Source organism: Papaver somniferum, unplaced genomic scaffold, assembly GCF_003573695.1.
Source record: "Papaver somniferum cultivar HN1 unplaced genomic scaffold, ASM357369v1 unplaced-scaffold_19, whole genome shotgun sequence".
In the NCBI taxonomy this organism is placed as follows: domain Eukaryota; kingdom Viridiplantae; phylum Streptophyta; class Magnoliopsida; order Ranunculales; family Papaveraceae; genus Papaver; species Papaver somniferum.
This window is the reverse complement of record NW_020628818.1, coordinates 15,099,434-15,243,612: the sequence shown is the minus strand read 5'-3', so window position 1 is coordinate 15,243,612 and position 144,179 is coordinate 15,099,434. Positions and strand designations below refer to the sequence as shown.

Sequence of the window (144,179 nt, the reverse complement as noted above, 5' to 3'; positions counted from 1 at the left end):
AATTTGTGCAAGTATGGTATGCTCAAGATTAAATTATTCCAAGCGTTTAGGTTTTACCTCAAAGGATGATTCCTTAATTAATTCTTCCGAAACCAATGGTAACAAACTCATAATATTTTCCCATGACAAGGTTCGCTACGCACTTTGATAATTATGATTCAAATTCTGAATAAATGCCATTCATTTTTTTTTCTTAAGAACTTTCTAAGATTTTGAACTATTAAGTATATTGGATGAACATTCTTTGAGAAAAGTATGATCAATGTGCTGATAATCTCAATAAATCTCTTAACAAAGAAAATTCTCTCTGTAAAACTCTTGAATCACGCTCCCTCAAAATTAACAATCTTTTTCAATATTTGATAGCATCCAACGAGAATGTTCTTTCCCTTGAGGACATTACCAGAAAATGAGTTACAAGGGAAAACAACTAGTAGAGGATCATTTCTCAAAATTGGATAATCTGCATAAGTTGAAAAGAAAAGCCAAATCTGGTCTCGTCTTGACAAAAAATAGGGCAATATTCTAAAAAAGGTGAATGCAATTTTAAGAATAAGCTTAAACTACTGTCCGATAAACGCACTGATGTTGTGCCAAAAAAAAAATCAGATGATAATTAAATCTCATCTTCTTTAAATGATTTAAGATGTCGAAATATACATTATACATCAATACCTAAGAGAGATTTGAATCATACTCATCGCATTGTTAATGTTTCGGCGATTACGACGTTTTTTTTGCCAATGTGGTAAGAACAAGGTAGTCAATATCAGTTGTATATGCCGATATTATAGGTTTTTATCAGGTATCGGAAAATACCTATACGATATTGAAAATATCGGCGATTCAAAGATGAAACGATATTATCGATTATACAGGCCAGTACAGACCGATATATCAGTTTTACTTATACACTGATAATATCGGTTTCAAGGATAAATTTTCCAGCAACATGCATCTAGTCTTTACAAACAAGTATAACGTCAATTGGAGAAGTTACAAAGTCCTAATATATTTATGATATAAAATCAATGATTATCTGGTAGGATATAAGATGGAAACCATATTTAGATTGCAAGACAGGGAAATGTAAAACATAAAAGTAAAGGATAATAAGAACGATTTACAGGCATAATGAGACAACAATCACAATGCTGGCTGATAAACCACCTTGTATTTTGGAAATTTGAGATATATGCATGATTATTGTTATTTTTTACTATGGTTTTATAAATATTTTAAATTCTAGTTACAATGATGTATCACTGATAAAAACCGATATTATATTTTGTATAGGTGTATCGAATCCGGCCGATACGAGACCGATACGCGATATTAACTACGTTGTGTAAGAAGAGTCATCTTGCAATGCAATGCTTTCATAGATAAAATCTATATCATTTTTTTATTAACATCATAGATTTTATCCACTATACATAATCTAGATCTAAGACCCCTTCTTGGATACTTGTCACTTATATTAATGAGTTTAAGGAAGCAACATCTCTCACTACGGCTTGAGAACATCTACTCCGATACATGACCTAGCCATCACTTTTTGTTTTATTCTCGAAACTTCAAATGCTAATGGAAATCTATTGCATAAGATGCAATCCAAAGATATTTCTGAAATCTAATTTCATTCACCGCACTAATCTTAAATCTCACACGTTTGTTAAAATCCTCAAGCTCATTGCAAATAATGTGCCGCATATTACACCCCGTTGACACTTTGGTTGAAGATTTTCCCAACTGGTTGATGATTCTCCAAAATTTTCCACAATTATCTTTCTCTAAAAAACATCATTTTCTATTCCAAATCTACACCACCATTTTTTAAGAAGCGTCGAGTTCATTGGATAAGTTATAAACATGATCTAACTACCTTGAGTTAAACGTAGACATACACCTTGTTTTTTTCCCACTCGAGATATGATTATTGCTAAGGTCTTATTCAGATCGAGTAAGGTATCAGATTGTATGTTTTCTTATTTATTTTTATATAGGTTGGATTCGAAATCTGACTTAGTTTGTAACACTAGTTTAGAATCAATTACAAGTTTTATATTTTTGAATTAGATATAGTAGACTAAAATCAAATGTGATAAATCAGAATTAAATAGGTCAAATTTGGAAAGATGGTGCTAAATACTCTCTAGGATTATCCAACGAACTGTCCAACTGACTTTTCAAAAATTAACGAGTTGTTTTTTTTTGACTCAAGTAACTTGTGTGAGTGTGACTCATTTGCATTCAACTCATAACATCTAAATCTGATCATTATATCCGTCTCATCTCAAAAATAATAATAAAATAGTTGAGTTATTGAACTTTTTTTGCTCCAGTCAGATATGTGCCCTATGAGCTAAATATAAAATGATATCAGACTCAAATAGCTCCGTGTCAGATGTATAAAAGATTGAGACTTAGTTAGACATCAGGAAAATAAAATACCCATGGTCCGCCAAAGTCAGATTGCAAGTCAGATCCAAACAAACATGGTGGTAAGGCGAAGTCTTATGAGGTAGATTGAGCTGCTAGATTAGCAGAAAAATGTACAGTTCAAAAAAAAGTGTGGTCCATTTGTTAACACTGTTCTCTCTCCTAGCATGTGCTCGCAGTTGAACTAGCAACGAAATTGATGCGCTGAATGGTTGAACGCTAAAAAAATTACCTTTTCGTTGAGCGCTGGGGATTTATTTTTTGATCTGACGGCTGAGATTTAAAACGTTGAACCAAACAACGCTGAGAGCTGAACCAAACTGCTAATCTAACTGTTAGATTAACACCTATAGGATTTAGGAGGTAATCCTGGCTAACGTGGACTGCTAATCTAGCTGATAGATTAGCAACCATACGAGTAAGCCTAACATTGGCAACTGAGGGGGCTTGAAACCGAACCAACTCGACACGTATTACCCAATCTGTGGTATCCGAACTATAAATAATTCGTTACAACCGCTTCACAATTCACTCAATCGTTTTCTCCTCCTCTTCTTTCCTTCCCTTCTCAGACCTCTGAAGATACAGTTTCTCGCGTTCTTTAATTTCTAGGGTTTCATTGTTTCTCTCGTCATACTGTAGACCGAGAGAGTGAGACAAGGTAAGCAAATCTCTTCTACTTGTTTTCAATTAGGGTTTCGGAAGTTAAATTGCTTAAATAAAACAATTTCATAGGTTAGGGTTTATCATTTTTAGGGTTCTAATCTTTGTTTTTCTATCGGTTTGCTAGGATTTCTTGAAAATGGCTGGCAAAGAAGATAATTATAGGATTTTTGTTGGAGGTTTGTCATGGGAAACCACAGATAGGCAACTTGAAGATGCGTTCAGTCGGTATGGAAAAATTCTTGAGGCTCAGGTATATTCATCTTTTCTCTTCAACTTGGAATTCGCAGACCCTAATTTATTTTTCAGGGGCGTTTTTCCTTAGAAAAATAAAGATTCTAGGTATTGATTTTGATATTGATTAATGTTTCCTGTTTTTTCATTTGGGGTTTTGTGGGAATGCTGGTTATGGTGTTTTGAGATGCCGTTGATTGGTTCCTTGAGGAACTGAATTACATCGAGTTGCGGAAGCTCGATTTCGTTTGTTGTGGTTATGTTTGTGAATCAGTTGGCATGCTTGCGCGCCTTCGGATATAACACATGTCAGAAGATGATTATTTAGAGTCTAGATTTGTTTCCTGATAAGAATATTGCCGATGCAGTTAAACACAGCTGTTCAGTTCAGTTGTGGTTGTTGTGTAGTGTATCAGATCAGATGGTTTGTTTTTTGAGATGGTTGCACATGCAGTTGAACGGGCACCTGTTTGATTCAGTTTGTATTTGTTGATAATTTTGTTTTCAAAATCAGGCAGCAGGGCGAGGATATAAAATTTGTTTGTTTAGTTTGATATTAGCATTTTGAAAGACAAACAGAATGGGGGTGTTTTTTGAGAAAAAATGTGCAAAACCTGCTAGAAGATGATAAGATAGATAGAGGAGCCAGTTAAGGTGGTTTGAGAATGTCCATGTTGAAGTTTACCAGGAAAAGCAAGTGACAAATTGATGATACCGGCCTTTGATTGACAGTAGCTTTAGGAAAAATTTAATGTATGCGGGTGCTTTGAAGCATTAGCCGGCAATGAACATGTTTGCCCGCTTGGTCGGTTCATGTTGCTGTGAATCAGTTTTTGTATGTGTTTTCTTGAACTGCTGTTGAAGAAGTGTTGTGTTTAACCAGCCTTGTAAATTATGCGCTCTTCATTCTTAAATGGTCGGATTAGTTTGAGGCCCTTGTTACAACCTAGGACCCTGTTATGTCGATAATGCGTTATCTTCTACAGTCAGTAAACCTGCCATCGAAAATCAACTCAGTACATTTTGAGATGCCTTAGGTTGGTTCCTTGTGAGAAACTGAATTACACCGAGTTGCCGAAGCTCGATTTGATCGGTTGTGGTTATGTTTGTGTGTCAGATGGCATGTCTCTTGAGTTCCTTGTCGCCTTCAAACAACTCATATCAGAAGATGACAATTAAGTGCTTAGATAAGTTTCCTGATAATAATATTGCGGAGTTCAGTTTTTGATGTGTAGTGTATCATCAGATGGTTTATTTTTTGAGATGGTTGCGCTTTGGACACACATGTCAGAGGCTGATGTTTAGAGTCTAGATATATTCCTGATAAGAACACGCAGATGCAGTAAAACAGAAGCTGTTCGATATAGTTGTGTTTGTTGATCATTTAGTTCTCATAATCAGGCAACAAGATGAGGATGCTAACATTGTTTGTTAGTGATATTAGCATTTGAAAGACAGACAGAATCAGGGGCATTTTTCAGAAAAATCGTAACAAAACCTGTTAGGTGATGAAAAGATAGATAGATAGAGAAGCCTGTTAAGGTGGTTTAATATTTTCGATGTTGAAGTATATCAGGAAGAGTAAGTGAAAAATTAATGACACTGGCCTATGATTAACCGCAGCCTTAGGAAGAATTTAAAGTACACAGGTGCTTTGGGAAGCAATAGCGGCCCAATTTGTACTGGATGGGTATTCTGGGTTCAGTGGGAACTTGAGATCTGAGCATGGTAAGTCAGATTACAGATGTGCAATTGTGCAGAATCTGCGGTTTTGAGTAAGAACACTCGCCATTGCTTTAATGATCTTATTGCGTTTTACCTGGTACGGTTGTATTGTAATCCTTATTTTCCATTATTATGTATTGGTTTCTTTCAGTGGTGCATTTATTTTGTGTTGCACGTTCTATGATATCTGTCCCATATATTGAAGTTGCTGCACCGACGAAAAAGAAATACCCTAAAATTGTTCATAGAAAGGCTGGTTGCATTGTTATGAGTAGGACAAGGAAAGTCACTGTGTTGTTGTATCATAAGTTTATTTATATTTTTAAATGTGCCACTTCTCTTCATAGAATTCATGATCTTTCTATGATGCTTCTGTTGTGTTATATCTTCTATTTCCAGTTTAGGAATTTAGTCATTGTTTAATGCAGCTTGTGTAGCTCAGTTTAGGAATTTAGTCATTGTTTAATGCAGCTCGTGTAGCTGAGGTAGTATGACTTATTATCCTCTTCATTTTGGGACCATTTAAAGGCTGTCCACTTCATGGGTGATGCTGTGTATCCTAATTGAGCCCCTTAAGCATATGTTAGTTGAACTCAGGTTGTACTGCATTACTGCTTCTTGAGTATGTTCTGTCCTAGTTTTATTTCTTGATAGTGTAATGCGTACTCATACTTCCTTAGTTAACCATGGGATTTCTCTCCATCATTTCATTGTCTATGTATGTTAACTCACTTATGCTATGATACATTATCAGATCTTTTCCTTTCGAGTCCTCCACAGTACAACACTTTACCGTGTTTCCTTATTGTTGTAACATTTTTTCATTGTTTTGATTGTGTAGATCATGTTGGACAGAGATACAAATCGTCCCCGAGGTTTTGGATTTGTGACTTTTGCTGATCTACGTGGAATGGATGATGCCATCAGAGAGATGCATGGCAGGGAACTTGGTGAACGTGTTATATCAGTCAACAAAGCCCAGCCTAGGAGTGGTGGTGGAGGAGGTGGTGGTCGTGATGATTATGGTGGGGGATATTCCTCAGGTGGCAGAGGTGGCAGTTTTGGTGGTGATAGGGGAGGTCCAGGGGGATCTGACTGCTTTAAGTGTGGGCGACCAGGGCATTGGGCTCGAGAATGTCCTTCAGCTGGTGGAGGAGGTGCAGGTGGAGGAGGTGCAGCACGTTCTAGATTCAGTGGTAGTGGCGGCGGCCGTGGAGATCGCTTTGGAGGAGATCGCTATGGGGATCGATACATGGATGATAGGTATGATGGTGGACGTTATGGTGACAGGGATCGTGTTGATAGCAGAGACATCAAGTATGGAGGGCGTGATCGTTATGCTGGTGGGGACAGGTACCCAGCTGCTGGGGGAGATCGATTTGGAGGTAGTGATCGTTATGGAGCTTCGGATCGGTACCCTCAGAATGGCTATAGCAAAGACAGGGCATATGATAGAGATGCAGCCCCAAGGACTGGTTTTGGCGCTGCTGGTGCTGGTAGCGATAGGTATGGAAGTGGAGGGCCAACACGTTACGAGGGAGGAAGCTACAGGGACAGGGCTGGTCCTTACGATCGCCCGAGCAGGGGAGCACGACCTTCATCCTACGAAGACCGCTACTGAGGTATACTAGTTGCATGATTTTGTTTAGGTTAAGACAAGTTAGGATGTTTGGTCTGTGTGTGTTGGTATATGTTAAAAGTTTACTGTAGTCTTTAACTTTCATTTAGTCGTTTGCCAATGCACGGACTTCAGATTTAGATCGTTACGCTTATAAGTAATATCGAATAATCAAATTATGGTCATTAAGTTCTCTCAGGAAAACCAAAGTTTGTTGTTCAAAATTATTTGTAGTGTACCCGAGTTAGGATCCGTTTTTCACACTCAAGTCCAAACTTGATTTATAAATCTTTAACAGGGTAGTTGCTAGTACTAGCATAAACAAGTTGATAAACAAAAAAAAATCAGTATGATTGGACACTCCACAACAGGCAGCCAAGATTTCACATGTGATTTGTGGGACTGAGTTAAACACACCTTGTTCTCTAGAGCCCAACTAGTGGCTTCAGAAGTGGATTTTATGATTATGATCAACCATCGAAGCCACAACTATAATGCGTTTCTGATCCACTGTTTGTGTTTGGAATGGCACTCTCTGTGATGCTCACAGAGAGTCAATTCTTGCGAACGACTCACGAGACATGTTCACATGTTGCTGTTGCTCTCACTCGTGCCTTTATTCGACAACAACAAAAGTTCCAATTTCTTCCCACTGTATTATTCTATTTTTGGCATCACTAGTTACAAATTACAATACAATAGAAATTAAAACTCACGGGTCTTTACTTTCTATAGTTTGAAGTACAGACCATATTCTATAGTTTGAAGTACAGACCATATTCTACTTAGCTAAGCATGAAACGTAATCCATTAAATCAGTAATAAGTACTATCCATTAAATCAGTAATAAGTACTCGCTCCGTTCTTTTTTAATAGACCAGTTTCTATAAATAAAAGTTTCAAAAAAATAGGCCAATTTCTTAATTGGGGAAGTCGAATGTTACTTTAATTTTTTGTGACCATTTTTCTGTTAACTTCTTTTGGTGACAAGTGTTACGTGGGCCACTTCACTTTACTTCTTTTGCTAACAAGTGTCACGGGGACCATTTCACTTCACTTCTTTTATTGATAAGTGTCATGAGGACCACTTTCAATGATTAGTTTTCTTAATTTCTTTAAAATTCGCTAAAAACAAAAATGACCTATTAAAAAATAACCGAGGGAGTGGTCAGTTTAGCTGATATTGTTTCTGAGTAAATTCGGCAGTGAAATCTGTTACAAGTATGTTTTCATGAGGTACACACACTATTCATGAAGTGGAAAGTTTCACAAGGATACGAAACATGAACTGATAATGCATGAAAGTCCAAATTAATACAAGGCTAACATGATAATAAAGGTACTAGGATTGCATTGTATTGTCTTATCTATCTATTCATTCTAAGGCCAACAAAATAGCATATGTCACATGTTTGGACATCATTATAATCCAACAAGACAAAACTCTTGTACTAGGAGGAGGATAAGAAGCTCATGACCGCTACGAAATGTAATAACTTTGCTCAAGTACCATAATAAGAGAACAACCCGCATTTGAGGCCACCATAAACTGGTCAGTATTTTTTAGCATAGTTAAATCCTATATGATCAAACAAAAGAATGGAGGTTGATGCTAACAACCAGCTCTAAAAAGTTCATGATAAGTGTTGCCACTTTCCACTTTTTCCTCAAGAAGAGATAAGTTCTATATGGATTCTGATAAAGGGATCTCAATGGCTTGGGACCCAAAGGGTGGCAAAATTGTTCAAGGAATCTTCATGATCATCATATTCTATAGTCCACAATCTACGGTGTTCACCATCATTTTATCCTGGACGAGTTACGTCATTTAAATTGCCAACTGATTCCCAAAGCCTATTTATAATCTAATTTTATCCAGATACGAACGCAACGTTAGATTTCTTATATTAGTAAAAAAAAAGTTTTTTACAATAAGTTATCCAGATTCAAATTCACAGCTTAAATTTCTTATAAATATAGTGGAGCTTTAATACTTTCTACCTATCCACATTTGCAAACCCATACTCCACCAACCTCATTCAAGAACCTCTATCCATCTTCTTCAAATTCATCTTTTTTACTGAAACTCGTTTTCTTAGTCTCTCTCCATCTCTTCATTGAACTACTCCAAACAGTTGAGATTCTACAGAAAGAAACAGCAAACATGGTGGAGACATTGATTGGTAGCAATAGTATGACTACTTCAAGAGAAATCTTTCGTTTCACAAAACAGCTCCTCAAAGGAAGATGGTTCATGCTGTTTGCAGCTTTTCTAATCATGTCAGGTGCTGGTGCAACTTATGCATTTGGTATTTACTCAAAAGAGATTAAAAGAACACTTGGGTATGATCAAGAAACTCTAAATTTACTTGGTTTTTTCAAAGATCTTGGTGCTAGTGTTGGTGTGTTTTCTGGTTTAATAGCTGAAGTAACACCAACGTGGTTTGTTCTTCTCGTTGGCGCCGCATTGAATTTCTTCGGATACTTCATGATTTGGCTTGCAGTTGCTGGTCATATTGCAAAACCCAAAGTTTGGAAAATGTGTATGTACATTTGTATAGGTGCTAATTCACAGAATTTTGCTAATACTGGTTCATTAGTACCATGTGTGAAGAATTTTCCGGAAAGCCGCGGAATCATGGTGGGTTTGTTAAAGGGTTTTACAGGATTAAGTGGAGCTGTAATGAATCAACTTTATCTAGCCATCTATGGTAATAATCCTAAAGCTCTTATTCTACTTATTGGTTGGCTTCCTGCAGTTGTTTCACTCTTTTTTGTCTACACAATTAGACCCATGAAAGTGGTAAAACAAACGAATGAACGGAAAATGTTTTACAAATACTTGTTCATATCGCTTGCACTAGCGTTATTCGTAATGGTTATAACCATAATCCAGAAACAAAAGGCTTTCTCTCATGGTGGATACATTGCTACTGCAACTGTTGTTTGCATTTTGCTCTTCATTCCTTTAGGAGTTGCCATCAATGAGGAGCTTGCTATTTGGAAGCAAAACAAACAAGTTCAGAATTCAACTCCTACTTCTGTAACAATTGAAACCCCACCAGCAATTGTTGCCCAAACTGTTGACGCAAAGAACCCCGTACCGGAATCGTCTTGGTATTCAAACATTTGCAGTCCACCGAAAAGAGGCGAAGATTACACGATATTGCAAGCGTTACTAAGCTTAGACATGTTACTAGTATTCATTTCAGTTTTCAGTGGACTTGGTACAAGTTTAAGTGCAATTGATAATTTAGGACAGATTGGAGAATCTCTTGGCTACCCATCTCTTACAATTAGCACATTTGTATCTTTAGTCAGTATATGGAACTACTTTGGCAGAGTTTGTGCAGGTTTTATCTCTGAAATCCTTCTATCAAAATGGGGTTTTCCAAGAACACTAGTAATGACTGTAGTCCTAGTCTTATCATGCATCGGTGACATTCTCATTGCGTTTGCATTTCCGGGTTCTCTTTACGTTTCTTCGGTGCTCATTGGTTTCTCTTATGGTGCTCAATTAACCTTAGTTTATACCATAATTTCTGAACTATTTGGTCTCAAGTATTACTCGACGTTATTCAACTGCGGTGTTTTGGGCAGTCCTCTTGGTTCATATGTATTCAATGTCAGGGTTCTTGGGATTCTTTATGATAGAGAAGCATTGAAACAGTTGAAGGTTAAAGGACTTGGCAGGGATTCAGTGAAGGAATTAACTTGTATTGGAAAAGAATGTTATAGAATGTCCTTTATTATAATGGCAGGTGTATCTTTAGTTGGAGCTTTGTGTTCACTTGTGCTGGTCATGAGGACAAGAGATTTCTATCAAGGAGATATTTATAAGAAATTTAGAGAACAAGCTAGTGGCGGTAAGAGTGAAGAATCAGAGATGGGGCTTGTTGTTTCATCTGTTGAAGACCGAAAAACATTAAAATGAGGTGATTCTAAACACGCGGGGTAATCTGTAATGTGTAAATAGTTAAGTGTGTTCTTGGATAATACAAGGTCTGATACTCTGATTTAGTCAGGTAGGTAGAAATTGCAATATGTGGGGGATTGATGGGTCACATAAAAACAATGTAAAACCTTTACATGTCCCCATTATCATATGATTTATGTCTCTTACTCTGTTTGTTATTATGCAAAACCAAGCAGCATAATTTTATATATGAAACGAGTCTCTACTTTCCAATTTAATTTTTGAGGTTCTTTATATTTTTGAAAATGTAAGAATTTTCTCACTAGGAGAAAGTCCACCGGAAAACACCTGTGGGTGCAAAATATCGCACACCTATTAGCTACGCGTGATAATCATTTAGCATCAAGCGGGCACGAACGCGTATAACATGATGAACTGAATGACGTCACTTAGTCACGACAGTGAAGAATCAGTGCGGCATTGATGAAGCCTATGCGACATTGACGTCACTTTATTAGCTGTCCTCCACTATGTAAACTCCTATAAAAGGAACCAACCACCATTGTACGAGGGAGGATCTTTTTGGAAAGCTAAGGATAAATATTTAAGAGAGAGAGAGTTATTTGCTTTCAAAGTTAGGGTTTTCTCTTATCAACTTTGTATTTGTTCTAAGTTTTAATAAAAGATTTTGAGGATTTCACAATGGTTTCTTAGATTACTCCATATGTTATCTTTAGGGTGTAGTTGTAAGATTTCCTGCGACTACATTTGGCGCTAGAATACAGCTTGGATGATAAAACCTGTTGGTGAAATTCTTTGAGAAATAAGCTTAAAAACATTCATCGTTTTCCATTGTCTCATCATCAGTGTTTAAGAGTTTTAGAAACCCATAAAACAAAGCAAAAAATTTTCATCTCAGAAAAGAAGTTTTCATTAATAACATTTTCAGCTCTTTGAAGAACACTTTTTCCTTTGTCAAGAGAAGATATTGTTACATGAACAACAGATGGTGAGACAAGCATCCGCAGGAGAACACGTGACACCAGTTAGAAGGAACAGGAGAATTGCAGGAAGAAGAGGCCAAAACGCAGAATCATCAAGGATGGGCGAAAGAAACAACCAACATCGACAAGTTCAATCTCAGATCCACCAAGTACAAGAGGAAAACAACCGCAGGAATTATGATGAGGTAAGTGTTTATGCTACAAATACAGATACATCAGACGAAAACGAACAAAGAACTGGGGAGGAAGGACTAGTAGGAGAAAACGAAGAGAATATGACAATAGAGGAGCTCTGACAAAGATTAGTCGAAGAAAGAAGGAGAGAAGAAGAAGCACGCGCGAACCTGACGCGTCAGAACGATGAACGAAGAGAAGAAAATAACATGTTGCAAGAAAAGCGGACATAAACCACATCAAGGACAAGCAGGGGCACGTCAATGCGTAGTCGAATTAGCCGCAGAGATATTAGACAAGAACAACCTTTACATAATAACATCGTTGAGAATTTCATGGTAGGAGATAATATACAGGAGGAGCGCGGTCATAATCGCATAAAACAACAACCGCATGAGGATAGATACATACAACAAGGCGAATATTACCACATACAAGAAAATCACAAGGGAAATCGACATGCGCAACAGGGAGAAATGAACGCACACGCTATGATCAGGAAGACGAAACTGATGATGAACAGGGACGGATAATATTACATGGCAGAGAAATGTTGCGAAATCAACGCGACCAGGCAGAAGAAGATGAAAGACATAGGGATGCACGGAGGAATGCCATATATGAAAGGAATGAAAGGGACAGACGAAGGAGAAGAAGAGAAGAAGCGGGAGAACGAGAATTACAAGAGGCGCTGCGTCAAAGTAGGCATGACAACAGAGTAAGACAAGCAAGGTTGAAAATACCTATGCAACAAGATGCAAATCATACAATGAATGAAACAATCTTAAGAGAATTAGCAGAAGTAAGAGCGATGATGACAGCACAGAGAGACGGAGGACGGCGACAATTATATGAAGCAATAGAAGAAGCAGAAAAAACACCATTCGCAAGGCAGATACAAATGGCAGGAGTATTGGCTAAATGCACTTTACCTGTTTTACTAATATTTTTGATGGAACCACATGTGCAGTGCAGCATATAAAGGCGTACATCGGATCTTTATTGGAATGGGAAGATAACGATAAGTATTTTCCTGCCAGTTTAACAGGAGAGGCTTTACAATGGTTTGAAGGATTACCAATGAGAACAATCAGATCATTCAATCATCTACAAAGTATATTATTAGGAGCATACATCAACAACAACATGTTACGACCAGGAATAGAGAAGGTATTAAGCCTAAGGAGAAGAATCAATGAAAGCTTACGCAATTCAACTACGCGCTGGAGAACCACGTGTAGCGATATGGCTGGAAGAGTGGAAGAAAAGAATCTTATCATAGATTTCATTAATGCACTTTTTTCGACAGATTTGTTATATATGCAGATATTCAGGATAAAGTATACCATAACCATTACAGAGCTGCGCGAATTCCAAGAAGAATATATTTCTCTTGAAGAAAAGCATGGAGATATGGATTCTTACCCAGTTACGGTTAGCAATGCAAAAGAAGGAAATGCAAGATTACTTCCAAATATAGCAAACGCAGTCGCAAGCACATCCCAAGGGAGTCAAGAAAATACAATAATGGAGGATAATCAAAAGCAGGTAGAAATGAGCAGTAGAGATCAAGAAATGCATGAAAGAGAATATAGAGAAATACAATATAACAATCAAGCAAGTAATAACAAGATTCCTAGCTAGGTTTGACAACCAAGTAGAAGGGTATGGAAGACAAAAAAGATATTATAATCAAGGACCAGGTGGAAACAACAAAGTATATGAAGAGATAAAAATACCGCATCTAAATACCTCAATAGACAAAATATAGGAGGCAGTAATTTTAATGGAAGAAATACCAACACCACCAAATCTTGGACAAGAGTCACCATCAGGAAGAAAAAGCCGAGAGTTTTGTGTTTATCATCGCTTTCATGGCCATAACACAAGTAACTGCAGAAATGTGCAAAGGATTGTATTGAGAATGATCGACCAAGGGAAATTAAACCATTTGTTATCCCCGCCACAACAAGACTTACCACTCCCACCAGAAGGACAGACACCAGGAATGAAGACAGGGAAGAAAACATATTTAATTTAAGTAGGTGCGAATGCCAAAAACCTCTACTGCAATTCAATAATTCATTCATTCAGAAGCATATAGGATTTTCACGATAACGTATTAAGCCGATTATATGCGAGAGATGATGAAGGGAATGAGATATTTAATTTGGCAAAGGTGTCAAAACTTAAGGATTGGAAAAAGAAACCAATCACATTCAGTGCGGAAGAAGTGCCAAGAGGAGGAGAGCTACATGAAAGTTCATTGATAGTCAAGTTGGAAATCATACCAAGACTAAATATGGAAGGAGAAGAAGACAACGAAAACGACGCATGGGAAATAAATAGGATACTGATTGATTCCGGCAGTTCACTAGATATTCTGTTTTACCACGCGTATAAAACCATGAGTGGCAAAGATGAAGACCTAATCCCTTCAACTTACAAAATTTATGGGTTCAATGGATCGGCTAACAAACCAAAAGGGGAAGTCACCATGAGAATCCCACTCAAAACAATGACAACAAAAATAAATTTATGTGTCGTTGACGTAGAATCTCCATATAATGCCTTGATAGGCAGACCATGGATACACAACATTCTAGAAGTGGATTCTACCTATCATCAATGTATAAAATTTCCACTACCCCAGGGCGTAGGAATAATCAGTGGAGATACCGCAGAAGCTAAAGTCTGTAATGGAATAGATGTTGAGAAGAGTGAAGGACGCTCCAATAAAAGAATAAATTGGAAAGATGCAACAAAGGAGGATAAGCGTAAAGAAAGGATAATGGATGATATGGTGACCAAAAGAGAAGAAATGAACAATAATTATACTGAAGTGGCAATATCAAAGGTCAAAGAGAATATGAACGCAGAGAAACAGAAAGTTGTTGCTAACAGGAACGCAGAGAAGTACACTAAGGAGACAACATCCTCATCAGGTCATAATAACAATAAGGGCGTCAAACAAAGTGAATTCATGCCATTGCGAATAATACCGCATTACAAGAAAGGCCGAGATGGGAAAGGAGAAAATGTATGGGATGGACCATACGCGATCAAGAAAGTCAGTGGGAATGGAATGTACGAGTTAATGAAAGAAGAAGAGGTGAATCAACTATGAAAACAAAAATACTCAACGAAGTACTATCCCTAGGCGACGCGACAATAATCTTTATATTAAGTATTTATTATGTAAGCGAATATGAAGAAAGAAGAAATCTACAATGTACGAATCAAAGCTATGAATGAAAATGAAATATTTTACTTCTTCAAAAATTGAATATTATATATAAAGATACAAGTAGAAGAACGAGGCAACAATAATACCTCATAAATAAGACCTCAATAGGAGGCAATAAAAATTAAAACCTCTAACTAGGGAGGCTAGGCATCCAATTGTGCCGTGCACCCTAGTTTGCATAACTGCAAGAGGCAACAATAAGACCTAACACACATCATAATTGGGGAAAACCTAGTAATGCATGACTCAGGAGAAAGCCATACCCTCCCTGGAACCTAAGTCATGGAGAATTGGGGAGAAATGAAAGCCTATTCGGCAGAGACTCCATAGTCGAAATACTAAGGTACTAAGCTCTCTCCTAAGGAGTGTAGAAACTCGATTAGGGCGCCGCGGTACAAGGTTGATTCAAGGGAGCCCGGGGCGTCTGGAGCGTACCTGGCCATCCTTGACAAGTCCAGACTATGATACACTCGGCCCCAAAGAGACCCCACTAGGGTGTGATCTTGCACGAGATAACGAAAACAACTTATTGTCGGAATAATTGGATGGGAAGAGCCCACCCTAACCTGGTAGGGGTAAGCTTCCTTGAAGTGGCAGTCAGGGGGAATATAAGGGTGGCACCCTCCATTAGGGAGCTGAATTGTGTCAAAAGACGTCAATATCATGGGACTATGACTCAAGGGAGAGTATAGGCCAGTAATATTGACGCGTCAATATATCCTGCAGAGGTAATAATACGAAAGATGATAAGGCAAGATCAATGGGTCATTGCATGAAAATGTAAAGACCGCCTGCTATTTTGTCGTCCGACCAAAAAGAATAACTTGGGGAAAACATAAGACCTATCAACAAGGGGAGGCATAATAAGACATATACTTAGAGAGGCTCAATAAGACCCCACAACAAACACAAATAGACCCATGTATGCTGCTAACATTATTATGCAAGAAAATAAGCACTTATAAAGATACACAATAAAATAGAAGCGAAATTGACGCATAATGATATCATACAGAAACAAGGAGAAAAGAAAAATGTTAGGATGCGAAAATGATAATGAAGCGGAATAACTGAGGCAACATTACAAAGAAAAATCCAATTTAGACGAAGGAAAAATGCAAAGAAGAGGTAAGAATAGAAGAAAGGACACTCAGGTATGATGTAGAACTTGATAAGCGCGAATATTGACGCACATATAATAAGGGCACATATAATTGGTAACGCACACATTGGAAGGATTAATCATATGTAGGCGACTAACAAAGGCAAGAATGGGAATGCAAATATAAAAATGAAATGTTATTTGCATTCATATGATAGACTTATGCAATATATTATTATCACTGGATTAATGCTAACTGTTAGAAAAAATAGCACTTTGCTTTTGATTCATGGTCAAGTGTAGGATTAATACAAAGGCAAAGATAAAAGGAGAGTTAACATTGAAGAAAAAAGCCTCAAAAGCTTAGGAATATACATTGAAGAGAAGATCTCAAAGACTAAGAAGCATCCAGTGTACAAAGGAGGAAAAAGAAGAATGTATTACAAAACACAGATAAAGAATTTACAAGCACAAAAGGGAAGAGAATCTTCAGAAAGTGCGGCTATTTTCCACCCATATCATTTTCACCATCTTCTTCGAACTCATAATCCTCTCCATTTTTTGAACTGCTACCACTTTCGTCTTCAGTTTCTTCATACTCCTCATATTCTGCTTCGCTGTCAGAAATTTCGGAATCTTCTTCATTAACAGAAACTTCAACAAAGTCGAAGTTCGGTAGAGGAATGTTATGATCATTACAGATCTTCTCTGCGTTATTCTTAACATGCGCGCCACGAAGATGAAGTGCGTCTTTATTCAAGTTGGAGACGGTAACCATCAACTTCTTCTTAAGCCTTCGGTATTTAGAGTCCCTGGAAGAAAACTTCGTCTTCAGATTTTCAATTTCCTCAAGATACTTTTTCTCGGCGTCTGCGAAAGAAAACGGGAAGATTAAAATCGCATGAAAGAAGAAATAACAAAGAAGAACAAAAACTGAAGACACTATAGAAGAATTATAAGTAACCGTCTTTTTCATAAATAATAGTCCTAACCATTTCATCATGATCAGACTTTAAGCTAACATTCGTAACTAAATCATTCAAAGCGTTATCAATAACCCTAGCAGCCCATTCAAACTCATCATCATTTTCTATGAGTAACCGAGAGCGGATCATGTTCTCTCGATCAATTAAGGCGTTCTTTTCTCTTATAGCCTGATCTCTTTCCACTTTAACTTGAAGTTTAACCTCATGAAACTCCTTTAAAGCTTGTGTGCCTTTGAGAACAACATTATCCTTCTCAGTTATAAGAGTGTTCTTTTTCGCCTCCAAATCCTAATCTCTTCTTTGGCATTATAATAACGATGTCTAAAACTATTGGTAGAAGATAACATGATCATATGCTCAACTTTAAGAGCTTCATATTTTGACTTCAATTCCGCGTTAGTAAGAGTTTCTGATCCCTCATCGACAAAATTATTCAAGGATGAATTAAGATGCTCTAAAAGGATCTCATCTTCAACTGGATAATTAATGGCTTCATAAGTTAAGTTGTAACTCTCTGCAAGCAAAGACAATTAAGAGAATGCGAAAATGACGCGTCAAAATAAAAGATGGAAAGAAAAAGGGATACATACCAATCAACTGATTATTCCTCTTACGAAGTTCAACCATGTTGTTATTATAAGTAGAAACCTCAGCTTTAAGTTTAACATTCTCAGCCTCAAGAGTACAAAGCTTTCTTTGAAGATCTGAGGTAACAACATGGGACATACGGGCACTCTGCGTCAATATGAAGTGGGTGTTAAAATAAACACAAAACAAAAAATTAATATAATTATAAGCGCGGTAGTGTAAAACCTACCAAATATCCAAGTGCGAACTGAAAGCTTGGACTTAATGCAGAGGCAACTCCTCGTAGGGATTCATGGCTCAGAGAAGGAGCACCACAAATCCTATCAAATGCTTCACATGTACGAGTCAATTCCTCATCATTGATGGCAGAAAAAGATTCGGAGAAGATACTTGATAACTGCTCCATAGGAGATGTCGATGCGGAATTATCAGGAAGAAGTAGCGCGTCATCATAAGAGGAAGTGTTTGGAGAAGCCAGAGAAGACAATTTTCTCTTCTCGGAAGGATTCTTGGTAGTAGACTTAGAGAAAACCACCTTGCATTTGCCTTTTACTTTGAAAGGAACCTCACCATCTTCAAAAGGAAAAGATTCATCATTAGAACCCTCAACGTCATCAACTCAACCTACACGCATAATGAAAGATAAGAAACAGAGGCAACAATATTGTTAGAATTTGAATGAAAGTATTTCTTACTTCATTGTCGTGCGAACTTGACGTTTTAGACGCATCCTTCTTAGCCTTTTTAACCTGCTTCATGAGATGAATACGAAGAAGATAATAAAATAAGCGAAGCGCGAAAGAAAGGAAATAGACAGAAAGATGAAGTTAAAGATAGCGCACCACTTCATTTTTCTCTGGCCATTTAAATCCCCAAGGCTTGTAAGCGGAAAACTTCTCAGGAAGAGGAAGAGCTGACCCATCAACACCTTTTCCAGTGATATAAGGACCCCCAAGAATAATAGGACATTCTATCCAACGAATATCCTTTGACTGACGCGCAGAGTCATTAGCTGGGTTATGAAAATCAACACCTCGCATGATCCTCTTGTTATCTGCGATACCATCCGCTCTTGACAAACAAATTCCCCAACGGTTTCTTTTGTTTTTTTACAATGAAAACATCATAATTAGAAAAAAGGTTCTCTCCACAGTGTACTCTTCCTTGTTAAAGGGTTTCTTCCACTTGGGATAGGAAGATTCCAATCCGGACGCACGACAAGCGTATTCTACCATAATCCTAATACAATCACCATTTAATTGGAAAATGTCGCGCAAAAATCTCGCATCGTACAGAAGCTCATGAAAAGGAGGAATTTCAGGGTTGTAAAGAGGAATAGGAAGACCAGCAGAATGTTGGCCAAGCGAAACAATGATTTGATGAACACCCCTTTGATCAGATGAAAACCATTCAGGTCCAAGCGAAGAAGTGGGTTCTGATCCAAAAGGAACTAATAATGTGAAACCTCTACGCTCAAATTCATCCTTCAATCTGTCGAATTCCTTAACAATTTTCCAGCCGGGTTTAAGACCCATTACCAGAATGGGAATGTAAAGCGACAAGAACTTAATCAATATGATTAGTCCGATCAAAAAGGTGATGGTGATAATGATGATAAGAAGTAAATAAAGTTCGAAAACAATAAAAAGTGAGAAACAAATAGAAAGAATGATGGAAAAAGAATGCGAAGTAGAAAGTGATGAACGACTAAAGATTGACAGGAATAGATGAACAGAAGCAGAGGATGAAGGTTGCAGTGAAAGAGAAAAGATAAAGAGAAAAGGTAAAAAGAGAGAAGAGAAAACATGTTGCAGTTAATAAAGGATTTTTATCCCAACTCCCGAGATACCTCTTTCCATCAGTACATTGATTAGAAACGAACGGATACGAAGAGGCGGTTACTAGGGACGTGTCAGATAACAAGTGGCTAGGTCAACAGGTGTGAATTACCATGCCGAAGTTCCGGAAAAAGTGTCAACCAAAAGGAATGTGAAAAGATGAATGGGTACGGCGAAATAACTCACTGGGATTTCTCTTACCGCTCCATCTTCGGAAAGAATGATAAGAGAAGAAGCAAAATGTGGGTGCAAAATATAGCACACCTATTAGCTATGCGTAATAATCATTTAGCATCAAGCGGGCATGAACGCGTATACCATGACGAACTGAATGGCGTCACTTAGTCACGATAAAAGCATGAAGATCTACGCGGCAGTGAAAAATCAGTGCGACATCGATGAAGTCTATGCGACATTGACACGCTTCAGATCCGAAAATAGGAATTTTATTAGCTGTCCTCCACTATGTAAACTCCTATAAAAGGAACCAACCACCATTGTATGAGGGAGGATCTTTTTGGTAAGCGAAGGATAGATATTTAAGAGAGAGATTTATTTGCTTTCCAAGTTAGGATTTTCTCTTACAAACTTTGTATTTTTTCTAAGTTTTAATAAAAGATTTTGAGGATTTCGCAATGGTTTCTTAGATTACTCCATAGATTATCTTTAGGGTGTAGTCGTAGGATTTCCTACAACTACAACATCAATATTTCCGGCACTATCTCCCTCTCAACTACAACATCAATATTTCCGGCACTATCTCCCTCTCAATATAAAAACGTCAAACTGATGAAATTTGTTTAAAGCCAAACCAAAGTATTAGAACAATGAGCAGTTTTTTCAAAATCCATGGTCTGGCGCAATCTTTCTTCTCTGGACCAAAGGATGAGATTTGTTTTTTATTATATCAGTTTCAAGACCCATCATGGATGGGCAAAGCGCAGAGATGTAGTGTCGTTTGTCCCAAGAGACGTTAAATGCCGAATCTACTTTTGTGGACACTCTTTTTAAGAGTGTGAATTATGTTCATCCGCTTGGAAGCCTGATGATTCAGTGCATCATCAAGTCATATCTTATTCCAATTGGTACACAAAATTTATACACACGACGGATACGTTGTTTAATGTTGGGTAGGAGTATCACGCAAGAAGATGCAACAGTCTTTTACGGGCAGGAGTAACACTATTTCTTCATGTTTTTACCCATTGTTTCTTACTTTCTTATTATTGGTATATATCAAACTAACATCTTTGTATATATAGTATCTTTTAGAAAAATGGTTTTCCGTAGAGATCAAATTAAAGAAGAAAGACGAAAGTCATAGTTAAGATGTTTGAGAAAACTGAAAGTTCGGTTTATATCGTTTCAAAATCTTAAACAAGCAGTAACAGATTTTGCTTGAGTTATAGAAGAGAAGAAGATAACCGCACCGTTTTGTTGCTATACGAAGAAGGAACAGGTATACATAGAAACAAAATCAACTGGGGTAAGTGGTAACAGTTTTTACTTGGGTCCCCCTACATTTGGTTATGTCAATGAATGTCGATTTTGATTTGCATTTGTAACTTTTCTTTTTCTTGCAGAGTATCACTGACATGGTTCCCCTGGCAAGCTATCCCGGCCAGTGAAGGCAAGCACCGTACCCACCACTTTGCATCAATCCTCAAAGGTTCGGATGAAGACTGGTTGAGGTATTGGATGCACACTAGTAATAGAACAGAGGCAGCCAACTCTCTAAGTTTTATTGTCCAAGGGAAATCAATGTTCCTCCGCATGCAACATTAAGAACTTATGAACCCCTGGAAATACCCAAGTAAGAATGTTTCTTTCAAGACAAAGTTTTATTGTATCTTTTTCGCGATCCACGGCGGTACCACTGGCGTGTAAACGTCTTTTATCTCATCTAACTCTTCCGGGTGAAAGACCAGAGATTTCAGCTTCATAAAGAGATGGCGCCATGGTCGCTCAAAACTCCAAGGTCATAGCTAGAAAGCCCATGAAAATCAAAATATATGTGTAGCGCACAAGGGCGAACAGAACCGAACCAAAATACCGGTAATCAAAGTAGGGGTTTCGCGAGTTAGTGTTCACTAATCACTAGTGACTCCCGAGTCTTGACTAGTAAGTTGAATTTTTAAAGGGCAAGCCAGATTTCATTCGGTATGTGGAATGGCTGGAAAATTTTATTTTCATGGTCTGCGAAAGCTTTGGGACCTCCCTCTCTAACTTTTTTTTCTTTTTCTTTCATAGTCTAATCTTTGTAATTAGTTTTCTTTTTAATATTAACCGAGTAAAAGAAAAGTTGTAACATGCGAAAGGATATTTTTTGGTTGCTCTTCCTTCACATCAACTACTCTACTTTAGGTGTAGTGTAAACTATGTGCGAATCTTGTGTACAACTTGGCCTTTGTAATTAAACATGCCAAAGCATCGTTACCATTGATGTTACCACATAAAAACCGGGACTAAGAGAAATATTATCAAAAGTAGAGTATTATACTACTACGTACTATCTCTCTGTATTTCAAATTATCAAAATTATCAAAATTCTTCATCAATGACTAGATCCACGCATGCATGGCAATACGATAGTTCTGCATGGGAGCATGTCTTAACACATGCAGTGGCAAACATGCCGACCACTTTTTAGCAGCTTGCAGTGTCCACCCTTGTCGCTGCATTGAGCGCAAAGACTGTTGCATCTCCTGTTGTCACTCGCACTGCCCGTCAGGCAGCTACCGATCCTGTTATCGTGACAACACTGGATGGTTTTAGCATCTGCTACCATGACACTGCTACTGTCTGCGTACATATATGTTACAAATTTGTTAATATTGTTCTACTTAGGCATACAACAAGAAAAAAAGACAGAGTAACATAATAAAAGAATGCTATCAAACTAACCTGAACAGACGACGACGAACATGATAAGCAATGCAATAGCTGTTACTTTTCCACCGGCCATCTTAATACTGCGATAAAAAGATTAATAATACTCTTCGAGAACGATCGTATTGGCGTGAAGACTGCAATGCTCAATGGTTTCAAATTTATAGAGAGGATCAAGAGCGTAACGTTCTACTAATGCATGCATCTACTTTCCTTTTTTATGATAATCACAAATTACTAAAAATCAACCCCATTCCTTAAATATTATGAAGATCTTAATAGAATAAATCATTATATTGCATGATGCGCATACATGATTCTACCGTATTAGATTTAGAACATCCAATGTAAGGTAAAAAGCTAAATTTGGCATTTTTTTTAACAGGAGCTAGTTTTAGCATACCCAAAATCAGGCAGATTTGGTAGTAAATTTGGCATATGCCTAATAGAAATTTTAGCCGATCTTGCTTTAGCTCTGGTAATGGAAATATGGCCGGGCTTGCTTTAATGACTTGTGTAACCGATCACAAGTAATACCATGAGTATATGGTAACCAGTCCAGGTAATTGACGTAACCGGTCCATGTAATTGACGTAACCGATCCTGGTAACTGATGTAACCGGTCCTAGTAATTGATTTAACCGATCCTAATGATTTGTGTAACCGATCACAAGCAATACCATGAGTATATGGTAACCGGTCCTGGTAATTGACGTAACCGATCCTGGTAACTGATGTAACCGGTCCAGTAACATATTGAGGTAGAACCGATCCTTGTGTTTGGTAAAACCGTGAACCCATGGTTAGTGAATTGATATTTGATCAATCACATGGTTGTCTTGGAATACAGATGAACCAATTCTAAACTCGTTTGGAAGTGTGGTATAATCGATTCCAAGATTGTAAATATGAAAGAGGATTTACAAAGAAAAGATGTCAACATACTTTGAATGCAAACAATAACTCTTATTTTTTATTGTTCAAAGTTATTCCTTAATCACTCAAGGAGATCCTGTCCCGAAATAAATTAAAAATCTTTTAATTAAGGTTGTTAGTTTTATATGCTTTAATTACCTGCCCAGAAAATTATAGTAAAAGACAATTATAATTAAACTTTTGTTTTTGATCAGACAGCAGCGGGAATCGAACCCCTAACCTAACCTATAACATGGAAGTTCAAACCCTAGCCAACTGGTCTAATCCCTAACCTATAACCAATTATAGCTAAACTTATGTCTACAATGCATGTATACATGTCACTGGGTGTTTTCTACTTTGTCTCTTCACACACACAAAAAAATTTTCTACTATGATCCAATAATGAAGGATTAAGGGCAGAAATCAAAAGTTTAGATGGAGGCAGAGTCCTATTGTAGTCTGATGAGTGCTAAAAAGTGCATATTTCTATATATTTTTCTTGGCATTTAACTCATCTTTTGTGCATTAATTCTACATTTTATCCCATATTCTGTATTTTCATTGTTTTCAAGAATAAATATTTTTATTAATTAATTTTGTATTTTTAGGTACCAAATAAAGATTAGATGAGTTGCGGAGCCAAAAGAGCAAAGACACGGGAGAAAGCCGGTGGAATCTCTAGCGGAAAAGAAGTGAAGAATGTGTTATGGAAGACTCAAGGATAAAAATGGGCTTAAAAAGGAAGAAATTGTTCTTAAAGAAGAAGTGGGCTCAAGATTACCTAAGCCCAAATCCAATTCCTAAACCCAAATCCATATCCTAAACCCAAAATTCAATACCCAAACCCGTTTTCCTTCTTAACCGTAAGATTGGATCCATTCCATCATCCAACGGTCGCTGCGTCATCATGCATCAGATTTCGACGCACCGTACCAACACTACAGCACCTAACTCCATCTTGAGCCGTTAGTTTCGTTGTATTTTTGCATCCAACGGTCGCTCATATTTGTCTCCATCTCGCCGTTAGATCCGTTTCAGAAGTTATCATCCCACGGATTCCCTTCACAAAACATCAAATTTGATGATCCCGTTTAACACCTAAGCAACCTAATCCTATTACCCACACCAAACGCACCCTAACCAAAACCCATCGAGCCATCTCCTTCTTCCCCTCTTCTGCAACAGCGACGCTCCCCCAAATCACTCCCCCATCTTCTCCGCCCAAATCACTCCACCATCTTCTCCCCCCAAATCATTCAACCATCACCACTCGAGCCATCATCACTTAGACCTACTTTTCTAGCCACTTATTACATCACCTCCTAATCGTTTCATCTCACAGGAACCCTAGGTTAGGAGTTGATGAAATAGGTGAGGTTAGAGGATAAATCGAGGGCATGGGTAGCATCAGCATACGACAAGGAAGCATGGGTGAAAGTTCTCGAGTAGTTTTCAATGTATGAGGTGATTTAATCTCACTTTTTGTCAGAACCCTAGTTCACTGTTTTGGGGGATTTTAGGTTAAAATTTATTGTTTGTATAAATAGATGGGTGAGTATGTAATAGAGGGGGATCTCTGGACTAGCCAGTAGACATTTGAAGAAATTTTAATTACAATTTCAAATTCAGTCCCTTTATCATAGTTGACAGTTGAATGTTATGTGTATGTTATTTGAATTATCTTGTATGATGAATGCTTGTGTAAGTAATATGTTGAGCATGAGCTAAGTAGCATTAAGTTAAGGCTCAGTTGAAGCCTTATGCACTGTCAAATGACAAGTTGCTAGGATAGTTAAATCCTTGCCCTGTTTTGCTTGAGCAATGGGAAGAGGTTAATGCTCATAGTGCCTGTGATTGATTGTTCTATCAAAAGACAGTCAATGCTAGGGGCAAACTAGTGAGCAAATTAGTTTTCCTCCCATTCTAGATGTATGCATAGGATTTTTAACTCAACCTAGAAATATGTTGTTTGATTAGGACACAAGGTGGATACTAAGCCTTAGCTTAGCCACAATCCCTTTTATAGTCCTTACCTGTTTAGTCTTTACCTGTTTAATCTTTGCCTGTTTAATCTCCTTACCTGTTTAATCTCCTAACCTGTTTAATCTCCTTACCTGTTTTACTTGTTTAATTTCCTGCAATCTGTAGCTGTTGTGCACTGAAATCAGTGCACAAACTACCCCTGCCCTTGGCTCACAGCCTTGGTTCATGCCATTTGCCCTCTTTGTTTCACTGCCACTATAACATTGTGATCTTGCATCTTGTTCTACATCATCTGCCAGCATAGTTTAACTTCTTTATGCTCCCACTCCCTGTGGACTAACCCCTTGCTTACCTTCTATACTAAAACTTGGCCTTGTATACTTGCAAGTGTTCTGTGTGTCTTTTCTAACCACACCAAGTTTTTGGCGCCGCTGCCGGGGAGTGGTGCTGCCATCTGCTGATTTCCTTTGATGTCTTTCATCTACCATTGCATCTCTGTCAAGATCATTGCAGAGTTGTCTGAGATCATTGCACTCTTGTTCACTTGCAGGTGCCACTGAGTTGCTGCAGAACTGTGTTGCTGGCCACCTGAGCTGCTGCTGCTGCTGAAACCTTGTCTGTTGCTGTTGCTGCAGCTGGGACTGGTGAGTTTCTGCTGCTGTTGAACCTGGCCAAGGAAGCTGCTGCTGCTGCCAGACCAAGCCCAAAGCTAGTGCATCTCTGCCGCTGGGCTGTGCTGCTGTTGCTCCTGGGCTGCTGCATCTCAACAAGTTGCTGGGCTCGTCCAACTGAGGTGGGCTTCGTTGCTGTTGCTTCTGCTGGGCTGCTAAACCCAACTGCTGTTGCTGGGCTTGCTGCGTGAGCTACTTAGGACGATCCTAAAGCCCAACTGGGCTGTGCAACTAAAAGGGGACCAAAAGCCTATTTTTGGGCTTCCCTCCAAAAATCAAGTAAGCCTAACCCATGAGTTAACCCACTTGGGCCTCATTTAAATTCAAATTCGGGCTTGTAATAATTAATTTAATTATTTAGTTGGGATTGTAATAATTTTTATTTTTCCTTTATTTTCTTTTTCTTTTTCTTTTTCTTTGGGACTGTAATTATTTTTTGTCTTTATTTTTCTTTTATTTTTTTCTTTTTCTTTTTCATTTTCTTTTATGGGCTTGTCTTAATTATTATTATTGTTTTTATTTTTTTTCTTTTATGGGTTGTGCTAATTTATGCTAGGTTTAGTTCAAAAAATTTTCCAAAGCCCAATTTTAAACCAAAAAAAAAACAAAATCCCTTGTTAGTCCAACACCCATTCAAAACCAAATCTTCGTAACCCTTGTGGGCCAAATTGTTTCCGATTGCTCTGTCTGACCAACATGTTAGTTGAGGTACCTACAAGGACATGACTGTGACCTATAGAGACCAAACAAACAGACTTGTTAGAATTAATCAAGAAGAACCTATCGAAATTCTGAGTTCTGAGGTAGACAGCCCAGATCAAACCGAAACAATGGGAGAACCCCGTATCCTCAAGGATTATATGTACCCAACTAGAGCCAGTCAACCTTCTTGTATTGTGCTACCCGAGGATAATGGCCATTATGAGATGAAATCGAGCACAATACAGATGCTTCCTATTTTTAGAGGTGTTGAGAATGAAAACCCGTACCACCACGTGAGAGAATTCGAGGAAATTTGTGGAACTCTGCGTTTCACTCAAATGTCCGACGAAACCCTAAAGTTAAGGCTCTTTCCTTTCTCCCTGAAAGATAAGGCAAAGGCATGGCTTTATGCTTTACAGCCTCAATCCATCATGACATGGGATGACCTCATAAAGGAGTTTTTCAAAAAGTTTTTCCCGAATCACAAGACTGCGACAATTCGTCAAAGTCTGAATAGCTTTGTGCAATTAGAGGGTGAGACCTTAGCTAGATACTTGGAGAGATTCAATGAATTATTGCTCCAATGTCCCCATCATGGTTTTGAAAAATGGAGACTTGTGCAAATTTTGTATGAAGGTCTAGATGTGTCCACCCGAACAACGGTTGAGTCGATGTGTAATGGTCTATTCGTAGACAAAACTGCTGATGCGTCTTGGGATTTCTTGATTGAAGTAGCTGAAAAGACGCAACAGTGGGAATCCATCCGTGAACCCAGAAAGACTACATCCGAAGCGAAGGCTTTTAGGATTGAAGCAGATTTCGAGGGAAAAGCAAACATGGCATCAATAGTTAGGAGATTAGAAGAGTTAGAACTACATAAAAATTCAAAACCTTCCACCACTACTCTCCGAGAACATGTCGCTTCGTCTGTATGTGCCGCTTGTAACGATCCCAACCATCAATTCCAAAATTGTCCCGATTTGCTTGCAGTCCAGGAATCTAGGCTTGAACAGGCACATGCCATGTTTCAAAAACAAGAACATAACCCCTATTCACAGACCTACAATCCAGGATGGAGAAACCACCCTAACTTTTCATGGTCAAAAGGACCCACTCAGGGAGGACCATCTCAACCCAATCAGAGCTATCAAAACAATCAGGGATATCAGAACAATCAAGGTTATCAACACCCGAGAAACCCTCAACAACAATCATATCCTCAACACAATACCGACAAGAGATTATCCGCCCTAGAGGAAATGTTCCAGAGTCTGGTGCAAAGTCAGAAAAGTCTTGATCAAAAGATGAGTCAAATCTGTGATTCCATAAGTGAGAGAGAAAAGGGTAAACTTCCGAGCCAACCCCAACAAAATCCAAGGAGTGTATTTCAAACAGGCTCTTCATCCTGCAAGGAAACCTCTCCAGATCAAGTCCATGCCATTACCACCCTCCAAAGTGGTAAAGTCATCGAGAACAAAGTGGGCGAACCTAATGAATCTGATACAAATTCCACGCTGTCTCCACAACCCCAGAAAACCAAAGAATCTGAGCAAGTTGGAAAGCCTGACAATTCTACTGCTGTGAATGTCCCTTTGCCAACTCATTCTCCTGTTGCCCCATTTCCTCAAAGATTGATCTATCAACAGAAAAGTACCCATTACAATGAGATGTTAGATCTGTTCAAGAGAGTCAACATCAACATTCCTTTTCTTGAAGCAATCAAGCAAATCCCTGCTTATGCCAAATTCCTCAAAGACTTGTGTACTCAAAAGCGCAAGCTCAATGTGCACAAACGTGCTTTCTTAGCTGAGCAGGTGAGTTCCATCATTCTGAACAAAACTCCACCCAAGTTTAGGGATCCAGGATGTCCAACAATTTCTTGCACTATAGGAGAACACACGGTCAATAAAGCGTTATTAGACCTAGGTGCAAGTGTTAACCTACTGCCATATTCTGTTTATGAGCAGTTAGGTCTTGGGGAGTTGAAGCCAACATCTATCACTCTACAACTGGCAGACCGATCTGTCAAGATTCCTCGTGGAGTGGTCGAAGACGTTTTGATCAAGGTTGACAAATTCTATTTTCCCGTAGACTTCATTGTCTTAGACACTCAACCTGTACAAAACCCAGACTGTCACATTCCTGTCATCTTAGGACGTCCTTTCTTGGCTACGTCCAACGCAATCATTAATTGTCGTAATGGAGTGTTGAAACTGTCTTTTGGCAACATGACGGTAGAATTGAATGTGTTAGATATTAGTCAACAACCTGTGAATCTTGATGATGATGATGTGCATGAAGTTAATATGATTGAAGGATTAATACAAGATTCGTTGACTAACATTCTATCCGTCGACCCTTTTCAAGCATGTATGGAGAACTTTAACTCAGATTCCTATGATGATGCATACTGTAGTGACGTCCTATCTCTGCTCGAATCTGTACCTCAAATGGACGTCACTGAAAGGAAATATGAAGTGGAACCACCCTTACTCTCTGATTCCAAGCTTTCCATCCATTGTTGAGCCACCCAAGCTTGAATTGAAAACATTGCCTAGTACGTTGAAGTACGCATTCCTAGGTTCTTCTGATACTTTACCTGTCATTATTTCATCATGTTTAGACACGGAACAGGAAAGTAAGCTTTTAGAAGTACTTAAGGAACACAAAGAGGCCTTAGGATGGACCATCTCAGATCTCAAAGGAATTAGTCCCACCATTTGCATGCACCACATTAACCTTGAAGAGAATGCCAAACCATCGAGGGAAATGCAAAGGAGACTTAATCCTAACATGAGAGATGTAGTCAAAGGAGAGATCCTGAAACTACTTGATGCGGGTATCATATACCCAATACCTGATAGCAAATGGGTTAGTCCCATTCAAGTTGTGCCTAAGAAGTCAGGCATTACTGTAGTTCAGAACGACAAGAATGAATTAGTCCCTACTCGTACAACCACAGGATGGCGAGTATGCATCGACTACAGGAAGTTGAACAGAGTAAGGAAGGATCATTCCCGCTCCCTTTCATTGACCAAATGCTAGAACGTGTGTCTGGACACAGTCACTACTGTTTTCTAGATGGCTTTTCCGGTTATAACCAAATTCACATTGCTCCGGAAGATCAGGAAAAAACTACATTCACGTGTCCATTTGGGACGTTTGCTTATAGACGTATGCCCTTCGGGTTGTGTAATGCACCTGCTACTTTTCAGCGTTGCATGATGAGCATTTTTTCTGACATGATAGATAGTTTTCTCGAGATCTTTATGGATGATTTCTCTGTTTTTGGTTCCTCGTTTGACGAATGTTTGAAGCATCTTGCCCTCGTGATATCCAGATGTAAAGAAAAGAACCTTGTTCTAAATTGGGAAAAATGCCATTTTATGGTGAATTCAGGAATAGTTCTAGGACACATCATCTCAGAAAAAGGAATTGAAGTGGATAAAGCTAAAGTTGACCTCATTCAACATCTACCACAACCTCGCTCTGTGAAGGAGATCAGATCATTTCTAGGTCATGCTGGTTTTTACCGGCGATTCATCAAAGATTTCAGCAAAATCTCCAGACCTCTGTGCAGTCTTCTCTCCAAAGATGTTGCCTTCAATTTCGATGCTGCTTGTGTGAAGGCATGGGAGGAATTAAAAACCCTTCTCACCACCGCTCCTATAGTCCGACCACCCGATTGGAAGCTTCCGTTCGAACTTATGTGTGATGCCTCTGATTATGCTGTTGGTGCTGTTTTAGGACAGCGAGTTGATAGACTACCATATGTGATATACTATGCTAGCAAAACCCTTAATGATGCCCAACTCAATTATTCAACTACCGAGAAGGAATTGCTTGCCGTCGTTTTCGCATTAGACAAGTTTAGATCTTATCTGATAGGGTCTAAGATCATCATATACACAGACCATGCGGCTTTGAAGTATCTTCTTTCCAAGAAGGATGCTAAAGCTCGCCTTATTCGATGGATACTATTACAGGAATTCGATCTCGAAATCCGTGATAAGAAAGGTTGTGAGAATGTGGTTGCTGATCATTTGTCTAGATTAACTTTAGAGTCTATTGATGAATTTGAGCTGATTAGAGAATCATTCCCAGATGAACAGCTGATGTCTATCTCAGACCTTCCTTGGTTTGCTGATATTGTTAACTACCTCGCTACAGGTAGGATGCCCTCACGTTGGTCGAGACAAGACCGCTCTAAATTCCTGGCTGAAGTTAAACATTTCCTTTGGGATGACCCATATTTGTTTAAGTACTGCCCAGACCAAATCATTAGGAAATGTGTCCCCAACACCGAACAGAAAGATGTGATATCTTTCTGTCATGACCAAGCATGTGGGGGCATTTAGTGCCAAGAAAACCGCTGCGAAGATCTTGCAGTGTGGGTTTTACTGGCCATCGTTTAGAGACTGTTTGAGTATTGTATTGCTTGTGAGCGCTGTCAGAAACTAGGAAGTATCTCAAGGAGAAACATGATGCCATTGAATCCTATTGATTTGAGATTTTTGATGTTTGGGGGATCGACTTCATGGGTCCATTTCCCATGTCTGACAGCAAGTTGTACATCTTAGTCGCCGTTGACTACGTCTCCAAGTGGGTAGAAGCCATCGCAACCAGAACAAATGACCACAAGGTGGTACTTTCCTTTTTAAAGGAAAAATATTTTCACGTTTTGGTACCCCGAGAGCTATCATCAGTGACGGTGGCTCACATTTCTGCAATAGGCACTTCGAGTTTTAGTACGCAAGTATGGAATAATCACAAGGTTGCTACTCCGTACCACCCTCAGACCAGTGGAAAGTGGAAGTATCTAATAGGGAAATCAAGCACATTCTAGAAAATCGGTTAACCCGTCTAGGAAAGATTGGTCATAAGATGAATGATGCTTTGTGGGCCTATAGAACAGCGTATAAGACACCAATTGGCATGTCCCCCTATCGTTAGTGTATGGAAAGCCGTGCCATCTTCCTGTGGATTAGAACATCGAGCTTATTGGGCAATTAAGCAACTGAACTTTTCTCTGGACGAAGCTGGAATTCAACGGAAACTTCAACTCAACGAGTTGGAAGAATTGAGAAATGAGGCTTATGACAGTGCCAGGTTATATAAGCAGAAGATGAAGATATTTCATGACAAGCGTATTCTACGCAAATCCTTCACTCCTGGTCAGAAAGTCTTGCTGTATGACTCCCGATTACATCTTTTTCCAGGAAAACTGCGTTCCAGATGGAAGGGTCCGTACCTAGTACGCACAGTTTTTCCTCATGGAGCTGTAGAGCTGGAGGATGTTTCCAACAAGAACGTTTTCAAAGTCAACGGGCAGAGATTAAAGCCATTCCTTGAGCCATTTCCACCCGACATTGAAACAACCAACCTGGAGGACCCGGTCTATGTGGACTAAACTGGTCCACTCTTTCCCTAAATAACCAAAAAGTTTTCATTCCCGACAAAACCAAATTTTTCCCAAAAAGTCCAATCCCTTAAAAACCAAATTTTCTTGTAGATAATATGTTAGTCGAATATTTTATTTCCTTTTGTATATATTTTGTGCTCATCCATTGTGACTCCGAATATGTTGGAGTTTTGCCTTGGATAACGGAGTTTTAATTCTGCTTTCGCCGAAATCGGGTATTCTCTCTCCTTTTACTCTACTCAGCATGTCCCTTTCCATATGTTGTATTTTAATTCTTCCATATTTTTAAACATTGAGGACAATGTTTAGTTCAGGTTTGGGGGTATAGAGTAGATACCACGATAATATGCCATAATTGAAAACAAAACTCCATCTTTTTGAAAAAATTGAAAAATTCCAAAAAAAAAAAAAAAAAAAATAAAAAAAAAAAAAATGAAAAAAAAAATCATAAAAATGGAGCTCATTTACCTTGAAATGTTGACTCTTGTGCAAATATGTAATTATTAGGAGTCTTAGTCTAGATATTTAGGCACCCTGATTCTAGCACAATTCACATAGTGATAAGAAATTTGCACGCGCACGATCTACCAATACATGTATAGCCTCGATCTTCAAGGTGTTTGATAGGAAGTCACGATTGCCAATCACTTTAGAATACTGAACGAAACTTGACTAGCTTGTTCTTTGGTTGGTTGGGATAGAAGGTGGAGGTTACATTAAGAAAGACAACCATCGAATTTAACTGGGTGCATCAAAAAGGGCTACCTCTTGCAAGTGTCATGTAATTTTTTTGTTTTTGTTTGTATCAAAAGTGTTTCCTTGTAAAAAAAAAAAAAAAAAAAAAAAAAAACGATGTATATATTCAGAAAAAAATATCAGAAAAAACAAAAAAATCAAGTATTTATCAATTCCATCCTCTCTTGTTCCAAAAATAAAAGAGAGTAGTCAATGTAAATAAGAGTCATGTAAAGAGTCATTTTGTTGTTTCATTGTAATAAGCAAGGAGGGTGTATGCCATTGATGTACAACGCGAGTAATTGTGAAATACCTCCAACTCATTCACAATTCTCGTAAAGTCCGGACAGCTAGCTAGATTTCGACCTCGGTTCTTAGCCTGAGAAACTATCTCTTGGTGATTAGTAGTCATAACATCCGATCTTTCTTTACACATGTGTAGATACACTTTACACTCTTATCACATGTCTTTATTTGTTATCAGTGCTAGGATTGTGCCTTACATAGCTAGATTGACATCTCCATTTTGCTGTGAGCTTAAACTGTTTTGCACATGTCACATTTGATGGAATATGAGCTTATATTTTGACCTAGAACTTTGTAGGTACGTTCTAAGCAAACCTTCACGAGACTTCACTCGTCCACTAGGGACACTTAGTGGTTTAAAAGGCTTAGTGCATACGCTAAATGCATTCGAGAGACCAGCGACAGTGGTATAGGTAGGATTTCCTTAGTTTTGTTTTACTTGAGGACAAGTAAAATTCAGGTTTGGGGGTATTTGATGAGTGCTAAAAAGTGCATATTTCTATATATTTTTCTTGGCATTTAACTCATCTTTTGTGCATTAATTCTACATTTTATCCCATATTCTGTATTTTCATTGTTTTCAAGAATAAATATTTTTATTAATTAATTTTGTATTTTTAGGTACCAAATAAAGATTAGATGAGTTGCGGAGCCAAAAGAGCAAAGACACGGGAGAAAGCCGGTGGAATCTCTAGCGGAAAAGAAGTGAAGAATGTGTTATGGAAGACTCAAGGATAAAAATGGGCTTAAAAAGGAAGAAATTGTTCTTAAAGAAGAAGTGGGCTCAAGATTACCTAAGCCCAAATCCAATTCCTAAACCCAAATCCATATCCTAAACCCAAAATTCAATACCCAAACCCGTTTTCCTTCTTAACCGTAAGATTGGATCCATTCCATCATCCAACGGTCGCTGCGTCATCATGCATCAGATTTCGACGCACCGTACCAACACTACACACCTAACTCCATCTTGAGCCGTTAGTTTCGTTGTATTTTTGCATCCAACGGTCGCTCATATTTGTCTCCATCTCGCCGTTAGATCCGTTTCAGAAGTTATCATCCCACGGATTCCCTTCACAAAACATCAAATTTGATGATCCCGTTTAACACCTAAGCAACCTAATCCTATTACCCACACCAAACGCACCCTAACCAAAACCCATCGAGCCATCTCCTTCTTCCCCTCTTCTGCAACAGCGACGCTCCCCCAAATCACTCCACCATCTTCTCCCCCCAAATCACTCCACCATCTTCTCCCCCCAAATCATTCAACCATCACCACTCGAGCCATCATCACTTAGACCTACTTTTCTAGCCACTTATTACATCACCTCCTAATCGTTTCATCTCACAGGAACCCTAGGTTAGGAGTTGATGAAATAGGTGAGGTTAGAGGATAAATCGAAGGCATGGGTAGCATCAGCAGACGACAAGGAAGCATGGGTGAAAGTTCTCGAGTAGTTTTCAATGTATGAGGTGATTTAATCTCACTTTTTGTCAGAACCTTAGTTCACTGTTTTGGGGGATTTTAGGTTAAAATTTATTGTTTGTATAAATAGATGGGTGAGTATGTAATAGAGGGGGATCTCTGGACTAGCCAGTAGACATTTGAAGAAATTTTAATTACAATTTCAAATTCAGTCCCTTTATCATAGTTGACAGTTGAATGTTATGTGTATGTTATTTGAATTATCTTGTATGATGAATGCTTGTGTAAGTAATATGTTGAGCATGAGCTAAGTAGCATTAAGTTAATGCTCAGTTGAAGCCTTATGCACTGTCAAATGACAAGTTGCTAGGATAGTTAAATCCTTGCCCTGTTTTGCTTGAGCAATGGGAAGAGGTTAATGCTCATAGTGCCTGTGATTGATTGTTCTGTCAAAAGACAGTCAATGCTAGGGGCAAACTAGTGAGCAAATTAGTTTTCCTCCCATTCTAGATGTATGCATAGGATTTTTAACTCAACCTAGAAATATGTTGTTTGATTAGGACACAAGGTGGATACTAAGCCTTAGCTTAGCCACAATCCCTTTTATAGTCCTTACCTGTTTAGTCTTTACCTGTTTAATCTTTGCCTGTTTAATCTCCTTACCTGTTTAATCTCCTAACCTGTTTAATCTCCTTACCTGTTTTACTTGTTTAATTTCCTGCAATCTGTAGCTGTTGTGCACTGAAATCAGTGCACAAACTACCCCTGCCCTTGGCTCACAGCCTTGGTTCATGCCATTTGCCCTCTTTGTTTCACTGCCACTATAACATTGTGATCTTGCATCTTGTTCTACATCATCTGCCAGCATAGTTTAACTTCTTTATGCTCCCACTCCCTGTGGACTAACCCCTTGCTTACCTTCTATACTAAAACTTGGCCTTGTATACTTGCAAGTGTTCTGTGTGTCTTTTCTAACCACACCATAGTCATTTTAAGGAATGCTTTGTTACTGTTACAGGTTCCCCACTGGACATCCATTTAATTCTGCCAACAAATACACATTCAATTGTCTGGGGCAGACATTTTGAATAGACCGGGCAAATACCTGAGCTTTTCCGGTTGTGATTCAATCACTATACTGATGCGTGAACAACCTTATCGTAGACACTTTGAATACATTGGGCATTTCATAAGACTGTGGTTATTCATGAAACATAATGGACAAACCTCTTTTGCTTCGATACTTAATATTTTCTTCGCTTTGCCTTTACAAAATTTGGTGGTTGTTGTTGTCTTAAGAAAGAAATTTGTTGGTTTGATTGAGAATAAAACCTGGTACTGTATTTATAACAAAAAAAAAAATCACTGGTAATCCAAACGGGAGATTGAAGTAAAGTCGCGCGGTTTTACTACAAACGCCAATGACTAAATTTCCAACGACTCGATTTTCTCCCTATAAATTCCATTCTTCCCATATCCAAACTCACATCTTCTTCTTTCTTTCTAAAAATCTTAATCTCTCTCAGCAGAAATGTCCATTAGAAATCGTGGTCCCAAGTTTACTGAAGAATAGGATATGAATATATGCAAAGCATATTTTTTCATAGGGTAATTGTTTGTATGGGATTTCAAGATGGTTATTTTGGGAGAACGTTTTAATAATGTTCTTCTCACTGACGGGGAACCCGTGGAAACCGAGATGCTCGTCACTTGCATGCTCGTTTTCAATCTATTAGGCTTCCAGTCTAGCCATTACTTGCTCTGGCAATGGAAATTGATCGAGAAAAGTTCATCGGTGTAACTGAAGATGAAGTGATCCAAAAAACTCTTGATAATTGGAAGGAAGATCACGATAAAACTTTTCATTACGAAGCGTGTTTAGAATTCTAAAATATGGTCCATTTCAAGCACATTTGTACTGCACTCAAATGCCTCTCCCGGTCTTTACAATGGAAGAAGATGTTACTCTTGTTCGATGTTGGTTACATCGTATGATGAGACCAATGAACAATGGCTATTTCTGGGAAAGAGTATTAGGACATTTTGTAGCATCGCGGGACGAAACCATAAGAAACAGTAAAAACCTAGAACTAAGAATTGCATTCATCACTAAGGAAGTCAAACATGATATAGAAATTTTGTGGATGGTTCACCGTAGCAATTCTGGATTATCCGATGAAGAACTTGTGAATATCTTACCTTTGTCCTCACTGATCAACTGCATCATAAAATATCTGAACTTGTGGTTTACATCTTTTTTACAGATAACCATCGCTCAGATCAATTTTACTGAAGAAACCGGAAGAGAGTTAAAGCATTTTGATATGAACTCTACAGAGATAATGTCGCTAGATTTGATATAGTTTGATGTTTTTGTTGTGTTTTATTAAAATTTAGTTTTAGTTTTATGTTATTTGCAAGTTTACATTGTAATAAATTTCTCTTAATCTGAAGTGGAAATCTATTTTAAAATGTAATTTCATTCATTGATATTACTGCCAAATCTTTTACAAGATATAAACTTAGGAAATAATAAAAAGTACTAAACAACTTCAATAAAAATCGAGTACAATCTTTGGCCTTCTGTTTATCCTCATTTGACGAATCTTCCATTCAACGTGCTCTTTGACAGTTTCGTCTTTGTTTTTGAATTTTTTATTGTTAACTTTCAAATTGGAGCCCTTCTTTGCCTTTTAGGGGAATATTTTCTTGGAGCAACTTCAAAAACTTACACCTCCCTCTTACAATTTTCAATCTTTTAGAACTCCCACATATCTTAGAAACATCATCTTCAAGTTTTGCATCGCAAAAAAGTGTGATCGCCTTTTCAGCCATTTCACCAACAATAAACTAAAAGATTGAAATAGATATTGAAGAGAAAATTCAAGAGAAGTGAATTTTGGTGTGAGTGAATTGTTTGAAGATGACGGTAATTTATAGAGGTAAAATAGTGAATTTCGAATTTTCGAAAAACTATTCGTTGGTGTGTTTTTAACAACCGTCAGCATGCGTAGAAAGCACGCCGCGTTTAAGCTTCAAACGCCTACGGTTGTAGTTCCAACGCCGAGTTTGATCTACAAACGCCGGCGATTTTTCTTTGACCTGGTGCTTGATGATCAACCTCCCATTTCTTTTCCCATAGTGGAAAAACGTGTTTGGCCATCCACCTGACTCAACAAAAAATTGGATTTGTTCCTTCACATATAGGAATTTCCCTTAGAGTATGAGCATGTTTCCAAAAACCCATGGTCTGACACAATATTCTTTCAGGAACCAAAGGACGAGATTTGTTTTATCATTCACTATCTATTCCAAAGACCGTCGTTGGACAGGGACGAAATCTCCAACATTTTCAAACTTTAAATGAAACCTTCACTTAGAGTAATGGTGGTTTGGCCCAAGATATGCCGAATCAATTTTTGGCCACACTCCTTTAAAGAATGTGAATTTGATATGTTCATTCTGTCGGAAGCCTGAAGATTCGGTGTAACTACTGGAAATCCAGTAGCACACCCAAGTAAGAAGAGAAACAGATCTAAGACATGATAAAGGTTATGGATAAGAAATGGTTTATTGATTAATCACCCCAAGTAGTGAAAAATAAAAGTTCTCGAGTACAAGAAAACCCTAATCTCATACTCTAAGTAAAGTTTTCTCCTCCTAAAGACTTTGACCCCCTAAACATTGCCCAAGGACCCCTATTTATAGACCAATCGACCCTAATGGTGTACAACTCATTTTACTTCGTCAGTATCTCGTGGAGATGCTTTATACTTCGCACAAATAATTTTCCATAAAGTTTTCCCCTTTATTTCGCTGACAACTTTGGATGTTTGTCGGGACAGCTGTCTTTTTTCTTGCTCCATAATTTACTGACTTCGCCAATTATCTTTTCGGCCAAGTAACCCTATTTCGCGAACCTTTACTTCGTGATTAGTATCTTTCCGGGTACTCCAATTGATCCTTCAAAACTTAGACTCTTCAAGTGAGTTACCTCGCCTTCATATGATATCTCGCATGTGGCTTTCATTTCGTCAATCATTCAATAATGGCGACCTTGATTTGATTTGACAAGTCACTGGAGAGGATTTTCGGGGAGTAGTGTAAGATCTTTTGGAAGGATTCCATTGAATGACTCGTGTCTTCTCCTACGTTCATGTGGCAAATCGTAACTTTGGTATCTACATTTTTCCTTTTTTTATTATACCCGAACGAGGTGAGGGTGGAATAAGAACCGTTTGAAGTTGTATAACCGCCATGTCTCCCCTCTCATGCTCTCCACGTGGTCTCTTTCCTTACACAACCGCTGATTACCGGTTCGTATTCTTCGATCGTGGGTAGCCTGGTTTGACCAGTTATATATACCCTCATCCTTTTAGAATTTTTTTTAACCTTTCTTTTTCTCTCCCTTTTACCGTCTTCTGCAAATTTAGGACTTGCTTCATTCTGATTCAATGGCTCCCAAGAAAATCCCTAATCCTACCGTATCTTGGACTTATGAGGAATTCAAAGACGACTTCAAGAAGATGGGTTTCTCGCTGTCCCCAGCGGTTGATTCTACTGCTTATCCTTCGGTTACAACTACCAAATTCATGGAGCTGAATTACCGATGGATTCAGACGGGGATTTGGACTCCTACGAAGATGCTGATTACCGTCGGTCAACTGAAAGCGGGCTTTTCTTTTTCCTTGTATGATCCAAAGAACCCCCTCTTTTACGAGATATTAGTTAAGCTTCAACGAGGTGTTTATCAATTGTGTGGAAACACTATTCGCCTTTCTAATGAGTTCGTCAGAAGGTATAATGGCGGTCCTTCCCAGACTCCACTCTTAGTGCAAAACTTTGACCCTACGGATTATAATATTGACTCCTTCTCTACGAATTACGCTGGTAAAGCTATGAGATCGAGAGTCTATCAAGAATGGGGTGTCAATCTTTCTCGCAAGACTTTGGATAACCCGTCCAAGGCCCTTCTTCTGGATGTTGATCCTACTGGTACAAAGCGAAATAAATATCTTCGTTTTTATAATGACGAGGATTGGATGATGTTTACTTTGGTAGCTGAGGTACCTTTTCTATGGGGTTTTGATGAGAATGGCAACGCTCGGACCGGTCCTCTTATGGAGCATGCCTATCTCACGGCATATGAGCCGGGCAGAATTTCTGGTCAGAAAAACCCGACGAGGTTAGTTTATTTTAACTTCACCTCTTCGTCTTTTATTTACGTCATCTTCTAATGTCCTTGTTATGTTTCAGTATCCGCCTCCCCCTCCTGGTTTGGTGAAGGATCGCTCACGAAAGCCAAATCCAGTGCGGGTTCGTGTTTCACAACCTTTCGGTTAATCGTTATCTCATTGATTTCTGACCTTCCGCCTTGCAGGAGGGTGGTCCTCAAGCCATGGCAGGCGCTGCTACAAATCTGAGGAAGCGCAAATGTCCGGTGGTTCCTGTTGCTACCGCTTAGGTATCTATCTCTTTCTTGGTTTCGCTTCCTTCTTCTCGTGTTATTTCCTGACTTCGTGAATTTTAGGACGATTCCTCCTTATCTCCTTCTGTCCTAGAGCCCCAACATCGTCGTCGCCGAGTTCTTGACTTGGATAGTTTGACTTAAGTCAACCGTCTTGCCCAGCCTTCTTTTCCTCATCACCAACAACTTTCCCCTTCTCACGTGGTCTCTCCTTCTCATATTGCTCCAAATACCTCATCAGCCGAACTACCCAAGGATAATAGCCAAAACAAGGCTTTCGAGGTGGAGGATCCACATTACGTCCCCAACATGGATTTATTAAGGGATATCTTCATCTCTACTCGTCAGAACCCTGCCCTAAGGTCAGCTGCCGCTGAGTATTTGACCTCTTTCAGTTCTGATACCTTCTTGGCCGAGGATCAATCCTTCATAGTGAATGCTTCTTTGAATCTCTCTTTGCAGCAGCACACCGCCATAATAGGTTTGGTGAGTTTGAAAAAGTTAATCTTGAATTTCCCCTCTTTCCCATATTTATCAGAATTTTCTGATATATCTTCAATTTAGGGGCACAATCGGGACATGGATCATCTCGTGGAACTTCGCGCGCCCGCGAACTTCTAGAGAAGTCTATTGTTCAAATGTCCTAACTGAGGGATCAACTCGCAGATGAGAGGAGGAACTCGTCCAACTTGGAGAAGCAGATAAGTGAGCTTCGTGGTAGGTTCTATTTCTTGAATTTCTTTAATGTTGCCTTAGTTCTTTCAAAAGTGATGAGTGCCAAATATTGTATATATTTGCACCTTTTTATTGGCATTTAACTCATCATTTGTGCACTAACGCTCCATTTTATCCCATATTCTGTGTTTTCGTTGTTTTCAAGAATAAATACTTTTCTCAACTAATTTTGCATTTTAGGTACTAAATAAAGCCTGGTTAACTCACGGAGCGAAAAGTGCAAAGACACGGGAAAAATCCGAAGGAAACTCTAGCGGAAAAGAAGTGAAGAATGCGGTATAGAAGACTCAAGGATGAAAATGGGCTTAACAAGGAAGAAATTGTTCTTAAAGAAAAAGTGGCTCAAGATTACCTAAGCCCAAATCCATTTCCTAAACCCAAACCCATATCCTAAACCCAAAATCCAAACCCAAACCCGCTTCTCTCCTTAGCCGTCAGATTGGATCCATTCCATCATCTGACGGTCGCTTCATCAGAGTACATCGAGCTTTGATGTTCTTGTCTAACACTATAGCACCTAACTCCATCTTGGACCGTCAGTTTTGATGTATTCCATATCCAACAGTCGCTCCACATCCACTTCCATCGCGCCGTTGGATCATTCTCTCATCTTTTCATCCAACATTTTCCCTTCGGTGACATCAAAATTTGATGGGCCCGCTCAACACCATAACCTAGAATACCTATACCCCAAAACAAACAGCCCCTAACCCATTCTTCTCTCGAGCTCTTCTTCCCCTTCTTCCCAAAAATTGCAGAGCCTGCAATTCCCTCTCCCCGACACCACCAGCGTCTGATCCACCATCTCCCATCCCTCGAGTTCCACCACCACAACCACCCGACAAAAACCCATCTCCCTAGTTCCCCTCTCTCTCATTCCTAGCATCATTCCCGGATGCTATGAATTAGGCAATGAGAAGCTAGGGTTAACTAGGAGCTCAGAGAAGACCAAGAAGGCATGGGTTAGTAGCAGAAGAGGAAAGGAAGGACTAGCAAGAGAGCAGAGGAGACAAATTCAGAGAATCAGTGAGTGAATTCTCGATTTTCAAAATTCTGGTTCTTTCAAAATTAGGGTTTAGAAATTAAGGATTTCATGTAAAACTATAAATAGAAGATGGTATTGTGTGTGTGTGGGTATGCCTGGGCTAGCCAGAGCAACAATAGTGTTAGTTTTAGGTTTTTACTTTTTTTTGTTTCATTTCTAATTTTAATTCACAGTTCATGTTCTAAGTTTTTCTGCTAGGGTTAGATGAAACCCTAATTTGCTATTTGCTGTTCATGTTCATGATAATAACCTTGTTATGCTTAATTGTTTAGGATGGAATTTAGTCTTAGGACTTCAACACTTAACTTTCACAGTGTATGTAATGCATCCATTGTAGTTGGATTTATTCTGTGTTGTAGAACTGCAACTCATACTTAACAGTATATATGAACCTTTTGATTAGTTGTACCTTGAAAAGACAGTTAATGCTTAGGAGGATTATCTTAATTGTGATTGAATCATCCATATCAAATTGACCTTAGATATGTAGAGGATTGACATCCCTTTCATTATCAGTTATAAGGACAAGGTTAGTGTTAGGATCAGAACAAGTAATGTAAATTAGTGGTGGACTCAAAGGCCCTAGTATACTTCCCATTGTTTATCTCTTGTCACTGCCACTTTAGGAAATTAGTTAGGAAAACACAAAGAAATAGCATTACACCCTCCTTGTCCCTGAGGACAAACCCTTTCTTACCTCACTCACTACAACTGACCCTGTATACTTGCAGGTCTAAGTTGTAGGTTCTTTTAAAACCACACCAAAAAGTAACGTGCCCATTCTCCCCTTTGGTTTGTACCTTTTTTATGCTTCGTTAGGGTCTGAGCAAGGGCTTAAGAAACAGGTTTCTCTTCTGTCTCGCGAGAAGGAAAATCTCTCCGAGAAGGTTTCTACTCTTCAAGATGATGCTCGATATTTGAACGAGGATATCACTACCATGGAAAAGGACACATCTAAGATCGCAAAGCTAATTCGCAAAATTGCTCAAGATGATAAGTTCAAACTCTTTAATGAGTTCTGTGATTCCCGCGGCATTCCTCGCGTGCCTCTGGTGCTCGAAGTATTTTCTGATGATGAACCTGCTGTAGATGAGCCAATTTCTACTGATGAGGAGACAAAAACGGACGAAGATCTCCAAGTTAATGATTCTGGAGGCAAGACCCCTTTAATTCAGAAGGTTGGAAATGTCGGGACTGGTCTTCTCCAATGTTCCCAAGGATCGGGTGGTGATGACGACGAGGAAGAGGACTAATGTTGTAACCTTTTCTAACTTTATTTTGACTGGGCGCTCCCAAGCTTGGGGGGAAGGATATTCTCTTTGTAAATAATGTAATTGCCTTCACTTCATGCCTCCACTGTGTCATTGTAAATAATTCTACTGTCCTTATTTTGTTTTCCTTGTGTGTCAAGTATATACTGGAAAATGTTGAGTCTTGCGAGGATAATACTAAATAAGAACATAAAATATTAAAGTATATACTTGCCTCTTGTTCTTATTGATCATTAGCTGATCAAGAAAGGATTACACCAGTCAAATCATCATTTGTTATTGGCTGACCTTGTCCGTTTGCCTTTATTGCTTACTAGTTTTCCTTCCTCGCTGGTCCAACTGTGAATTATTTTAGGAAAAGTTTTGTTGCTCTACGAGGTCTTATTGCGCCTCCTAGTTAAGGTCTTATTGTGCCCCATCCTTTTTGATGGATATTAATTCGACGAAGTATCAGGCGCTTATTATTCTTTCAAATAATAATCCATCGACTTTGTCTTAACACTTTGTGAACCCCATTTCGCGATAATGCGACAGGCCTAGCCATTCCCGTGAATGTTAGCCCCATGAAATTGCCGTCTTTTTTGGTCACACAACTCTCTAATCTGGAGGGTTCCATCCCTTTATATTCCCCCTAATTTCCCCTTACAGGAGGTTAACCCTAACATGCATGTTGATCTCCTCCCATCCAGTTATTACGACATTCAGTTATTTTCGTGACTTCTTATCCCCGTCGTCGATATGGCTTGAGGTTACGAAGTCACACCCTAAGTGAGGTTTCTTGGGATCGAGTGCTTTGTAGCCAAGGCTTTCCATACGGTCATGGCCGGTAATGCTCCATATGTCCCAGGCACCCGCAGCTCAACCAAATACGTCGGTACCTTGGTCATACTCTGCACTCCGTACTGAAGGCCATCATAAAAGGGACCCTCCGCGGATAGGTCTTATCATTGCCTCTAGCTTCCTTTCTGAGAGTTGTTCATGACATGCGTTAGGCCTTGCCTCTTGCATTTTCATGCGAACTAGGGTGCATGCCGTGGATTTTCAGCCTTCCCAGGCGAAGGGTTTAAGTTTTCCTAGAAACCATTTATTTCGTGGGTCTTATTCGCCTCCTAATCTGAGGTCTTACTTTCCTGTTCCGTATGTCTTGCTTCGCCCAGATGTAAATCAAACACGGAAGATATTCTATTAATAATCTTTGCTCAACTACAAATTTTCTTTTGGCATTACAACTTTATTCATGGATAATACTTCTTGATATACAAAGGGTTCCAAGGGTGATCTAGCTTTCGATCTTGCCTTTAGATTTCGCCGTATATTATCTTCCCTTCCGCATCTGTGTCTTTCCCTTCGCAATCCGCCAATTCATACGCCCGTTTTCCAACTACCATTTTCACGATATATGGACCTTCCCACGTGGGTTCCAGCTTCCCTCCTGATCCCTTCTGGTATGGTGGAATCTTCCGTAGTACACGCTCTCCTGGCACGAAACTTCGTGCTTTCACTCTCTTGTTATATTCTCTTGACAGCCTTTGGTGATAGCTCGTCATATGTTGTAACGCAGTTTCTCTGTTCTCTTCGAGGTCATCCAATTTTGCGAGTATTAAACCTGAGTTTAGACCCTTTTCCTACGCTTTCTCTCCTGGTTGTCGGTAGAATGGCCTCGGCTGGCAAGACTGCCTCCATTCCATATGTCAAGCAAAAGAGGGACATTCTTGTGGCATCTCGCCAAGTGGTTTTATATGAACATAACACGTTTGGGATCTTCTCACACCATCCTTTATGGTGACCCTCCAACTTCTTCTTCAGTGTTGACGCTAATGTCTTGTTTGTGGCCTTCGCTTGCCCGTTACTCTGCGGGTATAGTGGAGTCGACTTCCCAGATTGAATCTTGAAGGCGTTGAATAACATTCTCACATTCTCCCCTTCGAATTGCTTTCCATTGTCTGAAACAATTAAAGCCGGTATCCCGAATCTACATATAATGTACTCTAGGATGAAATCGTACACATCCCCATCTCTCGTGTGTTGTAGGGATTTAGCTTCCACCCATTTCGTGAAGTAGTCTGTTGCCACTATTAAATATCGCCTCTGCTTAGTCCCTGTTATGAATGGTCCTACGATATCTATCCCCCACATGGCAAATGGCCAGACACTCAATACAGAGTTCAAGATAGTGGACGGAACATGTGTACTTTTCCCATATCTTTGGCATGCCTCGTATCTCGTGGAGATGTCTTTTTTTTCCTTGTGCATGTATGGCCAGAATTAACCTTGTGTCCTTGTATTGTAAGCTAAAGATATGGTTCCGCTGTGATTGCCAGCGTCTCCATAATGAATCGATTTTATAATCTCTATTCCTTATTTATGCTATAAGCATCTCATCAAAGGGCCCATATATGACCTTCTGTACAGTATCCCTTCTCGTACCTCGTAATTCATGGTTTTTCTTTTGATCTTGTTCGCCTTTTTCCTATCTCGCGGAAGATCTCCTTTTGTCAAATAGTTTTAGATAGTGGCTCGCCAATCGTTGTCATCTATCTCCATATCTCCTTCTTTAATGATCATAACCCTCAGTTCCTTCTCTTCCTTGCTTACTGATGGATGCATCAACCGTTCGATCCAGATATTTACAATTTTCGGATCTTCAATCATTGAAGCTATAAAGGCGAGAGCATATGCATGTCTGTTATTGTCTCGGCCTATGTTCCTCCAGATTATGCTTCTTATCTCAGCAAAATACTCCCTCACGAGTTGTAAGTACTTTTGCATCACTGGGTCAACCGCATTATACCTTCCCTCAATTTGGCGAACTACCAGTTGCGAATCGCTGGTAATTATGACGTCGTCCAATCTCATTTCGATTGAGATTCTCAAATCTTGTACCACCGCTTCATATTCGGCTTCATTATTAGTTGCCTTATATTCTAAGCGGGAGCAAAATACAATTTTGTCCCCTTCCGGCGAAGTGAACACCATCCCCATACCTCCTCCGGAGCTATTTGAAGACCCATCAACGAATATCTCCCATCTTCGAGGGTGGCTTTCTTGTAGCATATCCTTTGGGTCCGGGCGTCCTTCATTTATGTCCGTCATCTCCTCTACCCCTTCATATTCTGCTGACGGGAATTCATCTAGGAATTATGCAATTATGTGTGACTTTGTGGAAGTATGAACTTCGTATTTTAACCTAAACAAATCAATCTGTTTATTCCATCTCTCGACTCTTCCCACCCGATTAGAGCCCTTCAAGATTTATTCTGTAGGTACTCTTGTCAAAACTTTGATTTTGTGAGTATGAAAATAAGTTCGTAACTTTCGAGACGCGTATACCAATGCTAGTATCAATGTTTCGATCTTCGGGTAGTTTCTCTCTGCTGAGTTGAATGTTTTGCTTACGTAAAATATCAGCTTTTCTACCCCTTCATCTGCTCGAAGTAGGACTGCACTAAGGGCATTTGGTGTTGCTGCTAGACAAATAAGTAATTCTTCCCCCGGTTCTGGCTTTTGTAGTATTGTCAAGTTGATTAAGTACTCTTTGATGTTTTGCAGCGCTTGCTCACATTCTTGTGTCCAAGAAAATTTTGCACCCTTTTTAAAAATGTCAAAGAAATGTGTACATTTATCTGAAGATCTCGAAATAAACCTTCCTAAAGCTGCTAACTGCCCATTTAGTTTCTACACATCTTTTATGGTGGCAGGTGACGACATTTCTAGTATGGCTTGTACCTTAACTGGGTCTACCTCGATCCCTTTCCTCGAAACTATATGGCCCAAGAACTTCGCTGATTCAACTCTAAAAATGCATTTCGCCGGATTTATCTGCATTTTTTACTTCTTCATTTGCTCAAATATTTCCTTTAAATCTTCCACATGATCCCCTGAGTCCTTAGTTTTCACGAGCATGTCGTATACATATACCTCCAATGTTGTATGCACCCATTTTGCAAAAAGTTTCCCTACCATTCGTTGGTATGTGGCTCCCGTGTTCTTTAATCTGAATGGCATTCTCGTGTAACAATAAAACCCTCTTGGAGCGAATAATGTTGTATGCTCTTGATCTTCTTCGTCTAAAGGTATCTGGTTGTACCCTGAGTAACCATTCATTGAGGAGAGTCTTTTATATCCTGTCGCCGACTCCACCATTTGTGGGATATTGGGTAAAGGGAAGCCGTCCTTTGGACATGTAGTTTTTAAATCACTAAAATCAATACATGTCCTTATTTCATTATTTTTCTTTGGTACTATTACCATATTCGCAATCCATTTCGTATATTTTGCTGGTCTTATGATACCTGCATCCATCATCTTCTGAAGTTCTTTTTCAATTTGCTCATGATGGGTGGTTGCTATCTTCCTTATTCGCTGTCTTACTGGCTTAATTGCTGGATCCAAAGCCAACTTATAACATGCTACTCGTGGGTCAATTCCCGGCATTTCATCCATGCCCCACGCGAATACTTCGCGGTTGTCACATAGCAACTGGATTAACCTCATTTTTTTGTCGGCTTCCATCTTCGTCCCGATCTTCACTATTTTCAGTTCTTCGTCCGTACCCAATTTATATCCTTCGTTGGTTCTACAGCCGTGGAATTCATGATTGGCTCGTTTAGCGCGGTTGGTTCCTTCAATTTTAGTATCGGTTCACCCTCCTTTTCAGGTATTTATCGCCCATCCTTCCCTTTCCTTGGTCATGTATACTGTTAGTTCCTCTTCCTTATTTGACTCCAATATGCTCTTCCTTCTTTCCTTCTTCCTTTTCAGTCTTTCCTTGTTATTTTCAATATCCTTCTCTCCGCAGTCTTTGCATCTCCCAAATTTCCTTTTATCTCGCAATCCCACTCGGCATTGGGAATCATATCTCCTGGTGGTAAGTCTATGCAACCCCTTTTATTCCACGAATCCATGGCCTTCCCATGAGGGCATTATATGGCGACTCCAAGTCCACCACACAGACAGTAACTTCCGTCTCCAGCTCACCCTCAAAGATCTTCACGCATATCTCACCCTTTGGTTTTGTTGCCACCCCATTGAATCCATATAGATTGTACCCCCGAAGGCATCAGGTCAGAATATTCATATCCCAAAGCTTTGAATGCATGATAGAAAAGGACGTACACCGAGCTTCCCATGTCCACTAAGACCTTGTCCATAGCCCAGATCTTTCCCTTACTTCTTCGATCCTTTTTTCCTCGTGAGTTTTCGCCAATAGCCAGGGTGATGACCAATGAGTTCGTGTGCGATCCTTCCTCTGGTGCCTCTTGCGCCGAGAACGATATATCCCTTTTTTTCCACTTCTACAGAGGTTCCTTCACCACATGGATTATCTCATCTCCTTCGTAGTCCCTTTTGTATACTCTTGAGAGCACATTGTCGTGGAAGTTTTGGATATCTTCCTTCGAATGCACTATGAAATTACAGTCGGACCTCCACGTTCCCTTGTTTATTTCGGTCTGATGCCCCTTTGACTGGCTACTATGGTAGTCATGTTGTGGCGGTGATGGCAGCCTCTAATCCTCCATATAGTGCGCGAGCTTTCCTTGTTCAATGAGATGAAGTATGATCCTTCAGACATTCCTACAATTGTTTGTATGGTTCCCGTGAAAGCGATGATATCGGCAAAACTCATGATTCCTCTTCCCCGGTTGTGGCTCTTTTCCCAGATTTGGTGGGGCTGGGATCTCTTCGGTCAATATGACTTCCTCCCATACCCTTTCTATAGTTGCATTGAGTCCTGAGAGTTTCAACTCAGTCCATGCTAACGCATTCGACTCTTGCTTTGTCGTCTTCATATTCTTCGATTCATAACATCTCGTCTTATCACCTCGTGGCCTTTGTTTTCTTTGCTGTGAATTCCCTTGCCTTGGATTTTGATCATCCCACCTCAGTTCCTCCTCTGGTGTTGTTTCCAACTCTGCACGAGCCAATGCGGTCGTTACGTCTTTCTTCGTCAATTGCGCTTTCCTATCCCTTTGTGAGCTCTTGGTGTGATTTTTAATCGTTGTTGTAAATAAGGATTCGAACTCTAAGACTTGTGAAGATTAAATTTAAATGTTTAATGAAAATAATAAAACAGAGAGTTACTGGGACTAGGAGTTCACCGAATTCATATCATAAGGTTCAATTATTTATTCTTCGGCAATTATAACTCAATAAAGAAAATATACCGACTCTTATTTTTTCCAAGGTAGATTCTCAAACATTAGTTATAAATCGTAAGCATGGGACATCAAACATTTAAGCAAGCATGACCCATCGAATAAAATAATAACTAATTAATTCAAATCATAAATCAATTTAAAATAAGTGCAAAAGTCATATAGAGAGTAAAATAATTTTACCATGTATGAAATTCGGCTTCCTCCGTCGTCCCAGTGATGAGGTTTAGCTTCTCATGATGAAAACACACTCAAAATTTATTTTTATTGCTCAAATGGTGTTTACAAAGAAGAGAAAAGGAGAAAAATTAAACGCAACTATTTTTTTCTTCCAAAACTCCCCCCTCTCTGGATGCCTGTTTGGTCCTATTAGCACCCTATTTATACACAACAACCCATTACTCAAACATCTTTTCAAAATATTCTTTCATAACTCCACCAGATCTTCTCTTTAATGAAAGATATCTCAGGAATAATTTTTTTCTCCATTTATCACACATCGTCCTCTATTGCTAGAATAAAATCCTGGGGATATTATCTTTTTTTATTTATAAATAAAACCACAAATTTTCTTTCTCTTTTTGAATAAAAACAAACTCATCAATATATTATCTCTTTTAACTTCAAGATATGAAAACTTCCTGTGTAATAGGCAAGAAGATATCTTTTCTTTAAATCTTTGAGATCTCCCATAAATTATGTGAATCTGTTTCAAATGAAGAAGAAGAGGGTGCCTCTATCCATTTGTTGGGTGCACGTATCTGAAAAGATGGGTGCCTTTATCAGTTCCTCTGGTTTCCTTTAACACTTTTTCGAGCTATTTTTTCCAAAAGAGCTTATTTCCTTGAAAAGACTTAAAACAAGATTATTAGTGATTAAATTAGTCATAGCGAATGTAGTTATGGGTGAAAATGCGTCACACTTGTGTGCTCATCAGCTTCCCATTTCTATTCTCATACCTTGCAGCTCTTGTAAGATCTCCTGATCTAAATTCCCCCTCTTACTTCGTAAACGCTTCCTTCGCTCTTATTACGTTTATTCTCGTCCTAGCGCCTCTTTTCCTCTTTGTATTTTAGATTTTGATTTCACATCTCGCCTCCACCAATAATCTCCTCAAATCTCTTTCCCGTACATATCCTTCTTGCAGCTTCCTTCTTTACTTTTCCCCTATTCATCGTAATCTTCCCATGGATCGTTTCATCATTGCGGAATCTTCATTTGAGGTGAAACTGTCATTGCTTATGAACTGGTATCTTTTTCTTGCAATTTTCCCATCTTCACCTCCTTGCCGCGTTTGTAATCCGGTCGCGTCACCTGACCTCCTTGATTTACCGTTCCAGCTTGCTTCTCAGATTTGTACCTTGATCTCCCTTTCTCCCCACGGGGTGGCTCTTCCAACGTCATTCCCTTGTCAACAACATCCTTTCTCCTTTTCTCCCGTCACGTTCCTCTTTTTGCGATAGCCCTAACTTTCATGATTTGGACAAGTCCCTTCGTAAGTTCAGTATCTTCCTCCTCCTTGCCTTTCCCCCGGTTTACGTTGCTTTCTCCATCTATAATTGATGCCATGTCTTCTCTTCGTGCCTCCAACCGCTTGCTCCTCCTCGTTGTCATCACGTGTCTCGCCCGATCTGGTGTCTTTTCCATCAACCAATCCTTGGTTCGATACTTTCCGACTAATTTCTTGCCTTCAATCTTCCGATGAAACACTCAAGGATCACTTTGTCTCCTAGATCTCTAGTCTTAACTACAAAGGAATCGTTTAAGATCTACAAAACCCTAATTTTAGAACAACTCACCAAGATCTCTAACAGTTTCAACCTTTCTCAAACTCTTAGATGAGGATGAATCCCCAATCTAAGTCCCTGTTTCTAGCGCCAAAATGTAACTACTGGAAATCCAGTAGCACACCCAAGTAAGAAGAGAAACAGATCTAAGACATGATAAAGTTTATGTATAAGAAATGCTTTATTGATTAATCACCCCAAGTAGTGAAAAATACAAGTTCTCGAGTACAAGGAAACCCTAATCTCACACTCTAAGTAAAGCTCTCTCCTCCTAAAGACTTCGACCCCTAAACATTGCCCAAGGACCCCTATTTATAGACCAATCGACCCTAATGGTGTACATCTCATTTTACTTCGTCAGTATCTCGTGGAGATGCTTTATACTTCGCACAGCTCAATCTTTCGCTGACAACTTTGGATGTTTGTCGGGACAATTGTCTCTTTTCTTGCTCCATAATTTACTGACTTCGCGAATTATATTTTCGGCCAAGTAACCCTATTTCGCCAACCTTTACTTTGTGATTAGTATCTTCCGGGTAATCCAATTGATCATTCGCAACTTAGACTCTTTAAGTGAGTTATCTCGCTTTCATATGATATCTCGCGCGTGGCTTTCATTTCGTCAATCATTCAATAATGACGACCCTGACTTGATTTGACAAGTCACTGACGAGGATTTTTTGGGAGTAGTGTAAGATCTTTCGGCAGGATTCCCTTGAATGACTCGTGTCTTCTCCTACGTCCACGTGGAAAATCGTATCTTTGGTATCTACATTCGGTGCATCATCAAGTCATATCTTGGTACCAACCTTGTGAAGCCTGTGATTCTTGATCGTACAATATGGGATGCTCGCTTAGGATACCGTATTGGGTTTCGTTTGGTAACCGGCCAAATCAATATTCTTGGTAACGTTGTGGATTCTTTTTGGATTCATGAGTATGCGGTATGAGACGTTTGCTCAGAAGGTCCTAATTGATGGTTCATGACAAACTGAATAAACCTTGCGTAATTTCTGAGCAACTGGTATGAAACTTTTTCTCAGGAATCCACACCGAATATCTTTTCCACAATATTTTTGTTTTGAATTTAGGGGAAAAAATTCTTTGAAGGGGTGAATGATATAACACCTCATGTTTTTAGCATGACGCATGCTCAAAGATGCGTCATGGCCTGAGATGAAGCTTCATCTTAAGCTTCTGTTGCATGATAATAGGTACATTGGCCTGACACCAATATTGCACCAAGTATGGCGCATTGTGAAGGCATATTAACCTAGCGAGAATATTACGTTAAAACGACGCATTATGTTGGACATATTGGCTAAGGGACAACCTTGCATCATCATGATGCACTAGGCCAGTTGGAAGGATGGCCTTGAGCAAAGTAGCATTAACATAACACATCACGCAAGTTATTTAATATCAATATCGCATCACTATGATGCATAAGGTTGGAGCAGTATAGCCGAGATAATGTGAAACCATCATTGTTGTAAATATATGATAGTCCTGGAGCCGATATCACCCCTCTGTCTAAGGTGGGGTCGGGTCACATGCATTTTGTATGTGGACCCTCTTTATTTTTTGACACTTATTTAACTATATAAATATGCCAAATCCCTGAAACTGTTTTATTCTTTGAGAAAAAATAGGAAGTTATAAAAAGAAAATAGATAAACAGTTAGGCAATAAAACTGTTTTGAAAGTTTTTTCCTACTTTATACGGCGTGTCAGCATCTAAAGAGGGTCACATACTTCGAGTTTGTGGCCCGAACACATTGTAGACGCACGGCAATATCACACAAATTTTGTGCAACAGGACAGAACAAGCTGACGAAGTGAGTGTTACGCAATCATTGAACAATATTACAGTTGTCCTATGGGGAAGGCACCTAAAAAATGTGACTTGGTGAATATAAAAGTGGTCCCGCGGTTTAAGTTGTAAAAATGTCCTTAGCACATATATAGGGAGGGGTAGTTGGTTGAAGGTACACATGCGGACTATACACCAAGTAAGCTTAATAGCTTATCCATAAGAGCGTAAATGATGTTTAGGCCTCATTTATAGTTGTATATCCTTGCTAATGGGTTATATGATGCAAATTCATCATTATGCCATGACGCAGACTAAGCTATGTGCAATCTTTATGCATCTTGACGGAACGACCTATACGGACCAGACCATTATTGCTTATCCACGGACTTGCAACACAAGTTGGATTAAGTTGTTGTCCCTTCGAGAAACTATGGTATGTGATTGATACCTTTAGAGTAGAGAATGGTAAGTAGGCAGCCGAAATGAGTTGCAGCATTGATGGTCCATCATATTGTCGCTCATATCATTTATTTGAGAGATGATTGCGACATATTGTCTTCTCATATCATTTGACTCGGTATTGCAATGAAAGAGATGATTATGTACAAACTTTATGAGGAAAGTTGCATTCCGTTCCACGGATGCTCATACTTCTTATCAAGGCGTTTGACGTAGGCATGCACCAACGATGCATTTGGCATTCCCATGAAAGTAAGCTATATCGGTATGTAAGTAACAGAGATTACATAAGCCTAATGAAAGTATGGCATGAAGTTGATTGATGCACCCTTGGCACAAGCAAAATTGGTGCATGTTTTCAACAATGCCAAAGTTAAGTAAGGAAGATGGAAATAAGACTAAATGTCTTATGCGTAACTTCAAGTCATGTTCTATGCCTAGAAAAGACTCGAATGCCATCGATGCATCGACATCAGCCACTATGGCTTTAAACCGTTCGCATAACAAAAGTAGGTTGGAACGCATTGGAAACTGAGTTAGCTGCATCATGCTTTTCGAGCACACTTTCAAAGACAAATGAACGTGAATTTGCCTAGTTTTAAGTCCCGGATTGTAGCATCAGAGTGGCACATCGGGGAGTTATGGCATGCGTGCAACTGGGATGCTAGGCTTAATTTTCCGGTCTGTCACATATATCTTCGCCAAAATGTTTTCAGGATCTATACTTTCAACTTGTACATCTACACGCCGACTTATGGGTACCATATTTTGATTATATCCAAATCTTTACTTAAATAAAATGATGTCGTGCTTGTATGTCGAGGTATGAAGCGAGTTAGAAAGATTAGAAGACGAAACAAGCTTTGTAGAGGATATAAAAACTTGGTGTGTGTAATGTTGGAGAAAACTAGTATATCTGAATAGTGCCAAAATCTAGTCATTAGGAGAGAAAATCAATGTAATTGTACTTGCAAAATTTTGAATTTTTAACTCGTCTTCATGGTTTAGTTTTTCGTTAACATGTCGACTAGTATTGGTCCCCATTATTGTTATGTTAACATGATGTAGACTAATTAATAGGGTGTTTTTATCCAGTAAATAGTCAAATTTAAACAATATTGGTCGTTGTTGGTAGATTTTCATAGAAAAGATGACTACGTAACAGTCGCCAGGGTTGTAACTTGTTACCATGACGACTAAGACATGGTTGATTAACAAAAATTAAAACCACTTCTTGGTCGTCAAGGTCGCAATGTTTTTACCATGACGAACTAATAACATTTGTTCTTACAGGAAAACTCAAATTCATCCACCCATGGTCGGCTTAATAGTCGTTGTTAAAAAATGACGACTAAGACATGGTTGTCATGGTCGTATTTTTAATTCCTTAATGACCCTAGTTTGGTCGTCATTCTACAATTTTTAAAAATGTGACGATAAACTATGGAAACAACAAAAGTGTTGACATAATATAACTAAACAAACCATTCATGCAACAATTATATATCCAACATTTGTCCAAACATAAAGAAATATTTTTCCAACCATTAACTTTAATATACTTTTCTAACACATAAAGAAGCAAACTAGAAATTTGTTCACGAGCACGATCACGACCATTATCACGAGAACGACCCCGACCTCTTTCAACATCATCTCCTCATTGACTTCCTTGAATTCCACCTTTATGAATACGAGGCCTCTTTAGTTCAACAATTGCTTGACGAAAAATTTCGGTATCATCTTCATTGTACACAATCCTAGCAAAGTCAATGCACTCAGTTTGCTTTTCAACCCACCAAGGGTCTCCTGTATCTCTCGCGCAACACATTAAGTTCACAAGGGTATTTAAGTTGTCCTTCTATTTTTGGTTAAACAACAAATGATCAATAAAATTATAAATAATGTACATAAATGTTAAAAGAATAAGAGAGACGCAATATTTTGCAAAATTCTTGAGAATCGTTGTTGAGTCTTTCACGGTGTTCTTCTTCTTCCGAGCCGGTTAAACAATTTTTTCCCGAATTACAAGAGGATGAGAAAAATGGAAGTAACATGGCATGTAACTATCATGAGCTTTGTTACTTTCGGTCACCTCTTCCAGAAGACTCGTATCAACTTAGGATCACGCCTCTCGTCCTAATGAGAAGTTTTTTGCTTTGGACCGTAGACTACGCCAATAGTTTTTTGGGACGTGCTACACTCCTCCCTTAAAGCATGGTTCATCAACGGGATAGGGTTCTTCTTGAGTTGTCGCATTACTCGAGAGGGATCGTACATTGAAGATCCATTGGGGGAAAATAAGGAACCATTGTAAAACGCAACCTCATGTCTCCTTATAGGTACGCAATTTATTTTATCTTCTTAATACGGATCAGGGATTACTTCATATGTAGTCATGATTTCCAAGGAAACTCGCTTGTTGATCAGTTGTTGATTCATATATATGCTTCTCTTGACAACCTTTGAATTTGTATTTGCGTCATTGATTTCGATGTTGGAATTGGCTTTCACCAAGTACAAAAGGTGCTCTTATATCCGAATCTATGCCAAGTATAGTACGAATCTCATCTTACTAAACATAAACCGGAAAATATAAATGATAAACATAATTGAATTCCAGGAAGAGACTTAGATTCCCATTAATTTTTTTAGTGAGTTCCCTCGAAGCAGTTGTCAACTCTCCATTCAAGTGACCAACCACCACAATACCCCATGAATACTTGTGCATCTCATAAAAGGAATGGAATAATTGAAGATACTTTCCTTCGAACTTGTTTCCAGCACTATTGGAGAAGAGACAATTATCCATGACGTACAACAGATAAGAAAATGCAGTAGCCGTGACACGGACATCGTCCACACTTCATTCCACTTCAAAAATATCCTTGTACCACTGTAAGTGTCCCTCAACTTCTCTAGATTCATATTCTTGCTTCTATTATAATCATCATTCAACACAAACATAAAATCTGACTTTTTTTCATACCAACTGAAAAAACTACTGGTCATTTTGTGGAGACCTCCCTAAGAAATTTGATCATCATATCCGTCTTTGGTAGATTCTCCATCAGCCTCGAGGCCTAGAATTTGCTGACAATCATCAGGATTTATCTCCATCTCACCGAATGGAAAATACAATGTATCCCACAAAACCTCTCAACTAATTATAAATATGGTAAATTTGTCATAATCAACAATCGAATTCTTCACAACATGCCACAACCTGGAGTTTTTGACAATATCTTTCACAGCATCACATTCCTTGTCAAGTGACCATTGTTTCATAAGAGTATTCGAAGCTTGGCGCCTCAAAAGAGAGAATGCATTCTTATGATCCCAAATGACAAAAAAAAACGTAATTACAAAAGATACAAACACTTAAAGAAAATCATAGATAACATATAATAACAAAAAAGTGAGATTGAGATTACTTACGAGAGTAGAAAAGATTTCATACACGCACGAGTCTTTGTATCCAAAAATAACATGTCCACCATCTTCGGGTAACCCAAGGAGTGTCTCATCTTCTTTTTGTTGCTTCTTAGTGAGAGGACAACACATGGAAATCAATAGGTTTATTTGGTTTTTATATATTCTCATTTGTTGTTACACCTTCTGGTACTTGTTCAACCTAAACCCCTTTTTTGTTGACCATTACCTTCTTCAAGAATTTCATCTTTTTCTTTATATTCTTCAATAAATTCACCTTCTCTATCATCATGAATCTCATCATCATTACCTCCTTCAACAGGTAGAATTTCTTGATATCATCACCATCGCCTTATCTACCAGCCGGAATTCCTTGGTCATCACCATCATTACCTCCTCTAGGACCTCTACCATCCATAATTCTTTAATTATCATCATCTACTTAGAGGAATTAACCGGTCTTTATTAGTGTTATCAGAATCACTTGGTTCAGGTGATGACCATGGATGAGTATCTTTCAGTTCACGAATTTTAAGCGTTCCAAGCTCCATAAATTCCCCTCTAAGTCCTGCAGTCAAGAGTTTGTCGCCTTTGTGAGTAGGTTTTGAATGAGGGGTAGCATGTTTCTTTCCTTGCTTGATATTTTGGAGCCTAAAAAATAACACAATACGCAAGTAATCAATTACAATTCCCATCTACAAATTAAAAAGTAAAGAACAATGATATGTCGTCAAGGTCGACAATCGAACATAATGACGACTAACTATCTTGCGGACTTAGTCAAAGTGAGGACCAATTCTTAGTCATCAACTTAGTTTTACAAAGCCATAACGACTAATAACCAAAATCGTACACTAATTGGTTTTGGTAAGTTATTGGTCGTCATGGTCGAAAATTCTACAAGGTGAAGACCAAAACTTAGTCGTTAACTTTGTTTTAAAAAACCATAACGACTGTGTAACCAGACTGTACACAGGAAATTTTAGTTTTGGGCAGGTAATAGTCGTCATGGTCGATATATTACAAAGTGACGACCAACACTTAGTCTTAGTCGTCAAGGTACTATTTAAATAAAGTAACGACCAATGACCAAGTTGTACACGGAAAAAAACCACTTCTGAAGGTTATTAGTGGACATGTTTAGGATTTTCAAAACTTGGCGACTAATAGTACCATATCACTAGTCGTCAAAGTGCTGGGATGAATATCACTACGACCCTGTTAATGTTACTTTCAAAAATAAAACTCGTCACGATACTAAACCTAGGAAGATAACGACTAGAACTAAACATGAAAAATCGTCAAGGTAGGTGGAGAAATACCATGATGACTAGACAACTGCAATTCCAGAATTGAATTTTTCTGACCTAATTTGATATTCAAACAACAACAAAAAAAGTATTGGGTTGAGTTTATGTAATCACCTACTCTCTCAGTCTCGTCATTTCTTCGGTTTCCCCACTTTCAGAGATTTTTTCTTCACCCATTATTTTTTTTCCGTTAATATTATTGCATATTCTTTCCAACTCCAGAGTCATGACTATTAGGTTTTCTATAAGTTTGTTTGACATAATTCTGCATGTTTTAAAATTAATCGACGATGAAATTTTCTAATCTACGATTACGAAGAATTAATCGACGAGTTTTCAATTTCTAAATGATGAAGATGGGAGGACCAATTGGTCGGTGTGAATACCAATATTCTGTGGAGCACGTGTCGTGGTTTCAGTGGTCGCATACAAGACAATTGTATAGGCCTCGCTCTACAGGGAAAACTGAGTAGCAGAGGATACCTTCGCAGATTTACTTTATCTTATCCCAAGAAGGGATACCTCGACAGTCAAGATGGGAAAAGTAAAGCCTAGTATAGAGATAGGCAGCTGACGAAGGGATAGAGATAGATGACATATCTAATCAGCATTAAATGCAGAAATCTCTTATCTACACGCATAACCAAAGCACGTGGAGAGAGATGATGTGGCAGAACCTGAATGGCAAAGGATAGCGGTGAACGAAGGTACAATCTGTACTAAGGCTGGGAAGTTCCCGAAGGAACGTGAGTCAGCTGAGGTGGCAGAGTCCGACTGGAGGAAGCACGCGGTGAACGAAGGTACCATCTGTACGGAAGGTATATCAGAGAACGATGGGTCCAAAAACAACAAAGATATACCTGGAGCAGAAGGTGTTATAAATACCAAGCTTCACCAACAAATTAAGGGCATTCAATATCTAGGAAAGAAGATCTAGTCTTAAGCTTATACCTCTTTAATGTTTAGAACTTAAGTATTTACTTCAACTTGAGTTCTCTCTATTACTTTGGGAAGCATTTAATATATTTGTAACCACCACAACTTAATATAAACAATCACTCATTACCCCGTGGACGTAGACAAAGTTGAACCACGTAATCTCTTATGTCTCATGATAACTTAGTAGCATTTACATTATATTTGTGTTCTTCGTTATTATTGTGATCTTGAATATCTTTATTACTTAGCATTATCAGTTCAGCAGAAGCATCAATACTACTTAGTATCTGATTCTCCGAGTTGTATACATTGCGTAGACTATGAGAAAATTAGTAGTCACAGTCGGTATAGTAGAATAAGAAGGAGAAGATGATGAAATTGTCAATAGAAGATGAATTAGGTTAGTTTTAATTAGAATTTCAAGGATAGTTTCATAACTTTACCCATTTTGACACCCCTTGGCCTTACTTCTATGTCCACTTAAATTCCTATGTACCCCAATTAGTTTGGGTAGCTACTGTGATTTTGAAGTGGTTGTTCTCAAGGGAACAAGTAAAAAATAATGCAAAAGAAAGGAAAAAAAGCAGTAAAAGATAAAGCAATGATACCACGTTAAAAAACAGTAATAAAAGAAGAAGATGTTTCTTCAAACTACCAAATTGAGAAACAGTTTAAAAAAATTGCTTTTACAAACTACTCCATCAAAGGTTTTCACCCAAATATTTGGGGATGTTTATTCGTTAACAACAGTTCAATTGAAAGTGCCGCAGGCCCATAAAAATTGTAGACAAAACTAAGGTGGTCTTGAAACGGCAGTCAACTATGCCCGTTTGAGTAAAATAGATAAACAGTGTTTCTTCTTGGTTTGAAAGAGATGCTTGTAGTTTTCTCCAATGGCTCACAAACAAGATGTAGAGATAAAAACACCCAATTTTTCCTTTGCGATTCTTTGATTGGTTCTTTACACAAATGGCAATGGAGGATTGTTTTATGTAGAGGGAACAAAAGTAATGCGTTTTGATAAAAACTTGCATGACAAATTTGGTAGAACCGTAGAAGAGAATCGTAAAAATTTGCATTATAAAATTAAAACACGAAATCACCATTATCGAGAATGAAAATCATATTGTATTTCTCAAACACACTTTTAAGTTGTCCGAAGAAAAACATCACATATTTGACTACCTCTTTTAGTTGTTATTCCAGACTTTGGACTGACGCTTGGTAATGTAGTGCAGTACCACTCTACTCCCAAGGCTCGTGTTGTTTATGCTAAGGGGTATTAGAGCATCAACTATAAATGCTAAAAGGACTTTGTTAGAATAGCAACCAGTCATGCTATTCATGGAACATTTATCCCAAAAGTTCCCCAGCTCTCTTGTATGATCGTCAGTCGAGGCATAAATAACATAGTTACAACTTACAATCAAATTGTTATCTTGTCCAATAACAGTAGTAGTCATGAAGATAACGGATATTACAAGCTAGCTCTACCAATTAGTGTTAACTAAATGATAATTTACCTAATCCGTTTACTTGATTATTGGTATTTTCCATTTGAAAATTCAATTTCATAAAAACCTGAATCTATGAATTTTCATACCATTAAATTCCATAATAAAATCTTCAAAGATGATGATGAGCTTCAATCGGTAGTTCACTTTCAGCTGTCGAAGTATCGCCCTCTGCGTGGTGTCTCCCTGTTTTTTGTTTTTGCTAGTGTTGCCCCTGTTTTCCGAGACCTATATTAGAGAGAAACAGCAGGCATGAGTGCTAAATCAGTAACCACAGCGTTCATTCAACGAAGTCCGGCCATCACCCGATTGTCCTTCTGGAGGCACCCAAGTCTCATAGTCTGGATTATCATTCTCAAGAAATTTAGGTCTTTCCGGGCCAACAATTCTTCTGGACTTCATTTCTTTTTTGGGATGAGCAGCAGTTTCAGTACTTCCATGTTCTTCCAGATCATTTGATGCCAAATACTCTTTTGTATGCTTCAACAACAACGCCACAGCATCGGCAGCCGTTGATGCAGCAGCTTGCACTGGCAGCGTAGGTTTCTCCACATGCTTCCGTTTCCTTATTATTAAACCAGGGCCAGCATTTTCAATATCCATCTCCGAATTCATTGAAGAATCACTTACCTTGGCAAGAGCTTTCATCCTATCTTTATAATCAATAAATTGATCTGGCTCGTTCGTATCCGACGGAAATTCCATTGGGTTAGAATCTTCCTTTTTTAGGTCATCCATTGCTCCGAGCCATACAGGTTTGGTGGCTATGTAAATAGCAGCTTTACTTTCGTTTACTCCAGTATCAGTTTCTTGTTTCTTTAGAGGCTTAGGTTCTTGTGTAGTAATGATACTAGGGCTACTTCCTGCTTCCAGGATGGGACCATTTTTGGGCTTCTGTAATGTAGTAGAGCTCTTCTTCTTTTCTACTGGTCGTTTCTCTTGACAGGAGAAGTAACACCGGCTTCTTTAGATTTTGAAACCTCAATTTTTGATATTCTTCTCTTAGAAGCTTCTCCTGTTGGATCTGCGATTTTCAGCAAGTAGAGGATTCTGTCGAGCTCGGTCTGGAGAGAAGATATTTCTGCCTGAAGTTGTGTGGTAGTATCAAGCACTAGTTGGGATGAAAGCCCAGTCATGTAGGCATCAAGGGCATCTCCACTTTCACTTGATTGCCCAACTTCTGGTATCCTTTTATTTTTCTCACTCAATAGTAAACTTGCTTTGATCTCCATTTCACTTATGATGGCATCTTTCTTATCAAGAAGAGTATCGGCTGTTTCAACTGACGTGTTTTCACCAGTTTTGCGTAAGGGCTTCTTCTTTGTACGGTCATAGAAGTCATCCTCATCGCTCACAGCTTCTTCTTCGTCCTCTGTAGATCCTTTGTTCTTACCATGCCTTTTTCCGCTGCGTGCCCCTAGACTTTCTTGGATACTATCATTTAGGGTCTCCTCCAAGCTCTCAAGTTCTTCCAGGATCTGAGACATTCGCTGTTCATTCCGAGCAATCTGAGTTTGTTGCCCCTGTGTTAATCCACCTTGAGATATGTCCTTAGCTCGAATTGCATCAATCTCTTTCTTCATATGGGCTATCTTCTCAGTTCTTTTGAGAATTTTTTCACGTGTCTTCTCCTGCCTCTCAGTAAGCTGCCCTTTGTAAGTTTGCCAGGTAATCTCTTCTGTATCCTCCTCAGCTTCTTCAATTGCATCTTCTGAGAGACCCCATGAGATACCATCAGCAAGAGATGCTTCCTGTTTAGCTCGCCGAAGTGAAGCTTCACGATCTCGGGCTTCCTCACAAATCTTAGCAGCACTTCTAATCTTAGCCAATTCACCTTCCGGTGGCATCAGCTCAGAACGTCCTTGAAATATATACATTCGAGAAGACTGTCCAAACCGCACCACATCACCAACATGCAAATCCGTGTATGTCTTTCTCTTCACCTGATTCTTATTGATAGAAGTGCCATGCGTACTTGCAAAGATCATACAGGTATGCTTCTCCACTTTGTTTAAATTGGAGAACAGCATGAAACCTAGAAATCGTTGGGTGCTCAAGAACAAAATCACATACATCAACACGCCCAAACATATATGCCCCCTTCGTCGACACATCAAACCTGTCAATTGTTGATCCATCCTTGAGAACCTCAACAAAGAAAGGATGACAAGGTGGAGCACTCCATGGAGGAATTGTATATGGAACTGCAACATTAACAGGTTCACTAGACTTAGTGGTAGAAGAGGTTACAGCAGCAGTACAGGTTGTAGTGTTTTCCTGAATTCCTCCATCAATTTCTGCATAAATTTTGGAGGGATTAGGGTTTTTAGGAGGGGGAGGACCCATAGGGAACTTCGTTGTTGCAGAATCTGTAGCAATTTTGGGGGGATTAGGGTTTACAGGAGGGGGAGGACCCATAGGGACCTTCATTGTTACAGAATCTGTAACAATTTTGGGAGGATTTGGGTTTACAGGAGGGGGAGGACCCATGAATACCTTCATTGTTACAGAATCTGTATCAATTTTGGGGGGATTAGGGTTCTTAGGAGGGGGAGGACCCATGGGGACTTTCATCGTTGCAGAACTAGAGTTTGGAGTTCCGGTATCGGGAAAAGAACTAAACAGAATCTACATATTTATAGCTTTTTCAAAAAACTAAAAATAGGAAACCAAACAAAATATGGAAATCGAGTACTGATTACTATTAGAAATTTAGAATTGTGTTTAAATTTTAGGCAGACCCATTGGAATAGACTAAAATTTGGGTAACATAATGGTACAATCCTCTTTTCGATTGTAGCACAAAAGATGTTTTCCTTTCAGATTTAGATTTGAAAATATAGAATTTGGAGTTTTTATCTCAAGATCTAAGAGAGTGCTGATGGGAGCTTACTTCAGTGATGAGTTCTGAAATGAAGAGTTTAATCAATTTAGAACTTTCAATTAAGGTTACGACTGAATCTGGATTTGATGATAAGGTTCTGAAAATTGAGATTCATTTCTATTTTATTTTTGATGATGAGATAACATCATCGTCTTATAATCAACATGAATTCCTCAAGTATTTACAATACTGAAAGGGAATTCATGTGGATTATCAGAAGATGAAGCTACCACTCTTTGAATTTTCGCCTCCTCATTTCTCTCATTGCCATCTCTTTTGAGTTAAGTATGTGTTTGAAGTGGCTACCAAACTCGGATGTTAGGTTCGGTATGTATTGTTATCTTTAAGACATATTTGTGAGGCTGTGACTGGACAGGGAGATTATACTATGTGTAACGTGGGTAATCCCTACCTCTATCTTGCACCTTGACCATGAGTCAACCTTGATATGACGTGGCGTAAGATCATTGGCCAGAACATTTTATCAGATCTTGTGACTCAGTGACACAGTTGCACTACCATGAAATGATTGAAACCATAATAACAGTGAGATATTTACCTTGAGATTCAAAACAAGAGACTGAGAGTAGTAGACACATTTGTGAGGCAGCTGTAACCGTTGGTGACGCCAAGCAGTGCAAGCATAGTGCTCAGTATCTTTAATCCTTCTAAATCTGAGCATCTATAATCCTCCTAAATCTGACTTCTTGTAGAAATTCCTCCAAACAGATTTAGAACTAGCAATTGATGACACTCAAAAAGGATGGATTTCATTTCACCTGTATCTCTTTTTGTTGTATGCTTGTTCTGCCCAGAAAAAACCAATGCAAGATAACAATGAGGCCCTCAAAAATACTTCCTTCATATACTGTTCACTGACATCCGATAATCCATCAGAGAGGTGTCAAGATATTAAAGCATCCAATGGATTTCAATAAATATTATAGCTGCCCTTTTTAATCATCATTTTGTCGAGAAGATAATTGCAAAGAAAATTTTCTATTAGCTAGAGCCTAGAGATACAGTAAAATGGGCTTACTTTAGTACCTCTCCCGAACTACAAGTGTAGGATTACTTCCAAGGAATTCCGAAGTGCCACCATGGGTGCAGCTTGAACTTATATGCGGTACTGATAATAGCTGAAGTTAAAGTATATATGCAAGATTCTCCGTTCAAAAGAACATTTGAAACCCTTTGTGTGTGAGTACTCCCTCTCTTCAATTGTGAACAATCTTAAATCCCTGCATTAGCAACACAAACAAATCATTAATTTACCTCGCTATGTAAGCAGTTCTATTTAAAATAATAATCAGAAGGACGGCAAAAAGTACTTACAATGTCCTCGTAAGATCATCCTGCATGAAACCTTATAAGACATGTCTCACCACTGCTACCTTCCACTTTTACTATGGTATATGTAGGAGCTGTAGATTGGTCTATGACTGAGGTCTGGGTAAAATATGTTAAACATATAGCCTTGCACAGTCTTCGGAGGCGGATTATCATGGTCAAAGTGGTTTTAATTGTACTTGTTCCACTCATTTCCAGTAAGAACACGGTTGAAATATTTTGGCTTTCACGACAATATTTGTCACGCCACCAGTAAACCTGTGAATCTAGGTCTACTCTGCTCCAGAACTAAATACGGCTTCTCCTTCCACAATATCTCCCATTACTTTACTGGCACATTCGCGCCCCTGTTTCATTAAAACAGTAGACATAAACATAACAACCGAAATAGCAGTGAATGAATAGAAATAGATTAGGGTCTAAAAAAGAGAAATCTAGCTTTATTACACCTAAATCATATTATGCAGACAACTTGTTGATCCTGCAAACTCACAGAGAGATGCCCCTGTGCCAATAACAATAGCAATCAGAAAGTTTACCAGTTTCATCGTTATCCTCGTCGGGATCAATTGCCTCCTCATTTTCTTCATCATGCAGAAGTTCTGGAAAAAATGATCCACGGTTTTCCTCTACCTCATAACCCTTTCCTCTTTCAGTTTGAGTCTGGGAGAGTAAGGCCAAACATCTGATTTCACAAGATGAATTTGAGATAAAGCAGGCAACATAATGGACAGCAAACCAGTATGTGGGTGTAAAATGAAACTAACATTATGTACCTTTAATATCCTCCTCTGCTTGAGGTTTCGGATCGTCATGCTCAACTTTCAACAGAGTCTTCCTTATCCAACAGATAATTTCCTTTAGAAAAGCCTGTGAAAATTGCAGAATGCAACAATTAGTTTCAGCTAAGAACCAGGTACTATGCAACCTAAAGAAGGTTCGGCAACTGGATTTCTACATTGGCGTTGAATATATGAAGTCGTTTCACAACAGCCTCGCCGTACTCGATCACCTTGGCAGTGCCAGCACGCATCTGTGACTCAATGTCGATCTGTACCACTTCTATTCACTGAAAGATTTCTCTATAAGAGATATTCCACATCTCCTTCGATGCTCGAGTATAGTCTCCTTTCTTCAGCAAGCAACTCAGCAGGTGGTACCTTTCCACGTACCCTAGCTCGCTTTTTCGAGCTTCTGATAGTTACCACGTACCCTGCCAGAGACCAAAGATTGTCCCTACAGGATCATTAAGCAATAGCCTTGAGACAACAGCACAAGCAAGATTCAGTGTAAAATAACAAGGTTACCAAGTACATGGTAGGGGAAAAACAACAACAATGAAAAATTGATCCTTGGTTTTACAACAAGCTACACGTTTGCACCACCACCCTTCCGATGTACCACACTACATATTGTATTGCTGAGGTATCCAAGTACCAAACCATCAAAAGTCAAAACTGGTGCCAATCAATAAACACTAATCTATTTAGTCCTAACTGTAAAAGTGTAATTTAATTCCATGGCACATGCGCAATAATCAACTTTTTGATAAGCACAAAAGAGAATTTCCAGTAAAAATTTATCACAAAAGAAATGTCCTGGAGACATAACAATGGGGTAATACCTTCCAATACCCTTTATGATTAGGTGTTTCCGAGTCCAAATTCAGATGCATATTCATGTCCACAAGAAGCTCTTCCATATATTTCACCGCCAAACCCTGTAAACGTAAATGTCAGTTGCTATGAAAAAGTTGCACGGTGTATCCATATGAAAAACACAGGTTCACTTGACAGAGGTATGGTCAAAATATAAATATCCGAGGATTTTGACGGAGTAGCCCAGCTGTACAGGGTTAGGACTTTCTGACAAGTTAAACATAAACTGATAAACATGACAATATGAAATCAATAGAAGACCGACAGAGAGACTAAAGATTTTCATGTATTTTCCTTCAATAATATATAGGGCATACAGAACAATTGGCATGAGCAAAAAGACAAAGTTAATCTAAAATTCAATTCAACTGAGTTTACCTTCCGCTTTACCCACTACAGTTATTACGTTAATATAGCACACTTACTGCACCTAAGATGTAAAATCAAATGATAGAAAATCAACATTCCTTCACCGATCACCGAAGATGTGGTGTTTCCAAAACTTCAAGCCTGACATGGTATGGTATAGAAACATACTCCATATGATACTTAATTCATTCCTAATCATGGAAAAGTATCAAATAAACAAATTTGAGCAGAAGGAGAAAATATTACCTTAAACGCCATGCATGGTTCATCTAGTTCATCAACTTCGAACTCACAGACATCTGAACTCCGACCTAATGCTGCTTTGATCAAAATCAAATTGTAGATGGAATAATTCACAACTCAAAATTAATTTCATTTGAGCAAGAAAAGATGGACACCAACTCTTCAGAGAAAATCTTAACACGTGAGAATCTGAAATCAAGCAGCAGGCCAGTCCTAAAACACGAAAACCAAAATAATTCAGTATCTAATACCTCCTTTTCCTTTTTCTCCCAACCCTGAAGTTCGGCTTTCACACGCTCTCAGGATAATACCAACTGTATAAGGAGAATACTCGGTCAAAATTCACATACTACCTTAACCCATATCTATCCATAGTCACATAGTTGTGATAAAGTTAAATCAACTTCAAGGAATCACCTGCAATGCACATTGTCATGAACAGACAAGAAACACCATAATGAATGCAATTTACACTAACAGACTAAGCATTTCCTCCTCGTGTTGAGACTTCTCCATAGCCCTTTCCTCCCTTCGCTTCTTAACTGTCTCAATCTCCACCTGCATAATGAATTTGAGTACAAAAATACTAGATTATGAGCACCAGAAATAAACGGCATTAGTACTTTTCCCACAAATGAGAGCATAAGCCGGCAGCAAGAAAACCAAAAAAATAGTCCCATAAATAAGCTTAATAACATACCATCTTCTCCTTGTGCCTCCCAACTTGACCTTGACCAACTCGACTTTCAATCAATCTTCTTTCCCCACACAAAACTACAACAAATGAACAAAGTAATTTACAATTTTAATAACTAGACTCTCAACAACCACACTGGAAATAAATAGGTTTTCATTTAATTCGAATTTCTAAATTTCACTCTGTGACCATCATGGATTCACCAATTGACGAATCTAAGCGTAAACAAAAACTGAAATCAAGTAGACCCTAAAAACCAGACACAGTTTTACATTTCAACTTCTTCATAACTTTCAACGCCTATGAAAAATTACATCAAAATCATAAACCCTAAAAACCAGAAGGGAATTGCAGAAAAAACTTACTTTCTTTTGAGCTTTCTTAACCAAATACTCGTTGATTTCTTCTTTTGTAATCTCTTTCATTTCTCGAGAAACTTTATCAACATCATCATCTTCTTCGTCATCGGAAGAATTTCTAGGTTCCCTTCTATTTTTATCTCGCCCCATTTGATAATTGGGGACAGATACTCTCAAAATTTGAAGGGTTTAGCTTTAAGTACTATTCCCGCTTCTCTGCTAGGAATTTAGGACCGGAAATGTATTATCCCGGGAAAAGTCAAGGATGAGTAAAGAAGCCCACGAGTGATTAACATCCCGCAGGCCATCCCACGATGGGAGTGTGAGAGAGGGCTGGGTCCCACCCTTAACCCCTGCAAATCCGTAGTAGTGGGGTCGTCAAGGTTCGTGGGATCCGGTTTGTTGTTTTTTTCTTCCATTTTTACGCGTTTAGGAAGTTTGCTGATTACCCTACCTGTGTTGTGTTGTTTTTGTCTGTTTTTTTCTTAACATTCACAGGCGACACGGGGTTAAAGGAGACTCATACCGAAACAACAATACTATCAAAAAGAAACTTCAAACTTAACAAATCCCAAAGCATATTAAACAACCACCTAAACGCTAAAATAAAGAGTTCTAATTTTATATGCATCAAGAATTTCTTTCAAATCAAGAGAAAATTATTCGATAACCAAACCAACAAATCTTTCAGTAGGATAATACTTAACCAAATGATCAGCTACTTGATTAGTTTTACGATAGTGGTGGGAAATTTTCAAAAAGGTAAATAAATTTAGGCAGTAAATTCATAACCCTTCTCCATGTACCTGAATAACATTCCAATGAGGCTTAGGTTTTGCATTGAGCAACTGATAGACAACCATAGGGTTTATACAAATATGCATGAATTGAGCTTCACTCCTTTCATCTCATGGGTATTGACAAAAATAGGATGGCAACCTCCATAAGGAGCAGCCAAAGGATCTCCTAAAGAATCTCTTATAAGAGCACCAAAACCAGATGAATTATCCCCCTTTGACCCATCAGTATTTATCATAACATCATATCCACTAAGAGACAACCAAGAGCAAGGAATGTGAACTTTAAGTACAAAATCATAATCCGGACTCCATATGTCTATAAATTCCCTATTGGCCGAAGAGTCATCAGTCTTCAAATTCGTCTCATCCATTTTTAGCCAAACATCATGGGTGATCATGTAACTAACTAAATAAGATATGATAAATAAAGTTATCAAGAACCATTCTTCTAACATAAGATATGAGATTGTTGCTTTTGAAGTGATCAATACACCAGGCCACTTCATCACTCTAGCTCTGGTTAGCATCTCTACAATACCCCATCTTAATGAAAAGACTCTTCCAAATCTTTACAACAAACTCACAATCATAGAAAAAATTAATAGCTCTCTGTTTTTATAACATGATCACATAAAGTACAAGAGGCAGGGGTCATGAGACCTGATTGCATTAGTTTCTCTTTATTCCTAAATTTCCCTTATAAAGCTAGTCAAGTAATAAGTGAGTGTTTGGGGATATGATAGTTAAACCACACCAGGGAAATCCACTAAACAAAATCTTTAGGATGTACCAGGGTGATATATTTAGCTTTCATGTTGAACTCACCTGAGGTCCTAACAGACCAAACCAGCTTGTCTTCAACATCAGCAAAAATTTCAACCATGGAAATTTGAGAGAAAATAATAACAACATCTGCATCGGCACAATCTGGCAATCTCCATTTCCCATGTTCCACAAAAACTGCCACCGTGCACTCATTGCAAGGAAAATAATCTTGGAGTATCTCCTTATCCATCCAATGTATGAGTTTTCCTTTTGGATACCAAGTGTCAGTAAGAAATTTGGTAGAAACATCATTACCAAAAATACTGACTACCATATCTTTAGCAATACTTCTTCGATTAATGATTCTTCTCCAACACCAAGAGGCACCTTGTGGAACCTAGTTGACCAAAAATCCTTATTCTTAAGAAGATTTTGATGAACCCAATCAGTCCACATTGTTTTCTTACCGTAAAAAACATCTCATAGGTGCTTTAAGTTATCAGCATTGCTGGAGATCTCAATATCCTTAACTCCCAAACTTCCTGCATTAAAAGGATAACATATGCTAAACCATCTAACAGGACAATACTTCTTACCTAAATCAATTTTTGCCCACAAAAACCTCTTAATATACTACTCCCTCTGGACCAAATTAGATGAGCTAGTTGGTTTTATATTTTGTCCCATAATAGATGAGCTATCTCATTAATCAAGGGGATATTTCTAAAACTAGCCTTTTAATTGATTATTGTTGCTATAAGAAATATGTATAATTTGATAGGCATGTTTATACTCGTTAAGTAGATGTTTTAAAATGCTTTTCAATAGTATAAAGTTTGCGAAAAACCGTGGTATAGTTTAAGAGATAAACCATTTCAAAGTTTTACTAGTTATTATTTATTAGGGTATAATTGTAAAAAAATACTTAAACATACTCCTTTTTCCTCCTTGCCTTAAAAATTATGCAAACTACAACTAGATCATCTAATTTGGGATGGAGGGAGTATTCAACTCCTTAATAGCTCTTTTGAGAAGAATGAAGCATGACAACCAAAAGAATACCATCCCTATAACACACATTTGATAAGAAGTAATCTACCATAGTGAGTCAAATTCCTAGATTTCCAAGACTAAACTCTAGAGGTAACTTTTGAAAATAGAGTTTGGCAATCCAAATAAGACAACCTAGTGGATAAGAGGGGAACACCCAAGTACATAACAGGCAAAGCAAAGTATCTGTCACACAATCCAAAATACTCATTATATATGTTAGGCAATCACCATCAACAACTGAGGAGAACAAGGAAGTCTTCTGTTTATTCGTCTCTAGACTAGTGCAAGAAGAAAACTCATCAATGTATTTGTTCAAAGTCACGGCAGTTACGGAGAGAGTGGATCAACCTTGTCTCAACCCTCTATTTGCACTAAAATACTCATACGGGGAGCCATTAATAAGGACATAGTATCTATATATAGTGTGCAAAGCTTAATTCAGTTTACAAAAATCTCTAAGAAACCCCATCTTCTTTAAAATAATGAAAATAATATTCTAATTCACTGTATCTATGATAATTCCTAGATATAGTAGAAACTCCATATTCTCAAGCTGAAGTAGATCAATATGTTTCCCATTCGCAATGTATGCCCTAGCTTCATCATACAGATTAGAGAAGAAACTAATGCAGTCTGTAGCAATCCTTACCGTCATTCAGAACAACATTATTCTGAGAGGTCAAAATCAAAATATTATTCATAGACCTCCTCTCTTTTAAGGAATTATGGGAAAGAAGAAGAAGAAGAAGAGGTATTTGAATCCCCTAGCTTCAACCACTGAACTTTAGGTCTATGATGCTTCATGGATTCTTTATATCTAGCAACTTTATACTTATACACTAAATAACCTGCAACTCCGGCTTGGCCTCAAAAACTTGTTCAGATAAATTCCTAAATCTTAATTTCTTTCAAGCAATTATACTAGCTTTAACACTCTTAATTTTAGTAATAAGAATAAACATTGGATTACCCCTGACTTTGTCAGACCTAACATGTCTAACCAACTCAATAATATCAGTCTCATCAGTCATATAATTAAATAACCTAAAAGGAGTAGGCACATGCATCATCTTCTCATATATAACAGCAACACCAGATGAATGATAAAAAAAAATACCAGGATTAAGGAACTCAGCTTTAGGTTTGAAAAATTGGTTCACCCACTATATATTCACCAAAATCCTATCTAGGTTAGAACCATTCTAGTATCACCTTGCTTATTGAACCAATTGTAAAAACATCCAGAGAAAGGAAGATCCATCAACTAAGCATTTTGCAGACAAATACTAAAATCTTGGTAATTACTAGGTCTAATATCAACACCTTTTATCTTATATGTAGGTTTTAAAATAGAATTAAAGTCTCTTAGGACAACCTAAGGCTTGGAATTTATTTGAGATAAAGTAGTAATATCTTGCCAAATTCCTCCTAACCAAATCATCATTATTCCCATAAACAAAAGCAACTACAAAACAAACTTTCATAATAGTATTAATTTCAACAAAAATGATATGAGAAGAAGAATGAATGAAAGAAATACTAACAAATTCTAAATTCCATTCAATCTAAATTCTCCCAGCGACATCATTATTATAATTATCAATGAAATGTCATATATGCACGATCTTGTTCCTAATTTTATTAGCATTATTACTCCGCACATGAGTTTCAATCATCCCAATTATTGCAATATCATTATTCTTAATAAGAGAACTAACCTAACCTTGATTTAGAGGATCATTTAGACCTCTAATGTTCCACACTGCAATTTCAAACATTATGAAGTTGGGTAAGATTAGGCTTCTTAATGCAACCATATTTCTCTATATCTGGATCCTTAACAGCAACACCTGATTTGGAAGCATCATACCTACCAGACTTCTCGATAAAATGAGCCTTCACACCACCTCCTGAATCAATAGACAAAGAAGGCTCAACACCAGAATTTCCAGACTTCTTAACCCCCACTTCCATGATATTCAAATCCTCATCAACGAACACATCAAAAATATTAGCAGTCTTGACAAAACCCCCAAAAGAAGACTTACTAGTCAGATTGCCACTACCTTTCTCTTGATCTTGAGCATGTTGTTCAACCAACTCCGTCTGACTGATTTCAGATCCAACAACAATATCATCACTTCCACTAAAAGTACCTTAATTCTCATTAGAATCCCTAGTTCTCTTGGATCTATTCACAACCAAGCCATCCTTATCAAGTATGGGTTTAATTCCATGTACTCCCTTCTCCCCAAGAGACTTAATTATCAAGAGATTTCTTACAACCTAGAGTAGAGTGATTGCAAGTTTGACAAGGGGTCTCTAAGGATACCCAATAGATACTTCAAAGGCCAATTAACCATCCATGTACACATGAATTGTCCTATGAAAATCACCATTAGTATCTACCTCAAAACAGATGCGTGCATAACTTATTCTAGTTTTGTTCAAAGTTTGTTTATCCAGCATAATTGGAGTACCCGTACAACTAGATATATTCCTTAGACCAGTAGCACTCCACGTATACATATGGACCTTGATTTAACCAAATAATAGTTTTAAGATATTCCAACTTTTTATTCCAAAGCCTTATTATGAATAATTTACGAGCTGTATAGATCGAACCTTGCTTAAAAACAACAATCGTTTCCTCTTTAGTAGCAAAATCAAAGACATATGACTTCTATACATGGATAGTCATATTAAAATCACCTTTCAGTTTCCATATGCAAGCAACAACATTGTTAACTTGCATGAAAGAAAGCCTCTTACCCACAAAAGCCCCAATAGCCAGATATTCATATTTTTTGATATCCTTAGCGAAATCAACAAAAGAAAATGAAACCGTCCTCTTCCCATCTACAATCACCAATTGTTTGAACATCTTAGTCTTCACCTAACTAATATCTCTCTCACCATAGTAACACTCATACTAATCAATGAAACCAAATACCATAGCAGAATTACTCTTAGGAACATAACCTTCATGTAAAACCCTAGAACCACCTAAACTATCCTCAAGGATGAAGAAATCCTGATATCGTCCCTTAGATTTATCATATGCCTCATGGGAGGTATTTACTAGAGGATTATGAACATGTTGAGGCGTCGTCATTTTGTTGTTATTGGCGGCGATAAATGCAAATACTAGAAGAAAAAGATAGGTCAGAATCGCACCACCTCATACACTCTTTCTCCTTTTTTTTATTAAATATTTTTTTTACTGCATATGAGTGCCTAATTGTTGCTGCTAATTGAATAAGTAGATTCAAACATAGGGAATTTTTGGAAGTATCGTAGTTAACCTTAAGATGATGCGTGTCTCTCAAAACCATCAATTTATCTTTCCACTTTTCACCTCATGGCAATGGGATACCTTCTATCCTAGTTTATTTTTTTCTTTGTAGATAAGTGTTGATGGTGGATTTTCGATAAAGGGTAAAATCGTAAAATCATGATACTGCATGTTTCTGACCCGGCTTCAGGAATGTATGTGACAATTCATATTTTGTGATCCGTGAATCATTTCACGATCTCTGACTGATAGAACGTTCCTCTCAGAGCTATGATGACTATGTTTCTCGAAAAGCCTCTTAGCTGAGCTTTCGATGCTTCACACATTTAATCATCACCTCTACATAGAATCAAAATAATTGGGAGACTCCTAGACGTATTGCATGCTAGTATGGAGCCTAATGCCTTCAGGACATCACGCTGCTCGTTGTTCCTGACTACGTAGAGAGACCGTGTATAAAATCTTAGTGATTGGGCGGCTCCTAGATATATTGTATGCTAGTATAGAGCCTAACGCCTTCGGGAAGTCACGCTGCTCGTTGTTCCCTGACTATACGCCCCCCTTAAAACGAGTATGCTTCTTCAATTATCTCATATCTCAATTCTGCAAATAGGTTAATTCTAGCGTGTCATTCATCAACTGAATTCCTAGAAAATAATCTATTACATCTCATTACTCTGTTTCATGGCTGATCCTCAGCTGGATTCCATGGATCAGTAATACATACTGAACTCATTTTATTACTCTGTTTCATGAATCATTCTCAGTTGAATTTCATGATTAATAATAAATACTCAAGTGATTTTTATTACTCCGTTTCATGAATTAGTAATAAATATTCACCGATCGGACATCTGGGTCACCACCGAATAAGCCCCGAGAAAATGGTGTGAATGTATTTAGCAATAATGCACAAACGAGCATCCGAATACACGAACGAGTATTCAAAAATATGGAAAAACGAAGGAAACTGTGCAAAATAGGGAGGAAAATAATACCAATAAAATAATAAAGAGTCGCCTAAGGGGACAGGGGCCACCGGCCGGCCGGTCATGCCTCCATGGCCGGTCCCGCGCCTCTTTTTATTATTTTATGTTATTTTGTTATTTTCCTCATCTTATGAAAACTCTTTCATTTTAGCAAACTCCATCGTTTGAGCAAAACTAGTAGTTTCTCCATATTTTCCTTCAAACGATAAAAAAATAGCAAAAAATAGGGAAAGGTGTCACGGGGCCGGGCTGCCTAGCCGGCCACTATGCCCTAGGTGTGACCGGTCCCACACCTCACTGTTCCTTATTTTCTCATATCATTATTTCCTTCATCTTATGAAACTCCATCGTTTGAGCGAAAACCCTAGTTTTTCAGTATTTTCTCAAATATTGCTCAAACCATGAAAAATTCAAAAAGTCAAATGGTTACATGACCGACTAGGCTTTCACCTTAAAAATTAAATATTATTATTTTAATACTCTCAAAATATTGGTCGCACGAGAAAAGTTCTACTTGCTCATTCGAGCAAAATTGAGAGTTTCAGTCAAGACCAAACTCTTCTGAAAATCCAAAATATTGCTCAAACGCGCACCAGAAAAATACCAAAACTCTCAGGACTGAAACACGAGCAGTACGGTGACACTGGAATTCCACCTTGACCGACCAAGGTCGACCCTTAGGCTTGCAAGGAGCCGGTCTCACACTCTTTCATAATTTTGACCTAATCAGCTCTCAACAGTTCATATTGGGTCCAAACTCTCTCCAACCAACTTGGAATTTGCTCAATCGACCACCAGCTGGTCCCACAACCACTAAGGGTCGGTCCCATGACCCCTTGGCCGGTCCTCATCTCTCCATAATTAGGTTTCATTACCTAACGCTCAGACGAGCACTATTTTAAAAATGATTAAACCAGCATTTGATCATCCTTTCACCAACTGGTCAACAAAGGACTTTGGTGCATGCTCACTCGAGCACCCCAGCGGTACATGGTCGACCATCATCCCATGTAGCCGGTCCTTCCTTCACTCAGTAACTTATTTTCAGTAAATCATTAACTGATCAGCAATCGATTAAAATTAGGGTTTCTAACTGAGCGCTCTGCAAATCATAATTCTGAGCAAGTTCAAACACTAATAATGTTATGTTGATCCAGAAATCAATATTTTGATTAATTATATAATATTCGGTCCAACTACCAATATTTTAATTAATATTCTATTCGGTCATGCAACCAATAATTCATCAAATGAGCAATATTTGCTCGAATATTAATTCAACTATCAATATTCAGTAATCCATCAAATGAGCAATATTTTCTCAGACGAGCAATATTTGCTCGAATATTGATTCAACATCAATATTCAGTAATTCCTCAAATGAGCAATATTTGCTCCAAGGAATATTGATTCAACTATCAATATTCAGTAATTCAACAATTCATCAGACGCGCAATAGTTGCTTAGACTATCAATATTCACGTTGATCCAGTTATCGACATTTATTCGAGAACTATACGTCCCAGCAGACATGTTCAATTCATGGATCCTAGAGCATTCAAAAATCATGCTCGGCTTAACAATACTTAGACTCATCGCATAATCAAGTCAACGACTGACTAATCAAATACACGTCTGCCTTGCAGACTCCACGTTCGTAAGACATCAATCACGTCACATGGAGTACATTAATTAGGGTTTTTGTCTGGCGTCCTATGGAACGTGTGTTCATACACGATGAGAAATATGAGTAAGTCGTGCAAGCAGTTGAGGGATTTAGCAAAGCAGTGGGTGGAAAATCATCCAAGTCTCCGCACGACCTGGAACTGGTTAAACCACGATTTCCCACTTCCCCACTCTTTCACTCGAGCAATCGTCACACTTACTGGAGATCAACGTGTCTACATTCTAGCAATATAAATAAGTTTCTGAATTCACGATTAAAACAACAACACAACATTTTTCGAATAGACAACATCCGTCTAACCAAGAATCATCGTGTGAGCAACAATCTCTCTCAATTGAGCAGAAATCAGACTTATTCTTCATTTTGCAGAAACCCACAACACATTCACGATCCTTGCTCACCATTGATCTCACACACTTCTCAGCTTGCCTCATACAGATTAACCCTCTTCACTCTTTGTGATCAAATTGATGTATGGAACGACCATTTCTTGGTTTAGGACGGAGTCTTACAGATTGATCTCTCGAACTCAAAGTACTCCCGTGCAGTGCATCTGTTTGAGGTTAGGTAGTCTGCTCGGTTGAGGAGTATCTGTCTGCATGGTCGTCTCTCCATTTCCTGAAAAACCAGCAAATCGTTTTTCCCAATCTATAATAAGTCATCCTAGTTCCTTAATTTAGGTTGTGTTAGACCAATGTCCGGTTAAACCCACAAGTTTTGCTATATCAAGCTTGTTGCCCATGTTAGACGGTCAAAACTATATCTTGATTTCTAGCGTACTAAATTAAGTCTTGGATTAAGTTGGAATTTGGTAGTTGAGTATCAGAAATCACCCTCTAAGGCTGAAGATCAAAGAAGAATTTGGATAACTTCTGTATCAGGTATGTGAAGACTGAACCATTCTATCTTACCCACTATATTATATCTTATTGAGACGATGTCGTATGACTTATAGTAAATTTACAAAGAAGAAATTTTGAGTCAAGCTTTTCTTGTTAAAAACTCAAAATATGATTTTACGCAAAGATGTTCAACGATCTTAACAATATTAATTCTAAACACTTTATTGTGTGAATTAATTTGTATATCAATTGAAAATTGCCTCTGCAAATAATTTTATCACGTGAGAATTTCTCAAACATCATAAGAGAGAAATATTGAACTACCCGGCGCAGATCATAGATATATGAGTTTCAGAATTACAAAAGGGTTGGCGAACCAGTTCACAAACCACAAGTTCATATGGGAACATTTCACGAACTGTTGTGAACTGATTTATTGAAGTTGGTATTATAATCTAGCAGTTGACGAACCCAGTTCACGAACCGTGGTGAATTGAGTTTGATAGTCTTGTAGGGTTGGCGAACCCGCTTCACAAATCGTTGCTCCTTAACTCGTGGACAAGCCTAACGGTTCACGAACTGTTGTACCAACCATCCTAGCAGATTTTATCAGATGCTCAAAGACTTATTTTTTAAATATGTTTAACATTGTTAGAAATCTCTCAAACACTTCTAAGACTTCATTGATCACTGAAACACTTATGTGTGTGCATAATGATTAAATTTTTAAGTGCTTAAATGAACATCAAATATCTTTAGTTCTTTGATATACATACGAAATCGAACAATCATTATACACAGCTCCAGAATCGGTTCCTAGTGTATATTCTTCTATTGTATTTTCAAGACCTAAAAGTGTTTGCTTGAATCTCAAGTTATCTTAGATTGAATTTTAAGCAACCACTGGTTTTTGAAATATATAAATAGAGATGCTCTTTTACCTAGGAAAATTAATTCCCGACACTTTCTGTCCTAGTTGATTCTTGGGTCGTCCTCTATAGGCCTAGGATTCTTGAGAGAAACATAATAAGGTCTACGACTAAAAGACTTCGCTTTAGGGATTTGTGAAGCCATGTCCGACTATCTTATACGTTGATAGTTCGTGTATCCTGATTGCTTTTCTGTTTTGGAGGTTTTTGTAATCTCTTTCAAGCAAGATAGATAGTAATCGCAAAGTCCTTTTCGTCTCAGATTTTGTGATTCCGCAAGATAGATATTTGAAAATTGATCTTAAATTATCTTTTGAAGATTGTTATTGAGAGGTGGTTAAAAATCTAGGCTGCTCTTTGGGAGTCGTGACTTCCAGATTTGTGAGGTTTGCTAGCTTTGTCTATTGCATACAGATTTCCTCACCTTGATCTTTGATCTAAACGGAAATCAAATAAGCTTATATGTTAGAGGCATATTGGTATCAAAAGTCTTCACTTCGGATGGAGAAACTCTAAGGATGTAAATGACGCTATCTAAGGGAATCAATTGCATAAATCCTTACGAGGTTCAAGATACGTAAGGAGCGCGACTTAGTTGAATCGCTTGGAGGGTGTATTCGATATCAACTACATTCCAGTCGAACTCTGAAAATTGGCTAGTGTCTATACATGCTCAATATAGTTTGGTGTTCCTGGAGTTTTTCTGCTACTGTGGTTTCTTCGTTAACAAAATTCTTGTGTGTTTGTTTTTTTCTTCCGCGTCCTTTGATTTTTAAAGTACTATACAAGTTCATACTCCTATATATCATAATGAAAAAGTTGGTGGTGTACTTGGTACCACTACGTTTTTAGGTTGAACCACAAATAGTTTTCAGGTTGAACCACGATTGAACCCCTACGTTTTTTTGTGCATGTGTGGAAATAAAAAGAGATTTTTATGAGATCCCAAATTCTAGAGTAGAGACTCGATCCGGTGACCTTAAGGATGAGAGCCAGGTTCCTGGGCTAGCCTCGTACTTTGGAGTTGGTGTTACTTTTTTGTTGGAGTGTAATTTCATACATATGACAAACAATAAAGAACTTGATTCTCGAGCAAGAAAAAAAAAGAATTATTTGTAACTATCAACACCGAGAAGAAACTTGATTCTTTAGAACTTTAATTGAAATAGAAAGATGAAAGATCTGATAGGGTTTCGATTTCACTAGAGCAAGCGCTATGGTGTGGATTTTTTTTCCCATTTTTCTACAATCTATCCAAGCCAAGAAGAAAGTAAAAATCAACCGCTACGACCCTCTGCTACATACAGGCGAATACTCAATTTCCAGGTAAATAATGTTTCGCGGTAAACTGAATTTCCTCCAAAATAAATTATGTGGTTGGATTAGATTTCATTGGAACGCGTAGCTTAAACCATGTCTTACCAACACAATAAATCTATAGCCTTCCACATCTTTGACTTAGCTCTTGGTTGGTAAATTTCTCCGCAAACAATCCAGAGAATAAACTATAATAGCTCTTAGAAAACCTTACTCCTTTTGTATCAGTCTGTAAAAAATTTTACTCCTTCTGTATCAGTTAAAGGCTTAGTGGTCAAAATACACACGAAAAGCATAACCTTATCTGGAGAAAACTCAAGTAAAACAATCATTTTTTTATTTTATTTTTGTTAAGAATAAGGTATTTCATTCAAACAAAAACTAAGTCTCAACCCTAGTTGGCATTACAATAGAAACAAGTAAAACAATCATGACTCTTTGTATCAAATTTTTATTTCTAATTTAAATAACACTCCTACTTTCTTTTTTCTTTTTCTTTTTTTGGTTTAAATGTTCAAGTCCTTTAACATGGGTTAGTACATAGGGGCGGAGCCCGCCCATTATAACAATGTGCACTTTCATTTCCTGCCCAGCTGGCTCCAAAGCCTATTTTAGGCCCAATAGAATTTTATATCTATATCTAAGTCTATTTTTGCAATTTTACACCCTTAAAATTCTTTTTTACACCCCATAGCAAATTTTGCACTCCCATAATAAAATTCTTGGCTCCGTCCGTGTTAGTACCCTTGAAACACCTTTAGAGTTTAGACAAGAAACTTACGTGTAGAAAACATTTGTGACAGTGTGTCATGGCCAGATCTACGACATTTTCTTTTCTTTTTTTTTTGTTTCTGGAACATACAAAGTTTATATAAGATCTCCAAATTCCAAAGTGCCCATGGCTACCCAAAACTACGAGAGGTGGACTCCTTAACCAACTGGACTACCCCCGGGATGTGGATACTCATTACCTAACACCTAGCAGGAATAAATCAAGGCCAGACTTTGATGCCAGAGGTCTCACCAAGGGCAAGAAAAGAAAAGAAAATTGTTACCAGTTACCACCATTATAACATATCAACTTCCTAATGCATTATTTACATAGGATTTTTATGTTCAATCTGCAATTTTAGTAGTACACCTTTTTCAAAATCACCACAATTAAGAAACTAAAGATGGGCCTCATCATGAAACTGATTATAGTTAATTAGTTATACATCTCTTCCTATCGGGTTTTCATCTAAAAAGTGATTGGAATTCCCATAGGCATGTTTGATAAAATGTCTCAGAGAGGAGGAAATTGCATTGTCTTGATCGTAGGCAAATTGAAAATGGAGCTGCTCAAGTTACAAAAATTTATTGGAAGAAATGTGAAAGAAAGAAAGAAAAAAAAAACAGTGTCATGAAATCCGGGTGCATATCAAAATGGGGCTCGAAAAACCGGGTATGTGTGGATGCATGTATACATGGATATTTGCATTTTGTTCATATATGAATTGCAACTTACTATATTATTATTGATTATTGATATTTGAAATTTTAGTTTTTCGATTAAGAAACTTGAATCAATACAGTAAGATCCTCGCGAGATCCGGCATTCATATGTAAGATTTGTTTTCATATAGTTGTTCAAGTAAAACTGGTATACCACTATACCCAATGTGATCAGTTCTTGTTATATTATAGTACAGTTGAATGAAGAAAATGATGTACTTGATGTCAGTTCTTACTATGCATATATATACGTTCTGATTTAATATCAACATGTCGACGCTTACATCATGCAAAGTTGCATCTCAATTCAACTTCTCAGAGCGTACTTCATTTATTAAATGAAGTAATTACCAATTGGCATCTGGAATATCAGGTATGATTCGTATGAAGGCAATTGTCGGCAGAGAGTGAGTAGTACTTATTAACTAGCCGTTGCTGACCATATGCATCACAATATCACATGCAGTTTCTGATCTCTCTGTGTAAATGTTTAAGATTGTCTAATATATTAAACATCTGGTTGACCATCTAAATTAATAGAAAATCCACAGAGGAATCTCTATAGTTGACTTAAAAGCAAATCTTATGTGATACTTCAATCCAGTTTTATCTTTTTTTTTCCAATCCGCAGAAATAATCCAGCTTTATCATACTTCTTCGTTCTCTGTTGCTTTAGATTACTGAAGAACAAATATGGTGGAAGTTGGGATAGGGAGTGGTGGTAGTGGTGGCTCGACGAATGCACTTCGTTTCACAGCACAAGTAATCCAAGGGAGATGGTTCATGTTGTTCGCTTCTGTCCTTCTCATGGGCAGTGCTGGTGGGACGTACGTTTTCGGAATCTACTCCAAAGAGATTAAGAAAACTCTGGGGTACGATCAAACAACCATTAACTTGCTTGGTTTCTTCAAGGACCTTGGAACTACTGTTGGGGTTTTTTCTGGTCTGCTAGCGGAGGTGGCTCCGCACTGGTTTGTTCTTCTTGTTGGTGCCTCCATGAATTTTGTTGGATACTTTATGATGTGGCTTGGCGTTACAGGACGTATCTCCAAACCTCAAATTTGGCAAATGTGTTTGTACATTTGGATTGGTGCAAATTCTCAAAATTTTGCCAACACAAGTGTTCTTGTCACCTGTGTGAAGAACTTTCCTGAGAGCCGAGGAACCCTTTTGGGCCTTCTAAAGGGATTCACTGGTCTAAGTGGAGCTGTAATGACACAACTCTACCTTGCCGTCTATGGTAATGATGCTAAATCTTTAATTCTCTTCATTGGATGGTTACCTGCCGTTATATCACTCTTTTTTGTCTACACAATCCGGTTGATTAAAGTCGTACGACAGTCAAGGATAGAGAAAAGAGTCATCCACAACTATCTGTACTCATCGGTTCTGTTGGCTGTATTCGTAATGGCCATAACCATAACTCAGAAACACAAGGCCTTCTCTCACACTGGATATGTTCTCACTTCTACTGCTGTTTGCATTTTACTCTTTATTCCTCTAGCCGTGTCAATCAAAGAAGAGCTTGTTCTTTGGAATGTCAAGAAACAAAACATTGCACCCCCAAAGGTGATAACTGTTGAAACTCCAGCCATTGTGGATCAAGTTCCTCAGCCATTGGCTACCATGCTATTAGCAGATGAGAAATCATCCAAACCAGAAGTTTCTTTCTTTTCTGATATATTCAACCCCCCAGAGAGAGGTGAAGACTATACCATCTTGCAGGCGCTACTGAGCATCGACATGTTATTACTCATGATTGTTACTTTCAGTGGGCTTGGCACCAGTCTCACAGCGATCGACAATTTAGGTCAGATTGGTGAATCTCTTGGATATCCAACACTTACCATAAGCACATTTGTATCGCTTATGAGTATTTGGAATTATTTTGGAAGAGTTTGTGCAGGATTGTTCTCTGAAATCCTCCTTATCAGGTGGAGTTTTCCCCGAACGCTGGTGCTGGCCCTCATCCTTCTCGTCTCTTGTATCGGTCACATTCTCGTAGCCTTCCCAATTCCTGGTTCTATCTACATAGCTTCAGTGCTTATTGGTTTTACTTATGGTGCTCAAGTAACACTAATTTACACAATCATATCTGAACTCTTCGGCCTCAAATATTACTCTACACTGTTTAATTTTGGGGTTCTGTTTATGCCACTGGGATCTTATGTCTTCAATGTAAGAGTTGCAGGTTTCCTCTATGACAAAGAGGCAATGAAGCAATTGAAGGCATTAGGACTTACTAGGGATTCAGTAAAGGACTTGACTTGTATCGGAAAACAGTGTTACAGATCTTGTTTTGTTATATTGGCAGGGGCAACGTTTTTTGCAGCTCTGAGTTCATTTATTTTGGTTATGAGAACAATAAAATTCTACCAGGGAGACATTTATAAGAAGTTCAGAGAGGAAGAAGCAACAGGAAAAACAGCACCAGAACATATTGAGCTACTGACTGTAGTAGATGACTCCAAAACTAAATGTAAGGTATCAGATTCTTGAGTAATGGCCATCAGATTCAAGCAGTTCATTTTTTTTTTTTATCGTTCATTTTTTTTCGTTCTTCTTTTGAACGATGTTTTAACATGTATTGCTCGATGTCACCAAATGGGTGACTGTAATCTGTACATTCCTCCGGTCATTTATGAATCAAAGTATTCAAGTAGAGATGCCGCTTTTGGTTATTTAAGTGAACCACTTGTTGCATTTTTTGAGCATTCCTGTTTTAGTTTGTAAGCCAAATGTATGCTACAATCCATAATTTCGGAATTTGGTTCATCCTAGAAATCACATTACCACAGGTTGAATCTGGTAGAAGAAACCTATATAGAAATTTGTTTTATAACATGTAAATTGTGTAGTTCAAGATATTTCTTTCTTTCTTATGTTTGATTGTTTTCTTTGCACCGATAAGGTGTTCAGTTACCGTTGTCTCTGTTATATATATTTTTATTATTTTGTTTTGTTTTGTTTTGTTCTTTTCCATCAAGCTGTATTTCATCTTATAATCAATTGTTTTTGAGGTAAAAGGTTCTTCACAGTGGGGCATTAGTACTACATGACAAACATGATGTTGCCGGAGTCAAGATACCTCATATGCCAGAATTGCTCCCATTAAATATCAATGCTGCTCAATTATTTCAATTTATATAGTTAAAATGTAACCGAAAAGACTAGTATATTGCAGAGTCGGTCAATAGTACTTATCATTGCAATGCTCTTATCAATAATTCATAAGATTCTTCAGAAAGTGACTTGCTAAAATGGCACTAGTTATCTTCCCTTTAAATATCAATAAGCTTCTTATAGTTTTCAGCTCACTTAAAGAGTTTAAGCCTTCTAAGAAGAATTTAAGATATGGCGGTTACTGCTGCTGGTGGTGGAGGTTTCTGCAAAGCAGATATTATACCTTTTGCGGGACAAGTTGTTCGAGGAAGATGGTTCATGATGTTTGCTTCATTTATCATTATGGGCAGTGCTGGAGGTACTTTTCTCTTTGGAATTTACTCGAAAGAGATTAAAAAATCGCTTGGTTATGATCAGAAGACCCTTAATTTGATTGGTTCTTTCAAGGACCTTGGAACTTCTATTGGGGTTGTTGCTGGTTTGCTTGCAGAGGTAACAACGCCTTGGTTTGTTCTTCTTGTTGGTGCTGCTCTGAACTTTACTGGTTACTTTATGTTGTGGCTTTCCGTTGCCGGTAAGGTAGCGAAACCCCCTGTCTGGCAGATGTGTTTGTACATTTGCATGGGTGCTAATTCTCAGAACTTTGTCAACACGAGCGTTCTAGTCACTTGTGTCAAAAACTTTCCTGAGAATAGAGGAGACATGATGGGTCTTTTGAAGGGATTCTCCGGCTTAAGTGCAGCTGTCATGACTCAGGTCTACTTAGCCATATACGGTAACGATCCTAAATCTCTAATCCTCTTTATCGGTTGGCTTCCTTCCGTTTTGTCGATCTTCTTTGTGTACTCTATCCGGTTGATGAAAGTTGTTCGAAGTACAAATGAGAGGAGAGTTTTCATAAAATATCTGTTCGTATCGACTGCATTAGCTGTATTTATAATGGTTATAATCATAATTCAGAAACAGAAGCCTTTCTCCCATGGTGGATATGTTGCAAGTGCAAGTGTTGTTTGTTTCTTGCATCTTCTGCCGCTTGGGATAACAATTCAAGAAGAGCTTAATATTTGGAATTTAAAGAAAGAAATCTTAAATTCCACACCTACAGAAGTTATAACAACGAAGAAAGCTGTAGATATGAAAAGTTCTTCAGTGGAAGCAGAAAATCCCAAACAACTAGAAGTTTCTTGCTTTTCAAACATTTTCAATCCTCCAGAGAGAGGAGAAGATTACACAATATTGCGCATTAGTAAGCTTTGACATGCTATTGCTTTTCGTTGCGACTTTTAGTGGAATGGGAACCAGTTTCACAGCAATTGATAACTTGGGTCAGATTGGAGAGTCCTTAGGATACCCAGACCGTGCCATAAGTACATTTGTTTCTCTTGTAAGGATCTGGAACTATGTTGGAAGAGTTTTCCGTATGCATAAGATGTTATGCAGTCAATATTGGATCTGCATAAGATGTTATGCAGTTAACTAAAACAGATTAAAGAAGAAACACAGTTTAACGTGGTTCGGCTATAGCCTACGTCCACGGGAGAAGAATGATTAGGGTTTCTTATTATCAATGGAGGTTTTACAAGAAGTGTATATATATATCCTATACATGCCACATATTCGTATAGATAGCAACATATCTAGAGAATATTTTCTTGCAGTGTAAGCCAATCATAAATAGAGAAACCAAATATTCTCCTTTGTTCCAACACTCCCCCTCAAGTTGGTGCGAAGATATCAATGGAGCCCAACTTGGATAGAATTCCATTGAATTGCTTGACAGGTAAACCCTTAGTAAAAACATCTGCCAGTTGTTGATGACTACGAACGAAGGGAGTGCATATTACTTTGGCCAATACCTTTTCTCTAACAAAATGACAATCCACTTCTATGTGCTTTGTACGCTCATGAAAGGTGGGATTTGATGCGATTTGCATCGCTGCTTGATTGTCACAAAACATCTTAGCTGGCTGAGGTGACAGAAAACCCAAATCTTTAAGTAATGCTCGCAGCCAAACAATCTCACAAGTTGTTGAAGCCATGGCTCTGTATTCTGCTTCAGCACTTGATCGAGAAACAACATTTTGTTTCTTGCTTCTCCATGTAACCAGATTACCACCAAAGAATATGCAGTACCCTGTTGTTGATTTACGATCAACTGGACATCCAGCATAATCAGCATCTGAATATGCTGTTATACAGTAGCTAGAAATTGAATAGGCTTCATTCTTTGTCATCAAAACTCCTCTTCCTGGTGATCCTTTTAAATACTGTAGAATCCTAGTTACTGCATTTAGATGTTTAACACGAGGTGTATGCATATAACGACTGACTAAGCTTACTGCATGTGCTATGTCAGGTCTGGTAACAGTGAGATAAATTAACTTGCCTACTAACCTTTGATATGACCCAATATCACTTAACACATCACCATCATTATCAAGTTTGTTGCCAATTTCTGTAGGAGTATCACAAGGCTTTACTCCCATTTTTCCTGTAGCCTTCAGCAGGTCCAACACATATTTTCTTTGATTCAGAAAAATACCCTTCTTTGAGTAAGCAACTTCTAATCCCAGGAAATACTTCAGTATTCCTAAATCCTTGATGTCAAATCTGGAATGAAGCATTGCTTTAAGATTTCTAATTTCTTGTTGATTGTCTCCTGTAATCACAAGGTCATCAACATACACTAGAACTATAGTTGTACCAAGATTACTTCTTTTAATAGACAAGGAAGAATCGGCAGAGCTCCTTTTGAACTTATTCTGGATGAGTACTGAACTTAGCTTTGCATACCATGTACGTGGTGATTGCTTTAAACCATATATTGCCTTCTTAAGCTTGCAAACCATATTGCTCTCTCCTTCTCGAGGGTGTCCAGGTGGTATACTCATATACACCTCTTCTTCTAGATCACCTTGTAAGAATGCATTCTTCACATCCATTTGAAACAATTTCCAATCTTTATTAACTGCAAGAGACATAAGAATACGAAAAGTATTCATCTTTGCAACTGGTGCAAAAGTTTATGTGTAGTCTTCTCCATATCTCTGAGTAAAACCTCTTGCCACTAATCTTGCCTTATAACGCTTAACAGTTCCATCACTTCTGTATTTAATTTTGTACACCCATCTACATCCAACAGTCTTCTTCCCGGGAGGCAACTTGACAATACTGTATGTATTATTTACATCTAAGGCACGTAACTCATTCTCCATTGGTGCCCTCCATTTTGGATTAGACTTTGCTTCATTATAGTTTTTAGGTTCTTGATGACTGGATATAGCACTTAGAAATGCAGAGTGTGAAGAACCTACATGGTCATAAGTTAAATGTGCTTGTATAGGATACGCAGCGGAATGATATGTAAAGAAATCTTTGTATTTATCTGGAGCCTTCTTCTCACGACTTGAGGTTCTGACAATTGGTACCACTGGTTGTGGAACCATAACCTCAGTTTCTGGAACTTGATGCGGCACATCTTGTAGTCCTGTATTATCATCATTAACATTAACATTATTGTCTGAAGCTTCTTCATGAACTGCTTCATTATGCACATCCAATACTGCAGTAGGTAAGTCCACCAACTCTACCTCATCACCATTATCTCTTTGGGAATCTGTTGCAGTAGGTATCTCATTAATAACTGGAAGTGGGGCCAAATCTGTATAACACTCCCCTGAGACCGACTGCCAGAATCACACTGAAAATAAGCCATTGTTTCATCAAACACAACATCACGAGAAATCTGTAGCTTTCTAGTGGGTGGATGATAAAAAATATATCCTTTCTTTGTAGAAGAGTAACCAAAGATCACACACTTAGTTTCCCGTGAATCCAGTTTATCACGATGCTTTGCCTGTAAATGTACATAACACACACAAACGAAAACTCTAAGATGAGAAATGTCAGGCTGATGATGTTTTAAAACCTCTAATGGAGATTTGAACTCAAGCACACGACTAGGCAGACGATTGATCAAGTAAGTGGCCATCAGAGAACCATGAGACCAAAATTTCTTTGGAACATGCATCTGAATCATAAGAGCACGGGTTGTTTCCAGAATATGACGGAGTTTCCTTTCAGCAACACCATTTTGCTGTGAAGTACCAACACAGCTATTTTGATGGATAATACCATGAGTACGCAAATAACCTGGAAGAGGGCCTTTGACAAACTCAGTGCCATTATCGGATCTAAAAATTTTAACCTGTGCATCAAATTGGTTGCGGATCATACAATGCAAATCCACAAATACAGATGAAACTTCAGTTTTGGATTTGAGTAAATAGATCCATGTAGCACGTGACCAATCATCTATAAAGATAACGAAATATTTATACCCATCATAAGCATCAATCGGAGCAGGACCCCATAAATCAGAATGAATTAATTCAAAAGGCATTGTAGCTCGAGTCATAGAGTTAGAAAATGGAAAACGAGATTGTTTAGAAAACTGGCAAACATCACAGACTTGAGACTGAACAGAAAAATGGGAAAAATCCTAGACAAAACACGAATGGAAGGATGTCCAAGTCGTTGATGATAAAGAAACTGCGGAGTTGATCTGTGAGTGAGACATGCCATGTCACTAGAGCGTAACAGGTACAATCCATGAGAAAAGATGCCTCTACCAATCGTCTTCTTCGTCTTTCGATCCTGAAAGATGACCGAGGTAGGGGTAAATGTAACATCACAATTCAGAGAATTAGTGATTTGACCAACATATAACAATTGAGTAGGAAACGAGGGAACAACAAGTGCATTAGATGGCGGACAATCTGGAAAAAAATGCACTTTCCCACTGCCCAGCACAGGAGCAGTAGAGCCATTAGCAACAGACACATTTTTATGAGAGCTGCGAATAAATGCATGAACTGACGAAGGATCATTTGCCATATGATCTGTAGCTCCTGAATCAATAATCCAAATGTGACGGTTGGAAACAGGCGTAGTAAGAAAGGCTAGCAGGTTACCTGAAGTATGGTTGGCCTTGCGCTCATTCTTATTACTCAACTGGTGAAAGAAATCCTTCAACTGGTCTATGGTAAAGGATGAATTGTCAGCTACAGCAGCTCGAGCAAGCTTATTTTTGTCAAAATTAGCTTTAAGATGAGGATAAATATCCCAACAACGATCCTTGGTGTGACCAGTTTTATTACAATGATCACAATGAAAAACTTCTCTCTTACCCTTAGCACGAGAAGTCTTGTCCTTATCAAATGGCATGGCTCTCGTTTATCATCTCTGGAGCTCAGAAGAGCACTGGATTCAGCAGCATCCAGGTCTACAATGCTTTTAGAAACAGGATTCATAACTTTCTTGCGTGTCTCTTCACGTTGCACAGTCGCACAACACTAGACAAACTTGGCAATTCAGCACTCATGAGAATAGTGCTTCTAAGAGATTCATACTCTGATGAGGCTACTGAGCACATCAAAAATTTATCCTCCTCAACCCTCTTTAAGAGAATTTTGGCATCAGTTGTATGAGGACGATATGTATCCAGTTCATCCCACTTCCTTTTTAAATAACCAAAATGCTCAGTAAAACTTTTCGTACCTTGTGCAGCCTCAGCAATCTCACGCTTCAGCTCAAACACCCGAGCAGCATTATTCCGTAAGCCATACAGACTAGCAACAGACTTCCACAAATCCTTTGCAGATTCTGAAAACGAGAAAATTTCCGAAATATGTGGTTCCATCGACTGGAGAAGCCACGTGCGAACCAGTTGATCATCAGCAATCCAATCTTCATACTTTGGATCTTTAGCATCTGGACAAGTACTATTCTCACCAATATACCCAGACTTTCTTTTACCCCCAAGAGCAAGAGCAGCAGCCCTAGACCAGCTGACATCATTCAGCAAGACAGAGGTTAAACGCAAACTAGTATTATGATCTGATTGTGCCATAGTAAACACACAGAGAAACGAAACTTGATTACAGATAAACGGCCAGGATCGTTAACGATCCCCTGATACCATGTTGGTATGCATAAGATGTTATGCAGTATGCATAAGATGTTATGCAGTCAATATTGGATCTGCATAAGATGTTATGCAGTTAACTAAAACAGATTAAAGAAGAAACACAGTTTAACGTGGTTCGGCTATAGCCTACGTCCACGGGAGAAGAATGATTAGGGTTTCTTATTATCAATGGAGGTTTTACAAGAAGTGTATATATATATCCTATACATGCCACATATTCGTATAGATAGCAACATATCTAGAGAATATTTTCTTGCAGTGTAAGCCAATCATAAATAGAGAAACCAAATATTCTCCTTTGTTCCAACAAGAGTTTGTGCAGGTTTTATCTCTGAAATTCTTCTGAGGAAGTGGAAGATTCCTAGAACACTTGTCATGGCTTTCGTGCTTCTCCTCTCGTGTGTTGGGTTCTTATTCATTGCACTCCCATTTCCCGGTGCTCTCTACATCGCTTCAGTGATCCTCGGCTTTTGTTTAGGAGCTGAGGCTTTGTTTATTCTCACAATCATTTCTGAACTCTTTGGTCTGAAACACTATTCAACCTTGTTCAATTGTGGGGTACTGGCGATCCCCATTGGATCTTACGTATTCAATGTAAAAGTTGCAGGGGTGATTTACGACAACGAAGCTATGAAACAGATTGAGGGATTCGGTAGCAATTCAGCCAAGGGGTTGACTTGCATTGGAACACCATGTTATAAATCAACTTTTCTGATTATGGCAGCGGTTGCTTTCATTGGTACCCTTGCTTCACTTATTTTAGCATTAAAAACTCGTAAATTCTACCAAGGAGATATATATAAGAAGTACAGAGAAGATGCTGTCGCGAATTCAGATGAAACTGAAATTGAATTGTCTTGTCTAATGCTGATAATTCCAAAACTAAACCTTGCATAATTTGGCTTATCTCGGCATATTTTGTGGAAATTTGGAACCTTGCATTTAAGGACTACCCTAATTTTGTCTTTCCGTTTGGGTCATTACTTTTTGAGTTTGTTTTCTTGTTTCTTAACCAACTTTTATTGGATACAATGAACAAGACAAATGCTTGTATCACGAATTCAGTGTATATGGTGGTCGAGATCCAACTAGCTACAAAAATGATGTGATTTTTTTGGAGTTTTGACACTAAGAATGGTGCACTTCTCAACCTAGCACTATCATAAGTGGATTTTGTCCTAATCAGTGAGTCTTTTCAATTTCACAACTTTAAGCACAAATTTGTGTCAGAAGTTGCTTGGCATTGCAACCATAGAAAAAGTTATGATTTGATACCAAATTAGGCAATTACTCCGTTGGAGAACCACAGTTACAATAAAGAGGATCTCTTTGGATCTTATGCCATTCCCTACAAGTTTGACATTTGAAATTGATTCATTGAACGACAATAGTCAAAAAATGTCATCACAAGTTTAGATGAAAACTATCCTCCCACTTCACCTAGTTTTTTGCATATGTTGAACCAAAAAATGCACTTGTCAATCGATTAGTTTCAATTGTCAATCCACTAAGTATGCCGCCATCTTATGACGTGATGCAGTAAGTTATGGATCGCATTATTATTTTTTTTTAATCGCATTATCTCAGGAGTATGGTTAGTTACAGTCCTCCCTAACAAGAAATCCTAATTTTTTTTTAATCAAGTGATTTTTGATATCAGTGTTTTATGTATTTATTGAACTTGATTTTAAACCATAATATTATATCAAACCTGGGTTTGTAATTAGATTCTTTTTATGTTTTTATTTGTTCAGCAGAGGTGGTGCCGGTGGTGGCGGCGGAGCTGTTGATGCTGGTGTTAATGAATTGAAGGTGGGGTTGGGGATGATCATCAAGAACAGAAAAGGAAAAAACAAAGCAACTGCGGAAGAACAGTAACTGTAACAATTGAAATTACACGATTGATTTACTAATATTTTCATTTGATTACTATCAGGAAAAGAAGTTTATGCTTGAGTTTCTCTAAAGTTTTAGTCTTGAATTACAATTGCAGAGGTTTTGATTACCCATGCATGTGCGGTGGTGTACTCTTAGATTCAATGAATATGATATAAGTTTGATCGGTATTTTCTGAAAATGTCATATATTCTCTTCTTAATTTCTAACAAATAATACATATGGTGGAGACGGTGTAGATGGTGGTGGTGGTGGCGGTGGCGTAGATGACGGTGGTAGTGGTGTTGATCAATGATCATGGTCAAGTGGAGCGGCGGCGGTAATAATCGTGTTACGTTTTATAATGGTGGTGGAGCGGTTGTGGTAATAAATCATGTTGTTTAGTGGAGGTGGTATTGGTGGCGGCGGTGGAAGTGGTGTGTTAGCTGATGGAGGTAATGAGGTGCATGTGGTGCCAGTACGGTGGAGGCGATGCTGTTAGTGGCAGTGACGGAAAGATTAATGGTGTTCAAGGAAGAGAGTAGTATTTTGTTAGAGAAAGGACTATGGAGTGAGTGTTTTTAACACTCATTCACTGCCAAATTGAGTGAGAGAGTGAGTGAAAGAGTGTTTTTTGACCATGGGAGCTTAAAAAAGACACTAAACGGCTCATCTTTATCCGTTTGGAGAGAAAAATTCTCTCCAAGCGGCTTAACATTTGCCTCCTCTCGTACTTTTTTTTTTAATAATAAACCCTAATTGTGGATCCCACATCTAAGAGTTTTAAAAATATGTTTGAGAGGCAGATTTTCAGCCGCTCAATGTGTTTTTTCTCCAAACGACTGATTTTTAGCCGCTCAGTCTTCCCTTTCACCCACTCGTTGACCCCAATGAGTGTATGAGTGATTATTGATGAATGAGTGGGTATTCTCACTCCATAGTAGAACCTAATTTGAGTAAATCCAGTGACAATCATTCATATTGAATGAGAACACTCACTCCATAGCCCTTGCTCTTAGAATAATGTTTCATTGAAATAAACACGGAGGGGTATTTTGGTATTATCAAGTGCACATGACCACTAAAAAGACCCATTTTCTTTATTATAGTAAGATGTTTACTCAATTAATTTAATCAAATAATATTTACATCTAATTAAATAGATAAGTGCTAATAAATCAAGGGTGGTTTTTCCATTACGAGAGAGATATTCTCTATATATAAAAAGAGATTTTTCGAGCGACGTCGTTAATTGGAGCTTCTTGTTAATTCTGGCCCCACCACTTCTTTGTTTTTGGTAATATTTTAAAAAAAATTATCAGTAGTATTTGGGAAAAATATTTTTAACTCACAAATATATATCTTGGCCAATAACAAACAAAAATAATTATTATCTTTAACAACTATAAATCTTTAAAAAAATCTCACAACATTATAAATTATATATACTAGAATATATTGAATTCTAATTATTCTAATTATAACTAAATTGAAATTCTTAAATAAAAATAAAATCACATCAAAATATACACTGTTCATCATGATTTCATCAAGAATAATTGATCGATCACAAAATTAAAAAAAATCCAATGTCCATCGTTCGATTACACTTTGTTAATTAATTAATCCTAATTACAATTTAAATCTATTAATAGTTAAACTGATTCTAATTGCAATTTACAATTAAAATTCTGATAAAAAAACTTGAAACAAATTTAGATCAGCAATTAAAGTACAAAATCAAAATACACGGAGTTGTGAATACTAACAAGTTAATCGTTGCGCGCTTTCTTTTCCAAAAAAAAAAACCCAATTGTCAATTCTATCAAGTAATTGAAATACAAAATCATTAAAAATAAAATCGTGATGGACACATTAATGAAAATAAGAAAAACTATGAGAACGAAAGGAAAAAACGTTAGTAAAAACTGCGATAGACGCAAGTTTCAATATTATTTTCTTATTATTGCTCATTTCATAAAAACAAATATAAAATAATAATAATAACAACAAATTTTTCCTTATTGGGTAAAATAAGAGCAATGTTTTTATGACTATCCAAAAATATGATGGCTATCCATAAATATAAAATTGTATAAATGTTTTGAAGTGAACAAGAAATATTATTTATTCGAGAATATTGTGATATTATTGCAAATTTACTTAATATTGCTAATTTAGAAAATATTGAGTGCACTAAAAAGATATGTTAAGTAGATATAATTGGAAAAACTTTAATACAATAGTTTCGAATTTTATATATTGTGATTTTCATGTCTTGAGATTGCCAAATAACATAAGGAGTAAATACATCAAGTCAAAAGTATAGGAATTTTGGATATTTTTAGACGTTGAATTATATCATATCCAAAATAAATTTTATTTATTTATGGGTTTAGTTATTGGTGTCACTATATAAAAGCATTCGATCAAAATGCCAAATCCAGTTTTTCCCTTCGCTTCTCTTTTTTAATTGTTTTTTTCTTTTTGATCTATGTTTTGTTGTCTGATTTGCATCTATTTTGTTTTGCAGAAATTCTTTGACAATGCAAATGTTATTTTAATAGGATACATAATGATGTTTGCATGGAAAAATTGTCATAATCTCTTTGTCTCTATTAAATTTTGGTGCATTCATCGAAAAATTGGTATAATTTCTTTGCCTTTTTTAATTCTTGGTGTATATATATGTATTGCAGGAACTAAATCTATCTATTAGTCAAAATAAACAACCCCAAAAGGACCCAAAAAAACGACATGCGATGAGAGAGAGCCACCACCAAATGTTCTTTCTTCTTATCCTTCTTATTTTTGGCATTTTGATGTGGAGCCATCACATAGGTGATTCTCAAGACCATATTTTGATGTGTTTTTAAGCGACCAACAAGATTGTTTGATGGTTAGTGGCTTGTAGATATTGTTTCATGGATTGTGCTAATATGAACATAAATTGTTTTTTAGACAAATATATTGCAACTAATAAATTTGGATATCCAAAAATCTAATATTGTTTTCCATAAATAAAAATAAAATAAAATTGAAAAATTTCTATTAGTAAAAGATGCTCAATATTTTTTAGCCAAATATATAAAGATGCTCAATATTTTTTAGACAAATATGTAGCAACGAGTAAATTTGGGAATCCAAAATATGATATCGGCGGATATTGTTTTCTTATACAAGATTTCTTATGGAATTTCTAGAGTAAGGGTGTAAATATTTCTCCGGAATTTCTTGGTCTGGCGAATCTCTATATAAAACGTTTGAAAAGAAGCAAAATCATGGTATATGTTCTTCATTATTGATTTTGTTCTAATGATTTTTGGATTGGTTTTATTTTGCATTAACAATCTTTGATTTTTGCTATTGGTAAACTCAAACCCTTTTATTTTTTGGATCTTTATTTATTTGAATACAAGCCCTAACTCTTTTGTTTTATTGTTTTATTTTGCAGGTACGCTTTTTCTTTGCACTTGATGAACAACAAAATTCTACCGGTGAACCCTAATTCTTTTGGTTTACTTATCTAATTGTTTTTCTTATTTTTTTTTCGCAGGAATTTTTATTGTTATAAGGGTTTCTTGACGTACAACTTGAGTTCTAATGCTTGCTGAAAAATCATGGGAAAATCTCACGGTAAAGAATTATACTTCTGTTGTCACTAATATCCATTATTTAAAAATTATATTCATTTCCTTTTATTACTCTGCTATTCAACACAGTTATTGCAGCTTCTAAAATTTTCATTCTTATGGAGATACTCAATCCAATGATTGTAGAAAAACCTCACAGAGTTGTTGTCAATGCAATCATTATAATATTTTCATTCTTTGTTATTATTTATATTCTTACTTGGTTGTTTATGTTCTTGAATCTTTTTGGTGGTTGCTGCCAAAGGATATTTAAACTACAATGGCTTATATGGTTACATAGTGAAGGTTTATGATGGATATATTTAGCGGATGATCGACTACAGTGTATTAACCATTTTATACCAATTTCCTCCTGTTTACTTGACACCATAAATTAATTGATCAAAAAAACAACAACAATGCATTAGTGCTATTGTCCTTGCTTAAAGATGGAGTGTCAACCATGCTACTTCCTCTTTTTTTTGAAGCATCATGCTACTTCCGAAATTTTTTTTCTTTGTTTTGATTGGGAAAATTACAAGTACTCTCACAATTTACGTGCGTAACCAAAATATGTGAGACAAAATATAAAGAATTGGAAAAAGGATAAGTATAGTTATGTTTTAATCGGACAAGATCGTAGTCAATCACCATCTAGCATCATTGATGCATGTAAGACTGGGGAGACAATATCTGTCATCATATTTAAGTCAAAGTTGATTAGGAAACCATATTTAACTCACCGTAACATGCATATGCACCATTGCAAGCACAAAATTCTACATACGCCATTGTTATTAATTAAATTTCTTCGCATAACTTTTACATGTATTTAATATTTTAAATAAAAACATACAATAACAGCCTTGCCCTATGAGTTTACATCCTTGCCGTTTGAGCTTATAAATGAGAATGCCAGGAATGAAACCTATGTACGTCCCAAATTGTTTTCTCTATCGATCTCAGATTGGTTACTAAATAATAATTATGTCTTGATTTGTTTACAAGGGTGCATCCCTTTTATCATTTCCTGTTTCTAGCGTACGAAACTCAAGCTCTTCTTTATCTCTGTTATATTTGTTCCATCCAAGATCTTCACAACTACAGTAAAAACTCCATATATTAATAAACTTGGGACTTCATAAAATTATTAATATATGGAGTTTATTAATATAGGGAGGTATACCCAAAAAAAGTTGCTCGACAAGAAGCTTTAAACATGCTTGACAAATTGGAAATATTTTAGCTTCAACAAGAAGGTGCACATAGTAACGATGTCTTAAGCATATGTAAATCAAAAGATGCGATAACTATCTAAAAAATTACATCCTTTTCTCAAACAACTATAGATACATATTTTTATTTATCTTAAATTTTGGTGTAACAAGATCTATAATATTCAAATTATATGGAGGTAAATTCCTTATGATGGGACTAAAAAAATCTATAAGTATTAAAATGTGAAGTTTATCACTATCTATAACTGGCCCAAGTTGGGACCATGATTTTTTATTAATATATAGAGTATCAATATATGGAGTTTTTACTATATATGAAAAAATAAATAATCAAGCCCTTCTTTGGTTTCCATGGGCGAATATACTTTCAAATGAATTATTCTTGAGGAATGTGGTTAGTAGAGGTTGATTCAAAAATAACCACAACTCTTAAAGAGGACAAAAGCTTCAATCCAGCACCCTATAAATACGGAGCATGCCCTATATGTTTGTTCCTCAGTGGTGTTAGATGATTAGTAAAAGGTTATTTGAGGCTTGAATAGACAATGACTAAGAGGTCCAGAGGAGTCACTGACATTCACTTCGTTAAATCAACAAGTACTAAAGATTATACGTGCAAAACATATCGAAGACAATGCTCTCCGAATATCTTACTCTACCTACAAGATCCATCAGATATGTAGAGGTCTTAATTATAACCATGAACTAAAACTACTGTTTAAATTTCAAAGCTTAACTCTTTATAAGTGTAACTCTTCTCTTTGGATCAGTATGAAATGCGAGAGTAATAGATCTTAGGGTTAATCATCCAAGTATAAAAGGGATTGGACGAATAATTAACACACAATTAGGCAATCATATGATAAGTTGCAGATAAAGGGTCATACGTACCATCTCCCTTAGGGCGGAAAAACCAGCTAAATATGTACAGAAACAACACCAAAATTTCCATTATGATTAGGTCAAAAATAATAATTTTATATAGCATTTTTATGAAATATCAAATTTGTATTTTTACCGTTTTATTAATATCTTGTGTTATAAAAATAATAATAATTCAAAAGGACGTGTTAAGTTGGAATTCATCTTTTTGATAAAATAATATGGCTCAAAAAGGGAATAAAAGGAATAAACAATAAAAAAATAGTGGTTTAAAGCTGTATTTTTACATAATTTAAGGACAAGGCCAAAATGGATTAAGTTTATGCACAAACATTCTTATTTTGTCTGAAACTGGTTATAAATTTATTATAATGTGTTTCTTTGGTTATAAAAAAAAATAACGAGTTCAAACCGGATTAAATCTCTACAAATAAGAAAAAAACTCATCCTTTTCTAGTTTAGGGTTTTATTTTTCTTTCTTAAAATTAGAGTGTAGTGCCATTAATGATGATCCAAGTCAATATCTGATTTTGACTCCGACCTCTGGTGGTCCAATTTGAAGGTACACATACATAATTTTTACTTAATTTAACTCATAATCGTACTGAGCTTTACATAAACTGATTTTATAACAATTCAATTCACACGGGAATTCACACATGTAAGATACATGATATCATATTACGGGAATTCACGGATTTAAATACGCTCGATATATATATGGAATGCACATACACACAGTATGTGTACAATGGTAGCTGATATATGGGGTGTGCATGCACTTATATGGAAAGTCCATTATAGGTATTCTGGTTTTGATTTTCAATGGAAAAATATAAGCATGTTCCAGGAAATCTAGGATTGCATTTCACCAAGCAAATGCTATGCTCATAACTTTCTTATAATTATCTCTATATTTTGTTCCTACTTTGTATTTGGTTTTATTTTCTCTTTTGTTATTTAAAATATAATTTATTCTATGTTTGATGATTTGCATATAAAAATACTTTTTTCATTGAAGCATCTAAAATTAATTTTAAGCATATTTATAGAAAAGGGAAAACAAAAGAAGCTCACTAAACCTTCATAACACAATCACTTTTTCTGATGGCCGAATTATCTTAGTAAAACATCAACGTTATCGAGACGGAGAAATTCGAAAAAAAAATCAATCGTCTGAAAGAGTTTTGAATGTATCGTGATCTCGGAGAAACTTCTACCGATAAAGTAAAGGCATATAATGATTGCATGGACCAAAACATTCAAGAATATATTAAAAACAAAAGGATTAGCTCCAAAAAATTTTAAAAAAATCTCAAGATTTGGAGAAAAAATAACAAAATTTATGAAATTGGAATAAATATTTTTTCATGTGATAATGTTGTAATGCAATCCCTTGATTTTTTTTTCAAATTAGTTAATTTTTATTTGATTTAATTAGTTTATCAAATGTTTTATTAGCTTTTGAAATTATAAGCTTATCAAAATTTGTATTGTTTTTTATTAGTATCGTTTATTTTTTAACAATATTAATTTTAAATGTGGATCCATTATATGATGCGAGAAACAGACCCATGCATAGTAATCTTTACAATTTTTTTGGAGGTGGTACTGGTATGGATGCCCATGCGTTGAAGTGGCTGGTGATGGATACATTTTTTTTTGTATTTGTAGGATTTATTGCATCTCTTTGTTGTACAGGTGGTTACATTTATTTTTTTATTTTTTTTGACATAACTGTATCCCCAATTCTCAATGGATTTCAATCTTCACGATTTTATGTTATCTTTATAATTTATGTTTTTATAACGTTTTTTTTTTTGTTTTTTTAGCACAAGGAAGGAGTTGAGGGATAATGTTGATGGTGATTTTTTTTCCTGAAGCAATGTTAATGATGATGGTCAGGTCGATAGCTTAGTTAGTTTTGTAAAATTATACGGACCATGAAAACTGTAGAAAGTTTGGACTATCATGGTACATGAAGTTTGATGAATAACTAAAAATCCATATTATCACTGGTTAATCACATTAATGAGATTTATTGATTATTGTTTTAGGAATCATTGAACCATATCTAGGAGCACTTTGTTTACTAACAGAGACAACTAAGATGTCATATTTCATTTAACGTTGACATGACATTATTAATTAATGATCTTTGCTGATTAGGACATGTTTCATAATATTGTTCGAATTTGAGTAATAAGAAAATTGAAGATCTTTTAAAAAAGTCAATAAGAAATTTACCTATCTTTAAATCTAGAGCTACCAGTTTGCATTTTTTTTGTACAAAAGAAAAGTTTAGTGAGTGTTCTAAATTATCACTAAAATGTATAAAGCTATTTTTTATATATTTTAAACAACCAATTTATTTTTATTTTAAGCAGTCAAATGGTTATATAAGACTTTTTCTAATCATTATATTTTATTCACATTGTGTATTCCCAACTATTCACTGGACATCAGGTAATTATCCAGAATTATTTTGGGAAACACCGCAATAATATTAAAGAGACTTAGATGATGAGTATCCAAATGTTTTTAAGATTAGTTTAATTAGTAAATATCCGTGCTTTTGTTATTGAAAGGATATATGGCAATTGACAACTTAGAACCTTGCGTTCTCCACATCCAGTTGAAAGTACCAGTTTTACCATATACTCTTGCAAGATGCGGATGTTCTGGATTCAAATATACTATACAAGCTACATAATTATCTAAGAACCAGAGTCACCAGACCTTAGAGATTTATTTACCCTATTAGGTGGTTGATCAACTGGGAAAGGTTCAAAGCTAAGAACCAGCAGACCTTACTGGAATTTGTCGCCTATTTGATGATTTGCATGTAAAAAAAAATTTAGATTAATTTGGCGAGAAGATAATTAAGAAGAAGACCATTAAGCTAAAAACTTCCATGTACATCACAATTATAATAAAATACCAACATAACCACATAACTGGGATAGAGGAATTTATAATAAATAAAGTTTTTAAAAGAACACTTTTTGAAACTATAATGTATGACGATCTTGGTGACACCTGTACTAATGCAATAGTGATTGGGTGGACCAAAAGAGGCATGGATATGTGAAATCCAAAGCAAAAGTAAAAGCATTAGTTCCAGAAATCAAAAAAATATTAAAAGCCCATGATTTTCATTTTTATTTTGATTGGATTTTTATATTATCACGAATTCAATTAGTTTTTAGAGTTAGGATTGCATTTTTAATAGTGTTTTAATATTTTTTGATTTTAATGAAAATAATTTTAAAATATGCATCAACAAGAAACAGACCCGTGCATCGCACGGGTGAGAAACTAGTATGGCAAAAAGGTTTTAGATTCCACTTTCCAATTCTAAAATGACCCTATTCCGTTTCGGTGGCTAATCTTAGATACACTCTAATCTAATCCTGCGAGCATAATTAAGGCAACCATGAAAATATTGGGCGACCCTATTGCTTAAAATGATCGGTATTTAAGGCAACCATCCAAATCTTTGAGACTGGACTAGATTTAGCTCAACATTAGCCGGTACTCATCTAAAGAGAAAAATTGTGGAGAAATTGTGACAGCATGATCCCGGATCTGGCTGATTGGGTTCGACAAAACGATTTTTCAAATGATGAAGATGATGATAAAGGTAAGTATTTTCCATTGCGAAACTCTGCTCAACCCTAACAACGTAAATTGTCCCTTGCTTATTTCTCTGAAGAAAACAGTGACATTCAATACTGAATCAAAATTGTAATGGTCATCTTTCCTGTTAAAATCTATATTGTGAAATTAGGGTTTTGTTAAATTTTGACATAATCAAAAATTTGCTACTGCTAATTATAATAAAAATCGAAGACAAATTTATTTATTAATTTCGTTTATGGATGCAGCTTTCTACTGGGGATGATGATTATAATTTATGTATGAGTACTGAAAGTGAAAGTGATGGTAATGAGGGTGATCGGAAAGGCAGGTGGGGACTGGTACCAATGATGCCACAATTTTAGGTGATGAGAAGCAAAAATCAGAGGTGTCAGGAACAAGAATGGATACAGAATTGGATTTTCATGGTAACAATTTAAACTTTACTCGTATTTATAATAGATTTTTTTTTGACGCAGCTTAGTCAATGTCCATTCCTAGCAAAGATAAGCAACAAGCATAAGAAGAATAATCTCTCTATCCCCAACATTAGTAAAACAACAAGAAACAGGAGGTCACTTTATTTTCCTTGTAAAGGTGTGCCAGCAGGTCAAAAACTGTTCCATCCTCAAGTTCCCGTAGACGATATCACGCGCTTAGGTTTCATTGGAACAGAGAGGGGGGGCTACAGCCAGGTTTAGTCGACCCATGCTTCCGCCCCTGATACGGATTCCTGTTCATTTAGCAGTATGAATTAGTACTGGTTAGACATGTCCTCTTTTATTATATGTATCTAATGAATTTACAATTCACATGTAAATTCATGTGTATCAAAGATGGAGTTTCAGAGGAGGACAAATTAGCAGCGAATAAAGCCACTGATGGGGATGCTTCAGAGGAAGATATGTCAACTGAGATGAAGGAGAAGCGAAAGTTACAAGAGGATGGGGTCGAATCAGAGCAAAATGACGGTATCGAAGCTTCTATTGAAGTGAAGAAGAACTAGAACTCTATAAGCACAAGTGTTGCTCAAGTAAGTTGGTAATAAAAATGATTTTCTTTCTCTTTGGTGGTAAGTTAGCTGTAGAGAGGTGTTCTGGGCCAATACTCCTTGGTGGTTTAGACAAATTGGACTTATTCTGCTATGATATTAGTTAGCAAGGGTCAATACTCAATAGTGATGGTTCATAGGTAAATCAGTAATGGATGGCGATGATTGTAGAAACGTTTTAGAGTTTTGCTCATTTTACATTTTAAAATGCCTGTTCATCTTGAGACCGTGGTCTCAATTGATTGAAAAATTAGTCTCATTTTGCAATGGAGCTGCCTGTTAAGTAGCGGTGGAGACCTCCAAAGTGTGATACTTGTATGGTATTTGGACAGTTAGCTAAGAACTGCTCAAAGATAAGGAAGGCTAAATGGACACCAAAAAGTACAAGGTCCCTGCTGCCACATTGCTTAATGGTGACACCGGAAAGGAAACAGCTGAGAATAATCATAGTTGTAGAGAGAGGGAAGTAAACAACAATTAAGAGGATTTGAATATTGTTTGCCAAGGTGGTGATGCTGCAGAGAATTATAAAACAGGGGAAATGAAGGATGGTAATGGAGGCACCTTAACTTCAAATGCAGCTGAAGTGGGTTCAGTTAAAGGGAAGAATGTTTGCAACGAACCCCTGGTGCTTACTGCAACGGTGGAGTCCAGGTCTGATAGGAAAAATTCTTCTCAGGGAGATTGGTTGTCTGCTGAAGGAAAGAAGACTTCATCCCGCTGATTCCCGCAACTGTTAAAGGTGATAAGTCAGACCTCCTGCATGCAAAAGAACCCATTTATTATGTTGAGTGACTTCAAAGAAGGAAGATTTCCCACTAGTACAAGAAAGGGAGAACTCACTGCCAGAAACTCTGAAGACAGAGAACAAAAAGAGAGCCCATCTCGTTTAAGATGGAACGGGAAAAATGGGAAGGATTGCAAAGAAAGTTTGGGGAGAGGTCAACGAACGCATATAAGGAAGTTCTAAATATTTTGTTCTTTGCATTCTTTCTATTTAGGTTTAGGTCCTTCCCTTTTATGTGTTGTTTCAGCTGTATGTAGAGTTGGCTTTTTAGCACTCCATCTTGTTCTTAAGCTGTGTTTGGAGTTGGCTTTCTAGCACTCCCTCTTGTATAGCTTAGTCGCTTCTACTTATTTTTTATTTTTTTTTGAAGCATGGCTTCTACTTCTTATGTTATCTTACTCCTTTTTGGATGAAACTAATAACTATAATCTTTTCCATTGAAGTGAGAAAAAGAACTTTATAAGCACAAGTGATGTTCAAGTAAGTTTGTAATAAAAATGTTTTACTTTCTCTTTGCTTGTTAGTTAGATGTAGAGAGGTGTTTTGGCAAGTTCGTTAGCTATATATGGTTTAAATAAATTCTGACATATTGGAGAACGCCCTATTGTCTCGTTCCCTCCAAAGTGTGCACTTGTGCTATGATATTAGATTCAACCACTGATGGAGACTGTTATAAATGATGCCACAATTTTAGGCGATGAGAATCAAAATTGAGAGGTGTCAGAAACAGCAATGGATGCACAATTAAAGTTTTATGGTAACAATTTAAACTTTACTCATCTCCTGCCCCTTTAATGAGAGCAAGACTAATCAAAAGTCAAAGAGATAACTAATATCAGCCGTTTCGTCTCGTAACAATAAAACCAGGACCGTTAGATAATGGAATATCCCATAAAAAATTCCTGTCACAAATTCCGTGTGGATTTTTTTCGTTACTTTCCGAAAATGCCCCTCCATCATTTCTGTCTTTCTAAAACGCATCTCTTCTGTTCTGCTCTCTGTTATGACCACCATCGTTACCATCACCCCCACCGCTATTCATCACCAGCATCCATCACCCCTCCACCACCAGCAACACCAGGATAAATTATGATCATTTGATGATTTTGGGTCATGTATTTACATAAATTATGTGAGATGAATATTATCAGTATACAAAATCTGGATAATGATATTACCAGTGAATCAAATCAGTATACAAAATTTATTTGGATGGATCAAACTAAAATTATGTTCCGCACACAAAAAAGGGTTCCAATCATCTCCATTGTCAAAGAATACGAATGTGATTCGGTTCTTTATCAATTTCAGGTAAAATCTGTGTTTGGATTTTTAAAATTTGTTATTTTTATAATTTCATACAAAGAGAAGAAATGATTCTCTCTGATTTATTAACAATATGAATTAATTTCGATAATGATCGAAATTTAAAGAGTATACTTCGATTTATATTCAGTGTGATTGATTCTTGGATAAATTATTTCCCAAATTAATAACTATGAACATTATTGGGTAAACTCATTTTCAGTTCATCATCAAACGTACCCGTGATCTAATTTTGTGTCTCTGAATTGAAGGATGTTATACGTGATTAGTTATGAGTACAGAGTTTACAGACCAGACAGATGTTATTTGGATCAGTTATATGAGACCATTTAAAGAGATCAAGGATTAATTAGGGGGTGGGATGTAGAAGGCAGTGTGGAGGTCTATGAGCGATGTAGTTAGGATCTATTGGTGGCCTTCATTTCTCAGATCAAATATCATTGTTCATTAGGTGAACAGTTTATCTACATTTTAAGAATGTAAAGATGCTTGCGCTCACATTATCCTCAATGCATATATACAATATACATCTTAGTTTCCTATGTGCAGGAAGAAGTTGGGCGAGTTATTGGTCGCTTTTTGACATATGGAAATGAATACCACTGCAGGCTATATGGAAATTGTGCCCTCAACACTGAGGTAAATTGTATGTACGAAGTTAACTATTTTTTTGGTGCATGGAACATATAATTCAGAGACTCCCCAGATAATACATTATATCTTCAAAACTGCAGCTCCTACGTAGACAACTTTTGAAGATGAGAATGAGCTTGAAAATAACGGACAAGCGGACGTGCCTGATGAGAATCGCCAAGAGGACACAACTATGCAGGGAGGTAAGGCCAGTTTCAAGTAGCGTCCACTACTTATGATTGGATGTACTCTTGAAATTTTCTTTTTGTTTGTAAAGACGTTTACTATTACAGTATACAGTCCAATAAAATTAGGAAGTGCCTAACTGTCTATTAGTTTGATCATGTGTTCCATGGACAGCAGAACCGCCAATTCATATATGAGGCTTGAGTTTGTCGTTTTATCCAGCTTTGTTATGTATATAGATAGATATATCCTCTGCTTAATCTTCCCAATTCGCATGATAAAGCCAAACACCTATGGTTTGTATCATTACTGTGGTGATATTGATGCTGCCACATGACATTGTTGCTGCTGATTGTGTATAAGTATCGTGCTCAAGTTGCTATGTATCGTAAAATAGTGATCCAATAATTATTCTTTTTAGTTGTACTTGGTTGATTTGAGTGTTCTGAAATCGAAAATACAGAATACTTGCAAAAAAAGAGTTGTTGTTCGCGCCGACGTGCAACAACGCACGTGCACTCAACTTGTATTCATAATAGATTTTATAGTTGGTGAGATACTCAAGAGACTCCGAGTAAAGTCGCCCATAAGGTTCAAGTGCTTATGCAGAAGTTGGCAATTTTCAGTTGGAAAAGATCCCTACTTCATTGATCTACATTTCGCCATCTATTTAAGTCTAGTTATACTGAAAGAGTCCATTTGCTTTGTTAATTCCATTGTTTGCTATTTACTCCTGTTTAATTAGCATTATGAAATAGTACGGGGCTAGTCGATGTCCGCAGCTAAGAGAAACAGCTACAGAAGATGTCCAAAGGTGATGTGCAGTCTTAAAGGAGGACAAATTTGCAGCCAATTAAGCCACTAATGGGGAAACTTCAGAGGAAATGTTAACTGAGAGGAAGAAAAAGGAGAAGCGCAAGTCACAAGAAGACGAGGATGAATCAGAGCAGGACGAAGGTATTGAAACTGCCCTTGAAGCAAAGAATAGAACACAAATCTTTTTAGTATTCTGTTTTATAAAGAAAGATTGCTGGAAAAATCTGATGAGCACTTGAATAGAACACAAATAGAAAATAAATGTGTAAGTGAATGATGAAGAATTGTTGTACGGATATATATAGAGAGTGTGTTGATTGAATAGTCGCAATCACTCGCCAAACATTACAATTTTTGGGTGGTCACACCCCTTACTGGAGAGTCGTGTGACTCCTCCAAAGAGATACCAGTCAGTTGAAAATTTCCCACGACCTTTGCAGTTTTAGTGAAAAGGGTTGCCGTCGGTGACCCAATAGTAGATTGAAGAGCAGGACGACGGTATTGAAATCACCCTTGAAATTGTAACTACTGAAAATCCAGTAGCACACCCAAATAGAAAGTAAACAAAGATCTATGAGATACTAAATACTTTTGACAAGAAATTCTTTATTGATTAACCACCCCAAAGGTTGAAAATTCAAGTATGAGAATACAAAAGAACCCTAATCCTACACCTTAAACAAGACTACCCTTCTCTCTCCAAAAATCTGACCCCTTTTACATTGCGCAAAGGTCCTATTTATTGGCCAAACAATCTTAATGGAAAACATCTCATTTTACTTCGCTAGGGTCACATGTTCTTCGCGGACTTACTTTATACTTCGCCCAGCTTATTTTCAATAAAGTTTTTCCCGTCCTTTCGCTGACAGTTCTGGGAGTTTTGTCGGACAACTGTCTCTTTTCTTGCTTAGGAATTCATTGCAAGTTGCCTTTTCAGCCAAGCAACCTTACTTCGTCTATGTGACTTCATGATTAGTATCTTGTTGGGTACTCCCATTATTCTTTCGTCCTTCTGGTCATCTCGGTATGCTATCTCGCGTATAGATTTTCTCACTTCGTGTCGTTGGTAGGTAAAAGGGTGAACCTGACTTCTGATTTGACAAGTCACTGATCGGAATTTTGGGGAACGTTGCAAGATCTTTTGGTGAGATCCTTCAGACATACTTCGTGTCTTCCTGTGCGAACACGTGGCGAGCATATTTTGTGTACCTACATTTTGCCTTTTCTTATTCTATTCGAGTAATCGTGAGAACGGAATAAGAACCGCCCTGACTACCTTTATTGCCACGTTTCCCATTTCTCTGCTTCCACGTGGCCACGTTCTCCTGGTTATCGGCTGTTACCGGTTAGGATTCTTCGAACGTGTCGATAACCTTTCCTTGTCGGTCACCTCCTTTGTACTATAAATACCCCGTTTTATTCTGTTTTGGGTTTCTTCTTCCTTTTCTTCTTCTTTGCTTTTCACTTAGATTGTTAATGTTGCTGCCCCTGTTCCTGCTCCTGCTGTTATTATCATTCTTATTTTCTCAATCTCTTTTCATCCTTTTCGTTCACCCTTATGGCTCATGCGAAACCTCCGGTATCTACCCTTCTCAAAACTCTTGAGGAGTTTCTAACCGAATTTCAGAAGATGGGTCCGACCCTAACTCCCGTTGTTGATTCTTCAGTGGGTCCTTCTCTTTCTGCAACTCCGAACATGGAACTAAACTACAGGTGGATTCTGTCTGATACTTGGTCACCTGACAAGATGTTAGTCACTGTCGGTCAGCTGAGAGCCGGATTATCCTTTCCCTTATACAACCCCTCTAACCCCACCTTCCTTGAAATCCTCAACAAGCTTCAGTGCGGGGTTTTCCAAATTTCTGGGGAAGCAATTCGTATCTCCAATGAGTTTAAAATTCGCTCGGAGAATGGTACTTCGCAGATTCCCTCAGCAGCGGAGGTGTATGATTCTCATGATTATAACGTGGACTCCTTCGTGGTTAATTATTCCGCTAGGTTTATGAGTACGAGAAAGTACCAGGAGTGGGGTATTGAGCTCGTTCCGAATACCGTCTCTGCTCCATTAAAAGATCTTCTTCTAGATGTGGAACCTTTCGGTGCTGGGAGAAATGACCGACTTCATCTTTCTTTCGATGAGGATTGGATGATGTTTCCCCTGGTGGTAGGGGGCCTTTGTATTTGGGGTGTTGACGAAAAGGGAATCCCTCACAAGGGTCATCTTCCTAAGCATTGTTATCTCTCCGGATGCAAACCCTGGAAGCTTCATTGGTCCGAGCCAGACGAGGTATCCCTTTATTTTTTAGACTTCTTATTACGCTTAGTGCTTAATTTGTTCTCATTCCACTTTTTCTCGTTTCCAGTACGTGATGATCGCTTTCGGTCTTCTCAAAGATTACAAGGAAAAAGATGTTGCTGTTAAATCCTCTAGCACGAAACAGATATTCATCTCGTTTTCTTCTTTTCTTTTCGCGTTGTAGTCTCCGGGCCTAACTCTCTCTCTATTCTTCGTACGATGATGTTCCTCTTGTTAAGCAACCTGTTCCTGAATCAAGTCAAGGACGGAAAAGGTGTGATAACCTTTCTCCTCCCCTTCCTAACCAGGTATTTTATTTCGTTGAACATTGTCACTTCGTATTCTGCAATCTCGTCACCTTAATCAAGTTGAACTTGTTATTTCGCAGACCGGTGCCTCTTCTGTCCTTCCTACCAGCGAGACTAAAAGGAAACGCAGGACTCTGGATCTGGCTGGTCTGACCGCAGTTAGGAGCTCTGTTGCTGCTCCGACTCAGCCTGCCCTTCCTAGGCATCAACCCTCTCGCTCTCTCAAAACTACTTCTTCCAAAACTGCTGATCCTCCTGTCCCTCCTCCTTCTGTCGTGCATCTTGAGAAACCCCTAGAGAAACCTGCTTCTAGTATAATGGGGAAGCACAAGGTTTCGTCTGCAATGGCCAACCCCATTTACGAGCCAGATATGAAGTTTGCAAGGCTCGCGAAGATCTCACCACGAGGTTTTCTTCTCTCGAATCCCTGGCTATCTTTAGTGCCGACGACTTTCTCTTCCAGGAACCACCCACACTATTGAACGCCTCCATGAATTTGTCTCTCCAACAACATTCTGCTTTGATGAACCAGGTGAGCCTTTTATACTCCTTCAGCTACATCTTTGTTGTTTTTCATGATTCGTTTTCATCATCTAATCATTCGATTCGCAGGAGGTCAATCGTCACATGGCTAGTCTAATAGAGATTAGACTTGTTTGTAAGAAAATGAAGAGGGATGATTCTCGGATGAATGCTTTGACGAAGGATCTAAAAGAGGAGAAAGAGTATTCCAGTAAGCAAGAAAAGAAGGTAGAGAAGTTTCTAAGTAAGTTCTTCCCCTTGCAGATCCATTCCTTGCCTTTGCCTTTATGTCTGTTATTTTCTTATTTCGTATTTCGTCAAGCTCGATGCATGAATCGTCAAATGGATGCTTCTGAAGCATCTACCACGCTTGAAGATATTCGTGACGGAGAACCTGAACCTTTCAACTCAAAATGACTGCTATGTGACTGAAAACGAGATTTTGAATGAGAAGGTTGAAACCCCTCTTTTCGCAAGTGCACCGTCTGTCTACCAATTGTTCTCATAACGAGGAATTGAATCAACATCTTCATGACGAAAATGAGCGGCTCAAGTTAGAACTTCAGCGAGTCAATAATTCTCTTACTACTTCTAGGAATCTTCACTCCTCACCGGTGTCTTCGATTAAGAGATTGGAGGAGTACAAGAAACGTATAATCAACAAAAAAAATCAAGTTGTGGTCGATATTCGCAAATCTCGCTGCGAAGTAACTGGTTTGAACGAGGAAATTGATTGTTTGAAGAAAAAGGTGGAGTTTCTTCAGGCTCGGATGAGAGGTTCCTCGCGCCCAAAGTCTATTAAATCCTCTCCTCAAGTCAAGTATGCTGATCTTCGCAAGAACAAGGGTGCCCTCATCATCCAATCTGACAGAGATACTTCGAAATCTGGTCATGGTAAAGGCTGGGATGATTCGTATCACGAGATGTGTACTCAGCTTCGAGAGTCAAATCTTGAAGTTTCCAGGCTAGATCATTTGTATTTTGATGTCCAAGAAACTTTGAACACTACTATTTTTCAAATGGAAGGTAGTTTTAGGTACTGCGAGTAGTTTCGGTTATGCTAAATTTTAGGTTTTCTGATAAAAATTTATTTCATCTTTGCAGATTCTGAAAAGCGCCATAAGAACCAAAACTTTCAACTTTCTCACGAAAGGGATGATTCTGACTGCGAGGTTTCTCGTCTTAGAGGAGATATCCAGGGCTTGAATAATGATCTTGATGACATGGTGGAGGATTCCGTAAAAGTGGCGAAATTGTCTCGTAAGAACACCCAGAATTACCTGGTGTCTCTTTTCAACAATTTCTGCGATGAGCAAGTGACGAGGTGTCAACTCGCAAATAATATTTCTCTACTTCTCTTTAAACCAACTAGTAGTATACGGATAAGCAGGTTCGTCCCAAGGAAGAGTTGAGCTAAAGTTATCAATATAATTTCTGTAGAAGAAATATGCAAATATGAGGATGAGAATGATCAAAGACTCTTTCTCGGTCACAAAACATGAATCTTATTGATATAGCTAGTTTCTGCAAAGTACCTTGTTACTAACAACCCTAGAATAATTAGTACGCTCAACTATTCCGTTATTATCTCCTAAGTTCACCGGCCACGGAAGCGCTCGACTACCGGATTCTACTTGCAAAGTTTCCTAGAAGTACGCTCTCTAGGTGTGACTTAAACAAGTGCATTAAGTTCCGTGAGATAGGATATTCCTAGTGACAAATACATAAGATCGACTCATCTACTAGTGTCATTCTCTACACATGGATACTTAACAAAATCCCATCGTCAATACCGACATATTGCTACTTGTGTTTAGGTTTTCTAGACAATTACAGGTCGAAGAATACCGAAACTAGCAATAGAATCATCAAGCAACCATCTAATTTGCAACTTAAACAATTGAGAAATAAATTCATAAAACAATATTGGCACGGTATAGAATGAGCAATAACAAACAATAATGCGAGAAAACAGGCATTTTAAATATCAATTGGAGTTCATGTTTGGACGTCGAAATCGTCCCTAATCAATAATGTTTAGCTACTGGAGTTCATAATGAATAACAAGAAACAGAGGAAAACAAGCAAACCAAACAGCTGTGATGGAATTGTGGATGTGAAGATGGACTGTGTGGCTGGAAGAGGGACTGGCAGTAGTGGGATTTCGCCAGCAGGGTGGTAGATGGAATGGTACTGGCGACGTGGAACTGCTGCTGTCTAGTTGCCTGTAGTCTGCTACCTTGTTGTGGAAGTACAGGCTCCTCAAGGTGCTGCTGTAGCTTGATATGGAACTGGTGATGCTGTGTATGATATGCAGATGGGATATGAAGATGGTGAATTAAGGTATGGAGAGGAGCAAAGCTCCTCTCTGTTGGTTGTAAAGGAGGCGAGGGGTATGAGATATTTGTTTTGTAACCCTAGTTCTTGTTTTATAGCTTCCTTGTCCCCTTGTTGCGGACTTGCATCCCACGCAAAGCAAATTTCCTGATTCTCCGCAGCTTCTAAATCAAGTCCTAGTCGCTGCCTAACAAACCCATGTACTCAGCCAGTGAACCATGGCTAACGACTTCTCTTTTCCTGGCCACTTTCTCGCTGCTATGTTGAGTGCAAATACAACCCAAACTATGATTTCTTGGCTTAACTTATAAGACTTTGAAACCCTTACTCACTCCCACGAGAGCCATTAGTTCCAACAGAAGAACACCACTTGTTTTGCTAACTTCACGGCTTGAAAACTGAAGCAAACTGATACCCATTCTGCCGTGTTGCTCTCAACTTCTAAAACTCTTCTTAACCCTTGGAAAGAACCCATCAGGGACATGGCTACAGAAGCACAAGACCAAGGCAGAACTGCAGAGAGACGATGGCAAAACTGATCTCTGAGGCTATTCTGCAAACACCTTGTAAACTGGTGAAGGTTATGTACTTTCTGTTTCCTGGAGATTGCACAACTCCTTCCCTGCAATTCGAAATGGACCATCACACATTCAATCACATACATTCATAATCTCAGAACTGAACTTCAATCATCCATGGAAGCAACATCAATTTCGTCCCTGTATACTAGATACAACACAAATTCTCGAACTGCTCTTTTTTCATTACTGCCAACTTCCAATTCGCTTAAACCCATCTTCCATTGTAATTCGCTCTTGTCAAATACCTCTAAATCTCCTCCATTAATCAACTTAATCAACAACTGCAAGCTCATCATTGAACCCTGCATTTCCGGCACAAAATAGACCCAAAAACTCTAGTAAACTCGTACCACCTGATCCTTCCTTGCTTGTCTTACACTCAAAATCCGTTTCTAGCCTTGAAATCTCTTTGAACTCAATTTATGACCCACTGGAACATTCGTTTGCCGTCGTTGGGAACTTGCAGCAACAAGCTGGTCTTGAAGACTTGAAGTCTTGAACTGTGAAGGGCTGGTGTAGTCGACCTAGCTGGCATGTTAAATAAGAAGGGAGGTGGCCCTGAGTAATTTTTTTCTGCTGCCTCAGTAATTTCTGCTTTTGGCGCTTTTGAGACTTGCAATGCTTGCAACTACAAGTCCATGAACTCTTAAGCTCGCCAAATGTTAAATTTAGCTCCAAATTCCGTTGTTTCTTCTCACATGACTCCAAAACACCTATAAAATGCAAAAGAAGTGTAATATACAAAAATACAAAAAAAATAGCTAAGAAAAGTATAAGAAATCGATATTCAAAAGATGTATTCTAGGCGCTTATCAAATTCCCCCACACTTCATCTTTGCTAGTCCTCGAGCAAAAAAAACAAAACTAAAATACAACAACTCCGTGTCGTCGAGTCTACATTTACTTTTAGCATAAATAAAAAGCCTTTAAACCTCTAGGTGTCCCTAGCGGACGAGTTATAGTCTCGTGAAGGTTTACAAGAGATGTACCCACAAAACCTTTTATTCCAAATTCCAACTACCTGTGAAGGATCTATGAACGAATCCAAAATGATTACAGGAGGAAGTACCCAGATGCAAATCCATTTCATATATACGTAAACAAAGTTCTACTCAGAAAGTCGAACAAACCACAATACTCAGAATCTAACTAACCACAATCACACATGAATAAATTAAGAAGATGGATATATAGATAGATGGTTGCGATGTTGACTAAAGTGAACGTTGTTTCCCATATCTGTCTGAAGGTCACTGCCAAGACAAACCTAAAAATCCTATTGGATTGAGATACTGGTCTGAATTCTAATATCAACACAACTGGCATATACATGGGAACCAGTGGTCGATAATCCTAATTCTAGATCAACTCGGCTGGAAAATACAAGGGAACTAGCGGCCGATTTATTAATTGAACAATAATAATAATAACTTTTTTTTTTTTGCAAATTGACAACATGATTAAATCTTTTTGATCCAAGCGCATGCTTCTTGTCAGCAGATTACATGGTAATTCCCGTGGATCCTGCATTCCACGCTTGTTTAGGCGACGGAGACAGGGAGAACACACACATATTGCTATCCAAGTGTCATTTTTTTTTTATATTTTATATATATACTCCGCTTGGTCTAATTGGTCTGGTCTCATTTTTTTTTTTTTTTTTGTAACTCAATCACTCTATTTCATCCTAGCAGTAATAAAAATTCGATGTTAGTGACCCACCAAATCACTTAGAGAAACAAGAAAATATTGCAAAAATAAAAACAGAAGGTGATATGGTGATATTCCGAGATATGGTAACAACTATCATGTTATAACACTTGAGCTCTGTCCTTTTAGTTAGTGGGTTCCTCAACTCCTGCAACCAAGATGGTTCCATCCATTAAAATTGATAGTGTCATCCTAAAAGCACAAGTTTCTAGATTTCAGAGTTTATAATTTTTATTTTTATTTTTAACTAGAGGCATAAAAATCTACAAATTATATACAAATTACATACTACAAAATAGAGACTCTAACTCGTAGCTACTTCTGAACAATAGAGGATAAACACTAAACTAGCTATTTAGTTTGCATCTAATCTCGACTCAGCTAAAATATACCTCATTGTGAAGAAAAAATGCCATCTACTTAGAAAGGCTAGTGTTCATTCTAAATTGTTCAAAAATCTCTAAAAGCTAAAGTTTTGTATACGTTAATTTTTGTCTTATGAAACCCTACCCCCACACTTAAATCAAATATTGTCCTCAATGTTTCAAACCATTGCAAAAAGAATAAGAGGAATACTTGAAAACGACAAGGAAGTAAGAATTGGAATTGTTCACCTGATTGACGCATACGAGTAACATTCAAAATAGACTCCCCATATATCAACAATCTGAAAATTTGAGGATCCACCCACAAAAAAATCTGCATATATTGCAAAATCTTCACAATAATGTTAGCTAATGGTGGGGAAAATGAAACTATCATCCAACGAGAGTCACTCCCGCACTTAGTTCTTTCTACACTCGGAAGTGTATACAAAACATAAGTGGAAGGAACTTCAATCGGCTTCTCTTTACAAACCTGCATGGTGTTAGACTCAAACACATATGGTGGATACTTAGAAGCAAGAAATTCGGATAAAATTTTTGAAGCACATAATTCCAGCCCCAAATGAGGTATCTTTCTAAAAGATGGATTAACAACTCTGTGGGAAACTACTACTAATTTGGGAGGATCATCATTAGATAGAGATTCACATAAAGGGTTAGACAAACCTTGCAAAACCTCATGTTACCGGATCCTCGGTACTGCTGGACACTTCCATTCTCACATCACAAGTGTCATTATTCTCACTCGAACTCTTGTCAAGACATTCATTGGTTTCTTCTGTAACCAAGTCCTCCTCATTGGAAAAGAAATCAAAATCTTCCATAAACAAATTATCGTAATCCTTACGTTCTTCACAAGTTGACTTCTCATTCAAAGTATCCACTATCTCCGAATTTGGGGCATGATGCACAAAAAATTCATAATCATCATCGCTCTCATACACAACATAAGTATTACCATCAATAATAGTAGTGTTTCTAGACTCAACTTCTTCATTTTGATTAGGAGAATGATCATTATGATCATGAGTTGAGCTAGTAGCACTGTCATTATCAATATTTTCCAAAGGTTCATCATCCTCGGAATCTTCTTCTTGGGTATCTTCTCCATTATCAACATGGCGGTTAACCTCCATATGTATGGCCCTAGAAATTGCTTGAAGAGTATCTTCCGTTGCTCCCTCTTCTTCCAACTGCACATATTGTTTAAAGAGTTTCTTTATGTTCACACTTTTTGCCGCTACTATTCACAATAGGTTCTCTAGACCACGTCTCGTCCCGTTGAATGGGTGAAAGATCATAAGTACGATCCGGAACAGGTCTAAATACACTATCATATCACTACACCATTTTCCTTGATTAGTAACTAGATTTCGCAACAGCTTTGTAGCTGTTGCAAAATTTCATTTGCGAGTTTCAGTTGCAAAAAATTTGCAACAGCGTTATTTAGTTACAAAACTCGCAACAGCTATAATAGTTGCGAGTCGCAACAGTTTGAGTTTCACATGTGCCACTCGTGAGTGTGGCTGGGCACACTTTTAAAGTGACTCACTATTCAGCCTATACAGCTTCAAAACTGACTCGGTTTACCCTAATACTATCGAGCAGACATAATCTTATCTCTCTCTCCTCTCTCTTTCTCCCTGTATCGCTACTTCCCCCTGCTACACCCGTGAATACCGACCATTAACATTGAAATTCATTCTTCCCCCTTTTGAATATACCACCATCGAAGTATCTTTCTGTCTGTAGAACCCCAAAAGAAAAACCTAATGGTCGTTGCAGCTGGTCCGATCTCCTTGGTGTCTGTAAGAAGAGGAAATCAAGAAATTATCATGGGTTTTCATTATTGAGAGTTAAGAAGAGGAATTTGAAATTGATTCTCAAATTACAGGGAAGGAATTAGAGGATTAGGTTTCGTTTTACGTCTAAGATTAAGAAGCTAATTGAGAAAATTAGGGTTTTGTTTGTGCTACAAATCGAAGAATTAAACGGAATCAATAAATGGGTTTGTTTTAATTAGGTTTAGAATTGGTTTATTAATGGATTCGAGTTTTATGGATTAGGGTTTCTAATAGATTGGGGATTTAGGGTTCATGGATTTGAATTATAGATGAAAAAGATGAAACTGATGGTGAGAAATTATAAGAAGAAAATTGAGTTTGTGTCTGAGGTAATCTTTCTTACTCATTTGAATTGAATTTCTTTCATAACTTGTATTATCAAATTTTGTTATTGTTATGTTCAATTTTGAATTGAAAATTTAGTGGAAATGGAGTTGAGTTTCTAGTGGTGTGTAGATGATTTAGTTTAAATTGTCTATTACAGGAAAAAGTTTTTATAGGAGGATAATTGTTGCAGGTGGTGGTGGTTTAATGAGCTACAGAACTATGAAGATTGTGATGGAGATGGAATTGAAATAATAGTTCGGTTGGTGTGGTCTTGAATGAGCTACGACAGTTGATCTTAGTTTGGTTTAGATTGTAATGATTTGAATGGTGATGATGAGTATTGGTTGTGCTGAGATGCTTTTGATGATGATGCTATGGTCAGTCATAATGGTTGTGACTGAAAGATATTGAAATGAATAATGTTGCTGCTATGAAGATGGTGGTTTAAATGTCTATGTGGCTGAATGATAGTGATTTGAAGGAATGACGCTAATCTGAAGAGATTTGAAATGTTCATAAATTTTAGATCAAGGTATGCTAGGTTTGGATGGTTTATGTTTACTCCGAATTTATCTGCAATAGTATTAATGCTTGAAGTCAATGTCGTTTGCTTTTCAAATCACAGATCTTGAAACATGAGTGGCCAGCTAGGTGGTGAAATTTTATTCCGGATCTTGTTTTAGTAGCGAAGACAAGTGAAACACTATGTTAGAATTTCATGGTTGTATTAAAGGTAATTTTATTGCATTTGAGATTCATTTTTTCTGAGATCATATTGTTTTAGCTTGTCAATGTCTACAAGTTTTTTTTACACATGTTATCTTTTTTTTAGCTTCTCAGTGAAGAGATGTTGGAATTTTCACCTGGTGCAATGATTCAGCAGAAGATCAAAGAGCTAAAATAATCATTGAATAGTTTTGATGGCATTGCTATTCTCATTGTTATGTTACATCATCATGTGTCTACGGGGTTATTTATCGAATAGAAAAGTTGTGATTGTACATATGTTAGAAAAATGCCTTGGACGCCTAATCGGCTTCGTTATCATTAGTTTACCCTATCATCTGTGTTAGCTAAACACAGTTATTATGAATGAATTCTGTAGTTGGTCTACGTCGCATGGTTTGTTTTTCTCTTATCATAGCTTACATACACATTTTTTCTTGCAGTGAGTTTCAACCTATTCACGAGCTATGCCTATATGTGCTATCCGCATCTCAAAGAACTGAGCTATAAGAGCAACACTGGCTACGTTGCACGCTTTCCTTTCATGGTTTCCTTTGGGCTACATATTTGAATCCCCACTGGTTTGCGCACTAATTACTAGACTGTTGCCATTTTTTGTTTCAAATAATGAAAATTTAGAACGATAAAAAAAAGTTCATGTCTAATAAAACACTATCTTTTAATCAATCCTGGCGTCTCTTCCTTCCAATCTTCTGTAGGCTAATTGACTAATGTATTTTTCTTTTCCTTTTTCGTGGGTATATTATAGCTAAAGACACTTTTGAATTTCTTTCCGTGGCAGGGTGTGGCAGCATATAGGAATCTTACTCTTCAATGTTTGTCTGAGGTACTGTTAAACTTTCTCTCCCCTCATCATATTAGAGTTCCTCGTTGTTCTTTTTTTGATGTGCTGATATTTAGGTAGCATAGTAACTCCTTGACGTTCACAGGTAGCTGCCCTTCAATTTAGAGACTTCTATAACATGAAGTATGTGAAAATGTACACTGTTTTCATTTCACAATTACAGGTATTTCAGATCACGAAGGACCCAAATTCCTAACTGATAATGACAAATATATGTCTGGTGCACTTTGTAACTTGAGTTTTAACGATTTCCTTGTCTTCTCTTGTATTTGTTGACTAATACATTTGCGTGACTAATATATCATTTGTTGTAGCCTTGTAGGGATGGAGTTTGAGTCTAATATATTGAGTTTAATGCTGGAGATGAGGTGGCGGTGTTCAGTTCATGTAGTAAACATGCTTATGTATCCTTATATGTATAATGTTTGGTGCAAATTACGAGGTATGTGATGCATTTTGCCTTGGTCATTGAAGAGATTCACCTTCCCGTAGTTAAAGAACCAAAAGAATCTATCCCTTTCATGTTATACATTTCCTTAACCGCTTTATCAGATTTCCCAGCAACTCAAGACTGAGAGCATCACTAGTCAGCTCTTCCTTCTTCACTGGGCTTAGCAGAAGCACATGGTATGCAGTTTGAAGCTAGGTCCAGGACCCAGCTGTGGCTGGAGCATCAATATAAGCCTTTCTTTCAAATCTTAGAAAAGATTTATCGCTTCTTCCTCTTACCCAAAGGCCAACAAATCTGGCATGAGTTGTTTCTTGTCTCTGTGAATGCTTTCATATTGCTTGCAGGATTTAATGTTGAGACTGTTGAATACAAGAACGTTAACTTCATTGTCTGGCATGTTGGGGTCAAGAAATATATGAATTTTGCTACATTTTTTGTTTTATGTTCTTTTTTGCATTTTATGTTGTTACAAAGGTAATTAGTGATATTATTTCTTTTGCAGATCCCTCCATTGTAGAGACACTACTTCCAAAACACATAAGGTCTTATTTTCGTAGTTGAAAGCAATGACAGAGACCGTGTTACTGAGGCAAGGGATGAACTGCAGACGAAGTTTAGTGAGGTATGTGATAATATCAAACTCATTAATGTTATCGCTATTGTAGTTTACTCTTTATACTGATTTTGCAGGTTTCCTTGTGGTTTTTGTTTTCCAGCAAACATATTTCATCTCCTAGTTTCCCAGTGCATATGTTGTCCGATGCAGTCCTAGTCCTAGGAAAATGAGTGCATCTCCTTGTCGTGCTTTATTGCAGGCTTTTGTGAAGTTTGTCTAACCGATAGAAGTGGCATTTTCTTACTTCAGTTAGTGTTTTTATCACCTTGCTTGGTGCTGACTTCATGAGAATGAAATCTTTCGGCAAAGTTGAAGAGTTTGCGGAGACTTTGGTAAGTAGTAGTGATTTTTTTTTTTGCTTTAAATGAAGTTTCCTCGCTCGTTTGATATTGGACTGTTGTTATTCTTATTTGAGAAGTCAAAATCTATTTGATGAACAGGTTAGTAAACTAGATAGAAGTTGGAAAAAGGGCATCTGCAAGACTTACCGCATGCAAAATTCTCAAACAGTATTAATCCATCCAGGAACTTTCTTTGTTTCTATGTAAAATGCTCCCTTTTATTATTCTTATCTTCCGTGATGGGAACTGGATGTTGATTTGTTTCACTTTTTGTCTCAGTAGGTAGAAGATAACGGAGAAGAACATGAAGAGCATGGAACCCAAGAAGAAGAGGCTGTTGATGTCGATGTTGATTCTACAGATGACACTATTGTTACAATTCTTTTTGACAATGGCTACTCTCATGGTGTACATTGGTTTTGCAGGTCACAGATATGATTAGTAAGTGCGACTATTTACAAGGCTGGTTATGAAGCAACAAGAAGCTATCCTTGTTTGAGCATGTAGGTAATGAATGCTGAGCTTGTCTCCAGTCTTGTGCCTTTAAGATTGTACCTACTACTGCTATTACACTTCACATTACAACTGCAACTGCAGAATTTCTATGTTATGAAAACTTAGGAAATGTTTACATACTTGTCATTTTTTTGATACTACGCACAGAATTTGTATGTCCTTGGAACTTAAGAAATATTTCTAGCTACAGATTGGAACTTAAGAAATTTATTGTATTGCCTAAGTAGTTCTTTTCAGAGGTATACAGAATAAGTCTTTAGTTTATGATTTGATGAGTTGCATAAGTTCAATGATGATTGGTGTTTATAATTCAATGTATGAAATGACTATGTATTGCCAAAGTTATGTCTCTTAGAAACTTTTGGGTATATACTTTGAATGTTGTTTCCTAAGAGCAACTGCAATGGACGAGTAAACCCAAATTTTTAGTCGAGTGGGCTGGCGTAGTGGGACGGACCATCGATCAAAATTTGATCAAAGAGTAAAATCCAGACCAAATTTGGTCGGCGATCAAGACCAAATCCAAATATAGTCGGGCGTTAATATAATCTCCGCTACACATCGGGCGTTGATATAATCTCCGCCATTCATCGCGCGTTGGTATAGTTAACGTCCAACGAACAGGCGTGCATATAAACTTTGCCTGAATGAGGTGTTGGTAAAGATAACGCCCGATGGGGCGTTCATAAACTTAACGCGCGAAATGGGGCGTTCATATACTTAACGCCCCACTCCATTTTCAAAGTTTAAAATTTTTGAAACTTGCATGGGGCGGGCTTTATACCTCCGCCCCATTTTTTTTCTTTTTTTTTTTTATTTTTTGAAGCGTATACTATACCAACGCCCCGCTCGGGCGTTATCTTTACCAACGCTCCACGTCGGGCGTTATCTTTACCAACGCCTGATCCCAGGCGTAATCTTTATCAACGCGCGACCAAATATACTCTTTTCTCACTACGCCACATGACAGACTAAACCCAAATTTGGTCTTTTTTTTTAATTTTTGGTCTTTGATTATACTCGCACCACTGTGGACGTTCTAAGAGCTGAAGAATTTCATTGTAAATTCTGCCTGAAATTGTTGCAGGGGAATGATTTCCAAATGAACAGGGAAACTGAAGAAGTAAAACCTGATTAAAAAGTAAATAAATAGTGGTTTTGACTTGATTTGACCAGGTCAAAACCACTATTTTTTTGATGTTGCAAAAATTTCGTAATTGCGATGAGTTGTTGCGAAATTCCAGTTTCGCAACTGTTTTAACGCAACTGCTTATGAGCCGTTCCGAAAAATTGCAACATCGACTTTCGTAACAGATTCAAGCTGTTGCAACCCCTCTTTGCAACTGAAAAAGACTGTTACTAAACATGAAAAATGATGTAGTGTATGTTTCACTTAGTACGAAACTCGACACGTTGGGAGTTGAGTTAATCTGGTTCCATGTACGTCGCAAATTATTCTGCATGAAACTAGATTGGAACGTATGAGAAGTATAACTATCCCTCCATCCTTGTGATTGTCCACTTACATAACCACCGTAAGGTTGTTGCGATGTATGAGAAAAATCACAAGGTCTTGTAGAATAGTCATCATAACCAAAAAATTGGTTTTGATTGTATCCCATATATGGTTGGAAGCTATTGTAAGAGTGAGATTGAAAATCAGAATTATTACCATGATATGTGTTGTCTTGTGAACCATATATATTATTCCCAAAAGGATACATCTTGAAAAATTGTGCACACAACTCGTTAAGAGACTTACCTCTTGTTCCCAATTGTGCACACGCAGAAATATTGAATGGTTTGTACCTGAAAAATAGATTCTAAAAAGATAAATTAGTAAAATATAAGAATAAAAACTAAATGCAAAATCAGAAAAGTAAATAACAACTCAAACTACCGACTGCTCCCCGGCAGCGGCGCCAATTCTGACGAGGTGTCAACTCGCAAATAATATTTCTCTATTTCTCTTTAAACCAACTAGTAGTATACAGATAAGCAGGTTCGTCCCAAGGGAGAGTTGAGCTAAAGTTGTCAATATAATTTCTGTAGAAGAAATATGCAAATACGAGGATGAGAATGATAAAAGACTCTTTCTCGGTCACAAAACATAAATCTTATCGATATAGCTAGTTTCTGCAAAGTACCTTGTTACTAACAACCCTAGAATAATTAGTACACTCAACTATTCCGTTATTATCTCCCAAGTTCACCGGACATGGAAGCGCTCGACTACCGGATTCTACTTGCCAAGTTTCCTAGAAGTACGCTCTTTAGGTGTGACTTAAACAAGTGCATTAAGTTCCGTGAGATAGGCTATTCCTAGTGACAAATACATAAGCTCGACTCATCTACTAGTGTCATTCTCTACACATGGATATTTAACAAAATCCCATCGTCAATACCCACATATTGCTACTTGTGTTTAGGTTTTCTAGACAATTACGGGTTGAAGAATACCGAAACTAGCAATAGAATCATCAAGCAACCATCTAATTTGTAACTTAAACGATTGAGAAATAAATTCATAAAACAATATTGGCACGGTATAGAATGAGCAATAAAAAAAAATACTGCGAGAAAACAGGCATTTTAAATATCAATTGGAGTTCTTTGGACGTCGAAATCGTCCCTAATCAATAATGTTTAGCTACTGGAGTTCATAATGAATAACAAGAAACAGAGGAAAACATGCAAACCAAACAGCTGTGATGGAATTGTGGATGTGAAGATGGACTGCCGTGGCTGGAAGAGGGACTGGCAGTAGTGGGATTTCGCCAGCAGGGTGGTATATGGAATGGTACTGGCGACGTGGAACTGCTGCTGTCTATTTGCCTGCAGTCTGCTACCTTCTTGTGAAAGTACAGGCTCCTCAAGGTGCTGATATAGCTTGATATGGAACTGGTGATGTTGTGTATGATATGCAGATGGGATATGAAGATGGTGAAATAAGGTATGGAGAGGAGCAAAGCTCCTCTCTATTGGTTGTAAACGGAGGCGAGGGGTATGAGATATCTGCTTCCTTGTCCCCTTGTTGCGGACTTGCATCCCACGCAAAGCAAATTTCCTGATTCTCGGCAGCTTCTAAATCAAGTCCTAGTCACTGCCTAACAAACCCATGTACTCAGCCAGTGAACCATGCTAACGACTGCTCTTTTCCTGACCACTTTCTCGCTGCTATGTTGAGTCCAAATACACCCAAACTCTGATTTCTTCTTGGCTTAACTTATAACACTTTGAAACCCTGTACCCATCAGGGCCACGGCTACAGCAACACAAGACCAAGGCAGAACTGCAGAGATACGATGGAAAAACTGATTGCTTAGGCTATTCCGCGAACACCTTGTATGCGACTTGTAAACTGGTGAAGGTCATGTACTTTCTGTTTCCTGGAGATTGCACAACTCCTTCCCTGCAATTTGAAATGGATCATCACAATTCAATCACATACATTCATAATCTCAGAATTGAACTTCAATCATCCATGGCAGCAACATTAATTTCATCCCTGTATACTAGATACGGCACAAATTCTCGAACTGCTCTCTTTTCTTTACTGCCAACTTCCAATTCACTTAAACCCATCTTCCATTGTAATTCGCTCTTGTCAAATACCTCTGAATCTCCTCAATTGATCAACTTAATCAACGACTGCAAGCTCATCATTGAACCCTGCATTTCCGGCACAAAATAGACCCAAAAACTCTAGTAAACTCGTACCACCTGATCCTTCCTTGCTTGTCTTACACTCAAAATCCGTTTCTAGCCTTGAAATATCTTTGAACTCAATTTATGACCCACTGGAACATTCGTTTGCCGTCGTTGGGAACATACAGCAACAAGCTGGTCTTGAAGACTTGAACCGTGAAGGGCTGGTGAAGTAGTCGACCTAGCTAGCAGGTTAAATAAGAAGGGAGGTGGCCCTGAGAAATTGTTGTCTGCTGCCTCAGTAATTTCTGCTTTTGGCGCTTTTGAGACTTGCAATGCTTGTAACTACAAGTCCATGAACTCTTAAGCTCGCCAAATGTTAAATTGAGCTCCAAAATCGGTTGTTTCTTCTCACATGACTTCAAAACACCTATAAAATGCAAAACAAGTGTAATATACAAAAATACAAAAAAAAATAGCTAAGAAAAGCATAAGAAATCGATATTCAAAATATGTATTTTAGGCGCTTATCAGCAAGGCATTCCCTACCCTACTTTTCCCCTCGAGGTCTTCTCTGATGATGAGCAACCTGTTGGTCATGGTGGCGAAGAAGAGAAGTTTTCTGAAAATGACGAGGATCAGAAAATCGAGGAAGAGAAGATTGAAAAGGAAAAAACCAAAGATGTCGGTCAATCCTCGAGTCTTGATGCGAATGTTGGTGCTGATGCTGGTGAGGTTGTTGGTGATATTCCTGAGATAATGGTCACCGAAGGCATTCCTCTTCAACAACAATCTTAACTCTTCTTTTTTCGTACTTGTCTTTAAGTTAACTTTAACTATTTTGGAAACAATTTCTCTATCTGGGCGCCCCCAACCTTGGGGGGCAAATATCTTAAAATTTTTGAGTAGTATATTTATGTTCTTATCGTACTTGCCTTTGTTCCTTAGATTTTCAAACAGCGTCTCACGCTTCCCTTAACCATTTTATTAAATATATACTTGCATTTTTTCCTTAAGTTGGGGCCATTCTGCCAAGGGAATGCTCAAAAGAATAGCAAAATCTAAAAGTATATACTTGCCTCTTATTCTTTTGCGCATTTCCAAGGCATGATGCAAACTGAGTGGTTCTTCGCTTCTCCGATTTTGGTGTAATAATTTTGTTTCTGTCTAGCTTAGGCTTTGAACCTCGTCATTTTATGTTTGAGTTTCACCTATGTTTCTCATGTCATTCTTGTCTTTTGTTACTTCAATTTATTACCACCGTCTTGTTCTGTTTGTCCTTGCCTCTACTACACGCTTTATATTGATCTTGTTCCGGGTGTTAGCTCGTGTCTATCTCCTGCTTGCTTTTGTGTCGCTTCGGGTATTATTGGAAGCAGTTTCAATGTTGTCTCTTTCTTGTATGTTTCTATACGGGGTCTTATTGCGGCTCCTAATTAAGGTCTTATTGCGCCCCATCCGTTTTGAAGGATTTTAATTCGACGAAGTCTCAGGCGCTTATTATTATCTCGAATAACAATCCATCGACCTCACCTTAACATTTGGATTAAGCCCTATCTCGCGACAATGCACAGGCCTAACTATTCCCATGAATATTAGCCCCATGACATTGTCGTCTTTCTTTGGTCACGCAGCTACTTAATCTGGAGGGTGCCATCCCTTTATATTCCCCCTGATTTCCCCTTCAAGGAGGTTAATCCTAACATGCATGTTGGTATCCTCCCATCCAGTTATTACGACATTCAGTTGTTTTCGTGACTTTTTATCCCCTTCGCCGATATGGCTTGTGGTTACGAAGTCACACCCTAGGTGGGATTTCTTTGGTATAGAGTGCATCGTAGCCAAGACTTTCCATACAGACATGGATGGAAACGCTCTAGACGTCCTGGGAACCCATAGCTCAACCGAATACGTCGACGCCTTGGTCATATTTCTGCACTTCTTACCGAAGGCCATCATAAAAGGGACCCTCAACGGATGGGTCTGATCATTGCCCCTATCTTATCTCTCTGAAAGTTGTTCACGACGTGCGTTAGGACTTGCCTCTTGCACTTTCGTGCTAACTAGGTTGCACGCCGTGGATTCTCAGCCTTCCTAGGCGAAGGTTTTAAGTTTCCCTGGAAACTGTTTTTCTGATTTCTTTGCCTCCTAATGCGAGGTCTTACTCGTCTGGGTTGAGTTTTATTTGACTATTTCGTAAATGTGAAAATCCACATTCTTGAATCGATTCATCAAAATTCAGAAATATCATTGCTGTCACTTTTCAAATCTGATACATTTCTATATGATAAATTTATTAAATAATTAAGTACACTCTGCTTGTTTCTATAACCCTTTCTTGGTTGTCAGTATTCTTCTTCTATGCGAATGTGCTCAGACCGATATATTTTCAACTCCTTCATCCTCACCTCGTTCCTGATCTTGAACAATATTGAAAATAAATGGTGCTTGGTTGATAGTGCATAGATGAACGAGCGCACTAAATCTTCTTATGATAAACTTCCTTTAAGCTTACTGCAAATCGTATCCCATCTCGCCACAATACTTCGCAAGCTTTTATTTTCCCTTTGTTTCAACGAGAACAATGCCGCTATTTCTGGTTTACATGGCTCATTCTTTGCACATTTGTTCATTATTTCTGGTTGTCCTTGTGATTCAGATGCTCTTCCTGTTGCTGGGACATTGCTCGTTGTTCCTTTTTTATTGGTCATCATCAGCTGCTGCGTTTGATATTCCTTTTCTCTAAATTCCCTCCTACTATTTTCCGTGGCTCTCTTTACATCTTTCCATTCATCTCGCTCCCCTCGCCCTTTCATTTCTCGCTAATACTCATGATTCCCTTTAGCTGCTTGGTTTCTTTTTAGGTTATTGTTCTTAATCATAAGCTTCTCGTTTTGCCTTTCTAACCTTATCCACTCCCTTACCAAGTCTTATTTCCTTCGTCTTTCTTGGTAAAGTTCTTCCTTTAATCGTTCCATCTCCTTGTCTTCTTCGCAAGCGTCTTTCTCCTTACTTATAGAACTTCATGGTTCATTGTCATTGACATTTCCCCCAGTATCTTGTACCGATATCCTTTTGCTCTTGGTAACGTTTGCCTTTGCTCCTCCTCGGGGGGTTCGTTTTTCCTTGGCAACAAGATTTTCTTTCTCATGTTTTGTTACTTCGTTTCTATCAACTACCTTTCCCTTCTTCGTTTTTCCACTATGCTTTATCTCATCCTGACCTTCCCTCTCCGCAATCATCTCACGGTCCTTTTCATTGGAAACCAACATCTTTTCTTCCTCTTCTGTACCCCTTTCTAAAGTAGTTTGTTCTTCACTTACCTCAATTGTGAATACCATCAACTGCTCCACCCTTTTTGCTTCGCACGCCTTCTTCTTTTGTTCTATCTTTCTTCTTAGTTTCTTATCGTAATTATGGACATCCTTCTTGTTACAATCTCTTGCGTCCTTTAGATCTCCTCTGATCTCGCCTGCCGTACTAGGCATGGGGAATCGTATGGCCTGATGATATGTCGATGCCACTTCTTTTATCCCATGTATCCATGGCCGGACTATAAGAGCATTATAAGAAGAATCTATATCTATCACATAGACTGTAACTTTTGTCCCCAACTCGCCGGCGAATATTTTTACAACTAGCTCTCCATTTGGCTTTGATGCAACCCTGTTGAACCCATATATGTTGTATGTCGATGGCACAAGGTCGGAATCTTTGTACCCGATGGTTCTAAACGCATGATAAAAGAGTATGTCAACCGAACTCCCCGTGTCTACCAATATTCTGTCTATTTCCCAAATTTTCTGTTTCTTGCCATGATCATCCTTCCATTTTGAGTATTTTCCAAAGTTCAAGGTTATGACCAACGGGTTCATATGCGAATCTCCTCCTTCAGGTGCATCTTTTGTTGAGAATGTTATCTCTCTCTTTTGCCACTCTTCTAATGCTTCTTTCTTCGCGATACTGAATATCTCATTTCCCTCGAGGTCTCTCTTATGAACCCTCTTGAGCATGTTATCATGGAAATTTCGGATGCTCTTGGTTGAATGTATTATCGAATTACAGTCCAATTTTTGGGTTCCCCGATCTATTTCAATTCGGTACACTTGTTGATTTTAACGAGGTGGAGGTGGTGGTGGAGGCACATAACTCTCGAGAAAATGTGCGAGCTTTCTCTGTTCTACTAGACGAAGTATAATTCTTCGGATGTTTCGACAGTCATTTGTGTGATGCCCGTGAAAATGATGATATCTGCAGAATTCATGACTCCTGCTCCCCGAAGGTGGTTCTCTTCCCATATTTGGTGGGGGTGGGATCTCCTATGTCAACACTATTGCTTCCCCTACATTTTCTACAGTTGTGTTGAGTCTAGGAAGCTTCCCGTCTTCGAAACCTGGTGCATTCTGTCTTCGCTCTCCAAATCTTGGTCCTTGATTTCTTCTTTGTTGATATCCCGTGTTATGACTTCGTGGTTCGTAATTCCTTCTTCTTGACTCCTCATACCTTTGTTGATCGATCAATTCTTGATCTCTGCTTGACACAACTACCAATTTCGCAGGGATTGGAGTTGAAGGTTCCCCTTTTTCATATTTCGGATCATCCTCCACGACATGCACTGTTCTTGGTAACAGTCTTGAATTTTCTTCCTTTGCCGGGATTGGTGTTACTTCGCTGACTTGCCTATGCTTCTCCTCCAAAGCTATGTATTCTTCTTGATACTCCCTTAATTCATTCATTGTCAATGAGTTCCGGATTATGAATATTTGGGTGTACAGTAGGTCAGTCGGGATTAAAGCGTTCACAAAGGCTAGGATAAAAATTTTCTCATCGACTCTCCCTGCGAGCTCACTACATATTGTTCTCCAGCTTGTTACCAATCTTCGCAGGCTTTCCGTCGGTTTTCGCCTCAGGTTGAACAGAGTCTCAATCCCTCGCCTCAGCATGTTGTTGCTTATATAGGTTTTCAAGAATATTCTCTGCAGGTCTTTGAATGACGAAATCGATCTTTCCGGTATCCCATCAAACCAAGCCAACGCTTCTCCAGTTAAGCTCGCAGGGAAATACTTACAAAGTACCGCATCATTTCGTCCCCATTGCATTAATGAAAGAGTGTATTGTTTTAAGTTGTGCACGGCACTCTCTGACCCGCCGAATATGCTTGCGAACGTTGGTAGTACACATTTCTCAGGAATGTCCATGTACATTATCTCGTAGGTGAATGGAGATTAGTCATCTTCTTCCATTGCTTCCGCCATCTGCACTCTACTGCTTCTTCGAGAATTGTTTATCAATGTTCTCATATCTCGCAACTCGTTCAAGACCTTTTGATTCAGATTTCTTTCATTTTCTTCATGATGATTGCCTCTCATGTCGTCGTGCCTTCCTTTCCCACATCTTATTCCTTCCTCGTATCTCCGGTTTACTTCGTGTTTCCTTTCCTATTCTTGCCTCCTTTCAAATTCGTTTCTCCTTCCCTCTTCTAGTCTCCTTTCTTCTTCATATCTTCTTCTTTGATCTTCCCATCTTGTTATCTCCAATGCTCTTCTCAGATCTCTTTCTTCACTACTTTATCTTCGTTGCCTCCTTCTTCGTTCTCCTCCGTCGTCCTCATAAGCGTACCTCCTACGTCGCGGCTCTTCTTCTCTCGTCGATATTATTTTCGCTTCCGAGTCCGTGGCATCCGCTGCTCCTCCCTCATTGTGTTGGCGATTCTGTAGCGTCAACATAGAATTTTTCCTCACCAGCCTAGTGTGTTGCTCCGCTAGATCCGTGTATCATTCCCTCTCGAGGCGGAGTGTCTCCCTTAACTGTTCCATCACCATATGTTCTTCGTTGATATTCTCCTCCATCTCTTCATGGGTTGGTTCTTCTCCTATGATGGTATCAGTGCCACAGGTACGCATTGATCCCTCTTTGAAGTCATTTTCACCAGCCTCTTCATTCTGTCTTTGGTTCACACCGCGTCTTCCTCCTGCAACCTACGTTTCTCCCCTTTCCATTCCTCCTCCTCTTTTCGCTTCTAAAAGTTTGCTTCTCCTCGTTTCTACCATGTGCCTCGCTCGATCTGGTGTCCTAGCCATCAACTATTTCTCGAATTGATATCTCCAAATCAACTTTGTTCTTTCAATCTTAACCAACCCTACGATGCAACACTCAAATACTACCCTTTCTCCTATGTCTCCAATCTCAACTATGAGTAAATCGTTTAAAATCTATAAAACCCTAATTTTATAAAGAACGATTCTCCAAGATATCTAACTTTATCGCTTTAAAACAATTAAAAATTCTCTCAAACTCTTAAATGAGGATGAATCCTCAATCTAAGTTCTCTGTTTCTAGACGCCAAAATATAACTACTGAAAATCCAGTAGCACACCCAAATAGAAAGTAAACAAAGATCTAAGACATACTAAATACTTTGGACAAGGAATTCTTTATTGATTAACCACCCCATAGGGTGAAAATTCAAGTATGAGAATACAAAAGAACCCTAATCTTACACCTTAAACAAGACTACCCTTCACTCTCCAAAAATCCGACCCCTTTTACATTGCCGAAAGGTCCTATTTATAGGCCAAACAACCTTAATAGAAAACAACTCATTTTACTTTGCTGAGGGTCACATGTTCTTCGGGGACTTACTTTATACTTCGCCCAGCTCATTTTCAATAATGTTTTTCCCGTCCATTCGCTGACATCTCTGGGAGTTTTGTCGGGATAGCTGTCTCTTTTATTTCTTAGGAATTCATTGCCTTTGCAAGTTGCCTTTTCGTCCAAGAAACCTTACTTCGTATATGTGACTTCGTTATTAGTATCTTGTTGGGTACTCCCGTTATTCTTTCGTCCTTCTGGTCATCTCGGTATGCTATCTCGCGTATATATTTTCTTACTTCGTGTCGTTGGTAGGTAAAAGGGTGAACCTCACTTCTGATTTGACAAGTCACTGATCAGAATTTTGGGGTACGTTGCAAGATGTATTGGTGAGATCCTTCGTACATACTTCGGGTCTTCCTATGCGAACACGTGGCGAGCATATTTTGTGTACCTACGAAAGTAACGAAGAAAAAGAAGTCTATAAGCATAAGTGAGTTGTTTTTTCTTTTCAACAACCCTCTTTTTACCTCCTCCAGGTGAAAAAATTGCAACATATGATTTTTTTCTCATGTTGCATCAAGAAAGAAAAAGAGAACACGCAATGAGCGTTCGAAAGAAAGAAAACATAACAAGGCTGTAATTTTAATGTGCCATCAACGGCCAATGTCAAGCCATTTTCCGGACGAAGTAGAGCTGAATAAAGGTTTTTTTTTTTTGTGGGAAAAAACGGTTTAGTCCAAAAACCGTTTAAATAAACATTTTAGTCCAGACCTAGTTGACTAGGTACGGGTTAATCCAAAAATTGTATAAAGACGCTGCTATCCTTCGCACGCTTTTAACAAAGCACACGTGCAGCAAATGGATACAGTTTTGTAACTGACACACGCTTTTAATACAGTTGTGACACGTAGCTTGGAAAAATAAACTGAATTAAAACTGCAGCGTAGCGGACAAAGCATTAAATCCCTCATTTTGCTTTTGCAGACTAAAACCAGATCAAAAAAATCAAAAAAACTTCAGAAGAAATTTTGCAGACAAACCCTAGATTTCTTCAAATTATTGAAAAGCTTTAATCAAAACCCTAAAATCTTACTAATCAAAACGACGCCTAGATGAGTGAAGTATCAGTAACATCATGAAAGGGAAAAAGTTAGTTTCAAAGAAAAACGAAACACCAACAGTGGATTCAACATCAACCGAAGAAGATAATCCATCAGTTGCTGAAGAAGAAATTCAAAAATCAACATCACCAACGACGAGATCAAAGTCAGCAACCAAATATTCAACACCAATTTCATCCCCAATTCCATCAGTTGCAGCAGAAGAAATTCGAAAATCAAGAGCACCAAGAACGAGATCGAAGAGATCATTAGAAGATTCAACATCAATTTCAGTAGTAGAAACTTCAAAAATATCACCAGCTAAGAAGAAATCAAAGACTTCAAAGCCATCAAAGCCTTCAACATCTGTTAAAAAAGGTAACAATTCAAGTCCAGTTATGTCTGTTTTTTAGCAATTTTTTGTGGGATTTATTGTATATGTGTGCAGATATGTACACCACCATGCTGTTACAGTGATGCATGTCATGTTATGTCTGTTTTTTAGCAATTTTTTGTGGGATTTCTTGTATATGTGTACAGATCTGTACACCACCATGCTGTTGCAGTCATTCAAGTCCAGTTCTCTCTGTTTTTGAACATTTTTTTGTGGGAATTGTTATTGGTGTGTACAGATTTTTACACCAAGATACTGTTGCAGTCATTCGAGTCCAGTTTTGTCTGTTTTTTAGCAATTTTTTTACATATTGGTTGTTGGTGTGTACAGATTTGTACACCCAGATGTTGTTCCGGGTTTTGATGTACAGTTCTGTCTGTTTTTTAGCAATTTTTTGTGGGATTTCTTATATATGTGTACAGATCTGTACACCACCATGCTGTTGCAGTCATTCAAGTCCAGTTCTGTCTGTTTTTGAAAAATATTTTACAGATTTCTTGTTGATGTGTATATACTACTACACTCACATGTTATTGTACTGATTAACGTCATGTTTTGTATGTTGTACTGATTGTTGTGTTTCTAAACTGTTTTTCATCACTTGTGGTACCAGTGTACATATAAGTATACCAGCATGCCATTTGATCCTCATATTTCCTGATTGTTGTGTGTTTAGAAACTGTTTCTGTTACATTTTTGTAAGAGTGTAAAGACTTTTACACCTGTATAGTTCATAATTGATTAGTTCTTCGTCAAATAGTTGTACCCATATTTGTGTATACATTGTTGTACACCTATGTGACTGTTTTATAGTTATGAGTATAATGCATGTATTTTTCTTCTTGGTTCATTTTCGTAGATACAACCAAACCTTATAGATCAGGTTTCAGTGCAATCAGTGAATTTGTGAATAAAAACTTAGAGGAAGATGAAAAAAAAAGAGGAGAAAGAGTATGGTTCACCGATTATCAATTAGAGAAGCAAAAGGAAGGACCATTATGGCCTGTTGTAGATATCTTTGTCCATAAAATAATAGAAAAGAAAGATCCAAGTAAAAAGAGAGATGGTAAAAAAAGAGATGATATATGGAATAAGAACCCAAACTCAATCATGAAAATTGTGAGACAGTACCGCCATGAACTTTGTGAGGGTGGGGGACATTATTTCATGTTTGATACTCTCAATGATAAAAAGCATGTAGCAGTAAAGAGTGAACCTGAGGATTTTTTTCTAATTTATGGGATTAAAATGGTGGCAGTGGAAATTGAAAAAGGAGAAGACGTAAAAACTGCAGCTGAAAGAAAATACGGTTCGCTAATAAAAAGATTTAAAATGAAGAAACCAAATGATCCGGGGAAGAAAGATGTGGAGGATGAAATCGTACATATCATGAAGCTAAAATCAAAGTCGAAAATGGAGATTGAAAGAAATGCTGAAGACTTAGTGGTTTTGTTTACTATATACTTGTGTATCACGATCTTTTTTACCCAGGAAAACAGAAGTATGATTAGCAAAAACCAGTATGCTCACTATTTTGAGTCGTTGGATAGGATGAAAAAAACTTGCTAGCCAGTTCATATACATGAGTATCTCATGGAGTGCATTAAGAAAAATCAAGAATCACCACTTAAAGTTGATGGTTGTGTGATTTATCTGTTGGTGAGTTTACTTGTGCACACAGTTGTACACTTGATTTATCGATTCAGCTTTTTAAATAATTCTGTTCATTGTGTTTGTTACTTTCTTTTACATTTTAAACTATTCACCTATTTTTTAATGCAACATTGGTTTGCTGAACACAACATAGCCATGGAGCTGAGCAATGAGGAAGGTGTGCCAAGGCTTCTCAGGTGGATCATTAGCGACGTCAGTAATACAATCGAAAAAGAACTGAATGACGTCATGAAAAAGGTATCTAAAAAAACTTTCTTACGATAATATATGTACATTGACATACACCTGTAATAAGGTATACATGATTGTACATTGTATTTTAATAGATTTGTCTTGTGTATAACAATGTACACTTTTAACACATGTGTAAAAAATTGTACACCTGTTGATACTTTGGCATGTTTTCAGATGCAACCAGGATGGGTAAAGACTTATAGTGCTGAAGAGCGATCGTTTTTGAATGAGTACAAGAGGCTGAAACAAGAAAATAGCATTGATAAAGCGGGGGTCTAACAACACCACCCAATATTTCGCTTAGCAATGTGTATGGACAAACTCGAATATACTTTTAAGAGAATTAACAAGACTCAATCAATTAAAAGTGAAAAAGCGGGGGTCTAACAACACCACCCAATATTTCGCTTAGCAATCTGTATGGACTAACTCCGAAATACTTTCCAGAGAATCAACTAGACAGTCAGACTCAATCTAGGTAAAAGTATCTCAAGGATTTAATATCTCTCTCTTGTTTTGATTTACTCGAGCTAATAGAAATCAGCGAGTCTTTAATCAAACACAGGGAATAACTTGGATGGTACCAAAGACCAACATCCAAGGATCAATCAATGACAATCAACAACCAAAGGTTGGATTACTCTAACTGATGATCTAACGCGCAACCTGTATTATTTAAATTATAAAGATAAAAAAATATAAAGCGCAAACTGAAATAACACAGACACCAGAAATTCTGTTAACGAGGAAACCGCAAATGCAGAAAACCCCGGGACCTAGTCCATATTGAACACACACTGTAGTGTACAGACACTACCTCACTCCAATCTAACTTCGGATTGGACTGTAGTTGAACCCCAGTCAGTCTCCCACTGATCCAAGGTACAGTTGTACTCCCTACCCCTCTGATCCCAGCAGGATACTGCTCACTTGATTCCCTTAGCTGATCTCACCCACAACTAAGAGTTGCTACGACCCAAAATCGCAGGCTTTAACAATAAACAAATCTGTATCACATAGACAAGTCTATCAAAGGATCAATATGTCTCCCACATAAAAACCCTAAAGTTTTTGTTCCGCCTTTTGATAATAATCAAGGTGAACAGGAACCAATTGATAATCCGGTCTTATATTACCGAAGAACAGCCTAGATAAATCAATCACCTCACAACAATCTTAATCGTATGGTAGCGAAACAAGATGTTGCGGAATCACAAACAATGAGACGAAGATGTTTGTGACTACTTTTTATATCTTGCCTATCAGAGATATTAATCTCAAGCCAATCAATCGGATTGTACTCGTACGATAGAAGATGCAAGATCAGATCACACAACTACGATAAACTAGTATTGGTCTGGCTTCACAATCCCAATGAAGTCTTTAAGTCGTTAACCTGGTTTTAGAAGAAGAAAACCAAAGGTTAAAGGAGAAACGACTCTAGCATGCAAACTAGTATCACACATAAGGTGTGGGGATTAATTTTGCAGAGTTGCTAGATGTTCTCTTATATAGTCTTTCAAATCAGGGTTTCTCCTTGGTCACAAAGCAAACAATATCCACCGTCAGATGAAACTCTGATTTAGATTCAAGCTAATATTTCTCAATTGTTAGATCGAAAACTTAGCTTGTTATACACAAATGAACTGCACGCTTCTAGGTTTGTTAACCGTACCCAAACGCGTACATTGTTGGTTCAACAATAGTAAAACAAAGGTTAGCCATATGAGCATTTCATACCAACCATATTCTTCTTCACCATAACTAGTTCAAATGACTCAAATGAACTAGTTATAGAGTTGTTCAATTGCAAGGAAATCTTATGTACTACACAAGACATAATTGAAGAAAATATGATTTGATTCACTCGAATCGGTTCATGAACTTTATAGCCATGGTTTGCAAATTGCATTCCTTAGTCTTTATAAGTTTAAGTTCAGAAAAAATCTTCAGATATATAACCTTCTTAAGTTCGCACACTAGGTTCGTGGACTTAAGAAACCGGGCAGAGTTTACAAACTCCAGCAGAAAATCTCGGCAAAGACTTTTTCCCGGTTCGCGGACTGGATTCGCAGACTGGGTTCGCGGACGCAGCTAGTTTTTCAACTCCAACAGAATTTCTCGGGATGAGAAGTTCGACAGTTCGCGGCCTGAGTTCACATACTTGGCAAAAAACCATTCTTCCGGTTTCTCTTGATCAACAAAGTTCGCAAACTTTGGTTCAAGGGATAGGACTTATGCACATATGTGTTTCCATAACAATATTTATATCCATCATTGGTTATGTAATCTAAACTCTCATTCCAACCATTGAAACATTCTTAGAGGACGTTATATAGTTGTTACCCCATTTCTCGTCAAAGCAATTTTCAAAGTGATTGGAACATATCATGACTTACGTCACTAGGTAAAGATAAACATGGTCAAAGCGAAACGCTTACCAACACATATTTCGAGATATAGATAGGCGAGGTATACTCGGATCGAAATACCAAATGTATATAATCTAAGTCTATATATAGCATACGACTTTTTGTCTCAAGAAGTAGGAGATAGAGTAGATAGACTTTTGAGTGACAGATAAGTTCAAGTCTTCACATACCTTTTTGTCGAGAAGTTCCACCGGTTCCTTGAGTAGTTCTTCTTCTTGTATGATGAATCGCCATGAAGTCCTTGAGCTCAACTACACTTTTTATCCTAGTCTGAGACTTAGCTGTAGTAGACTAGAAATCAATACTTATAGTTTTGATCACTAACATTGACAAACATGCTTGAGATAGCAACGCATGCGAGTTCGACCGAGCAATGCTCTAACAAGCATCTATGCAGTGAAGGAAAAGCTGCGCATATCAGAAATGAAAAGACAGGAGTTGGAGGTTGAGATTACTAAAGTTCAGGATAGGAAAGTAAGGCTTCTTAGTTTCATTGAAGAGAAAAGCCTTAAATTTAATGAAGTTGGTCTAATGAACTTGAATGAAAGAGAAGTGAATGATTTTCGTAATTACACTTTGAAGGAAATATTTAAATTTGCAAAGGAAATACGACTTGAAACTGAGGAGGATGACAAGGTTGATGAGGAGGATATTGAGGAGCAGGAAGAGGATGAGAAGGATGACAAGGGTATGAAGGAGCACAAGGAAGATAAGGAGGATGAGGAGGAGGAGGAGGAGGAAGAAGAGGAAGAGGAGTAGCATAAGGAAGATGGTGATGATAGTGACAAGAAGGATAAAGGTGAACCGCCATGAAGTCCTTGAGATCAACTACACTTTCTATCCTAGTCTGAGACTTAGCTGTAGTAGACTAGAAATCAAGACTTATAGTTTTGATCACTAAAATTGACAAACATGCTTGAGATAACAACGCATGCGAGTTTGACCGAGCAATGCTCTAAAAAAAAGTATATCATCGAGTTTCTATCTCTCTTCTTGATTTACAAGGAATAACTTGGATAGTAACAAAGACTAATATCCAAGGATCAATCAATATCAATCAACAACCAAAGGTCGTATTTCCAATTGATTGATTCAAACGCACAACCTGTATTATTTCAATTATATAACCATATATAATGTGGAAATAGAAATAACACAGACACCAAAAATTTTGTTAACGAGGAAACAGCAAATGCAGAAAACCCCAAGACCTAGTTCAGATTGAACACACACTGTATTAAGCCGCTACATACACTAGCCTACTCCAAGCTAACTTCAGAATGGACTGTAGTTGAACCCCAATCAGTCTCCCACTGATCCAAGATACAGTTGTACTCCCTACGCCTCTGATCCCAGCAGGATACTGCGCACTTGATTCCCTTAGTTGATCTCACCCACAATTAAGAGTTGCTACGACCCAAAGTCGTAGACTTGACAATAAAAAAATATGTCTCACACAGAGAAGTCTATCAAAGGATCAATCTGTCTCCCACAGATAAACCCTAAAAGGTTTTGTTCCGTCCTTTGATAATAATCAAGGTGAACATGAACCAATTGATAATCCGGTCTTATATTCCCGAAGAACATCCTAGAGTTATCAATCACCTCACAACAATCTTAATCGTATGGTAGAGAATCAAGATGTTGCGGAATCACAAACAATAAGACGAAGATGTTTGTGATTACTTTTTATATCTTGCGTATCAGAGATATCAATCTTAAGCCAATCAATCTGATTGTACTCGTATGATAGAATATGCAAGATCAGATCACACAACTACGATAAAAGTAGTATCGGTCTGGCTTCACAATCCCAATGAAGTCTTTAAGTCGTTAACCTGGGTTTAGAAGAAGAAAACCAAAGGTTAAAGGAGAACCAACTCTAGTATGAAAACTAGTATCACACGTGAGGTGTGGGGATTAGTTTTGCACAGATACTAAAGTTCCCCTTATGTAGTCTTTCAAATCAGGGTTTGCAATTAAGTTACCTTGGTAACAAAGCAATCAATATCCATCGTTAGATGAAAACCTGATTTAAATTCAAGCTAATATTTCTCAACCGTTAGATCGAAAACTTAGCTTGTTACACACACTTAACAATGCACGCTTCTAGGTTTGTTAACCGTGCCCAAACGTATGCACTTGTTGGTTCAAAAATAGTTAACCAAATGGTTAGCATATGAGCATTCCATATCAACCATGTTCTTCTTCACCATAAATAGTTCAAATGATTTCAAATGAACTAGTTAGAGAGTTGTTCAATTGCAAGGAAATCTCATGTACTACACAAGACACAATTGAAGCAAAGATGATTTGATTCACTTGAATCGGTTCATGAACTTTTATATCCACGGTTTGCAAACCGCATTCCTTAGTATAAGTTTAAGTTCAGAAATCATCTTCAGATATATAACCTTCTCAAGATCGCAGACTAGGTTCGCTGACTTAAGTTACCGGGCAGAGTTTATAAATTCCAGCAGAAATTCTCGGGTATGAGAACTTCGTCGGTTCGCGGACTGAGTTCGCGTACTTAGTTTCACGCAAATAGTTTCTCAACTCCAGCAGAAATTCTCGGGTTTGAGAAGTTCGGCAGTTCGCGGACTGAGTTCGTGGACTTGGCTCACACCATTCTTCTGGTTCTCTTGATCAACAAAGTTCGCAAACTTTGGTTCAAGGAATAGGACTTATACATAAATGTGTTTCCACAACAATGCTTATGTCCACCATTGGTTATGTAATCTAAACTCTCATTTCAATCATTAAAACATTCTTAGAGGACATTATACAGTTGTTACACCATTTCTCGTCAAAGAAAGTTTCAAAATGATTGAAACATATCATGACTTTCGTCACACGGTAAATATAAACTTGGTTAAAGCGAAAAGCTTACCAACTCATATTTCGAGATATAGATAGGCGAGGTATACTCGGCTCGAAATACCAAATGTGTATAATCAAAGTCTATACATATATAACATATGACTTCTTGTCTCAAAGAGTATGAGATAGAGTAGATAGACTTTTGAGTGATAGATAAGTTCAAGTCTTCACATACCTTTTGGTCGAGAAGTTCCACCGGTTCCTTGAATAGTTCTTCTACTTGTATGATGAATCGCCATGAAGTCCTTGAGCTCAACTACACTTTCTATCCTAGTCCGAGACTTAGCTATAATAGACTAGAAATCAAGACTTATAGTTTTGATCACTAACGTTGACAAACATGCTTGAGATAGCAACGCATGCGAGTTCGACCGAGCAATGCTCTAACAAGCATCGATGCAGTGAAGGAAAAGCTGTGCATATCAGAAATGAAAATACATGGGTTGGAGGAAGAGATTACTTAAGTTCAGGATATGCAAGTAAGTCTTCTTAGTTTCATTGAAGAGAAAAGCCTTAAATTTAATGAAGTTGGTCTAATGAACTTGAATGAAAGAGAAGTGAATGATTTTCGTAATTACACTTTGGAGGAAATATTTAAATTTGCAAAGGAAATACGACTTGAAACTAAGGAGAATGACAAGGTTGAGGAGGAGGATATTGAGGAGTAGGAAGAGGATGAGAAGGTTGACAAGGGTATGGAGGAGTACAAGGAAGATGAGGAGGAGGAGGGGGAAGATGAGTAGCATAAGGAAGATGGTGATGATAGTGACAAGGAGGATAAAGGTGATGACGAGCAGGGTGTAAAAGGTGGTGATATGCATGGTGATGACAATGGCAAGGAGGGTAGTAAAGGTGGTGATGACGAGCATGTAACTGAATGTGCAAGTCATTTCTATTTATGTTTTTTTTTTTCATGTGAGTACATAGTCGTACACCAGTTTGCGAAACCTTTTATCGAAACTTGAATCTTTTTAGCACTCCTTCACCAAAAACCAATGAGGATTGCAAGGATGGAACAAGCCTAGGAGTAGAGTCTGAAACTTCTAACAAGCCGAGGTACATGTGTATTTATTTTCAGCTTGCATGTCTTCTCATTTTCTATATATGTGTACCAATATGTACACCTTAGTGATTTCTCATTTCCTAAGAAACTTGCATTTTTTTCATCACTCCCCTGTCAAAGGCAGCTGAAATCCCTGAAGATCAAGAAGACCATATGAACCTTTATGATCAGGATGTGATGGATACCGCTCAAACTGATGAAATTGACAAAGTAACTGGATGTGAAGAAGCTAACAAGCCAAGGTATGAAGAAAATGATCTCAACTTGTATTTGTTTTTTTTTTAGTATGTGTGTACAAGGATGTACACCTTATGATTTCTTCTGTATTTGTGTACATACCTGTACACTGGTGTAAAACTATGTTGTACACTATTGAAATTTCTTATGAAAATTGCATTTTGCAGTACTTCTATGCCAAAGACAAATACAATCCCTCTCGATCAAAATACCAAGTGAACCTTGATGACCAGAATATGATGGATGCCACTCGAACAGCTGAAATTGATGAAGCTACGATAATTGCAGCTGAAGCCATATGTCAGTTGGATCCAAAGGAAGTCCTATTACTCACACAGGGAGAAGAGCCAGAGATTGAGGCTTTCACATCAATTGATGACCTTCTAGATAACTTGTCTGAAACTGTGTTCGTGAAGCTTGAAAAGGGTTGTTACAAAATGCAGCACCTTAAGTGAAGGAAAAGATGGAAGCCATTATCCACGATTGTCCAATTATTGAGCCAAGAAGAGCCAAAAGAAGAGTCTTCTTAAAAATCATTATCCAATGAAGATGTATGAGAAAGGATTGTTGTTGAACAAATGCAGTTCATCCAACAAAATCCTGGTGAATTATTTAGCAGTCAGGAGGTTGGAGAACAAAAGACACCGGTGAGGACAAGAGCAGGGAAGATGAAGGAAGAAGATATGTTGAGGACACAAGTAGATGGCAAGTTGTTCAAGACACCACAAAAGAGAAATGCAAAAAGAAATCTAGATCCTGATTTCACCGCCGAGAGTAAGGGTAAAACCAAACGAGTTATGGTAAAAGCAGATCAAAAAGTGAGGGGGATCAAAGAGGGACAAGAACCAGGATGTCCTGCGCTAGCAAGGAGAAAGGAAGAGGAATATCATCCTCCACATCCATTGCCAGATGTTCGTCAATCCGAACTATACCAAGCCATGAAACCAGGAGATGATAAAAGAATGATACAAAAGTTCTTTGACTATGCAAGTCTGGGGTAAGTCCACAAACATTTCCATGATTGAATCTTATAAAAAAATTTATTTTCACAACTTTGTACACCATGTTAACGTTTCCTTTATGATTCCGCAGCTCTTTAGCTTGGGAACTAACAAGACTGGAAGATCCAACAGTCAAAGAAGATGTTTTGATTACAGGACGAGTACTTCGTGAACTGATGTTCAACAAATATCTGGACTAAGAGGTACTGCAGTTCTACATCTGTCGACGTAGAAGAGCACTTGTCAAAGATAGCATTCGTAATCCAGCTGACAAAAAGTACCTGATCTGTGAAATTATGAGTGCTACATCATGTGTAAGTTTTTCAAAACAACTTGTCATATATATATAGTTACTTTAATATTGTGTATATAGTTGTGCACCTAATTGATATGGCATGTTCTATGTGTTTTTATATTTAGTTGTGTACATAGATGTACACCAATATGCATATATGATTGACACATGGTCTGTAAGTGTTGATTGTTAGATTTATTTAGCTATGTACATAGATGTACACCAATATGCATCTATGATTGACACATGGTCTGTTAATTGTTGATTGTTATATTTATTTAGGTGTGTACATAGATGTACACCTACATCATACATGGATATACAGTCTATTTTCAGGCCTACAATGTTTGATTTGTTAGTTTTCTGTAGTAGTGTGCATGCTTGTTAGTTGTCTGATTAAGGTGAACCTAATTCATTTTGTTTTCCTACGTAATTGCGGTACTATGTCAAGTATAATCTCACAGGCGAGGTGCAAAAGATTGTGGTTGAATTCATACTGGACATGCCTGAGAATATGGAAGTTCTTGTAGTCCCTATCAATCTCTCTATAGATAAAAATAGGTTCGGATGGCACTGGTCGCTTTTGAATTTTTATTTCGAAGCTCAGGAATGGAAATGGTATAACTCGTTGCACTCTGAAAATGAGCAGTCATATAAAGACGATGCAAAGCAACTAGCAGATGTGGTACAAGTGGAAATCAACAAGAAGAGAGCGTTGAAGGGTGACCCACCTATAGAAGAGCATGAATTAAACATCAATCAAACCAGACTTCCTAATATACACTTGTTACTTTATGAAACGAAGTATGAAGATATCTAAAAGTATGGAAAGAGATCAGCAGAGGTCCGAAGACATTTGTCAGCAAATGAGATTAAAATTGGTGGCCATGATGCTGAAAAAAATTGGATTTTATGAAAAGGTGTGGGATATAGCAAAGGATGAGGATCATAAGGAGTGGCGCAAGACTGTAGGAAAGCAACCACTGAAGAGGAATAAGAGTTTCTAATCTTCATACAAGATCACTTTCTGAATTTCTTCTAAACATTTTTAATCTTCAGACTACATTTTAAATTTCTGTTTTCAAATTTCTGTTTAACACTTATCAATATTGCACTATTATAAAAGACGTTGAGTTAATTTTTTTATTGGTTTCAATATTGATGTTTTGAGAATAGACTTGTGTCAGTACTAAGGTGTGTATTACATGTTAGGAAATATTAAGGTGTACATGATTGTGCACAGTTTCTGACAGAGTAGAAAATCTGACAGGAAATGGTACAGGAAGGTGTACACAATGGTACAAATGTACTAACAGAAACATAGAATAGAAAAAGTAATAACCAAGTATCAATCATTGAAAAGAAAAAATAAAACCTACTTACTGGCATTAGTGAAAAAGAGGGAGTCTAACAACCACACCCAATATTTCGTTTGGCAATCTGAATAGACAAACTCCAATATACTTTCAAGAGAATCAACTAGACAGTTAGACTCAATCTATAAAAAGTGTATCAAAGAGTTTTATATCTCTATCTCTTGATTCAGTCCGCAATCAACAAATAGGGATTTGCGAGCCCGATTGAATATAAGAGGATTAACTTGAACGGTACCAAAGACCAATGTTCAAGTGTCAATCAATTCACTCAACAACCCTAAGGCCGGATACAAGGACTGATTGATCTTAACGTACAACCTGTGATATTTCTATTATATAAATAAAATATAATTCGGAAAAGAAATAACACAGACACCAGAATTTTGTTAGCGAGGAAACCGCAAATGCAGAAAAACTCCGGGACTTAGTCCAAAATAAACACACACTGATTATAAGCTGTTACACCAATTTCCTACTACCTATTCGGACTAGATGTAATACCTTCTTCAGCACTTGTAGAACTCCTAGCAAAATACCGATTCTCTTTAGAAATTCTTCATACAAATCTTCTAGCAGAACCCGAGGCTCTATTTAGAAGATACCACAACACGATTTATACGATTCGATATTTTGTTTGCACAAAACCTCGGTTTGATTTCCCTTTAGATATGAATCAAGGTTTTGGAAATTTTGTGTTTATTTTGAAAAAAAAAATTACTAGGTAAAAGTAATATCAAAACAAACTTGTAGATTAGGGATTATTATACTCTTCAAAAATAGGAAGAGGAACCTAATAACTCTACAACAAGAACAACTAGAATAAATCTAGAGATATCTTATTTAAAACTTCTCAAGGATTTTATGAGATGCCTCAATATAATTTTTTCTTTCTAGTCTCTGATTTCGACTAACAAGTGTTGGTATACGATCGGAAACTGAAATCTATCAAAACCTAGGGTTTATGATCAACAACTCTTGAATGGTTTTATATCAGA

The 144,179-nt window shown here is 37.7% G+C and overlaps 5 protein-coding genes, 4 long non-coding RNA genes, 1 other non-coding gene and 2 pseudogenes across 22 annotated transcripts; 8 read left to right on the top strand and 4 right to left on the bottom strand.

Moving 5' to 3' along the window:
- Positions 1-2,978: 2,978 nt before the first annotated feature.
- On the top strand, positions 2,979-6,886 carry LOC113338681 (glycine-rich RNA-binding protein RZ1C-like). 2 transcript variants are annotated; one of them, XM_026584054.1, is made up of 3 exons: positions 2,979-3,103; positions 3,233-3,358; positions 5,906-6,886. In XM_026584054.1, exons 2-3 carry the CDS (start codon positions 3,245-3,247, stop codon positions 6,683-6,685), a joined length of 894 nt encoding a protein of 297 aa, XP_026439839.1. In that variant the 5' UTR covers positions 2,979-3,103; positions 3,233-3,244; the 3' UTR covers positions 6,686-6,886. The 2 variants fall into 2 exon arrangements, with proteins under 2 accessions (XP_026439839.1, XP_026439840.1); XM_026584055.1 differs by lacking the exons at positions 2,979-3,103; positions 3,233-3,358 and adding an exon at positions 3,457-5,161.
- A 1,584-nt stretch (positions 6,887-8,470) lies between these two features.
- Positions 8,471-10,845, top strand: LOC113338259 (protein NUCLEAR FUSION DEFECTIVE 4-like). Its single transcript, XM_026583713.1, has one exon. It carries the CDS (start codon positions 8,847-8,849, stop codon positions 10,614-10,616), a length of 1,770 nt encoding a protein of 589 aa, XP_026439498.1. The 5' UTR covers positions 8,471-8,846; the 3' UTR covers positions 10,617-10,845.
- Positions 10,846-60,393: 49,548 nt separating this feature from the next.
- LOC113338876 lies at positions 60,394-63,958 on the bottom strand (annotated as a pseudogene).
- Positions 63,959-64,221: 263 nt separating this feature from the next.
- Positions 64,222-68,315, bottom strand: LOC113338877. The gene is made up of 11 exons (XR_003354878.1): positions 68,089-68,315; positions 67,727-67,800; positions 67,444-67,584; positions 67,278-67,340; positions 67,030-67,100; positions 66,381-66,476; positions 65,715-65,992; positions 65,533-65,626; positions 65,296-65,441; positions 64,742-65,103; positions 64,222-64,647 (listed from the first exon to the last, which is right to left on the bottom strand). It is a non-coding gene; the product is annotated as an uncharacterized LOC113338877 (long non-coding RNA).
- A 12,612-nt stretch (positions 68,316-80,927) lies between these two features.
- Positions 80,928-83,904, top strand: LOC113339078. Its single transcript, XM_026584479.1, has 2 exons — positions 80,928-81,203; positions 81,930-83,904. The coding sequence occupies exon 2, from the start codon at positions 81,947-81,949 to the stop codon at positions 83,750-83,752; it is 1,806 nt and encodes a 601-aa protein (XP_026440264.1). The 5' UTR covers positions 80,928-81,203; positions 81,930-81,946; the 3' UTR covers positions 83,753-83,904.
- A 686-nt stretch (positions 83,905-84,590) lies between these two features.
- LOC113338578 lies at positions 84,591-91,262 on the top strand (annotated as a pseudogene).
- A 472-nt stretch (positions 91,263-91,734) lies between these two features.
- LOC113338229 lies at positions 91,735-92,332 on the top strand. The gene is made up of 2 exons (XR_003354679.1): positions 91,735-91,904; positions 92,120-92,332. It is a non-coding gene; the product is annotated as an uncharacterized LOC113338229 (long non-coding RNA).
- Positions 92,333-96,496: 4,164 nt separating this feature from the next.
- LOC113339148 lies at positions 96,497-96,579 on the bottom strand. The gene has a single exon (XR_003354978.1). It is a non-coding gene; the product is annotated as a small nucleolar RNA U31b (small nucleolar RNA).
- Positions 96,580-101,373: 4,794 nt separating this feature from the next.
- LOC113339079 lies at positions 101,374-103,935 on the top strand. 2 transcript variants are annotated; one of them, XR_003354952.1, is made up of 3 exons: positions 101,374-101,635; positions 101,880-102,059; positions 102,468-103,935. It is a non-coding gene; the product is annotated as an uncharacterized LOC113339079 (long non-coding RNA). The 2 variants fall into 2 exon arrangements; XR_003354951.1 differs by having other exon boundaries at positions 101,880-103,935.
- A 543-nt stretch (positions 103,936-104,478) lies between these two features.
- Positions 104,479-106,851, top strand: LOC113338325. 2 transcript variants are annotated; one of them, XM_026583767.1, is made up of 4 exons: positions 104,479-104,780; positions 105,345-105,434; positions 105,530-105,631; positions 106,373-106,851. In XM_026583767.1, exons 1-4 carry the CDS (start codon positions 104,583-104,585, stop codon positions 106,430-106,432), a joined length of 450 nt encoding a protein of 149 aa, XP_026439552.1. In that variant the 5' UTR covers positions 104,479-104,582; the 3' UTR covers positions 106,433-106,851. The 2 variants fall into 2 exon arrangements, with proteins under 2 accessions (XP_026439552.1, XP_026439553.1); XM_026583768.1 differs by having other exon boundaries at positions 106,360-106,851.
- Positions 106,852-116,185: 9,334 nt separating this feature from the next.
- LOC113339024 lies at positions 116,186-120,545 on the top strand. 10 transcript variants are annotated; one of them, XR_003354926.1, is made up of 12 exons: positions 116,186-116,743; positions 116,899-117,273; positions 117,367-117,474; positions 117,574-118,048; positions 118,270-118,314; positions 118,418-118,495; positions 118,647-118,736; positions 118,885-118,959; positions 119,286-119,405; positions 119,649-119,731; positions 119,840-119,908; positions 120,020-120,543. It is a non-coding gene; the product is annotated as an uncharacterized LOC113339024 (long non-coding RNA). The 10 variants fall into 10 exon arrangements; XR_003354922.1 differs by having other exon boundaries at positions 119,500-119,731; XR_003354924.1 differs by having other exon boundaries at positions 116,932-117,273; positions 119,599-119,731; positions 120,020-120,542.
- Positions 120,546-128,223: 7,678 nt separating this feature from the next.
- LOC113338576 lies at positions 128,224-129,108 on the bottom strand. Its single transcript, XM_026583967.1, has one exon. It carries the CDS (start codon positions 129,106-129,108, stop codon positions 128,224-128,226), a length of 885 nt encoding a protein of 294 aa, XP_026439752.1.
- Positions 129,109-144,179: the final 15,071 nt, after the last annotated feature.

Coding starts and splice junctions, on each gene's coding strand:
- LOC113338325 (XM_026583767.1), top strand. CDS start 104,583: ATGTATTTACATAAATTATGTGAGATGAATATTATCAGTATACAAAAT. Junction 104,781..105,344: donor CGGTTCTTTATCAATTTCAG/GTAAAATCTGTG, acceptor TCCTATGTGCAG/GAAGAAGTTGGGCGAGTTAT. Junction 105,632..106,372: donor GGACACAACTATGCAGGGAG/GTAAGGCCAGTT, acceptor ATTATGAAATAG/TACGGGGCTAGTCGATGTCC.
- LOC113338576 (XM_026583967.1), bottom strand. CDS start 129,108: ATGTACATGGACATTCCTGAGAAATGTGTACTACCAACGTTCGCAAGC.
- LOC113338681 (XM_026584054.1), top strand. CDS start 3,245: ATGGCTGGCAAAGAAGATAATTATAGGATTTTTGTTGGAGGTTTGTCA. Junction 3,359..5,905: donor GAAAAATTCTTGAGGCTCAG/GTATATTCATCT, acceptor TTGATTGTGTAG/ATCATGTTGGACAGAGATAC.
- LOC113338259 (XM_026583713.1), top strand. CDS start 8,847: ATGGTGGAGACATTGATTGGTAGCAATAGTATGACTACTTCAAGAGAA.
- LOC113339078 (XM_026584479.1), top strand. CDS start 81,947: ATGGTGGAAGTTGGGATAGGGAGTGGTGGTAGTGGTGGCTCGACGAAT.